Below are 121,896 nucleotides of genomic sequence, written 5' to 3' on the forward strand. Positions count from 1 at the left end.
AATTGGCTTTTTAAATGCATGGTGAGAAAACAGACGGCATCTGAAGCAAATGTGGAATGCTCAGAAGCCAGAACTGTAGCACCACCACCACCCCATCAATCATTTTGTACTTTCACGAGATCTGCCATTTTGTCTGGCCTGCCAACCACGATTTCAGAGTCATTTACATGCATGCTCCAACATGCTTCTGTGAATTAGCTACCAGGCTAGGTTCAAATGCTGATACTGATGCACAAAGCCCTAGGCAGGTTGGGAGAAGGACACCTAGAAGATTGGCTCATGACCTACCGTATTTTTTGCTCTATAAGACTCGCTTTTTCCCTCCTAAAAAGTAAGGAGAAATGTGTGTCTTATGGAGCGAATGCAGGCTGCCCAGAAGCCAGAGCATCAAGAGGGATTGCTGCTTTCACTGCGCAGCAATCCTTCTTGCTGTTCTGGCTTCTGAGATTCAGAATATTTTTTTTCTTGTTTTCCTCCTCCAAAAACTAGGTGCGTCTTGTGGTCTGGTGCATCTTATAGAGCGAAAAATGCGGTATATACCCAACCAATCACTGCATTCTGCAGGAAAGGGCATCCTGCAAACCTCATCCTATAAGGAGGTTCATCCCTGCATTGCAGAGGGTTGGTCTAGATGACCCTTGGGGTCCCTTCCAACTCTATGACTCTATGATAATATTGGAATCAGGCGCTACCCCTTTCCATTACATATCAGACAAGCACCTTCTCTGTTGTCCTCTCAGCACCTGCCAAAGACACCCCCTTTCAACAAGCCTTCTAAGTGGAGATCCCCTTGGTATCTGGATTAGATTAGAGCTGATCCTATACATGTGCTGTTAGCTTAAGTCATGTTATTGTACGTATGTAATTATTTCTATATAAGCAAATGTTGTAGCTATTTTCATAGAATCATAGAGTTGGAAGAGACCACAAGGGCCATCGAGTCCAACCCCCTGCCAAGCAGGAAACACCATCAGAGCACTCCTGACATATGGTTGTCAAGCCTCTGCTTAAAGATCTCCAAAGAAGGAGACTCCACCACACTCCTTGGCAGCAAATTCCACTGTCGAACAGCTCTTACTGTCAGGAAGTTCTTCCTAATGTTTAGGTGGAATCTTCTTTCTTGTAGTTTGGATCCATTGCTCCATGTCCGCTTCTCTGGAGCAGCAGAAAACAACCTTTCTCCCTCCTCTATGTGACATCCTTTTATATATTTGAACATGGCTATCATATCACCCCTTAACCTCCTCTTCTCCAGGCTAAACATGCCCAGCTCCCTTAGCCGTTCCTCATAAGGCATCGTTTCCAGGCCTTTGACCATTTTGGTTGCCCTCCTCTGGACACGTTCCAGTTTGTCAGTGTCCTTCTTGAACTGTGGTGCCCAGAACTGGACACAGTACTCCAGGTGAGGTCTGACCAGAGCAGAATACAGTGGCACTATTACTTCCCTTGATCTAGATGCTATACTCCTATTGATGCAGCCCAGAATTGCATTGGCTTTTTTAGCTGCCACGTCACACTGTTGGCTCATGTCTTGTTTGTGGTCAACCAAGACTCCTAGATCCTTTTCACATGTAGTGCTCTCAAGCCAGGTGTCACCCATCTTGTATTTGTGCCTCTCATTTTTTTTGCCCAAGTGCAATACTTTACATTTCTCCCTGTTAAAATTCATCTTGTTTGCTTTGGCCCAGTTCTCTGTTTTGATATATGCAGTTGTTCTACACATGTTTTTATTCTATTGTAAGTCACTTTAGGGTGCCTCATAGGAAGTGATTCATAACTGATTATAGTGATCATAGAATTGTGGAGTTGGAAGAGATCCTGAGCGTCACCCCCTGCTATGTGGTGTAGTGGTTAAGAGCAGTAGACTTGTAATCTGGTGAACCGGGTTCACGTCTCCGCTCCTCCACATGCAGCTGCTGGGTGACCTTGGACCAGTCACACTTCTCTGAAGTCTCTCAGCCTCACTCACCTCACAGAGTGTTTGTTGTGGAGGAGGAAGGGAAAGGAGAATGTTAGCCACTTTGAGACTCCTTCAGGTAGTGATAAAGTGGGATAGCAAATCCAAATTCTTATTCTTCTTCTATGCAAGAACCTCTAAAGTAGATCATCCCTGACAGATGGCCATCCAAACTCTACTTAAAAAACTCTACAACCTGCTGTGGGAGTCCATTGTTGAACAGCTCTTACTGCTATAAAGTTCTTCCTGATGTTTAGCTGGAATCTCCTTTCTTCTAACTTGAAGCCATTGGCCCTCCGGAGGAAGAGAAAGCAAGCTTGCTCCATCTCTCATGTGGCAGCCCTTTAGGTATTTGAAGGTGGCTATCATATCCCCTCTCAGTCTCCCCTTTTCCAGGCTAAACAGACCCTGCAATACAGGAATGATGGATATGACGACGTCTGGTGGCAATTTAGGAAAGAATAAGATGATGCCCCTTGGGCACACATCCCCCAAATGTTGATTTGCTTACTTATTCTTCTTTCTATTTCTACCTCAGCTTTCTTCAGAGGAGCTCAAGGTGGCCTACACATCTCTCCCCCTCTCTTCCCCATTTCAATTCCCACAACAACCTAAGGAAGCTTAGGCCAAGAGACAGCAGGTGGCCCAAGGTGCTTCATGGCGAAGGGGGGACTAGAACCCCCATCTCCCGGGCCTTAGCCTAACACTCTAACCACTACACCACACTGCTTGCAGCAGCTGGTCACGTCCCCAGGCTGCACCCTGTGCAAAAGGGGCCTACTGTCCACAAAGGTATTAAGTTCCTTCACAGAGTTCCTTCAAGCAAAGTGGAACCCTGATCTAGGACTCAAATGGAAGAGGCCTACATACACAGACCCTGTATACATGCAGGTCCCCTTTTGCACAAACACAGAATATACAGCTAGGGACATAGAATCAAAGAATTGTAGAGGTGGAAGGGACCCTAAGGATCATCTAGTCCAACCCCCTGCAATGCAGGAATATGCAGCTATCCCATACAGGGATCAAACCTGCAACCATGGCATTACTCTACGTGGGGCTGCCCTTGAGACTGACCCAGAAACTCCAGCAGGTGCAGAATGCAGCGGCAAGACTCCTTACAGGGTCCTCGCTGTGGGATCACATTCACCCAGTGCTATACCAGCTGCACTGGCTCCCGATGGAGTACAGGATCAGGTTTAAGGTGCTGGTTTCAACCTTTAAAACCCTATACGGCCTAGGACCCTCGTACCTACGGGACCACCTCTCCTGGTATGTCCCACGGAGGACCTTACAGTCTTCAAATAAAAACATCTTGAAGGTCCCAGGCCACAGAGAGGTTAGGCTGGCCTCAATCAGAGCCAGGGCTTTTTCGGCTGTGGCTCCAATCTAGTGGAACGCTCTGTCACAAAAGACTAGGGCCCTGTGGGACTTAACATCTTTCCGCAGGGCCTGCAAGACAGAGCTGTTCCACCAGACCTTTGGCCAAGGCACAGTCTGACCCCCTCCTTTGGCAATCCTCACAGAACTCTAGCCCAGTGGTTGCCACTAATTTGATTTGAACTGATTTTATAATGAACTGATTTTATAATGTTGTAGTATTTTACTGTTGTTAGCCGCTCTGAGCCCAGCTTCAGGCTGGGGAGGGCGGGATATAAATAAAACAATATTTATTATTATTATTATTATTATTATTATTATTATTATTATTATTACTATTATTATTATTATCAGCAGCATGCTCCAACCAACTCAGCTGTCCGGACACGGCCAACAGGCACACTGATATCAGAATGCATGTGAATGGGAATGATCCTGCTCTCCCTCAATGCTTCATTGAGTAACTTGGAGTCACGGTGTCCCATCCCAGTATTCATTGCTTATCTTTCGCTGAATCAAGTAATCAGGTTCTTTAATGGCCATTTTGCTGCTGTTCAAAAAGGCAGCCAGAGAGCTCCACCTAGTGCATGCATAGCCCCAATAGCTTCCCACAATAGCTTGCTTGATAGAATATAGAATCCACTCTCCATTAGATGATGCTAAAACAAGGTGGGGCTGGCCGCTTGCTCGCTTTTGCGATTGCAGTGCCTTTTACAGACCACGAGGCAGAGGCCAAAAAGGACATATCGTTAAGCCCTTGCAGCTGTGAAAAACTGGTCAAGCAGAAGAAAATACATTTATGAATATTTTTGCACAGGTGTTATCAGTATGCAGGTGGCACACAGCTCAGTCTGTCTCTTTCATCAGATGCAGGCGAGGCTGTGGACATCCTGATTCAGGGCCTGTAATGGACTGGATGAGGGGAAGCAACTGAGGCTCAACTGTTGTAAACAAAAATTAAGGGGTATCCAAGAGCCCATATAGAGTCCTTACATAGGTTCCCTACTGGTAGGAGAAGATAACAGAGGCCAACCAGAGAATACTGAGAAGCAAAGCAGCTAGTAAGCTTGATCTGTATTGATCTGTTGCAACAGGGTGCTCCCCTCACCCACAGGAGAGGAGGAGGAACCCAGAACAATGGTGCACAAGGCCTTATAAAGACTTTTGAAATTGCCACCCTGTAGATCAAGACCACCCCCAGAAACATCATACATACATCACAGAAGGGGTGTAACCTAAGACCACCCCTCAGATACATCACACCTACATCACAGAAAAGGCGGTCTAAACAGAAATTTGAATGTTGTTTTTCTCCTGTCGTTGTTTATCTCCAGTCTGGCAGGTATTGGGTTTCCTGGGGAACCTGGGTAGTCTTTTGTAATGATAAATACTTAGTTCCTTGGCCAGGTCACAGACTCACACCCTATTCATATCTTAAATGTGCCCTTAAGACAGGATTTGTGAGGAAAGAGACAATGGGGAGGTTTCCCACTTTGACCTTGCAGAGAAAACATTTGCTCAGTTTAGGAATCTAAATGGTTCCAGGTTGGTCTTCCTGTGCTGATCTATGTACATGCTTGGTTGGTACACTTATGAACATTACCATATATCTAAGACCATAAAATTCCTATCACAATATACAACCCAGACAAGACAGAAGCAAAAGTGGTAGCAGGTCACCTGCCTTGCATGCAGAAGTTCCCAGATTGAACCCATGTCCTGGTGAGCTCCTGCTTAGACTACTGCAATGTGTCATACATGGGGCTGCATTTAAAAGCAATACAAACACTACAGTTGGTTCAAAAAAGAGCCATAAGACCATCAAGTCCTACATGGAAGTGCTGACAACTGAAGCTGGAACTTTCTGCATCTAAAGCAGATGCTCAACCACTCAGCTATGGACTTCCCCCAAAGATTTGCAGGGCAAAGCTAATTTTTGAGACTGTGGGTTTCTGAGCCATGCAAGGTTGTGTAAGTCAAATCCACACCTTGAATTGGGCTGAGAAACAAAATGACAGGCAGTGTTGAGTATAATTGGTTTAATTGACACAGAAATGAAAGATGTGTGTATATTAATGAAGGTTCAAAATGGAAAATGGCTAAATGTAGGGTCGCCATATGTCCGGAATTTTCTGGACATAGTCGGTATTCAACCCCATTAAGCAGTGTCCAGTAGTATAGATTTTGCTGATGTTCATAAAAAATAGTTCAAAAGCTCTTTTTTGGTTTGTTGAGATTTTGCAAAAAAAAACCAAAGTTCAGTGACTTTTGTGTCTGAATTTTTACTTGCCAGATTTTCACATGAAATATGGCAACCCTAGCTAAATGTGTATTGCTAACATTGGGGGTTTTCCACAGTAATTATCTAGGTGGATTCTGAGCTCTTCCTGAGTTGATGATTAACTAATTGTTTTCTGCTAGCTAACATGTGAGCGTTATAACCTTAGATCAGGTGACAAAGGTATTGAGTTGCAAATCCGCCATCTTGAAAGAGTGGCAGCTGTTAGTCTTTCTCTGAGCTGCATAGCCTTAGGCAGGCTGGAATGGGGGAAAGAGACACAGTTTGGATTTTTTGGGAATTATTGTTTATTTCTAAGGAGCTGAGCCTGTGCTGAGCAGCACAGGACATTGCATGGATGTTTTGGGTGTATATTGGATATTTCAGTTCTGTTATGAAGAAAGTTCTGCAAGAATAAATGTGAGTAATATTTTTATGGGTCTGGACAAGGATTCCTTCCAAAAGGAGTCAGTTCTTATGCATCCAGTCACTTCAAACTATACAATATTAAAATCTGCAATAGTGCAGGCAGCCCAGCACCAGCCCAAGGCAGCCCACCATGCAAAACATTGCAGTATTCTGACCTAGAGGTTGCCAGATCACAGAGTACCAAAGCTAAACTTTCCCCATCCAGAACATCTTCAGAACTCATCTTCCAGAACAAAGGCAATCTACAACCATGACCATTTGATTGATTCTTTGAATGGCTGATTGATGGATTCAGAAGATTTATTATATCCTGCCTTTCAGCATCAAGTAATGATTCTGATTTACCTTGCAGGGATAGTGTAGGGATTAAAACCAGACAGTGCGTGTGAAAGGCTTTGAAAGTGCTAACCAAATGTTAAGTGTTAAGTATTATAATGAAATGCTTCTGAGGCAGCTAGAAGTGGGGAATCAAACCATCAAACCCAAGAGGAAAACAATAGATCTTCAATAATAATAATAAAAACAGCGATAAAAGCAGCAAGAATAAAAGCAGGAACATCACAGGCACGCACATTGATAAATACAATAATAAACAGAAGTAAATGCAGAAATAAACAGCAAGGCAGGGGAAATAATCTAAATTGAAGCTGGAAGAAATGTGCTCGTTTTTACGACACTTAGAAGAGAATGTATCAAGTGAAAGACAGTGGCGGGATGGGGAAATGGCTTTACAGTGGTACCTCGGGTTAAGAACTTAATTTGTTCTGGAGGTCTGTTCTTAACCTGAAACTGTTCTTAACCTGAGGTACCACTTTAGCTAATGGGGCCTCCCTCTGCCGCCGCGCGATTTCTGTTCTCGTCCTGAAGCAAAGTTTTTAACCCGAGGTACTATTTCTGGGTTAGCAGAGTCTGTAACCTGAAGCGTCTGTAACCCGTGGTACCACTGTATTAAAAAGGTAAAGGGACCCCTGACCATTAGGTTCAGTCGTGGCCGACTCTGGGGTTGTGGCGCTCATCTCGCTTTATTGGCCGAGGGAGCCGGCGTACAGCTTCTGGGTCATGTGGCCAGCATGACTAAGCCGCTTCTGGCGAACCAGAGCAATGCATGGAAACGACATTTACCTTCTGGCCTGAGTGGTACCTATTTATCTACTTGCACTTTGACGTGCTTTCAAACTGCTAGGTTGCCAGGAGAAGGGACCGAGCAACGGGAGCTCACCCCATCGTGGGAATTTAGAACCGCCAACCTTCTGATTGGCAGGACCAACCAAAAAGTTTGGAGTATCAGAGAAGATTGAAGGCATAATTAGACTGGCCAATGTGCTAAGTAGATTGCACTGAAAGCTGTGGATACAAAGAGCTCCTAGAATTGTAGAGCTGAGAGGGAACCTCCAAGGATCTTCTAGTCCGCCTTCTACTATGCAGGAATCACAGCTAAAGAATCCTTGACAGATGGCCACCCAACCTCTGCTTTAAAACCTCCAGTGAAAGAGAGTCCATAGCCTTCCAAGGTCTGGTTATCAAAGCTGGTGGGAAGGTAAGCTTGGTGCCCTCCAGATGCTATTAGACTACAACTCCCATCATTCCTGATCCCACCAGCCATTTTGTTAAAGCAGGGGTGGTGAGGGGCAGGGCCTGTGGGGAGAAGGTGGGGCTGGGGAGGGGGAGAGGGTGACCTGCAGGGACTCTCAAGGGCCACATAGAGAGGCCACATTTAGCCCCCAAGGTTGAGGCTTCTCACCGCTCCTTTCATAGACTAAATACTGATCTTACGACAGCACATTTGCTGTGGTGTCAGGGAGACTAGGCTTGCTCATTCCTCACCTCAGTTATAAGAAGGTGACGTTTTCAACCCACTGGCTGGCTTGTTGACATCAAGCATCACCCTGGACTCTCTTTGCAATGCCGAGCTGCTGGAACGTTGTGTTTCGACCATCCTTACCCTTGCCCGCCTTTCTGTTTAATGCAAGCCATACGAAGAGGTCCATTTTGAAAATCCTGCTATTTGATCTGGCTTTCCAGATGGAATTAGCGGAAGCTAAGGGTTTGGCACTAAGTTTCGTGACACTGAGCAGGCTCAATAGATGCATTTGCTCCTATGGGGGGGAGCAGGAGGGGTGAATCAATAACAAGTCCTGGCCAAAAGCACTTACTTCAACTCAGGAATTTTCAGTGCAAACCTCAGCAGACTCATTATCGCCATGATCAGATTCTAAAAGCCCAGATCTTGCTTCCCCACACACCCCACCCCTTTAATTGTTTCCTAGCCGTTAAAGGCTCGATGTCACCATCTGATCGCATCTTATCTGTGCACCTCAGTGAATGCGAACTTCTTCCTCCAGGAGAGAGGGATGTTAAACCCTTTCATGGGACAGCAAAGGACTGGCTTTGGTTATTTTTATAGTTAAGACTCCGTTTCGCCATGAAACATCTCAGCTGGTCACACTTTGTAGCATACTTCTCTGTGATTGAAATGCACAAAATGCACAAAAAACATCCTGGACATATATATAATATTAAAGAAGGAAATAAGAGAGCACAAAGTAAACCAGCCAGGATCAGCAGAAGCCATGCGGATATTTTATTTATTTATTTATTTATTTATTATAAAATTTTTATTAGTTTTTCAACATATAATATAAGACATTACAAACAACAATACACAGACATACAAACATATAAACATGTATAATTTCATAGATTTTTTTTCTTATACCCAATTTCAACAACTTCCCCATGCCTCCCTTTTCTGCATCCCTGTTTTAAACTTTTTCAGCAACCCCTGATCTAAATTACTTGTAATTCCCTTTCTTTAACCTTTTTTTTTTTCACTTATCCAATCATTTATCGCTGCAAATCTGCTATGCTTTACCCATGACATTTTAACACTCAGTGATTTTACAACAATTTTTAAGATAAAATTTAAATTTCTTCCAGTCTTCCTCCACCGCCTCTTTCCCTTGGTCACAGATTCTGCCCGTCATCTCCGCCAGTCCCATATAGTCAATCACCTTCGTCTGCCACTCTTCCAGCGTGGGTAGTTCTTGTGTCTTCCAATACTTTGCTAAAAGAACTCTTGCTGCTGTTGTAGCATACATAAAAAACGTCCTATCTTTCTTTAACACCAATTGGCCTACCATGCCCAGGAGAAAAGCCTCTGGTTTCTTATGAAAGGTACACTTAAGCACCTTCTTAATTTCATTATAGATCATTTCCCAGAAGGCCTTAATCCTTGGGCACGTCCACCAAAGGTGATAGAAAGTACCTTCAGATTCATTACACTTCCAACATTTATTATTGGGCAAATGATAGATTTTTGCAAGCTTGACTGGGGTCATGTACCACCTATAAATCATTTTCATAATATTCTCTCTTAGGGCATTACATGCCGTAAACTTCATTCCGGTGGTCCATAACTGTTCCCAGTCAGCAAACATAATGTCATGTCCGATATCCTGTGCCCATTTAATCATAGCTGATTTAACCGTTTCATCCTGTGTATTCCATTTCAACAGCAAGTTGTACATTCTTGACAGATTCCCAGCATTGGGTTCTAACAATTCTGTTTCTAACTTTGACTTTTCCACCTGGAAGCCAATTTTCCTGTCCTGTTTAAATACTTCATTTATCTGATAATAATGAAGCCAGTCCCTTACTTTAAACTTCAATTTCTCATAACTCTGTAATTTCACATTTCCACCTTCTTGTTCTATAATTTCCCAATATTTTGGCCATTTAGATTCCATATTAAGTTTTTTCACTTCCTTAGCCTCCATTGGTGACAACCACCTAGGGGTTTTATTTTCCAGCAGATCTTTATACCAAATCCAAACATTATATAGTGCTTTCCTAACAATATGGTTTTTAAAACCTTTGTGAATTTTTACCTTGTCATACCATATATATGGCCATGCGGATATTTTAAAGTCACCCAGGCATATTTTGGTTTGTGATAATGTCCTGGTGAGATCCTAAATTGCCAGTGGCACTATGGTCTAAACCACAGAGCCTAGGGCTTGCCGATCAGAAGGTCGGCGGTTCGAATCCCCATGACGGAGTGAGCTCCCATTATTCAGTCCCTGGTCCTGCCCACCTAGCAGTTCAAAAACACGTCAAAGTGCAAGTAGATAAATAGGTACCACTCCGGCGGGAAGGTAAACGGCGTTTCTGTGCCCTGCTCTGGCTCGCCAGAAGCAGCTTAGTCATGCTGGCCACATGACACAGAAGCTGTCTGTGAACAAACACCGGCTCCCTCAGCCAGTAAAGCGAGATAAGCACCACAACCCCAGGGTCATCCACGACTGGACTTAACGGTCAGGGGTACCTTTACCTTTTTATACTTCAGAACACTGAGGCCACATCTGAATCCTAAAATCATAGAGTTGGAAGGGAAACTGAGGATCATCTAGACCCAAACCCCTGCAATCCAGAAATTTCAGCTAAAGCACCCATGACAGATGGCCATCCAACCTCTTGCTTAGAAACCTTCAAGGGATGAGAATCCAACATCTTCTGACGGAGTCTGTTCCACCATCAAATAACCTTTACTGTCGAAAAATTCTTCCCAGTGTTTAGTCGGAATCTCCTTTCTGGTAACTTGAAACCATTGGTTCGAGTCCTACCCTCCAGGGCAGGAGAAAACAAGCTTTCTCCATCTTCCATGTGACAGCCCTAAATATATTTGTCACATGGGATATGGAGCAAGCTTGTTTTCTGAACCATACATTTACGGGACTATTATCCCCCTTTGACAGTCAAGGCATCCCCCAAAGAATCCTGGGACCACTAGTTTGTTAATGGTGCTGAGAGTTGTTAGGGTAAAAGCCTCAGTGCCTAGGGCTTGCCGATCGAAAGGTCGGCGGTTCGAATCCCCACGGCGGGGTGCGCTTCCGTTGCTCGGTCCCAGCGCCTGCCAACCTAGCAGTTCGAAAGCACCCCCAGGTGCAAGTAGATAAATAGGGACCGCTTACTGGCAGGAAGGTAAACGGCGTTTCCGTGTGCTGCGCTGGCTCGCCAGATGCAGCTTGTCACGCTGGCCACGTGACCCGGAAGTGTCTCCGGACAGCGCTGGCCCCCGGCCTCTTGAGTGAGATGGGCGCACAACCCCAGAGTCTGTCAAGACTGGCCCGTACGGGCAGGGGTACCTTTACCTTTACCTTTTACCACCTTCACAAAGCTAAAATTCCCAGCATTCCCTAGGAAGAATTATCTATTGTTAAACCACTCTGGACACTGTAGCTCTGTGAGGGACAGATCAACTGCAGGAGCCCTTAAGATATGGTTACCAGCTGTCCCCATTTCCCGGGTACAGTCCCTGGATTTACAATCTGTCCCTGGCCCAAATCCATCCCTGGAATGTCCCTAGATTTCATTTAATGTCCCCAGATTTATATTTTAAGTGTTGTAGATTTATTAGTAGGGAATGAATGTTGCGTGATTGGTTCAACGGCACAAGACACATCATATGGGGACTTCTGGCGAGGCAAAATGGTGGGCACCACCGCAGCGAGCAGCTCCTGAAGCCAGCCAGAGCCAACTGCACTACCAGGCTGACTCTGGGCTGCTGAGACTGCCACTGCTGCTGCCAAGGGGGAACCAGGGACGCCTGGCGCGCCAACTGGGGGAACTGCTGACCCAAATCAAGCCAGGAGTGAGAGCACCTGGCCACCCAGCCGACTGCCAAGCGGAGCTCCAGGGTCAGTAAAAACCCCGGAGCTGACACAGGGAGAAGGAGAAGGAAGAGAGAGAACGAGGAAGGAGAAAAAAGAGGGGAGCCCTGACCTTGCAGCGCTGCCGCCGCCACTGAAGAAGAGAGGCAGGAGAGCACCGGGAGGGCAAGGACACATGGCTGAGCCCAGGCTCGACCCAAGCCTACTCCACGGTGGATAGCGCTCCAAGAGATCAGGCCCAGAGGAAGGCTGCACAATAGAGACCACAGAAGAGATGATATTACTTCTTTTTTTAAAAAAAAAATTATTAAGTTTTCCTTTTGCCAATTCGTCACAACAATGTTTACATATTTTCGATTTTCGTACTTCCACCAGCTCCTCCGACAATCATCCATATACACTGTTTATACACATTTTCTATATTAAATATTGCCAATTAGTATTATCCTTTGCTTTCTGTTTCTTTTGACAATACATCTTTAACTATCACAAAGCCTCTTTAAATCCCACTAGCGTTATCTGTTCATCACATATGCTTTCCAGATAATCCGCAAACTTCCCCCAGTCCTCGATGAACTTGTGATCCCGTTGGTATCTGATTTTCCCGGTCATTTTATCCAGTTCTGCGTAATCCAAAAGTTTCATTCTCCATTCTTCAAGAGTCGGCAGTTCTTCTTGTTTCCATTTTTGGGCCATTAATATTCTCGCTGCTGTTACGGCGTATTGAAAAAGTTTATAGTCCCTTCTATTTATCTCTCTTCCTGTTATTCCTAACAAAAAGGCTTCTGGTTTCTTTATGAAAGTATATTTAAACATCTTCTTCAACTCATTATATATCATTTCCCAGAAACCCTTTACCTTCTTGCATTCCCACCACATATGGAAAAACGATCCTTCTTTTTCTTTACATTTCCAACACTTATTACATGTTTTATACATTTTTGCTAACTTAACCGGTGTGATGTACCATCTATATACCATTTTCATAATATTCATAAGAGAAGATATTACTTCTTAATTTTCTTTAAAAATGATCTTTTCAAAATAACTTTTTTCTCTCTTTTCAAAAAAAAAAAAGAAGTGTCCCCGGATTCTTTGAAAAAAAATCTGGTAACCTTACCTTAAGACTCAGTCCTGGGACTGCCAATCTATTGTCCTCTTATGCACACTGTTCAGTGATATCACCTCTAGCCAGGGAAGGAGGTGGGAAAAGACATGCACCTATCCATTAGCTGCTAAGGCAACAAGTCACCTGTACTTGGCCCTCTCTTTAGTCATGCAAAGGCCCATCCTCCCAGCCAAAGGGAATCTCCCGAGCTAAACAGAGTCGGCAGCTAAGCTACCGTATTTTTTGCTCCATAAGACACTTTTTTCTTCCTAAAAAGTAAGGGGGAATGTCTGTGCATCTTATGGAGCGAATGTGTGGTCCTCAGAGCTGAATTGCACAGGGGCAAAAAGCAGATCATGCTTTTTTGTTTTTGTTTTTTGAAACAAAGCCACTGATTGTTTGCCAATCGGGGAGAGAGATAAGGGATGCTAGAGATAAAGAAGGCTGCCTGGGACGGGGGTAGGTAAAGAGAGCAAACTTGCAAAGGGGGGAAACAAGAAGACTAAAGCAATAAGGAGAGAAATTAGAAGAAAAGGAGGAGCAAAAAACTGCTTCAGCTAATGAAAAGACAGTAAGGCAAACAAGAGGGAAGGGAGTGTTGAAAAGAAGCAGCTGATTGTTGGGATTGGGAGAAAGATAAAGGACATTAGCGGAGGCTGCCGGGAAGGGGGGAGGTAAAAGCCCATGGATCCTCAGGATTTTTATATTGGCTCACCCCAAATTCACCATCAGATCACATAGCATGTCCATGGCTACAGCCTGCACCAAAAAAATCACACATCCACTGTTTCCTGGGGCTGCAATGGTGCAAAAATGTGGTTACAAAGCACGGATCCACATGGATCCTCAGGATTTTTGCATTGGGTCACCCCAAATTCACCATCAGATCACATGTCTGTGGCCACAGCATGAACCACAAAAATCATACATCCACAGCTTTGTTCAGAATATTTTTTTCTTGTTTTCCTCCTCTAAAAACTAGGTACATCTTATGGTCAGGTGCGTCTTATGGTGCAAAAAATACGGTAGGTCTTTAAGCAGTTTCTCTACAAGCAGCATAATAGGGTTGTGGTGTGGCTGAATGATCCTTAAGAAATCACTCGAACCACCTTCCAGAGCAAGAAACCTCACTGGCTTTCAACAGAAGCTTGACCCAACCCCACCAAGAGAGAAGGGAACTTTTGACATTTCAATCCGGCAGAAGTTTAGAATATTTCCTCACTCGGTGCCAAAGAATAGGAGCAATTTTTTCCCAGGAGCCAAAGGAAATTACTGGAGGTTTCTAAGGAGAATGCCAAGCTTTGGTCTATTACTTAGATTATTACCTTGGGTGAGGCATTTTCTCAGCCAGCAATTTCAAAGGTTTCTGGGCCGCTCTGGAAGGAAGATAAGTCTTCATAAAGCTGATTGACACGCCAAGTCATGTGCCTGAAAGCAAAGTGGCAGAATGGATTTCATAACAGAGATCAGAACATTGTACCCTAAAATCAGTGCTGACCTCTTCGCACCGGCTTTCCCCTTTGCTATAATAAAAAAAGAAGCCTTTAAAAGCCAGCATTTCAGGAACTTTCAAGTCATAGGGAATAATAAGTATCAGCGAAGGCATCTTGTGTTGGTAAAGCGATGCCATGGGGAAAGCAACGTCCATGGGTCAAAAGGGCAATGACAGAGCAAACCAAAGTGAGCTAAGCTTGCATAAAAAGGTAAAGGGACCTCTGACCATTAGGACCAGTCGTGGCCGACTCTGGGGTTGCGGTGCTCATCTCGCTTTATTGGCCGAGGGAGCCGGCGTACAGCTTCTGGGTCATGTGGCCAGCATGACTAAGCCACTTCTGGTGCAGTGGCGTAGCGTGGGTTGTCAGCACCCGGGGCAAGGCAAGTAATTTGCGCCCCCTAACCCGTGGATTTGCGCCCCCTAACCCGTGGATTTGCCCTAACCCCCAGATGTTGCGCCCGGTGCGGCCGGCCCCCCCTGCACCCCCCACGCTACGCCACTGTTCTGGTGAACCAGAGCAGCACACGGAAACGCTGTTTACCTTCTCACTGGAGTGGTACCTATTTATCTACTTGCACTGGCGTGCTTTTGAACTGCTAGGTGGGTAGGAGCAGGGACCGAGCATCGGGAGCTCACCCCGTCACGGGGATTTGAACCACCGACCTTCTGATCGGCAAGTCCTAGGCTCTGTGATTTAACCCACAGCGCCACCCGCGTCCCTTTTAAGCTTGCATAGGTCACCCCTATTCCAAACTCCATTCAGGAGCAGGACTGCTTCCAGCTGAGTCAGGCCAAGCGGCACGGTGTAGTGGTTAGAGATCTGGACTTGGAACTGGGAGGCAAAGGTTGTGGTCCCCACTTGGTCATGAAGCTCACTGAGTGATATGGGGCCAACCACTGCCTCTCAGCCTAACCTACCTCAGAAGGTTGTTTTGAGGGGGGGGTGGAATAAACCAGAGAAGCATGTGCCTTTAGAACCGTGGAGAAAAGCTGGGGTGTAAGTGTACAAATATCCAATGTTCATTCAAAACTTGCAATTGAACGTCTCTTTAACTTTAAAATTTTGATCTATATCAGGGTAGACGGCATGGTGCCCTGCAGATGTTATGGGTCAGGGATGTTGGGAGTGTAAGAATGTGTATAGATGCCAGGGGAGGATATATTTATTCGATATTATCCTTCCTTCCTCACGTTTGTGAGTTCAGCAGAGGGCCATCCCTTTGCAGCTTAAAAGGGAATCTTAGGTAGGCTAGTTTTAGCCGTTTGGTTTAAGTAATCCAGAACGCTTTAAGGCAGACTGGATTCTCCTGGTATTTCCCCTTTAGAACAATAATCACACAAGCAATCTTGTAAATGGTAAAAATGACATTTACCCACTCAGTGTTTCTGGTTGAAAGATAACAGACACAGCAGCTTTGTTCAGGCAGGCTTAAAATGGTAATTCAGTTATACTAACACATGCTTTAGTCTAGCTCAAGATGGAGTCTGAGCAGTGTCTCAGATTTAGCATGTGTTCCACATTGCTGGAACAAGGTCAAAGACCAAAGAGGAAGCACCTAGCCAGGTGAGAAGAAGGTCCATATAGTTAAAGCCATGGTTTGCCCAGTAGTGATGTATGGAAGTGAGAGCTGGACCATCAAGAAGGCTGGTAGACAAAGAATTGATGCTTTTGAATTATGGTGCTGGAGGAGACTCTTGAGAGTCCCATGGACTGCAAGAAGATCAAACCTCTCCATTCTGAAGGAAATCAGCCCTGAGTGCTCACTGGAAGGACAGATCCTGAAGCTGAGGCTCCAATACTTTGGCCACCTCGTGAGAAGAGAAGATTCCCTGGAAAAGACCCTGATGCTGGGAAAGATGGAGGGCACAAGGAGAAGGGGACGACAGAGGACGAGATGGTTGGACAGTGTTCTCGAAGCTACCAGCATGAGTTTGACCAAACTGCGGGAGGAAGACAGGAGTGCCTGGCGTGCTCTGATCCATGGGGTCATGAAGAGTCAGACACAACTAAACAACTAAACAACAACTCCCCCCTGCCTGTCAGAGTTCTCTCTAGCAATCTTACAGGGAAATTCTGTGAGCTTCAGCTCCTATCATGTGCCTATCTAGCAAACATGCATTGTTGGTTTGACTGCATTGTAAATATACTGCAAGGAGTTATAGTTTAACAGCGCCTGGGCAACAGCAGGTTCCCCATTCCTGGACAAGCCAGGTCCTTGCTGTGATCCACCAGATCTCTCTTATTTTATACTCTTTCCCTTCTTACATTTTGCAAACCACCCAGAGTGCAAGGAGGTAGCATTTCATAAGGCTGACAATTTATAATCTCTGAAACAGCCAAACCTCCATATTTAATATTTTGTGGCAGCACTTTTATGTTTTTATGCCAGCCCTCCCATCATTCATAAACATGACTGTCATTATTCAGCTTGAACATTTGCATAAAAAAAACTACCTGCCTCAAGTGCTTACAGGTTAAAGTCTCAATGAATAAGGATAGTGAAATATGGGTGTTCAGGAATCCATTTGCATTATGCAAACTTAAACCAGATTTCTGTAAAACAATTTGGTAACAAAAGTTCCATGGGGGGGGGGATAACTCATGAAAATTTAATCTGTTTTTTTAAAAAACAACAGGATGGAGACCAACTTTTTAAATATAAGAAACAATAAATATGCATAGCGCATGAAATTTTGATGACACGCTAACTTAATAGTTTGAGAGGCAGACTAGATAAAGGTATAAATACATTTTAAAAGACAGAATAATTTGATTGCCACAAATATAGCTCACGTTCATAAATATGTTTTGAGTTTCTCTTGCTCGTCTCTAACAAAGCCGACTGCAGGAGGAAGACAGCGCTGAAAATAGCAAAAAAAAAAAAAAAATCCGCGCATTGAAGAGCAGCCGTGGTTGACTAAATGCCAATTAAAATTCAGCGGTGGAATAAAATCCCATGTAACAAAATATGTGGGATATTAGTCTGCCGACACACATATACAAATTGCCTTTCTGGGCCTGCCTAATTTGGGGGTGGGGAATCTGTGAGGATGGTGAACTGATGTTGTAGGACCCAAACTCCCATCAACTCTAACTATTGGTCATGCTGGTTAAGGCTGATGGAACTGGAGTCTAACATCATCTGAATGGCCAAAGGTTCCCCGCCCAAAAAAAAAAAATCCTAGAAACTATACAGTGGTACCTCGAGTTAAGTCCTTAATTCGTTCCGGAGGTCCGTACTTAACCTGAAACTGTTCTTAACCTGAAGCACCACTTTAGCTAATGGGGCCTCCTGCTTCTGCTGCCACGCCACCAGAGCATGATTTCTGTTCTCATTCTGAAGCAAAGTGCTTAACCCGAGGTAATATTTCTGGGTTAGCGGAGTCTGTAACCTGAAGTGTCTGTTACCTGAAGCATCTGTAACCCGAGGTACCACTGTAGTTCATTACGGATTCTGGGAACTAGAGCTCTGCGAGGGATGGAGTACAGTTCTCAAGTTTTGGGGGCTGGGTACTTGTTTATGCAGCCTTAGTCAAGCTCTCATATTTTCAACCGCTGTCGGACTTGAAATTCAAAAGTAATAGTCTTCCTCTAAGGTTTATCCCCGCATTTTGTACTGGGAGGTAGACTGCCTCTGAACATGCAGGTTTCATGGCCATATAATGTTCATTTAGCATCTTGTGAATCGCTCTAAGATACACAAATGGTATATAAATTTAATTAATAATATTAATAATAATGCAAGGAGTTGATCTTCTAGGAACTCCCTGTTAACATAAAGCAGGCGTTGGGTAGGAATGGAGGAGAAAATTAGTTTGGTTCAGATCTTAATGGGAACCTACCAAATCTGTACTTTCTGAAGCACTTTGCAAACCGAAGAATAGCTATCCTTTGAAATTGACACTTTTCTGAATTTTTTGATGCAGCTCTCCAGCAAAAGAGTGTGTCCATAAATGTGTATGTCAGGAAGAGTGGAAAGCATGCATAAAAATGAATATAACACGTAAAATACATTGCATTGGGGAAATTGCTTGCAAAACACATGCATATCACGCACAATTGCATACAAAGATATGTGTATTAGGAGAAATTTGTTCTAAAATGCGGGTGAATTTCCATGAAAATGCTTTTCTTAAAAAATAATGCGAACTGATGCAGAAATGTGGAGGCTTCAACTGGGAAAATGAGAAACAGAGAAACTGAAATCGATAGTTTTTTCCATCCATATGGTCACTCTTCCATCTTAGACGCTTGCTAGAATACTTTTTTATTATTATTACAAGTCCACTCAGACATATAATTTAATTTTGCACACATGCTTTATTTTTATTTTTTTCCTGATTTTATCAGGGTATTATCTATAATTATTTTAAATGATTTTCTGTTCACCACTTAGGAGATTTGTTTACTTTTGTTAAGCCATTTATACATATTTCAAAAGCGGGGTGGAAGCAGTTATGAGTTTAAAATTCAGTCCTTCCCAACTAGGCCTCATCTCCACAGCAACCAGTGTGTGAGAAAGAAGAATCTAGGAAGCCCTCTGAACATACAGCAAACCTTCCTGAGCATATGCACCTCAAAGTTTGACCTTTTCCTTTTACATTCAAAGCGCAAAGCCCAGCACACACACACCCGACAGCCATGGAGAATTGTCTAGCTATTGTGGTTGTTGCTGCATTTACTGTGTAATGCACAGGGTTTTTTATTATATTGGCATTCACGGGCTCTAAACTGCATTGTGATTTTTAATGAAGAATGGTATATTTAAATATATATTGTTGGCACTAATCTCTCTCTCAAGAGACAATGGAGTGCGCCTCCGGGGGGGTGAAGTCAAACCGTTGCATTAGCTGCACCAAAGTGACTTTCCTGGGGCGCAAGCCTGGGCAGTGTGTATGGAGGTCCTGGGCTGCCTGGACATCAATGTCAGGAGCTCATCCTACACTCGAGTAGGACCCTGGCAGAGACACATGCCCAACTGGCATGTTCTCTCCCTCCTAGTCAATCGTTCAGGAACTTCAAAAGCTTTCTTCTGCCCGAACATCACAGCAACTGATGCCAACCAACACCGGCACACTTAGGGATCTGCAGAGTTTGTGCATTTTGTGTGACAGACCACAGCAACTCAGCATTTTGGCTAATCTACTTTATTTACATATAAACACACACGGAGCACTGCAACATGGCTCCCTCTCTCTCTAGCATCAGACGGCAAAGAGAAAGAACAAAGGACAATAGTCCCACTTCACGGAACATAATAACACAAACATCCTGTCTCCATCACACTCTTAATAACAGACATGTATTCAGTACCCCCAAACCCTCCAATTGCCCCATTTTTAGGAGGACATCATCCAGGCTTCTGTTTTGAGGCTGGAGCAGAGAGGAGCCCTGCCCTCGCCTATGTGAGAATGTTTAGGGATGCGGGGAAGGATATATTGTCTAAGATATCCTATCCCAACTTTACAAGTTCAACAAAATCAGCAGAGTTAACATTCCTCTTTTTTAAACACACACAGCAGATAGCTTGCTCAGACTCGTTAGAGTCTCTGTAAATATTTCCTGGTATTTTCCCCGTTTAATCCCTCCTAAATTAAGATGCTACACAGTTTTCTGCAAAGTACAGTGGTACCTCGGGTTAAGTACTTAATTTGTTCCGGAGGTCCGTTCTTAACCTGAAACTGTTCTTAACCTGAAGCACCACTTTAGCTAATGGGGCCTCCTGCTGCTGCTGCGCCGCCAGAGCACGATTTCTGTTCTCATCCTGAAGCAAAGTTCTTAACCTGAAGCACTATTTCTGGGTTAGCGGAGTCTGTAACCTGAAGCGTTTGTAACCTGAAGCATATGTAACCCAAGGTACCACTGTATAAAACGTTTACTCACAAGTAATCATCTGTTCACACAAAGGTTCCCAGAAGGCAGACTTAAAAGGTTAGAACATAGTTTAAATGTGGTGGCTATCTCCTTATGGGAGAAAGACCCCCTATAATAATAATAATAATAATTATTATTATTATTATTATTATTATTATTATTATTATTATTTATACCCCACCCATTCTTCTCTTGGCCTGGAGCCAAGGGTGCATCTTAGTAGTGCTGTTGTTAAGATGGCATCAATAGAGACAAGGGAGACAAGATGGTCGCCAGCCTGTGGTTCTGGTTCTTTCTACTTCAGGAGAGGTCACACCCTTCTCAAGTTACACATAGGAAGTTTCGTCTCAGTCCTGGAAAGCAGGACGTTCCGGCTGGAGGACTGGGACAACCTTCATGTCTACTCCAGCAATGTTGTGTTTGACTGCACCTGATTCTTACATCCCACAGCCTAGCAGGGTGGAAAGGCTCCGATTCTGGAGCTTCCAAGCTACACACCTGCAAGGGTAACTTGCCTGAGAACCACCCACCCAAAGAGCTTCCGTCTTCCCAAGATGCAAGCACTCATACGTAAAAGGAAAACAAATTCTCACCCCACTCCCCTTGCCATTTTTGAGTGTCTCCCCTGCCTTCTGAGGTTTCGCCAGAGGCCACAATGAACGCAGCAGTTAAAGTATTTCTCCAGTTACTGAGGGGGAAAGCCTGCGGTATCTTCCACAGTCTCCTCTGAGCCATCCGTTCTAGTGCATTTTAATTTCAGTTTATCTGTTTGGTCGTTTAACGCAATGAACCAGGCATCGTAAACACACTTCCCACCAGGAAACCAAAAGCCGCCGATACACCTCCTCTGCTGAAAAGGTTTTAGTTCAAGTTCCTGAACAAATCAAATCAAACCAACACGGCAGGTTTTCACCTCCTTTCTCTAACATACAATAATCTTATTTGGAAAGCGGCTTAAGAGGGGGTAATGCGGGAAAGAGGTAATACTCCAACGTTGAATGCTGTGTGAGAGAGAAAATCAATTAAAGTGCATTTGAATTTCATTCCCCCCCCCCCGTGTTTGCAGAAAGTCGCCCTTTTACAATTAGCCTTGATTGCGATCTAATTGTGAATGCAAATCATTTTTTGCCTTTTTGTTTTGCATTTATTTGGAACCTGTTATACGTGGGAAATAATTAGCATAGGTAAAAAGCAGGCCTATATAATGGTGGGACTTGGGTAACACAGAGACACCTTTCGGAAATGAAATGAAAATTATTCCTTCACGTCTCCATCTGGAAACTGTGAGCCTAGATGCAAAGATGAAAATATTAGCTGGCAGGATGGGGGCATTTGTGCAATTTCAAATCCCAGCAGCTCTTATCTGCATATGCCTGATCCTTCCCCCCCTCCCCCATTCACTTCAAAGGAGGAATTAAATTGATTGGTCCAGAAATGAACGAGCTGCTGATGGCCTAGTCAGTTTCACTGCTCAGTTTCTAGTGACTGGGAAGCAATTCTCCATTCACTTCAATGGTGTAGTGGGGGTGGCACTCGATAGGAAATGCTTTGCTGGGGGATAACAAAATACGGGGAGTTGAGGAGGGTCAGTGGAGGAGGAGTAAGAAATTCCCCTATTTTCATCTGAGGAATGTTGGAGGGTATGCCAGCCTGTGGGGTTGCCTTGTCTGTCAACTGCCTCTTCCTTGGTCTTCCTTGCACAACTGAGCCCCATTATTATTATTATTATTATTATTATTATTATTAGGCAAGAGGAGGGGACAAATCTAGAATTAGTTGGCTCTGCCTGTCTGTCAAACCAAAATAAAACGTTCGAGAACGCCTGCGAACACCATCTTGGTAGTCAAGATAACCCCCAAACTAATTAGTTGTGAGAATGAGCTCAGTACAGTGGTACCTCAGGTTAAGTATTTAATTCGTTCTGGAGGTCTGTACTTAACATGAAACTGTTCTTAACCTGAAGCACCACTTTAGCTAATGGGACCTCCTGCTGCTGCCGCACCGCTGGAGCACAATTTCTGTTCTCATTCTGACGCAAAGTTCTTAACCCGAGGTACTATTTATGGGTTTGCAGAGTCTGTAACCTGAAGCGTATGTAACCCAAGGTACCACTGTATATGTTTACGTTCCCTTGATTTGATATATGCTAATGGGCTTGCTTTGATGCTGTGCTTCTCTGTGGATCTTGGGGTGCTGGGCTCTCAGCCTAGAGAGAGGAAAAGCTTTGGATGGCTGCCACCTATGGCCTCACTGACCAGGTGTGATAGGAGGTTCTGGGAAAACTGATAATGTGCAGCTTTGAGCATAAAGGCAGTATGCGGTGCTATTATTCTAGAAAAAGAGCTTTCGGAACTCACCATGAACTTCGTTCTCTTAGAATGGCCACGGTGCCCACCTGAGCGGCGCCGGAACTGAGTTCCGGTGAGTTCCGGCTGAATAAAAGCCTTGGCTGTATGAACATTTGCTTGGGCATGGACAAGTTATGGCAAGCTCTCACTGGTGTGGGTTGCATCCTGTGTCTGTAATGGCAGTGAGGCCCAGCAAACTGATTTATGGCAAGCTTACACCATCTGATAATAAATCACTAGAACAGATCACTCTGCCCTTTTTGACATCCTCCTTTGGTTTACGTGCACCAGACCATTCCCACAAGCTCACCTTTGGCCTGCGGTTCAGAACACTTGTCATTGGCTATGGCAGACCCTCCAAGTGTCCCTATTTTCCAGGAATGTCCCTGATTTAGAGAAGCCGTCCCAGTTTCTTATTTGATCCCAGAATGTCCCACTTTTCCTTTGTTGTTGTTTAGTCGTTTAGTCATTTCCAACTCTTCATGACCCCATGGACCAGAGCACGCCAGGCACTCCTGTCTTCCACTGCCTCCCGCAGTTTGGTCAAACTCATGCTGGTAGCTTCGAGAACACTGTCCAACCATCTCGTCCTCTGTCATCCCCTTCTCCTTGTGCCCTCCATCTTTCCCAACATCAGGGTCTTTTCCAGGGAGTCTTCTCTTCTCATGAGGTGGCCAAAGTATTGGAGCCTCAGCTTCAGGATCTGTCCTTCCAGTGAGCACTCAGGGCTGATTTCCTTCAGACTGGAGAGGTTTGATCTTCTTGCAGTCCATGTGACTCTCAAGAGTCTCCTCCAGCACCATAATTCAAAAGCATCAATTCTTTGGAGATCAGCCTTCTTTATGGTCCAGCTCTCACTTCCATGCATCACTACTTTTCCTTAGGATGTCCCTATTTACATTGGAGAAATATTGGCGGGTCTGCTATGGCTCCACCTAGTGTTCGTAGGCTCTCTTCCTTCCCCCCTATCAATGGGCATCAGCTGGGAGCAAGCTTGGTTTGGGGATTCAAGATAGGCCATACAGCACACACAACTCTGCTTTACAACACCTCAGTGCTCCCATGCCCGCGCACACACCAGCATCCATCAACGAAGGAAATAGCTCACTCAGCCTAATGATAGGGCCGGCCCTGATATCCTAGGCTTGAACCAGAGCTATCTAGTGCAATCCTCCGATTTACCAGCCACAGTACAGCTGCCGATGGCTGAAGCACAATCCAGGTAGTAGCTCCACCCGTGCCATCCTGACCTTGGCTGACCACCATGATAAAGACATCAGGAAGCACGATCAGCAGACAAAACGTCTGAGGAAACTGGGGCCCAGTGAGAAACAGAGGTGCCGTAATTCAAAAGCGTTGTTCTTGGCTGAAGCAGTTAAAGAAGAAAGATGAAAGGCAATTCCTGGAGGCTTCAACAGTTAGGCACCAGACTTATTACCGGATAAATGAGGTGGAAGGGGCATTGCCGGAAGCAAAACAACAGCGACTGCTGCCAAATTATAACATAGTAAATATGTTTGCAGTAGCAGAGTGGACCCTGCTGCTGACAGGTTCAAGAGGCCAGTCAACCCCTATTAATTTAGACCTTTGCAGGTTCATTCCCTGAGGTTAGTGTATATACAGACGCTATTAACTACGTAGGGCCAAAAATGGCTCATATATATATGTGGGTGTGTGGGTGGGTGTGAAAATTTGCAGGAAGCTATGCAACAGAGTTTTCCAGTAGTGATGTGTGGAAGTGAGAGCTGGACCATAAAGAAGGCTGATCGCCGAAGAATTGATGCTTTTGAATTATGGTGCTGGAGGAGACTCTTGAGAGTCCCATGGACTACAAGAAGATCAAACCTCTCCAGTCTGAAGGAAATCAGCCCTGAGTGCTCACTGGAAGGACAGATCCTGAAGCTGAGGCTCCAATACTTTGGCCACCTCATGAGAAGGTGGGAAAGACCCTGATGTTGGGAAAGATGGAGGGCACAAGAAGAAGGGGACGACAGAGGACGAGATGGTTGGACAGTGTTCTTGAAGCTACCAGCATGAGTTTGACCAAACTGCGGGAGGCAGTGGAAGACAGGAGTGCCTGGCATGCTCTGGTCCATGGGGTCACGAAGAGTCGGACACGACTAAACGACTAAACAACAACAACAATGCAACAGAGGCTGCAATTCTGCTTCAGGTTCTGGCTACTACGTTATGAGGACATTGACAAATGAGAGGAGGTTTCGTCAATGTGATGCCCTCCAGATCTTGCAGGACTTTAACACCCATCACCTGACATCTAGAGCAAGGATGGAATAAGGCATCATTTCTGCTCAAGCCAGCATTCATCGCATGCAGAACTGTTTCCATCCCACTGCAATTTGTCTTCCACCAAAAACTGTGTTGTTCATCTCACTGTCTGCTGTGTAGAAATTAATTACAGTGTGCATTGCAAGCAAACAAATGTGGCCCCCAGATGGTTGCTTAGAAGCGATTGTGGCCCTCAGACTGAAAAAGGTCCCCTATACTTGCTTTGAGGGCAGAATAAGGGAAAGGGGGCCAACATACATTGGCTTTCCCCGGGTTCAAACCAACCAAAGCCAACAGAACTCTTGTAGGTACACAGAAAAGACTGAAGGTAAGAAACAGACAAAGGGCATTGAAATCCCATTTCAATGAGATTCCTTGTCTTATCCTGCATCAGCACACGGCAGCGCTATCTGCTGTACCTTCTAAGGAATCCTAAATCTCTGATAGTGTGTGTTGGGGATGGGGAGGAAGGAGTAAACATCCAAGAGGGATATTGCATGGAAAAAACATTTCCCCCCCAACCAGATATTCAAAACTGAGGTATGATGAAGAGAAAAATCAGGGTGGGGTCCCCAAAGGGGGGGAGGAGGGGGGAGTTACATGCACATCAAAGCCTTCCAAGTTGTAACACATGTTCGCGCTTTGTGGCTGCGTTCACCGCAATGTTATCAGAGCCTCTTGATGTTCCCATCATCTTATACACCCTTCCCTACGTGAAGCATCTATCAGGGCTTCCTTGGTGGATAAGATCCTGGGGAACTGAATACATTTCCACACATAAATGTTTTATTTCATATATAATGCACCCAACCTCAAAGCGGGGAAAGTAAGTAGGGTGGGGGTGGGGGGGTTAGGTACAGAATCTTTCTAGCATTATCTTTGAAAAGAGGCTTAAGTCAGACTGCAGCCTGTTTGATCTCAGAGGACGAGTCTAGACACAGGGAACGTGTGGGGGGACGTGTGGCCCGCTTTATCACATGCAACCGCCATCTTTATCCAAAATAAATTTAAAAACTCACGATGGGATGGGCCAAAGCATCATCATCATCATCATCATCATCATTAATTACCCATCCTTCGTTGAGGGAAAGTTACAACAATTAAAACAGAATATTATAAAAAAATCTTAGAAAGAAGGTGGGTTCTGTATATCTAACCTTCCCCCACTTCCCCCTATTCCTTCTCCTTCCCTCATAAATCTCTCCTCCACCTCCAAAGCATCTTGGATCTTCGCTGTTTCACCTTTCTCCTGTTTCTACCTACCTGAGACATCTCCACATGCCAACCTTTTAACAGTCACCAGATGCTCTCTGCATCCACCAGAGACTTTCCCACCCAGCTTTATTCCCTCGCCCTGACATTAATTTCTTTAAATGTAAAGGGACCCCTGACCGTTAGGTCCAGTCGTGGCCGACTCTGGGGTTGCGGCGCTCATCTCGCTTCACTGGCCGAGGGAGCCGGCGTACAGCTTCCGGGTCATGTGGCCAGCATGACTAAGCCGCTTCTGGCGAACCAGAGCAGCGCACGGAAACGCCGTTCACCTTCCCGCTGGAGTGGTACCTATTTATCTACTTGCACTTTGACGTGCTGTCGAACTGCTAGGTGGCAAGAGCAGGGACCGAGCAACGAGAGCTCACCCCGTCGTGAGGATTCAAACCATCGACCTTCTGATCAACAAGCACTAGACTCTGTGGTTTAACCCACAGCGCCACCCGTGTCCCTTAATTTCTTTAGAGTGCTTATAAACCGCCCTTCCACCAAGCGAATCTCAGGACAAGGGGCAGCACAAATCTAGAAAGATTATTAGAAGGAGTCTTAGAATCATAGAGTAGGAAGGGACTACGAGAGTCATTGAGTCCAACCTCCCCACCCCCACCCCCCAAAAAAAACACATGGAGCTCAAACCCACAACCCTGAGATTAAGAGTCTCATGCTCTACAGACGGCCTACAGCAAACGCCGGCAAAAGCATAACACTAAAAGCTATTAGTACCTGGTTCACTGATTTAAGGGCTTATAAACCGCTTCCCGACAAATGTTCCCAAAGGGGTGTGTGGGAGAAATGTTGAAAGAACCACCGCTTTACAGTGGTACCTTGGTTCTCAAACTTAATCTGTTCCAGAAGTCCATTCCAAAACCAAAGCGTTCCAAAACCAAGGCACACTTTCCCATAGAAAGTAATGCAAAATGGATTAATCTGTTCCAGACTTTTAAAAACAACCCCTAAAACAGCAATTTAATATGAATTTTACTGTCTAATGAGACCATTGATCCATAAAATGAAAGCAAGAAACAATGTACTACAGTCACACAACTAATCAATCAGTAGCTGAATTGGGTTCCACACAGTCACAAAAACAAAACAAAAAGAGACACAAAAACACAAAATAAATTGCAAAAGCAGGCACCTCAGCGTAACACTCAAAACGGAAGTGTGGTGCTCAAAACAGAGCACATTCAGCTTCCGAAAAAAGTTTGCAAACCGGAACACTTATTTCTGGGTTTGCAGTGTTTGGGTTCCAAGTTGTTTGAGTACCAAGGCGTTTGAGAACCAAGGTACCACTGTAGTAAGAATTAAGCATATACATAGTGTTCAGGCACCACAACTGCAAAAATGGCTTCACTTCGCCTCTTCAATGGACTGCCCCTGATAACCATCTAAAAAAAAGCCCACCAGATAGTAAAATACATTAAGTTACAAGATTCTGTAATGATATACAATATAAAATGGCCAAGTCACTTGTGGCAGACTCCCTCAGCAAAGATGGAAGTCAGATAATATGACTGGGTTGAGGTGCTTTTAAAGCTTAGACTCACTTGAAGTATCACTTAAGAGGTCTGGTGTGAACTGTGCTTGTTTGCTAATGTTCAGCAACAATGTCTTTTTACCTGTGTGAAAGGAAAGCCTGCGACCACTTGATCCTCATCCAGAGGATCAAGGTAAGGATGAGGCACTTTTGGAACAAAACTAGATATTTTTTCCTTATACACTCAATGGTGTTTATAGCTTAATAGTTACTCTGATAACTCAAAATGCTGTGTTTAAGTCAAAAGCTCTTAACACAGATATTTAAGCACGATTCAGAACTCTCATTTGAAACCAGTATCTGAATGAACTAATTCCTCTTAGATGGCTATTGGTCTTACTAAACCAGTAAAAAAAGGTGACTAATTGTTATTATTATTACCATAATACAGTGGTACCTCAGGTTAAGTACTTAATTCGTTCCGGAGGTCCGTTCTTAACCTGAAACTGTTCTTAACCTGAAGCACCACTTTAGCTAATGGGGCCTCCTGCTGCCGCCACGCCACCGGAGCCCGATTTCTGTTCTTATCCTGAAGCAAAGTTCTTAACCTGAAGCACTATTTCTGGGTTAGTAGAGTGTGTAACCTGAAGCGTATGTAACCTGAAGCATATGTAACCCAAGGTACCACTGTAATAGCTACTATAACAGCTACCTGGGACAGCCCAGTCGGTAGAGCATGAGACTCTTAATCTCAGGGTCGTGAAATTGGACCGATACAATTGAAATATTTTTTTAAAAATTATACAAATCTAATTATTAGAACATGGACTGTGAACCTGTGGCCTCCAGATTTTGTTGGACTCTTTTTTTAAAAAAATAATTTTTTTATTAAATTTTTCCATAATATCTCCAATCATACAATTTTCCAAATCACATATTTTGACTTATTGAACCTCCCTCAACTCCTCTGACAATCATCCGTAGTTAAATTTCTATCTTCACATTCCTTAATTATAATATCGCCTTTAAATAAAAATTTTCTGTCCTCATTTACATTCTTGCAATATTCCTTATTTTTTTCACAAAGCTTCTTTAAAACACACTAGCGTTGTTTGTTCCTCACATATAGTCTTCAAATATTCTCTGAATTTTCCCCAGTCCTCTAGGAACTTATGGTCTCTTTGAAGTCTGATTTTTCCAGTTAATTTGTCCAGTTCTGCATAGTCTGTTAGTTTTGTTCTCCATTCTTCCAAAGTCGGTAGTTCTTCTTGTTTCCATTTTTGGGCCATCAATATTCTCGCTGCTGTTATTGCGTACTGATAGAGTTTGCAGTCCCTCTTATTTATTTCATTTTTAGTTATTCCCAGTAAGAAGGTTTCTGGTTTCTTTACAAAGCTATATTTCAGCATTTTCTTTAATTCATTATATATCATTTCCCAGAACCCCTTCACCTTCTTACACTCCCACCACATATGAATAAATGTACCCTCTTTCTCTTTACATTTCCAACATTTGTTACAGGTTTTGTTGGACTCTTAACAGCCATCAAGCTCGGAGACAGCTTGAACACAAGTGGAGGAAAGCTCCAGTCAAATGCAAACGAATACTGGTAAGGGCTCATCATCGAGCCTACCTAGTGGCAATGAAGATTGCATTTGCATTGTGCTATCCAGCAGAGTTTTTCTGGGTAGAGTGAGGCCTTTTACAGTCTGGCCCAAAGGAGGTGACAGAACCAAGTAATGGTGAAAGGATCCAAATACCTAAAGTACCATCTCTTCCCATATGACCTGAACCCTGTGATCATCATCAGAGGCCCTTCTTCATGTGCTCCCTCCATGAGAGGTCCGGAGGGTGAAAACACAAGAAAGGGCCTTTTCTGCAGTGGCTCCTCGCTTGTGGAATGCTCTCCCCAGAGAGGCTCGCCAGGTGCCTTTTTGTTCCATATCTTTCGACACAAACTTTCCTCTTCTCCCAATTGAATAATCTATGGCCTTTTAAACTGTGTGTGTGTGCTCGTTTGTTACTATGCTGTGTGTGTTTGTGTTTTTATATTGTAAACTTCGGTGTGATGCTTTGATGGAGGACGGTATAGAATTTTTATAAATAATAATAAATCAGTATCATCATCCCTGACCACTGACTACACTGGTGGGAGGTGGAATCCTGCATCATCTGGGCAGACACAAATTCCCTACTCTGGTGTCAAGGCTGATCTGCAGTCCCCATGGGGTCAGTAGTCCATATCTGATCCTCCAAGGCAGTAGGAATTGCACTGTGGCTCAAACGCTTCAGAACGGCGGCAGCAACAGACGCCAGATGTTCACCAGGACGCCATTTGCTCTGTCTTTTGACAGCAAGATGAATAAACACAGCTGCCTAATGTGTTCCTTGCACTTTCGCTGTGGTGCAGGAGTAAAGCTCCATCTGTCTCTCTTAGAGACCTCTGCTCTTTTGCTTCCATGCCAGAGGAAAACGTTAGATGCATCCCACAAGAGCAATCTGTGGAGGAGCGAGAAATTTAATATCCGCTCATTTGTTCATAGAGCTAATGGGTGCATGACAGTCCGTGGGGGAGGAATTCTTGTAAAGTTTGCACACAGTGGCCACTGGTGAGTTATAGACACACACACACACACACTGTCGCCTGCAGGACTTTGATTTCAGCATGCATGAGGAAGCACTAGAAGACGGTGCTTCTCAAAACAAGCTAAAACTGCAATCTCTGGGTGGATGTGGCGATGTGGTGGTGTTGCAGCATGCAAGCATTCCTCACAGTCACCACTTGTCCACATATGGCTATGGGACCAAGCCTTCCTCTGCCTTTATAGTGTAGAGCAGGGGTGTCCAACACGTAGATCACAATCTACTGGTAGATCCCTGGGAGGTTTTGGTAGATCGCTGTCGAACGCTGAGTCCCTTTCGTTACTGTTGGTAAAATTGAATCCAGCCCGCCCCCTCGCCCTGCCCTCCATTGTTGCATGATCTGCAGAGCGGAAGACAGAGCTTACCCAGTGTGGCTGTTTGTTTTCCCAGTGATTTGTTTGTGGGTGGCTGTTTCTCTTCTCACCCCCCCCCCAAAAATAACCCTTATAAACAGGGCTTTCCTTCTCCCTAAAAAAAGCTCATCAATTTTGCTCTGTACCCCCCCCCAAAAAAATGGGGCTTTTCTCTTCTAATTTTCTGAGATTGCTAATTTGGGGTTTACATCTGCTGTACACCATGATCATCACAATTATAACAAATAAAGGCTTGACATATCTCGCTTTGCATGTCATGAGTCCATCTCATATATTAGTTTCACCTTTTAAGTTGAATTACTGAAATAAAAAAAAGGAAAAAAAGAAAGGGACGCGGGTGGCGCTGTGGGTTAAAGCCTCAGCGCCTAGGACTTGCCGATCAAAAGGTTGGCGGTTCGAATCCCCGTGGCGGGGTGCGCTCCCGCTGCTCGGTCCCAGCGCCTGCCAACCTAGCAGTTTGAAAGCACCCCCGGGTGCAAGTAGATAAATAGGGACCGCTTACTAGCGGGAAGGTAAACGGCATTCCGTGTGCTGCGCTGGCTCGCCAGATGCAGCTTTGTCACACTGGCCACGTGACCCGGAAGTGTCTGCGGACAGCGCTGGCCCCCCGGCCTATAGAGTGAGATGGGCGCACAACCCTAGAGTCTGGCAAGACTGGCCCGTACGGGCAGGGGTACCTTTACCTTTACCTTACTGAAATAAATGAACTTTTCCATGATATTCTAATTTTCTGAGTTTCACATGTAGATTGCAGTCTCTTGGGAGTCGGCCACCAAATAATCTGGAGCACGTCTCCAAATCTGAGGTTCCTGTGCTTTCCCCAGGCATCTGGCTGGCCAACATGAGAGCAAGATGCTGGACTACTGTAGACAGACTTTTATTCTGATCTAGCAGGGCTCTTCCAATGTTTTATGTTCTTACAAAGGCATGGCATTAGTTGCATGAATCCAATTAACACGCATGGGCTTCCTTATGCAAATAGAGACACGGGGAAGCCTGAGCCCACCTAGGTCCATGGGGAGGGGACAGTAGCATTTTTCTTCTCCTTGCTGCAGCCCTGACAAAAAAAAAAACCCTCTCCCAAGCTGCAATGTGCCTGTCACCAATGGAGACTTTCCATGAATTGCAAACAGCAGCTTTGGAGAGGTTATTTTTACTGGGACCATGGCAGGAAGAGAAAGGGTTAAACTTCCTCTCCATGCCCTGTTTGGTTGCAAGGCTGCTCAGGCTTCTATTTACATAACAAAATGATGTCCACATTAATTGCACTCATGCAATCAACATCGCATCTGGGTTGGTCCCGAATATGTGAAGCAATGAAGAGGTGCATTCTTCCTTCTTCATAATCTCTGCATAAGTCATCACCCATCACAATGGAGAGATACTAGCTCCTTTGTTCAAAGATCTAGGTTCAAGTTATTCAGCGCACAAGTAACACAAAGTGAGCCTTTTATCCTCAGCCTGTCGTGCTGTTTCACCTTTGTTGTAGGAAAGACGTAGCAGGGCACCTGAAAATGTCCAAAGCAATGAGCGAGGATTTAGGAGATAGTTGTTGTTGTTTTTACACTGCCTCTCTTAGCTGGCAGATCAAAGCTTTCTGCCAATTGCTTGTCGCAACCTAAGAAGAGGCTTCTGTTGATTCACCAGCAGGACACCCTTCTACAAAGAAAAGGTCTGGCCAGGCTCTCATAACATCGAGCCTAGATCTCGATGGCAACATGTTGCGCACGGGGCCCCTTGAAGACCCCTTGGAAATGTCATGTGGATGGGAACCCACCTGGCTGATAACTTCTCGCGGAACATTAAAGATAGACAGCAGCATGAGTTTTGTTTCTGGACACAATTAAATGTGTTGGTGTTAACCTACCAAAGCCCCAAACAACAGCTGGTGAACCAGTGGAAATTCAGATGGCGCTGGACTACAACTCCCTATATCCCTTACCATCAGTCATGCTGGCCAGGGACTGATGTCCCACAACTTCAGGAGGGCCTCAACACCCTACCCTAGAGAGTTCAAGGATGGGAACCCTAAAGGACAGCTGTCTCGCATAAAAATCTACCTAACTTGTACTGCCTCCAAATGTTTAATGGTTGGTTATCAGAGGAAGACCTTTAATGCTGCTGCGAAATTCCCTTTCCAGACACTTGCCCTTTTTAACCCTGTGTGGCTGTTTGATGGTTTTCTGTTTTTTTGGATGATATTTGTGTTGTTGGTTTTTATCTTAGAAATGCATCTCGAGCACTATTTTGGGGAAATTGTGGCATATAAATCTGATGAATTTTATCCCAGAACAGATATCTGTTTTGGTTTTTCTTATAAATATTTTTTATTGATTTTCAACATGAAAAATACATATCACACCACATTACAACTTTAACAAATTTTCTCGTTTTTGGACTTCCTTCAGCCTCTCTGACAATCATCCGAATTAAACTTTTTGATTACACATTTCCTCAATTAGCTATTGCCTTCTGACAAACCCTTCCACACCTATTTTTCTTTTTTACAATATTTCTTAGGTTTTTACAGAGCTTCTTTAAATGCCACTAACGTTATTTCATTGTCACTTATGCATTCCCAATATTCCACTAACTTTCCCCAGTCCTCGATGAACTTTTGATCTCGTAGATATCTGATCTTCCCTGTTAGTTTATCAAGCTCTGCATAGTCCATCAGCTTCATTCTCCACTCCTCCAATGTTGGTACTTGTTCTTGTTTCCAGTTCTGGGCCAGTAATATTCTTGCCGCTGTTAATGCATATTGGAAAAGTTTACAAACCTTTCTGTTTATTTCATTTCCTATAATCCCTAAAAGAAAGGCCTCTGGTTTCTTAACAAATGTATATTTCAACATTTTTTTCAATTCATTATATATCAATTCCCAGAAGCTCTTCGCTTTCTTACATTCCCACCACATATGGTAAAAAGTACCATCCTTTTCTTTACATTTCCAACATTTCTTGCATGTTTTATACATTTTTGCAAGTTTTACCAGTGTAATATACCATCTGTAAATCATTTTCACAACATTTTCCTTTAACACAGTACATGCAGTAAATTTAATATTTTCGTTCCATAATTTAATCCAATCATTAAATTGAATATTATATCCAAAATCTCTGGCCCAATGTATCATAACAGATTTAACTTCTTCATCCTTTGTATGCCATTCCAGCAATATCTTATACATTTTAGATAAAATTTTATATTCATTATTTATTATTTTGAATCCTTCTCTGCAAATCCATATTCCTCCCAGAACAGATATCTGATTCCCTCTCTGTAAAGTGCAGCATGGAAACTAGCCTACTGGAGAATTCAGGAGCCCTTGTGCTGGACAGCTCCCAAAGGGTTCAACACTCTGATCCCAAGATTTCTCTGTCTTTCCATCTCCTGCCTAACAGCACCTGGTTGGACAACTCCATTGACCTGCCTCATTGTTCCACACCTGAGGAAGCCAACATGGTGTCGCGAATTCCTCGCAGTGCTTTAGCAGAATTGCTCAGAGTTCCAGGTTCTTCAGTGCGGTATATTTATAGTGAGCGATATACCGTATTTTTCGCTCTATAACATGCACCTGACCATAACACGCACATCGTTTTAAGAGGAGGAAAACAAGGGAAAAAACATTCTGAATGAAACAGTGGATGTATCATTTTTGTGCTTCATGCTGTGGCCACAGACATGTGATCTGATGGTGAATTTGGGGTGACCCAATGCAAAAATCCTGAGGATCCCTGTGGATCCATGCTTTGTAACCACGTTTTTGCACCATTGCAGCCCCAGGCAACAGTGGGTGCGTGATTTTTGGGAGGCAGGCTGTAGCCATGGACATGCTATGTGCTCTGATGGTGAATTTGGGGTGACCCAATGCAAAGATCCTGAGGATCCATGTGGATCCATGCTTTGTAACCACGTTTTTGCACCATTGCAGCCCCAGGCAACAGTGGGTGCGTGATTTTGGGGGGGCAGGCTGTAGCCATGGACATGCTATGTGCTCTGATGGTGAATTTGGGCTGACCCAATGCAAAGATCCTGAGGATCCATGTGGATCCATGCTTTGTAACCACATTTTAAGTGGGGAGGGAAGGAAAAACACAGAAGGGACAAGAAGCACGAGGGGGTGTGCAGAGAAGCAGCTGGCTAAGAATGCAGGAGAGGGGTATAACGGGAGGGAGGAAAGGAAGGCAAAAGTTTTCCCCCACCTACCCACCCAAGCCAGCCAGCTCTCTCGCTCTCGCTCTCTCTCTCGCTCTCTCGCTCTCTCTCCCTCCTGCATGTTTTCACGGAGAAGAATTAGAATGAAGGACGCTCTGCTTTCCCCTCTGCTTGCCTGGAGGGGAGGGGCTTTCCCTGCTCTTTGTTCCGTTTGAGCAAACACAGCAAGGAAACAGAGGAGGGTGGGCAGTAAGACCCTGAGGCAGAATGCAGGAAAGCAGCCGCTTCCTCTTTTCAGGTTTCCCTTCTCCAGACGCGCGATTTGATTTTTTCCTGATTTTTTTTTGCCTCCACTCGCGCCATTCGGCTCCAGGGACCACACATTCGCTCAATAACACGCACAGACATTTCCCCTTCCTTTTTAGGAGAAAAAATCTGCGTGTTATAGAGGGGGAAATACGGTATATACAAATATCTACAGGCTATAATACATGAGCAGTTCATACAGTCAGATAGAGTACCTGGCTGCACCTTAAGGCAAATAGGAAGACTCTTTCTCTCTGACCACACTCCTCTACACCACCACCTTACTGCTGGACAGGTTTCCTTTTTAAACCGATGACAGCCAATCAACTGACAGCACATTACTGCTGAGTCATTCTGACCCAGCACTTCCATAGAAAGTATTGCAGGCTGATTGCATCAGCCAGTTGCATCAGCTAGCAACCTCAAGCCTGCAGACTTACTATCTTACACAGCATTCTGTGAATCCTGACACGTGGTGCCCTCCAGATGTTGCTGTACTACAACTCCCATCACTATTCACCATTGGCTGGCTGTGGCTGATGGTAACGGGGAGTCCAACGACATCATAAACCACTTAGAAATCATTTTGGCAAGTAGGCAGTAATAATAATAATAATAATAATTGTCAGAGGCTCAGGAGCAGAAGCACGGGGGAGAGAGCAAATAGAGAGCGGAGGAGAGGAATCCAAGGGGAGCGTAGGGGAATATGACAGTGACCCGAGAGATTCCATGAGCTTCTCCAGCGAATCAGAAGATTCCCAGAAGGGGGCGCCGATGGTAAGGGCAAGGGGGGGTCCCAGGGGGGACGCACCAGAAGCAAGGGGCCAGCGGGGATTCCCAAGGGAGCAGCGGAAGATCGGGACAGGCTCCCCCACCAGAGCGCAGTGGGGGGGAAGAGTCACATGAGTCAGGACCAGCCTCTCCTCCAGCGGGGAGAGAAGATGAGTCAGGGCTGACCACGCCCCCATCGGAAAGTGGGGAAACGGAGGGGAGGTCAGGTCCAGCTAGCCTCCCCGAAGGAGGGAGCAGTGACACAAGTGTAACGGTCAGAAGGAAAGTGGGAGGCTGCGCGCGCGCGCCAAGTTCAAATGTGCAGGAGCGCGGGACAGCAGAAAACCTGGATTGGGAGCCAGGTCCTAAAGCCCGAAGGAGGGAGGGGGAAGAGTCAGGGGACTCAGCGTCAGAAGAGTCTAGGAAGGGTGAGACCCCGACTAGCAGGCGGACCCAGAGAAGGAAGGAACAGAGGAAGAGGTGGAGTAAGGCTAGAATCTTAAGCTGGTGTCAGGGGGGAGGAGATTCAGACGGAGCTTCGGCGGTCTAAGGTTACAGACGTAGCGTTGCACGCTGCGCGTGTGGAACTGAAACTGAACTTCAATAAAGACTTTTATACTAAAGAACGAAGCAGCGTTGGTCTTGTGTGAGCTGGGACCTCGGGCAGCGCTAATAATAATAATAATAATAATAATAATAATAATAATAATAAATGTTGAGCATACTACCTTATGGAAGTAGGCTGTAGCAACTGCCAGGAGCAATACCTGAACACCTTCCACGTGTGCTGTATCAGGAAGATTTGGGGCATCCCATGGCAGGACAGTGTCTCAAAGATGTGCTCTCCCAAGCCCACATTTCCAACAAATTCACACTCCTGCCTCAGAGACGTCTATGCTGGCTTAGTCATGTCCACAGAATCGAAGATGGAAGGATCCCCAAACACATGCTTTATGAGGAGCTTGCTTCAGGCACCAGGCTCATTGGCAGAATCTCTTACAGGCATCCACAGTGCCTGGAGACAGACAGTCAGGTCATGTAGCCACAACAGCGTCCAGAGAGAGGAAATAACAGCTGGGAGGAGCACAGAGAAGAGACACAGCGTGGTGCATCTGCTGCAGCAGCACAACCGGACACTTTCATTAGCCCCGGCTGCAACAAAACATGTCTCTCCTGTATTGGTCTCAACAGCCATAGCAGGCACTGTAACTCTTGAACAAAGGCACACTCCTCCATTGTCTCCCAAGGCAGAGGGTATGTGAGCAGGCAGGGATGAAGCCGCCGCTGCCTCCTTTTGCAAACTGTCTCTGAATAATGAAGAGCCTCCGTGCTGGATCAGGCCAGTGGCCCGTCGAGTCCAGCATCGTGTTCTCACAGTGGCCAGCCAGGTGTTCATGGGAAGCCCACAACTGTGCCTGCCCAACTGCACAATGGTGCTGGAGTGCTTGGGTAGGTCTTTGGGTGCAAATCAGTGGCTCTCTTTAGTGACCCTGCCTAAACTGAAATGTACACAGATGGTACACACAAAAACATCCTAAGCATTGCTACCCATTGATGTGGTATGCAAAGCAATCTGCATTTACAGTGGACGCTCGGGTTGCGAATGTGATCAGTGCAGGATGCACGTTCACAACCCGCAGCGTTCACAACCCGCAGCAGCGCGTCTGCGCACGCGCAGGTTGCAATTTGGCACTTCTGTGCATGCACAAAGCGCGATTTAGCACTTGTGCGCATGCGCGACCACTGAAACCCGGAAGTAACTCATTCCGGTACTTCCGTGTTTCAGTGCATCCATAACCCAAAAAAATACAACCTGAAGTGTCTGTAACCCAAGGTATGACTGTATGTGCACCAGCAATATAGTTTTGTATCGATAGAGACAGACAGACAGACAGACAGACAGACAGACACACACACACACACACACACACACACACACACACACTGGGAAAGAAACTGTCTGAACTTTTTTTGAGGGAGAGAGGAAGAAGCAGAGAGAGAGGAGGAGGGGGGGGGATGTAACCTTTGCATATCAACTGAGAATTTCACAAAGCACAAAACCTGATTATGACTAAAGCCTATGAATTATTCATCCGGCTTCAATTGAGAGAGATCAGATTTAATTACATTCCAAGGCGCAACTCCTATAGAATTAAAAAGCAGGGAAAACAAAAACACTCATAGGTCTAACACAGTGGTTTTTAAGCAAAGGCGTACAGGGAACTTTAAACATCCATACATATGCATCTCAGAAGAGAAAAGCCAGTGCTCATTCACAAGCTAAACTAAGGGATGTAATTAAAAACATGTAAATGCTTCGTCAGTACTGCCCTCTGCTTAGAGGATGCTTTGATGTGAAATCTGATGAAAAGGTTGTCTCTGGAGCACAGAGTGAACCCTAATAAAAAATACCTGTAGCAAAAGCTGGCCCCGGGGGGGGGGGACTTGATAAAATCTCATTTATTTTGCCTCCTACATTTCAGTGTTTTTAAATGCCTCAGAGTGCAGGTCCCTATGTATGACTACTCGAAAGCAAGGACTACTGAGTTCAGTAGGGCTTACTCCAAGGTAAGGGGGGCAAATTTCAACCTTAGGAAGGGTAAGACACCTCTTATTTTCCTACACTGCAATGTTTTGTTACAGGTTCCCCTTTGTACTTAGCTCAATACGGTTGTCACTGCATTGATGGAAATCAATGTTCTACCGTAGCCAGCCTCCCCTCCATGTTTTCATTCCATCTGTGACTGCAAAGGAAGTGGAGCATTTAAGGGACATGGTCTGTTTTGCAGCATGTAAGATTATAAAACTTGCACGTCAGTATGTTTGGGGATCTGGGGCTAACTTGGTTCTCCTTTAGGTGGATCACACTGGACTGGTGGTAAACTCCTTTGAAGGTATGATGGGTTGTATCAATCTGCCTGCAGTTGGGAATTTATTTCTTTTTGTAATCATTTTTAATAATTTTCCATTTTTCCAGTATTGTATCATAACAAATAATTCACTACTTCAAGAGTTTCCCCTCCCCCCTCAGACTTCCCTCAACCTCCTTCTCTGGTTTGTTTTAACATAGTATTATTTCCTGCATATTTTCATTCCATTTGTTTTTAACATTTGATCTTACGTTGTTGTTTAGTCGTTTAGTCATGTCTGACTCCTCATGACCCCATGGACCAGAGCACGCCAGGCACTCCTGTCTTCCACTGCCTCCCACAGTTTGGTCAAACTCATGTTAGTAGCTTTGAGAACACTGTCCAACCATCTCGTCCTCTGTCATCCCCTTCTCCTTGTGCCCTCCATCTTTCCCAACATCAGGGTCTTTTCCAGGGAGTCTTCTCTTCTCATGAGGTGGCCAAAGTATTGGAGCCTCAGCTTCAGGATCTGTACTTCCTGTGAGCACTCAGGGCTGATTTCCTTCAGACTGGAGAGGTTTGATCTTCTTGCAGTCCATGGGACTCTCAAGAGTCTCCTCCAGCACCAGAATTCAAAAGCATCAATTCTTCGGCGATCAGCCTTCTTTATGGTCCAGCTCTCACTTCCATACATCACTACTGGGAAAACCATAGCTTTAACTCTATGGACCTTTGTTGGCAAGGTGATGTCTCTACTTTTTAAGATGCTGTCTAGGTTTGTCATTGCTTTTCTCCCAAGAAGCAGGCATCTTTTAATTTCATGACTGCTGTCACCATCTGCAGTGATCATGGAGCCCAAGAAAGTAAAATCTCTCACTGCCTCCATTTCTTCCCCTTCTATTTGCCAGGAAGTGATGGGCCCAGTGGCCATGATCAGAAGGCCGGCGGTTTGAATCCCTGCGACGGGGTGAGCTCCCATTGCTCGGTCCCGACTCCTGCCAACCTAGCAGTTTAAAATCACATCAAGTGCAAGTAGATAAATTGGTACCATTCTGGCAGGAAGGTAAACGGTGTTTCCGTGCGCTGCTCTGGTCCGCCAGAAGGGGCTTAGTCATGCTGGCCACATGACCCAGAAGTTGTACGCTGGCTCCCTCGGCCAATAAAGCGAGATGAGCGCCGCAACCCCAGAGTCGGCCACGACTGGACCTAATGGTCAGGGGTCCCTTTACCTTTACTATGTACTGCTTTTCCTTAGGATGTCCCTATTTTCATCAAAGAAATGTTGGAGGGTATGGAGTTATCTGACTCCTGAGCCATCTGATGGCAGCTCTATATAAGGAAGTTTCTTAATGTTTAATTATATTTTTATATATGTTGGAAGCTGCCCAGAGTGGCTGGGGCAACCCAGTCAGGTGTGTAGGGTATAAATAGTACAATTATCATTATGGAAGGGGACATCCCTATTTTCCTTGGAGAAATGTTGGAGGGTATGCAGTAGATAACCCTGATGAATTTATATGCAGTGCAAGAGAAAGAGCTCGTGTAGACAGCATTACCCAGACCAGCTTAAATTGAAGGATTTCCTTGAATCTCTTTTCAAAACCAACGTGTTATAATTACCTAAACTGTGTGGACAGTATAAACATCGATCTGGAACTCGCTGAGCATTTTCCCCAAAGGAACAAGGAGAGGAGAAAGGTTGCCACACCATGGAACAACAGCAATCTCCCTAAATTAATTACTTGGATGGGGGGGGGGAGAGATTATGCCTACAGAAAATGACAGAGAGCTTAGTCACAAATCCCTATTTCTACTGCTTATACCTTCCTGCTTAAAATTCCCCAAAGATGTAATTTTGTTCCAATAATATATTTATTTTAAAGAATAATAAACAGTTTCCATTCAACCCGTATGTGATGAGTGCCTGTTTCCCTACATTTACTTCTTAAAATGTGTCAGGCTAATAATTGACATGGTTAGACGTAGACTTCTTTATTTTTTGAAAAAGGCACATTATTATGTCTTTTCTTCCTGTCCCCTGCCACCTTACTGGGCAACTCAAATGCATGCTTCTGTTAATAATAATAATTATATATTTATATATTATAAATATATTTATTTATATCCCGCCTTTTCCCCACGTGAGGACCCAAGGCAGCTTGCACAAATGAAAAGGGATTCCCAACCAAGCTCTGATATTCTTTCTTTACTCAAAGCGATCTTGGTTGCCTAAATCAGTACATAAGCAATACTGTCTTTAATAATAACAATGTCAACCGGCCCCTCCAAAATTATATGTACTTACAAGCCCACCCAATATGCTAGGAGTCTGCTTTCAATGTCAGCAGCTCGCACTGGTAAAAACCATGCTTTCTTCTTATTGCAAACGGAGTGGAGAAAATGAAATATATAGTGTTTTCTACAAATACCCTTTTTTGCATAGCACCCAGAGAGTAATTGAAACCATTCATGCACACACAGGACCATTGCTCATTAGACAGACTTAATTGAAAGTCTCTTTCCCATTCCAAAAATAATCAATAGGATAACCTCCATTATTGCTTTCCCTAAAAGTAGCTTCTCTTAAGGCTGGTCCGAACAGCTGAGCCAGAGGGGAGGAGAAAGATGTGTTCATTAGCGATAGCATGTTAACTAGCGCCCTCTGGTGGGTGGTCTTTGAATATTCTTTCCCTTCAAGTTTTCTTTCGAGATTTATAAGGATTACTCCCTAATTTATTTGCATTGCATTGATCTGTACAGCCCTAAAATGCATTCCTGAATGGCGTGTGCTGTTTGCTTCTTGGCTGGAGGAAAGGAGAGGTGACACCCACTCGTAATTCCCACTCCACTAAGCAAAGCCAAGATTATTGCCACCAGTAAATTTATTCACCAGTTGGACTGGCTGTAAATTAAGAAACAGCGGGAAAAGGCATCGCAATGCAAGGAGATATTCTAGCGGTGCCTATAGAGGGGGCGTGGCTTGGAGGGAGTCCTGAGGACCACCGGGGAACGCTGGCCCAACCCTGAAATGCTCATTCCATTGGAAATAAGCCCCACTGAAATCAACAGAGCTTGCTTCCTTTATACACACATATATAATTTTATTAAATTTTCTGTTTTACAATTTAAAGTACTCACTTTTACATCCTTAAGACTTCCCTTCTACTCTTTCCATGGTTCATTTTACATATCATAAATCCCTGCATATTTTACAGAAACTATTCCATTATTACATCCATCGTCACTTATTTACACAGTTGAATTTGTTTTAATGCTGCCAGGGTTTTCAGCTGTACACAGTTATTTCCCATAAACGTTTTCCAGTCTTCTCTAAACATTATGTTGTTCTCTTATTCTGTATGTTAAGTCTGCAAGCTGCGCATATTCTGTCGACTTAAGTTGTCACTCTTCTTCGGTTGGGACCTCGCTCGTTTTCCATTTGGGGGCTAACAAAACACAGGCCGCTGCAATGGCATACATAAATAACCTTTTCCAACACCTGGGAATTTCAGTCTGAAATTATCCCCAACAGAAAGGACTCTGGGTTTTTTGGGGGGAAAGTACTTTTAAACATTTTTTTCAATTCATTATGAATCGTTTCCCAATACTCTTTTACCCTTTTACAAGTCCACCACATATGAAAGAACGTTCCCTCAACAGAGTTTACCGTATTTTTCGCACTATAGGACGCAATTTTCCCCCTCCAAAAATGAAGGGGAAATGTGTGTGCGTCCTATGGTGCGAATGCAGGCTTTCGCTGAAGCCTGGAGAGCGAGAGGGGTCGGTGCGCACCGACCCCTCTCGCTCTCCAGGCTTCAGGAGAGCCCCACCACCAGCCCCACAAGCTCAGGGGACAGCGGGGAGGCGGAACGCCGCCATCCCGCTGTCCCCCGACTTGGTTAGAAGGCTGGCGGGGGGAGAAGCCTGGTCCTCCCTGTCGCCAGCCCCGCAAACTCGGGGGACAGCGGGAGAGGCGCGGCGCGCCCTTCCCGCTGTCCCCCGACTTGGCTAGAAGGCTGGCGGGGGGGAGAAGCCAGCTCCTCCCCGTCGCCAGCCCCGCAAACTCGGGGGACAGCGGGAGAGGCGCAGCGCGCCCTTCCCGCTGTCCCCCGACTTGGCTAGAAGGCTGGCGGGGGGGAGAAGCCTGCTCCTCCCCGTCTCCAGCCCCGCAAACTCGGGAGACAGCGGGAGAGGCGCAGCGCGCCCTTCCCGCTGTCCCCCGACTTGGCTAGAAGGCTGGCGGGGGGGAGAGAAGCCTGCTCCTCCCCGTCGCCAGCCCCGCAAACTCGGGGGACAGCGGGAGAGGCGCAGCGCGCCATCCCGCTGTCTCCCGACATGGTTTGGAGGCTGGCAGAGGGCTTCCTCCTCCCCCAGCCCCGCAAGCTCCCAGAGCGATGCCAAAGCTCGGGCTTCCCCCGCCCCAGCCCCGCGCCTGGCGGGGGGGGGGAAATAAATTTTTTCCCCTTTATTTTCCCCCCCAAATCTAGGTGCGTCCTATGGACCGGTGCGTCCTATAGTGCGAAAAATACGGTACTTCAGAGCAGGCATGCACAGACCCTCCAAGTGTCCCAGTTTTCCAGGGACCGTCCTGGATTTACAGAACCCATCCCAGTTTCTGATTTGATCCTGGAATGTCTCACTTTTCCTTAGGATGTCCCTATTTTCATTGGAGAAATGTTGAAGGGTACGGAGTTATCTGACCCCAGAGCCAAGGAGATAAGTAATTGCATAACCTTTAGAAGACATCTGAAGGCAGCCTTGTATAGGAAAGGTAAAAAGGGATGCAGGTGGTGCTGTGGTCTAAACCACTGAACCTCTTGGGCTTGCTGATCAGGTCAGCGGTTCGAATCTGCATGACGGGGTGAGCTCCCATTGCTTTATCCCAGCTCCTGTCAACCTAGCAGTTCGAAAGCACACCAGTGCAATTAGATAAATAGGTACCGCTGTGGGGGGAAGGTAAACTGCGTTTCCATACACTCTGGCACTCCTCACAGTGTCCCATTGCACCAGAAGCGGTTTAGTTATGCTGCCCCCAAGAGTATTGTTAGCCCAGAAGTGGAAGCAAGAAGAAATTCCGACGAAAGAAGAATGGCAGACGAAATTAATGGACTATGCAGAATTAGACAAAATGACAGGAAGGATTCGAAACCTGCGGGACCAGAGATTTACAGAAGATTGGAAGAAGTATATGAGCTATTTGAAGAACAATTGTAACCAACAAATTACACTAGTAGGACTACAAGAAGTTTTGTAAGGAGAAATATACGAAGTGTTACAAAGTAGAAAAAGATAGAGATATTGGTTATGAGTTTGAAATGTAACAGGGAAAGTAAGAAATGCAAAGTAAGAGATTAGATTGGAAAATTTTCAGACAGGACTGAAGGAAGTCAAAAAATTGAATAAGAGGTAAAAGTATGTTTAATTATTCTTGAAAATGGTATGTTAAAAAACTAATAAAAATTTATATTAAAAAAAAATGTTAACCTGAAAAAGCTGTCTGTGTACAAAAACGCCGGCTCCCTCGGCCTGAAAGCAGAGATGAGCCCGTAGCCAAATTTGACTGGACTTAACCAGTCCTTTACCTTTTCATATACAGAGGGGAGTTTTTTAATACATAATGTTTTATTATATTTTTATATATGTTGGAAGCAGCCCAAAGTGGATGGAGCAACCCAGTCAGGTGGTTCTTGTGACAATCAGATGGTGAGAGTAGATTGTGGAATTAAAACCTTTTTAAAATATATATATATAAAATAAATGTTAGTAGCAGTAAGCAAAGCATTTTTCTCACATGTTAAACGCATTGCACATTTGATTCTGCCTCCAAAGCAGCCACACACAGAGCCCAAAAAAACCGCGAGACAAACAATGAATGGCTCTTTGGAAAACGACAGCACCGTCTTGCGAGCAGTAATGGTTTTCAGGGCTAATTATCTCATTAATTTGCAGTCCTCTCCTCCCACAACAAGTTCTCGGGGATGTTACCGAGTGTCAGCTCATTCCAACCTCTCTTCTTTGTAGAAGGAAAAGACGCCAGCATGTATTCCTTCCACTTGAGCAAAAGTATTAATATGGGGACGCAGAGATGTGCAGAGGAGACCTTTATTGACTCAACATAAACAGCCTGTGAAGTTTATTCCCTGGCCAAATGTCGAACATCCCTCAGCTGCGGGAACACTGGTTTTAACTGTCCTGAACTCTGGTTTCTGAAGTGGATTTATCGCTGGTCAATAACCAGCTCCGTTTCCCCCATAAACTATAAAAACAAACATTTCCCTGTGCCAGTAAATGATTTCTCAACATGCAAAAGACTTGTGCTGTTAGGAAGAAGGCAAAGTTGCTCTCATGAGGTGCTTAAAAAGGCTCAGGGCCTCCTGGCTGAGGCTGCTGGGATTTGTAGCCCAGTTGCACCTGCAGTTGTCCATCCCTCCTGTATTTTAACCCCTTAGTCCGAGGACTGTTGCAATATATTTTGCAGCCTGTGGTGGAGCAGCAAGCACTCCTTCCCCCAAAATAATGATGCACAGGACCCCAAGCTGCTCATCCACCAACCCTGTGAATGCTGAGGAATGGTGGCTGAAGGTCACATGCACCCCAGTTAGGTCCTGGGTCAAGCGGGGATTCAAACTTGATTCTCTGTCGTCCTAATCTGACACTTTATTTAATCCACCCTTGCATTTAAGCACTAGCCTGGGAGAAACAGGCAACCAGTGATGCATGCAGGTGCAGGCTAGGCTGAGCGATATTAGCCCAAGGTCAAACACACTACAATGAGGTTCCTGATTTAGGGCAGATTTGAACCTGATTCTCTGTAGCCCAGGACGCGGGTGGCGCTGTGGGTTAAACCACAGAGCATGGACTTGCCGAGCAGAAGGTTGGCGGTTCGAATCCCCGCGATGGAGTGAGCTCCCATTGCTCGGTCCCTGCTCCTGCCAACCTAGCAGTTCGAAAGCGCACCAGCGCAAGTAGATAAATAGGTACCGCTCCGGCAGGAAGGAAAATGGTGTTTCCATGCGCTGCTCTGGTTTGCTAGAAGCAGTTTAGTCATGCTGGCCACATGACCTGGAAGCTGTACGCTGGCTCCCTCGGCCAATAAAGGAGATGAGCGCCGCAACCCCAGAGTCGGTCACGACTGGACCTAATGGTCAGGGGTCCCTTTACCTTTTACTCTGTAGCCCGGATCAGACTCTTCAATACACCCTTGAATTAAGCACTAGCCTGGCAAGCAATGTTGACTAGGAAAAGCATGTGAGTGAATGGTCTGGTAGAGGAGGAATAGGGTACTGCGTCCCTTTCTATGCCCAGCACCGAAACTAAATTGGCTGCTAGAGAACAACCAGGAGAAATCCATCCCTCCTCTCCCAAACTCCAGTGGGGAGTGGTTTTTTTGGTAGGCCAGTGACTTCTGGGGAGTTATTTACAAGGTTGCTCTAACCACTGCACTAGGCTGTTTTGGTGATGTCAAATGCAATCAGCACCATTCCTATAAAAAGCCAAAATACGCTACATTTTATTTCATCCCCCCCCCCTTTTGTAGGAGTGATAAATCAAGTCTATCCTAAAGGAGAAACTCAGAATTTCCGCAGCACCATAAATTAATACCGTCGCACCACAAGTACAGAAAAAGGGAAGAAATTATTCCCATCTAGGTTCCCATCTTCTCATCTTCTCAGTCTGAATGGCGTATGAAATATTGATGCTCACTCCTGTTAGCAGAAAACTGCTCTCATTGCAATTTTTTCTGTCTTTCCCCAGAGTGGAATTGCAGCGTAAGAGGAGCCATTCTGTAAATTCAGGGATTTGGGAGCCATTTGCCATGCAAATCTACCTTTCTGTGCTAAGGAACTGAAGACTGCAAGAAGAGGAGAATGGGAAGGTCAAGGGAAACGCTCTTGAGTCTCAAGTGGTAAAGGTACCCCTGACCATTAGGTCCAGTCGTGGCCGACTCTGGGGTTGAGGCGCTCATCTTGCTTTATTGGCCGAGGGAGCCGGTGTACAGCTTCTGGGTCATGTGGCCAGCATGACTAAGCCGCTTCTGGCGAACCAGAGCAGCCCACGGAAACGCCGTTTACCTTCCCGCCAAAGTGGTACCTATTTATCTACTTGCACTTTTATGTGCTTTTGAACTGCTAGGTTGGCAGGAGCAGGGACTGAGCAACGGGAGCTCACCCCGTTGCGGGGATTCGAACTGCCGACCTTCTGATCGGCAAGTCCTAGGCTCCGTGGTTTAACCCACAGCGCCACCCGCGTCCTGAGTCTCAAGTGAAGATGCCTCAAAATAAATGGTTGGAGCCAGAGGAAGTGGCTGGGGAGGGAAAGGGGTCGCAGAGATGCAGGCAGCCATTCACACCTCTTCCTTCCCATTTGCCTTCAGCTGCAGCAGCACTAGCGCTCTGCCAGCCTCCCTGGGAGGCACAAAGAAGGGCAGAGCCCCCCGCCCTCAAAATGTGGCCAGCAGGGCACTGGCTTCTTCCCAGACCACTGCTTGAGAGCAACAGAAGTGACCGGTGGCTGGGTCAAAGGGCATGCTCAGAGGATGTAGCCCTAAGGGTAGCTGCCTGTAAACGAGGCTCTCCAGTGAGGCTGGGTAGGAGACCATCACCACGTCGAAAGAGAAATTAATTCAAGTTCGTTCATCTCCCTACCTCCACAGACCCCCCCCCCCCACGAGGCCAATGTAATACCGGATGATTGATAGGTGGGTGGTCCTGCCCACTGGTCAAAGGTGGCCCTTGAGGCTAAAAGGCTACCCCCGTTATTTGAACATAACCAGCATTTCAGCCAGGCAACAAGAAGGTCTTGTGGGGTGTCTGGCCTAGAGAGAATACTGAAAGCCATCAGGGGTCTAGAGCAGGTATAGGCAAACTCGGCCTGCCAGATGTTTTGGGACTACAACTCCCATCATCCCTGACCACTTGTCCTGTTGGCTAGGGATGATGGGAGTTGTAGTCCCAAAACATCTGGAGGGCCGAGTTTGCCTATGCCTGGTCTAGAGGGACGCATATTGCCTCTGGGCCCGAGATTCTTCCCCTCTACTCTGGCCTACCTACCTGCTTGGTACAGGTCAGTATTACCTCCTTAAACCAGCAGTGGCTTTGCATTGTGCTAGTCGGGGTTTTGTCTGAGCCTTGATATCAGAGACAATTTATAACTGGAGACCCTGCATTGATAGCGGCTGTAGAATGAAGACTAAAGAAGCAATGCCTTTTATATCAGCTGCAGGAAAGCAACAATGGGATACCTTGCTTTATTGAGTGTGTTTTAATTATACGTAGGGGTTTTACAATTGGGTTGACATCTGTAAACTGTTTAGAAGCCACTTTGGCAATTGGTGGTATCTACATGTATTATAATCGTTAAAGCCAAGATTGTTTTGCGAGAACCATCTCTTTTGTTGAATCTGTGCTGCTTTTTTAGAATGGATTTTGCATAGATTGTTTTACTTGTTTTCACAACTGCGTGACTATATTGTTGTAAACGAAGAGCTTTTATGCTCGCAAGACTAAATGCTTTCCCCTCCGCATGACTACAGGTAGATACTCGCAAATTCCTTATAAAGCCTGCCTGTGTGCCTGCAAACAGGGAGTGCCAGATTCACTGGACCATATTCTTTTGGACTGCCCTTTGCACAGCAGACTCCGCAAACAGATGCTGAGCAAGACGCTAGGCCTGCAACCCACGGCTCCGAGAAAAAGCCAAATGAGGTTCCTCTTGGTGGACAGGGACAAGGACGTTACTACCTCCGTGACTTCCTTTTCAATCTCCATCTCACCCAAAAGGGTTCTTAATGAATCACCCCTCTAGGGCAGGCATAGGCAAACAGGGCCCTCTAGATGTTTTGAGACTACAATTCCCATCATCCCTGAGCACTGGTCCTGTTAGCTAGGGATGATGGGAGTTGTAGTCCCAAAACATCTGGAGGGCCGGTGTTTGCCTGCTCTAGGGAATAGACAGGTGTGAAGCAGAACAACCGAGTGCCTTGTGACCCTCAACGGCCTCACTCCTGTCCCTTTTAAATTTATTCCACGGATTTGAAATGTCTTTAATGCCAATAAAGGTATGTATTGTATTGTATTGTATTGTATTGTATTGTATTGTATTGTATTGTATTGTATTGTATTGTATTGTATTGTAACACAGCCTAAGACCTGGCAAAAAGCCAGGTAAGAAATCAACAATCAATGACAATCAAAATAAATCAACCAACTTTACAGGGAATGCGTCTTTATTTGGAATGATCCGTGGCAATATTTATGCCTTTGCAAGTGTTTTCATCCATTTGAATGTTGAACTCCTTTGAGAGAGAACGGCGCTTGGACGCTTATCTGAAAGCCTCTGAGCAAGAGTTTAAAGAGTCTCTGAAGAGAGGATATCCTAACACGGGCAGCAGTGGAGAGGTCTATCATTGCACTGAGCACCACAACACGGTTCTTATGACAGCCAGAAGCCTCAAGCACTATGAGGAGCCTGCTTCAGTTCTCGTGTTTTCTCGTCTCTCCGTGTTTCCTGAACTGGAAAGAGGTGGCGGGGCATTCTGTTGGTACACATCGCCCAGTCTAAGCTGAGATTCCGAAATGGCATAGCTTCTCAAAACGTCTTTGTAAAGTAAGGCGTCCTGCAGGCAAGCAGGTAATGGCAGCTGGCGGATAAACTGGTCTGACCGTAAGCGATCGCTCGTCAAAAGTGACCGGATCTCCAGACGGCAGAGATGAGACAAGGGAGGGATGTGCTCTGTCGCAGAAAAATAAAACAGAATTATATGGGGCACAACAACCGAGAGGACTTCAAGCTCCCTTCTGCAATTGTTCCATAAAACCATCATAGTTAACAACCACAGGTCAGGCTGCCCCTCCAGGACTTCGTTTTGGCTCCTTTTAAAGCCATCTAATCGAGCAGCCATCGCCACACCATGCAGCGGCGAATTCCATAAATGCACCACGCACTGTTTAGAGAAGCCTTTCTTCCTTCTGCCCTGAATCTACTTAGCAGTCAAGACATATCTAATCTGCATTAAGAGTTCCTGAGCCCACAGACTTGCTTTGCAAATTCAGTGTTGGTTTGTTTTGTTTATAAAATTTAAAATATAAGACTGAAACCAGCTCCCTTCTATTAAATAGCACCATCTGCCTTATTCTTAAAAAAAATAATAATACTGCAGATCTTTTAAACAGACAAGAGAGAAAAATAATGAAAATATTGAGGGCAGGGGAGGGCCCAGCGAGTAAGTGAACTGAAGGGAGACTGCGAAGAGATGGTAATTAAGCAAATATTCAGACTGAACCATCCTGATACGTTTGCTGGCCTTGTACACAGGAGAGAAAAAGAAAGACATTTCCTGATCAGAGTCTAGCCTAACCTTTCTATTATTAAAAAATGGTATTTCACTCTCCCGAGTCTCTAGTTAGCAACTGACGATTCCATACTGTATCTGCGCTTTTCTTTCTCCCTGGCAGGTGGTCCTGAGCTTCACCACTGCCAGAAGTAATTGGCTGACCTTTATCTCCAGAGCTGGATCAAGCAGAACGACAGGATCATTTATATATACCCACTGATTTGGGAAGGCTAATTGGAAGAGCCGCATTGTATGGACGCCTCTGCTCTGAAACCAGCTTGTACTGCATAGGAAGGAGTCTGTCCACCAGTCATCTAGCTCAAAATTATTTACTCCGGCTGGCAATGGCTCTCGGGGTTGCAGCCCTTCTTAGCCCTCAAACTTACAGCAACATCCTACACTGAGGGCAGGGAGAATTAACAAGCTGCTCTCCACGTGTTGCTGGACTATGATGATAATAATAATTTATTATTTATACCCCACCCATCTGGCTGGGTTTCCCCAGCCACTCTGGGCGGCTTCCAACAGAATATTAAAATACAATAACCTATTGAACAGTAAAAGCTTCCCTAAACAGGGCTGCCTTCAGATGTCTTCTAAAAGTCTGGTAGTTGTTCTCTTTGACATGTGGTGGGAGGGCATTCCACAGGGCGGGCGCCACTACCGAGAAGGCCCTCTGCCTGGTTCCCTGTAACTTGGCTTCCCGCAGTGAGGGAACTGCCAGAAGGCCCTCGGCGCTGGACCTCAGTGTCCGGGCAAAACGATGGGGGTGGAGACGCTCCTTCAGGTATACTGGACCGGACTACAACTCCCATCATCGTTCAGATCACATCTAGAGATCCACAGGTTCCCCATCCCTGAATTCTAACTCCCAGCTGGGAGCAACAAGGCTAAATGGTGCAGTGAAGCCTCTATCACACCCATAAACCTTGTGCCGACCAGAGTGCAGAATGGCAATAAAACTGCTGGTTTTCACCTCTCCAAGCCAGCCCTGCCAAGAAGCCTGGATCAGGGTTATGATAAGAGTTAGAAGAGCCATCTGGTCCAAGAAACTGGACCAGATTAGGATGCAACAGATTCTAGGCTAGTCTGGCTCCACCACCTCTCTCAGCCATTTGTGGAGCAGGGGGAGATAAACTACCATTGGTGGGATACAGCTTCCACTGTCACCGCTACCCCCTCACACTTTCAGTGGGTGCCCTCTGCTTTAGAGGCCCCTGCCATCAGAGTAAAGCCTCTGCCATAGCCTAACCTTCACCCAGCATGGCAGGTTTCGCAGTCTGCCTGGCAACGAAGCCTTCTACAGCTAAGCACAGATTTTTGTGAAACACAATTACTCTGGATCAAGATCCGTACCACTTCTTTTACAGGCTCCACATTATTTTGCCCAAGCGTTCGTAATGCATGTCAGCCCCAAAAGCAGTTTTGTCATCTATGCCATGAAATAAAACAGATTGCATAGAGTCACTTACTGAAGTGACTGCGAGTCACCCAGGCGGAGGTTTCTTTGTGGTCAGAAAGGATCTGCTCCACGTCCCAGGGAAGCCTCTTCCAGTTAGTGAACTCCAGAAGGAAGTTGAGAGTGTCACTGCTTACAGAGGAAACCCTACGTTCAAGCATAACTCGGTTATTAGGAGAGCTTTTGCATCAAATGCATCAAAGTCTCATCTCCAAAATCACATTGTACATCGTCCTGTCTGCTCAGTCCCTGAGCTTCCCCTGACCTGTGTTGATCAGGGAACATTCGGAGGGGGCGTTTACATTTTCACTTGACTGTGTGAACTCCCTCTGGGATGGGGGGACCCTGAGCCACCCTACTTGTGTTCCAGGTAAACACAGGAAAATTCACTGCAGACTTTTCCTCCTTTGCTGGAGGCAATATGCGTCTGAAGACCAGGTACCAGAAACCGCAACAGTACGGTTGCACTCAAGTCCTGCTTGGTTGACCAGTCTGAGAACAGAGAGCTGGACTGGTTGGGCCCATAGCCTCATCCAGTAAGACTCCTGATCAACCCAAGAAAGTCAGAGCTGGTGTCCATGGGGATGAATGTGCCCATGAAGCTTAGATCGGGGCTTCCTGATCATTGGCCATGCTGGCTGGGGATGATGGGAGCTTGAATCCAACAATATGTGGCTCCCAAACCCCTGCCCTAAAACACACCCAGGCCGAAACACACACAAGCAGTTTGAACCAGGGCTTGCTAAACTTGTCAAAGGTGCAACGTACATATGGATTCTCCTGCCCGGTAGAAATCATCCTTCAACTAGAACATCATTTCATTTAGCTGAACAGCTTTGAGCTGCACTTGGGGCCTGTAAACTTAGGCTCTCGACGGCTTGATGAATTCAGCAATACTTGCTTTGCTCGCCCACCCCTAGTATTAAATTACACCCGGCAAGCGGGCTGCCAGTTGGAAACCATAAGCTTGTCCAAGTGCCATAATTAAAGGATTTATATTTTGCTTCCCTTAAGGAAGCAGCCTTCAAGGTACAGGGGTCTTTCCTAGAGATCGAAGCAGTTAAAAGAACCTTTTTCATGCTGCCTGCATCCAGTGACCTTTAATGTTTTGCTTCGGAATACAGGGCTCTTTTTTTATTATTTTAACCCAGCTGCAAGTCTTGTGTGTTCAGCAACGAGATGATTCCTGCCCTTTTACAGCACAGAAAAGGCATTTTGTGCCCCTTTCTCATAGAAGCGGGTCTGCACGTGCCTTCCCTGCCCCCTTGCTGAAACCTTTAGAAACACAGCGTACGGGTTGTTTTTTCCTTTCACTTGACGGAGACAGACCTCCTGCCCTCGGTGATGAGTCAACACAGCTGGAATTCAACACAGAACACAAGTCTGTGAAAGATCCACACTATGTTCTCCCTGTAAGGAGGTTCTGCCGTCGCTTCTCTTCCAGTTTCACTGTCTGTCAACAATTATTCGCTTCTATTCCAAGCCTAGGGACGCGGGTGGCACTGTGGGTTAAACCACAGAGACTAGGACTTGCCAATCAGGAGGTCGGCAGTTCGAATCCCAGCGACGGGGTGAGCTCCTGTTGCTCGGTCCCTGCTCCTGGAAACCTAGCAGTTCGAAAGCACGTCAAAAAGTGCAAGTAGATAAATAGGTACTGCTCTGGCGGGAAGGTAAATGGCGTTTCCGTGCACTGTTCTAGTTCGCCAGAAGCAGCTTAGTCATGCTGGCCACATGACCTGGAAGCTGTACGCCGGCTCCCTCGGCCAATAAAGCGAGATGAGCGCTGCAACCCCAGAGTCGGCCACGACTGGACCTAATGGTCAGGGGTCCCTTTACCTTTACCTTTATTCCAAGCCTGCTTCTTTTTCAGACTTGGGGCTGGAGCAGACATAACGCTCTTGAAACCATGGTTAAGGGATTGGGCTGCAAGAGCATGCGCTTCCTTTGCCCCTAAAATCTCCCCCACAGAAATCCCCATTGTGAGTCCTAATCAAGGCTAAAACCTGAACTTAACCCTAGTTAAATGCTAACCAGGATGTCCACTAGAGGCAGTTTTTCCTCAGTCGTAACCATGGTTAATTGATCAGGAATGCCTTACTCATTCACTCCCCCTTTTTTTGCACGCAAACTCCTTGTCAATTTAACCACTGTGTAGTGTTACATATGCCCTGAGATTCATGCCAACAATGATAAGCTTGAAAAGAGGACCTGAAGCTGGTTCACAAACCATGGTTAGAATTGGCCTTGGTGCTGACATAACACCACACCATGGCTAAAAGGGAGAGGAAATTGTCATGGGAAAGGAGAGCATTTGGGAGAAAGAGGCTACAGTCAGAGGAGTCTGCTTCCAATTACTGTACCGTGCTTATTTAACTGAATCAGAGAATTGGCGTTACCTGCAACAGGAACCATATTCTAAAATAGCGCATAAAGGCAAAATTGCACATAGTCAAGACACATTGGCTACAACGGCAGGTGAAATTGTCAAAGTTTTTTCCAGCCACTTTTTAATTTTTTTGTCAAGCACATAAAGCTGAATGCACACAAGTTAAATGTGCGTACACTGCGGGTCTACTACATATGCAGATGACTGTCTCATCTAAGGCTTTATAGTACCTTTATGTTAAATAATAACACAACTCACAGGTGGGGGGGAAAGCCTTCATTGGCAAACTTTCATTTTTACATATCTGTTTCATTTGTAAAGGGAATCCTCGTAGGAGTTAATACTTTACTGTTCCTTCGGAGTTGCACTGTACTTTTGTACTTTTGCCCTTCCAGGCTGTGATGTTCTTTCTTTTTGTTACGATTGTACTTCTTCTTAACAAAATCAATTCTTAAAATTATTTTTAAAAGAAGAAGAAAGAAATGCTTGTGCCGACAGAAAAACCCAGAGCTATTAAGTGCAGCGCATCTGCAAAGTAAAAAACCACAAATAGACAAGGTGGGTGTGCATCTATATGCATGCATGTACACACAAGTGAATACATGCGTGTGTGTATGCTGCTCACACATGCACAGTGCATTTTATTTCCGATAATGCAGAGACCACTAAAAAACTTTGATTAAAAACAGAACAAGGTATAAAACAACACGGAGAAAATTCACAAATGTGAATCAGAATAAAAGGAAACGTTAACCCCTTCCCCCAAAGGCTTGCCTGAATAAATACATTTTTCACATGCATTGAAATCGTTCGGTGAAGGCGCATGTCATATATATATATTGTGTGTGTGTGTGTATCTGTATGTAATCTTGCTTACCATGATTCATTGAGGAGATGCACCGGATTGAACCCAGCCAACAGGAGGGACGGCAACCATTCTTTGTGCTTGTCTCCTGCAAGAATTGCATTCTTCGTAAATTCCGTCCGGTGCTCTCTGCGTGGAAGCTTACAGCCTCGCTTCAAGAAATGCTGAAATAAGGAGAACCTTCCATCATGCAGACAGAGGCCTAAATCTGCTTCAGAAAGCGTGATCCCATACTTCAGAAGAATGAGGATTAAGCCAGACCTGCAACCAATGTTCAAAAAACACACATTCGTTAATGCAGTTTTGTTTTTCAAAATGTCTGCACTTGAGCACCAAAAGGCCTACAGAGGAACAACTGCAAATCACACTGGGGTGTTGTTTGTGGGTGAGTGGTAGCTGTTTGGTTTTCGTATCTATATTTTAGGTGTTGTGATTCATATGGGAATTGTTCAGCTTGGTTGTGTATTTTTTGATGTTTTATCAATTGCATATGACTACTTTTATTATTTTTGAATTATGGTGCTGGAAGAGACTCTTGAGAGTCCCATGGACTGCAAGAAGATCAAACCTCTCCATTCTTAAGGAAATCAGCCCTGAGTGCTCACTGGAAGGACAGATCCTGAAGCTGAGGCTCCAATACTTTGGACACCTCATGAGAAGAGAAGACTCCCTGGAAAAGACCCTGATGCTGGGAAAGATGGAGGGCACAGGGAGAAGGGGATGACAGAGGACGAGATGGTTGGACGGTGTTCTTGAAGCTACCAGCAAGAGTTTGACCAAACTGCGGGAGGCAGTGGAAGACAGGAGTTCCTGGCGTGCTCTGGTCCATGGGGTCACGAAGAGTCGGACATGACTAAATGACTAAACCACCACCACAACAACTTTTATTATGTTGCAGTTAGGTATTGTTTCCCCCATGTTGTAAGCCGCCTTGAGCATGGTTTGAACTGTGGGAAAGCAGCATACAAATAAAATCATGCGTGCATATGCTCCCCCGCAACCACACATTTCAGGAGAAGATCCACAGTGGTGGACAAACTGTCTGAGAAAGCAGATCCTTAGTCAGAGGAAGCCCTGGGTCCCCCACAACACTTTGAAAACTGCTGACTTCCTTGATATATCACTGAAGTTCTAACAGTATTTATTGAATCTGCGACAAGCCATGTTACTCTTGCCAGACGTTAGCCATTTCCATTAGTATGGGGAACTGGTTAAACTGAAAGTACGTCCTTCTTTACAAACTGGGATGATGTCTTTCTCACTGGTTACCCTCCTGTTTCTTCTTCGGTGTCTACTTATATTACTGGAAGTTTAAATAGCTTTTGAAACTAAGCAGATAGGAAGAAAGTAAAAAAGCACTGAAAGCATCCAGGTTTTGAAAACACGAGTTGGTTCATGCATAGTGCAAAGCCAAACCCATGGGTTGCTGCTAATATGTGAGCATGCGAGTTCCTAGAGAGGAGACAGCAGCCATTTTGCTCTTCCTCCAGTAATGCTGCTGCTGCTGCGAGCTAAACAATGGTTTGGCTTATATACAATGGTTTGGCTTATAAACAATGGTTTGGCTTCTCTGAATCTGGGCTTCTGGTTTGTCTGCTCCAGACAAACCACAAGCTATAAGCCGAAGGAAAAAACCTTGGTTATAAGCCTCGGTTATTGTCTGGAGCAGAAGAAACCGCAAGCCTGCTCAGCCAAACCATGGCTTAGCTCACAGCAATGCAGCAGACACAGAGGAAGAACAAAGCGGCTGCAATCTTGTCTCCAGGAGTCCACATAATTTGGGCTTAGGGTTGTATGTTTGATCCATCTCTACGTAAAAAGAATTTGTTTTTGGAAAACCAAGTCTCTTGTAACTTATGTAGGACAGTTCCCTGAGGCTGCCTGGACAGTTTCCCGTTACTTCTACCAAGGTTGTTAATTATCATAATTTCATAAAAATAATATCTGCAGTGATGCCTCCCTGAATGCTCAAGGTGAGTTATGATAAAAGCAAAAATATCTCGAGAGAGACCACTAGAACAAAATTCAAAATAGGTAAAATATTAACATTAGCAAATGCTAATAGGAAAAAAACCCAACCTTTGCCACACCAAGCAGGGCTTATAACTAGGGTTTTAAAAGAAATCCAGTTTATATGATTATTTTTTTTAGGGTTCATTAGAAGTCACTGCAATAAGACTGACAAAGGCAAGAATGATATAAATACACAATAAAATATGACAAAGGACTTTGAGACCAGCAACAGATACACATATCACGTTTGAGAAACTCTGGACTGATAAATGCATTTCTGTTTTAATGCGTTTCAGAATTTCTCCTTTCCTGTAAGCTGGAAGAGGGGAAAAACCAAACTGCGTCAACAAGCATTCCTCCTGCACCCTCCATGCGTAATATAGAAAGGAAACCCCAGCAGAATCCATGCTAATAACATTATCTTCTTTTTTTAAAAGGAAAATGAGAGATTGATATTAGGAGAGAATCAAGCAGCCATTTCAAGCAGAAGGAGATGGGTGGGGAGGGGAGAGAGGGAGAGAGAGAGAGTTCTATGCTAATTAAGAATATACTTGACTCAATTACAAAATCATGTCAAGTTCCCTAGAGACAGAGATTGCTGATAAAGACCCTTTGAAAGCAAGGAAATTAGACTGAATGTGTGTTCGACAAGCCTCTGCTTCAAAGAGGAAAACTTCCCCAAGGAAATCCTTGCCAGGTTCTTTGGATACGACCCAGAACTAGTATACACCAGGCAGAAGTGCAATTCTGTGGCTGCCTGTTCATCAGGAAGCCTCATGGATTTAATTGGGCTTACTCCCAGGTTAGTGTTTACACAATTGCAGCCTGAGAGGGAACCCCTGTTTTTAAAAGAAAGCCCTAGAGCAGGAATAGCCAGTGTAGTTCTTTCCAGATGTTGCAGGACCACAGATCCTATCAACCTTGACTTTTCTCCCTGCTGGCTGGGGCTGATCAAAATTGAAGGTCAACAACATCTGGAAGGTACCACGTTGGTTAAACCTGCCGAGGGCGCATGTGGAATTCCAGCACCAAAGTTCAGAAAGTCCATACGTATGTTTAGCTCTACAGAGGGGGGAAGACAGCTTCATATATTACACAGCAATATGGAACACAGTATATTACACAGCAATATGGAACCTTCATATATTACACAGCAATATGGAACCTTGCCAACAAAGGTCCGTATAGTAAAAGCTATGGTTTTCCCAGTAGTTGATGTATGGAAGTGAGAGCTGGACCATAAAGAAGGCTGATCGCCAAAAAATTGATGTTTTTGAATTATGGTGCTGGAGGAGACTCTTGAGAGTCCCATGGACTGCAAGAAGATCAAACCTCTCTATTCTTAAGGAAATCAGCCCTGAGTGCTCACTGGAAGGACAGATCCTGAAGCTGAGGCTCCAATAATTTGGCCACCTCATGAGAAGAGAAGACTCCCTGGAAAAGACCCTGATGTTGGGAAAGATGGAGGGCACAAGGAGAAGGGGACGACAGAGGAAGAGATGGTTGGACAGTGTTCTCGAAGCTACCAGCATGAATTTGACCAAACTGTGGGAGGCAGTGGAAGACAGGAGTGCCTGGCATGCTCTGGTCCATGGGGTCACGAAGAGTCGGACACGACTAAACAACAACAAGTTATTTTATGTCAGGTTCTGAGTGATCACTGCCACCGAATTTGTCCACCCTCTCCTGCCAGTTCCTGCTGATACCTACCCCTTTTGGAAAGCCAAGGGCATGGGTGACCTGCAGCCAAAGACTGGACAAGCCTGGGCATCTGGGCTGTAACCTTCCTTAAGCAATAACTCCAAGCAATCTTCATGACCGCCTAGGACTGCAGAGTAGACAGGGCTCACTTTGCCTTCGGCGCTGCCACAGAGCCGGTCAGTAACGGGTACGAGCAAGCGTAGTATACTAAGGATATGAAAAGTGCTTGTTATTGCTACAGGTTTCAGTGCAAGAGCAAAATCTTTCCTGGCACTTTAAAAACTAGCAACCCAACATAACCATCTTTCAATGTTACATAAATATTAAAACAGTGATTCCAGGGTTTAAAACAGGTTGATCCTTAATGGATGGGGGGGTGAGGATCACACATTTGTAAATTACTTTAAAATATAGCGTTGAAATTAATATGCAGTTACCGTATTTTTCGCTCTATAGGATGCACCAGATGATAAGACGCACCCAGTTTGGGGGAGAGGAAAACAAGGAAAAAAATATTTTGAATCCCAGAAGCCATGACAGCAAGAGGGATCTGGCTTCTGGGATACCGTGTGGCTGTTCTGGCTTCTGGGATAACCGTGCCAAGCGTCTTCAGGGCAGCAGGATGAAAGCGCCCCCTGCCCGAAGAGGCTGCGCAGGGCTAAGGCAGAAGCAATGGCAGGCAAGTCGCTGAAGGGGTGCTGCACAGTTCTCCTTCTCTGCGCAGCACCTCTCCCGCGAAGGAGAGGCCCTGCGCAGAGAGGGAGAACTGCGCAGCGCTCTTCAAGCGAAGCTGGAGAAGGAACAGAAGGGTCTCCTTCTGTTCCTCCTCCGGCTTCACAGGACAGGCGCCTCGCTGCGAAGCGAGAGGAGGAATAGAAGGAGTCCCTTCTGTTCCTCCTCCGGCTTCCAGCCAGGCACGTGGCTGAAGGGGCGCTGCGCAGTTCTCCCTCTCTGCGCAGAGGCGCTGTGCAGATAGGGAGAGCTGCGCAGCGCCTCTTCAGCGAAGCGGGAGGAGGAACAGAAGGGGCTCCATTCCTCCTCCCGCTTCGCTGAAGGGGCGCTGCGCAGCTCTACCTCTCTGCGCAGCGCCATTCACTCCATAAGATGCACTCACATTTTCCTCTTACTTTATAGGAGGAAAAGGTGCATATGGAGCGAAAAATACGGTAAATCTTGGTTTACATAGATTTGAAGCGCAATCTACACCTAAGATCTACTTGGATGAGAGACTTTGCATTCAGCAGATTTGCTGGCTGAGTCAAGGCTCAGCCAGGGATGCGCCAACACATGTCCCTAATGCCAGTTCAGCCAGAGATACACTGATGTAAGCCCTGCAACCCAGCTCAAGTGGGGTTCTGGCCTCATAGCCAATGGAACTTCCTACCCCTGGACCTTCTGATCGGCAAACCAAAGAGGTTCAATGGTTTAGACCACAGCGCCACCCACGTCCCCACATTCGAATCCATGTGATGGTGGTGAGCTCCCATTGTTCTGTCCCAGCTCCTGCCAACCTAGCAGTTTGAAAGCACACCAGTGCAAGTAGATAAATAGGTACCACTGCGGCAGGGAGGTAAACGGCGTTTCCGTGCGCTCTGGTTTCCAGCAGTGTTCCGTTGCGCCAAAAGCAGTTTAGTCCTGCTGGCCACATGACCCGGAAAGCTGTCTGTGGACAAACGCCAGCTCCTTCGGCCTGAAAAGCGAGATGAGCGCTGCAGCCCCATAGTCGCCTTTGACTGGACTTAACTGTCCAAGGGTCCTTTACCTTCCTACCCCTGGAGTACAAGGTAAGTCTAGTGACAACTTTGTTTGCTTGGAAATTGTAGCAGCTTCTTCTAGAACCTACTTGCTGTGCCCCATTTCTGCTGCAGCGTGGATAGGTAACTGCCACTCATCTTCATTGCAGTACAGGTTTGGATCTGCTCCGCTGGATAACAACAGCTCCGTGCATTCGTCATTGCCCTCCTGCGCAGCGATAAATAACGGAGTGGCCCGATCCTTGGCTTTACAGTTGACGTTTGCTCCTGATAGACAAGAGAGAACCCAGTAATTAATGAATAAGAGAGGTGGTTAAAGCCCAGCACTCTGCATCTTGCAAACATTCCTGCCGTTCAATAGGACCGCTGTAAATTACCTTTACTGTGCATGCTTGCTATGCATGCTCAGGGAGTTATGAAGTACACTGAAGGGTCAAACTAACGGCCCATCTGGTCTTGCCAGACGCCTCTGAATGAGCAAAAGCATGTATGCGACAATGGCCGCGAGAGTTCTGGTAGCACAAGGATGGAAGACTGAAGGAACCCCAACTAAAGAATCATGGCAAGAAAAATTGACGGACTATGCAGGGCTGGCAAAACTGACATACAAGCTACGGGACAAGGATAACTGTGACTTTAAGGATGAATGGGGACCCTTTAAAAAGTATCTGAAGACGCACAAAGCGAACTGGAATCCTTGGCAGGTTTTGAATGAACATTCGCAAACTTTTTATTGATAACAATCAGCTAAATAGTTTGAGGATCTATACAACTTTGTAACATGCAGAAAACAGCATTTTTAGAGAAATCAGAGACTGGAACTGAGGGAAGTTGGGGTGGGGGCGGGGGGGGAGGAAAAATGGGGGGGGACAAGGATGATATGTTTTTGGATAATATGTCTTGTTTTAATTTTGAATTAAAAAAACTAAAAAAAAAATGAATGCTCAAAAGCAGACTATGACATTAACAAATATCCCCTCTATATCTGATCATCAGAGATACACTGCCTACAAATGTGGAGGTTTCATTACAACTTCCCCGGCCTTTCAGTCATCACCAGGAGCCCTTCTCTGTGTACCTCCTTTGAGAGAGGTGCAGAAGGTGGCAATGCAATAACGAGGGTTTTTTCCCCCAGTAGTGGTTCTCCATTTGTGGAATGTTCTCCCAAGGGTAAAACGCCTGGCATCAACATGGTCAGTTTTCACACACCAGCTTTAAGACTACCCTTCTTGCCCAAACGTTGGTTTGCACCTTGATATGACTCTGGCCTTTACTATGGTACTCATTTTCTCGTGGGGAGGGGTTGGATCTGTTCTTTCTAGAGTATTATTGATTATATTTTTTTTTTAGGAATTTGGACTTATACAGTGGTACCTCGGGTTACATATGCTTCAGGTTACATACACTTCAGGTTACAGATTCCACTAACCCAGAAATGGTCTTCAGGTTAAGAACTTTGCTTCAGGATGAGAACAGAAATCGTGCTCCAGCGGCGCGGCAGCAGCAGGAGGCCCCATTAGCTAAAGTGGTGCTTCAGGTTAAGAACAGTTTCAGGTTAAGAACAGACCTCCGGAACGAATTAAGTACTTAACCCAAGGTACCACTGTATTTCTTGTTCTTTAAGATTGTAGTCAATATCGTGTTACGCATGTCAGTCCATCAGTGCCCAGATTTCTCCCTCTGCAATAGAACACTCTTCTATTCTCAACTCTTCTCTTCTCCTCTCATCACTTGCCCCCCAAAACCTTTTTTTGGGGGTCCCCAAATCCTCCAGAGCAGATTTGGGGATGATGCAGACATGAACAGGTGAGGAGAGAAGGGATACCTGGTTGCGCTCTAGCTAATCCTTGCATTAGTGCAACGGCAATCATTATTTTTTAAACTGTTTTGCATTTTATGGAGATGTAAATCTATTACTTTTCTTTTCATAAAGCAACAAAATAACAACAATAAATCCCTCCATAAATTTATTTTAAATCTTTTAAAAGCTATCTAAGCTACAGGTCTCTGCTATGACCTGCAGCAGGTGCTCTAACCCTGAGCTACAGCTCTTCTCCTTGAAACATTCACTTTGTTAATAAGCCACTTCTATTAAACAATGGCAATACTGTTATTCCCCCCCTCCAGCTTACACCAAGGAAATCTGCTGAAAGACAGCAGCTTCACAGAAACAGAAAAGGGTTACCGTATGATATAAGTATCCTTAAACTTTCCAGCTTCCCATACTGCGCAGCAACAAATAAAGGGGTGATCCCAAAATCATCCACACATTCTTTTTCGGCTCCTTTGTCGAGGAGTAATTTCAATATCTCCGGGTAGTTCTGAAAGTGTGTAAAAAAGGAGTTCATTGTTGTTAAAAACAGAGCGAGATCTCGACATGTATTTGCATTGAGTATCGTGCCGTTGTTCGTGGTTCCCAGCGCTTAGTAGTGTCTTCCTCCCTCAACCACTCTGAAAATAGGGACGGAGGAGAAATTTATATTTAAAGCCTAATCTATCAAAGTCACGGGATTCTGCAAGGCCCAGCCCAGAACGCCCGCTGCTCTAGCAGTTCAGAGAGCATTCTGTGCCAAAGAACTTTGGAGGTTGGCTTGGGCAGGGAATTGCAGGCAATGAAACTCTCCAGCTTGTATTTTACCTTTTAAATACTGAAACTCCTCTGCCTGTTGTTTGAGGAGCCCCAGTGCATCGGGACAAAAGAATTATTTCAAGCAAATTAATGTTCAACAACAGATTTATCACCCATGTTATGCCTGATCATTTCTTAAAACATGTGTAATACTTTAAATATTTTAACATGCTCATTGTGTTTAACGCTCGGCACAATTCCTGCCTTATTCAGAACGATCATTTGCATTTAAACTGACTTTTCTGCACCCGGCTGTCATAAATCACCAAAAGGAACAGCATGCATAGACTACACAAAGCTGCCATTTTAAGAGAGAGAAGGAGAAAGAGTAAAACTTTATTTATATGGAAATGAAATTATGGATTTATAGATTACCTGAAAAGCAGCTTGGTGCAGAGAATTCCATTCAGACCAACAGTGGGGACCATTAATATTTGCTCCTTGTTGAAGGAGGAGCTTTATCACGTCAACGTGTCCATTTTGAACAGCTATAAACAGAGGGTTAAAAACCATTATTCTTATCAGCTGCACCACATACGTTCATCATAATCAACACCATCATCAGAATGCTGTTTTCCATCCGCTACTGAAGTCAGAATTAATTCTCTTACGTAGTCGTGCAGCACTGAACAACCCTCGACTTTCCTGCATAAAAAGGAAATGTAAAAAAAAAAAAGCATTTCCAATAGATGTCTGCTTTGGAGTAAAAGATTTGCAACTTCCTAGGCAGCCAGTGAACTGTACATTATCAGCTTTCATCGTATGCTGAAGACACACCTCTTTACCCTGGCCTTTTGACATTTGAAATCTGTACCGTATTTTTCTGTGTATAACACGCCCCCATGTATAAGATGCCCCCTATTTTGGGGGACTCAGAATTAAGAAAATGGGGGGAGGTTGCCCCCATGTATAAGACTACATTATTTTTTTAGTAAAAAAACATTTTATACATGGAAAAATACGGTATATTTAAGACCCACTCTGGCTGCGCATGTTATCTGTTTTTAATGTTGTGTTTTACACTGTGGCAATCCACCATGGGACCTTGTGGTGAAGGGTAGGTAATAAATACAAAAACAACAAGAATAACAATGACATAACAACAACAGCAACAGCAACAACATGGAAGGGTTGCACTCAACGTATTTCCTTCACCATCCTCCTCTTGTGCACAAGGATGAGATCAGAACCTTTTGTCACGGCTAAAAATTGGCTGCTGTTTCTTTAATGCTAAAAGAACTTAGTCAGCATGAGTCAGCGGCCTACAATGACTCATGCAAACTTTCACTAAATTGTACCTGTATATATAGAGTGGTCAATGTTAGTGTTGTGGAGTGTGGGTTGGTTGGTTGGATGGATGGTAGAAAGCTGGTTGCGTTTGGTGTGTGTAAAAGCTGTCGGTTGTGGTTGGAGAAGACTTTTTAAGAATAAAAACAGCAATACTCTGCAAGAATACTCTTTCTCAAAGACTCCTTTGTGCCAACTAAGGTCTGAGGACTAGGCAAAGGAATAAAAAGGAGGTCAGAACCTTTTCTTTTTCAAACACTGACACCTTTTGCTACCACTTTTAAAACAATCTGTACCACTTTACCTCCGAACTCGGGAAACTGTGGTTTGTTTGAGCAGGCCAGGGTCTGAAACCACAGCTTGATCCGGGTTTTCTTCCAGAAAACCACAGTTCCTCACGTTAAGATGTAATGGGAAATGGTGCTTAATTTTAAAGTGGAAGCAAAACCTTTTGGTTCCTTCCTTGCGGCTATGCAGTGCCGGATATACATATAAGCTAAACAAGCTATAGCTTAGGGCCCCACTCTCTTGGGGGCCCCCAAAAAAAATTAAAGGGAAAAAAACTGGAAGTACATTTCCAAAATATAAGATTAAAAAAAACACCCTACATACAGCAACAGTGTTTTGTGTTGTGTAGGCTCCTATGATGTAAGTAATGGGCCCTGCCTGCTAGCCAGCTCCCTAAAATATCACTGGTTTGCTCATTTCTATCTATAGAGTGCCTACATTCTGCATGGACTGGTTGCCGGGCAACATGTGCAAACGGCTTTAGTTACCTATTTGGTCCATAAATTAGCATATAGCATATATTGGCACTGTGGGTAAAACCTCAGTGCCTAGGACTTGCCGATCGTATGGTCAGCGGTTCAAATCCCTGCAGCGGGGTGAGCTCCAGCTCCTGCCCACCTAGCAGTTCGAAAGCACCCCTAAGTGCAAGTAGATAAATAGGTACCGCTTTATAGCGGGAAGGTAACAGCGTTTCCGTGCGCTGCGCTGGTGCTGGCTCGCCAGAGCAGCTTCGTCACGCTGGCCACGTGACCCGGAAGTGTCTCCGGACAGCGCTGGCTCCCGGCCTCTTAAGCGAGATGAGCACGCAACCCCAGAGTCGGACACGACTGGCCCGTACGGGCAGGGGTACCTTTACCTTTATATATTCAACAGAAATAAACAACGACAATTTGTTGTTGACAATGGACAGCTGGACATATAAAGGACCCCATTACCTTCAGTAGCTTAGGGCCTCATCAAACCTAAATCCGGCCCTGTGGCTATGTAAGGAAGAGGGAAGGTCAATGGACAAGCCAGAGGCTCGGGCAGTAAGAAGAAACCATGGTTTCCTGTTACAGCCCAACTGGTCCATCATCCTCTGCTTCTGTGGCCCATGGGGGAGATGAAGGCGGGGGAACCTGAGCGCTGACTAGAAACCCAAACAGGTGTTGTGGGGACCTCCGGTCCTTGGTCAGGGGTGCACAGATCTGATGGTTCCTCAGGCTCATGGACAGCCCTGGCTGCAGGGTCCCGTTCCAGGTCTTTAAGCAGAGGCTTGACAACCATATGTCAGGAGTGCTCTGATGGTGTTTCCTGCTTGGCAGGGGGTTGGACTCGATGGCCCTTGTGGTCTATTCCAACTCTATGATTCTATGATTCCCCTTGCTGCTCATCTGAGGAGACCTCGGGTTCAATGTCTGGGCAGGGCTACCCCCTGGTGCATAATTGTCGTTTCCTAATTTTGACAAAATTAAAAGACGCCAGCTTCTTGGGAGAAAAGCAATGACAAATCTAGACAGCATCCTCAAAAGCAGAGACATCACCTTGTCAACAAAGGTCCGTATAGTTAAAGCTCTGGTTTTCCCAGTAGTGATGTATGGAAGTGAGAGCTGGACCATAAAGAAGGCTGATCGCTGAAGAATTGATGCTTTTGAATTATGGTGCTGGAGGAGACTCTTGAGAGTCCCATGGACTGCAAGAAGATCAAACCGATCCATTCTGAAGGAAATCAGCCCTGAGTGCTCACTGGAAGGACAGATCCTGAAGCTGAGGTTCCAATACTTTGGCCACCTCATGAGAAGAGAAGACTCCCTGGAAAAGACCCTGATGTTGGGAAACATGGAGGGCACAAGAAGAAGGGGACGACAGAGGACGAGATGGTTGGACAGTGTTCTTGAAGCTACCAGCATGAGTTTGACTAAACTGCGGGAGGCAGCGGAAGACAGGAGTGCCTGGCGTGCTCTGGTCCAGGGGGTCACGAAGAGTCGGACACGACTAAATGACTTAACAACAACAATTTTGACCACTGCTGGATTTTTAACAACCACAAAGCTGAAGAAGGGGCACATCATCAGCTTATCTCTCTCAGCAGATTCCCCATCTCCATGAGAAGAAATGTGATCGCTTTTCCTTCGCTCCCAGGCGACTTTGTTTTTTTAAAAAAAAATATATTTATTAAGATTTTCGAATTTAATACAATACCAAAAAAAAACATAGTCAAAAAGAAAAAAAGAACAAAAAGCAGAAAAAATTAAAAACACATAAGGTTCACAAAATCTATTTTTCAATAACATATTTCCCAGACCTCCTCATACCCCCTTTCTTGTATTCCAATTCAAATTGTTAATTCAGCAAATCCTTATCCATAATTTTTAACCTATTTCTATGCTTAATTTAACATATTATTATTTCACTTCTTCTCTTTCATTCATTTCCTCAATTTATTTTTGCTAACCTTATTTTCCTTTAATTTAGTCCGTTTTAAAACAAACCAATTTTACCTTACCAAACTTCAACATCAACACTTGTACTTCAATACACATTCTTAAAACATTCTTTCTAAAGTCGACCCAGATTCCCTTCCACGAATTTCCCAAATTTCATACACATTACCAAAACAAAATAAAAGTAAAAACACATTATAATTATGTACCCTTTGGATTCCCAAGCCCCACACCCCCCTTTCCCGGTTTCAGTCCCCCACCAATATCCACCAGTCTTAATCTAGTATTAGCCTGGAGACCTCACATCCGAGGCTCTTAATTCTCTCTCAATTCCTCTCTGCTGGTTTTTCTGATAATCCTTAAAATTAAACACCAAATCTCGGAAAAGCTCTGGCCCTTCAGGATCCATATTTCTTCCAACCAGTCCTCCATACTTAAAGGTGGGGCCCAAATCTTGTTTCTTACTCCTTTCAAAACCAAATGTCCCCAAGGCTCCAACCTCCACCTTAAGCAAATTTGTAATCCTTGGGTCTTTAGATCTCCACATAAGGAAATCTCTCCTTTTTTCCATTTCCAATTCAGGCCAGATTTTCCACATCAAGTTCTTATTTTCCTTCATTGCCATCATGTCAAACCTCAAGTCCTCTTTCAACATCTGCAGAATTACAGTTCCTCCTTCCTTTTCTTCAGGGACAACATATGTCTCCTTCTCCAAGTTCTCAATGTTGTCAAGTTTCTCTTTCTGTTCAGTTGGATAAACTTCCTGATTCAAATCCTTATCAGGTTCCATGATATTGTTTACAGTTGAGTCCAGAGTTGTAACATTTATAGCCAAAACATCAATTTGGCCTTGTAACTTTCCCAAGAGAACAAAAACTCTGTCCAATTCAGCCTGAACTCTCCCTCCTCCAGCCATTCTTGTAATGTCCCAAAACCCCCTCTAGAGGGATTTTGGTTTCTTAATGTTCATTCCAGTTCAAATCCAAAAATCCAGTTAGTTTGTATCGGTTCTTCCTTGTTTTCAACAAATTGTAACAAAAATTGTAACAGATATAACCAGCAGAAGCAGCAGAAACAAAGTTCTCTTTTTCTGTCTTGACAGCTAATTTGACAGCTGTCAAGCTCTTTAGTACCTCATCAACAGGCTCTCTCGCAGAACACTCCCGGGTCCGGGAGGGTGACACTTCAGCTCCCAAAATTAGCTCCTTTATCCTCCAGCAAGATTTCTTATACTGCCAAACCGTGAAATTAAAGTCTTTTACCAAAGAAGGAAAAAAGAGGTTCTCTCGACCTTAGTTAGTAGGTCTTTGCTTTAACTTGTTTACAGGACGGGGAGGCAGACTTCCTTTTTACACCTTCCCCGATCGTGCCTAATTCTTGAAAAAAAATTTCCTTTATGATACCAATTTCCGTAGTACTCACGGGTTGTTACTCTTAGAGTCCAATTGTTCCAAAGAAGAAGTCAGCGCTCTCCGACCATGGCAATGCTGCTTCACTCTGCAGGAGAAGCAGTCGACTCTCAGCACCGCGCCGCTCACCCCGTCCCCCGTTCCAAAGCCTTTAAAAAGGCTCCTTCGCGGGTCGGGGGGGCGCAAATGGTGCCCGCCGAGTCACCAGGTTCACAGGCTTCAGTGCCTGTGATTTCTGAGGGCCCCCGCGTCGCCGCAGCGGCAAGACCCGATCCTGCAGAGCCGATTCCCTCCGGAGCTCAGAGGGAATCCGCCATTAGTCGATGGCGCTAACCCGGAAGCATCCGCTCCCAGGCGACTTTGGAAACATCAGAGTTGTGCCCAATCATTTTCCGCGGCTTCATTGGCAGCTTAAGCCCACCTTTTACAGATGGCAGACATGATGACAGTCTCCCCTGTAACTTTTTTTTATTTTATGGAATATGTAAAGCTGGCTCGGAGAGCGAGGATTTCTTTAACATTTTACTTCAGTAGTCCTTCGTTCCCGAGAGAAATCAAAAAGTCGGTCTGAAAAGGCCACAGGTAAGTAATAAAAATAAAAATCAATGTGTGTCTGGCAGCACTGTAAACTAAAACTTCGGGGGGGGGGATAGGAAAGCTGTGATAAATAACATGAAAGAAATTGTGGGTTATGCCCTCCCAACTGCAGCATTAACTGTGCTATTAGGTTTTGTGAAATACTGTGTTAAATCGGAGCTCTAGGAATAGGACAAAAACTTATTGATAGCAGCAAGGATGACGGGGGGGGGGGCAGGGGAAGAGATGTAATTCTAAGACTGGTCAAACAATAAATAACATTAACAGAGCAGAGCATTAGAAGTACAGCATAAATTGTATAATATAATTAACAAGTCATCAGCCAAACAATTATAATCTATAAAACACTATTAAGAAACCAGCAACTTAAAAAACAAGCTAAACATCACAATTACAGTGTTAAGTCATACTATAGGGTTAACAAGTCAAAAAAGCATCAGTAAAACATAAGAGCGACTAAAAAGTAAGTTTAACACTGCTCAGTTTATGCACGTACATTTCTCTCCCCCCGCATGACTCATAATTTTTCATTCTGTTCCGTTCATTAAAATATACATGCCCATCCATTGTACAGGATGACCCTGATCTAATAGAAATATCTACAACAGAGCCATAATTTAAAATCATTAGTTATTAATTTAACTCTGCCCTTCCAACAAGTGTTTAATGCAGTCAACAACAGCAAAAAAAAAAAAATAGCAAAATTCCGTGTTATTCGTGAATAAAGCAATTTCCTTTAATTGGGTGTGGAAATATAGAAGACGACAGAAAGATGGAGCATTAATCTACATAGCTCAGTATTTTCTATTGCGACTGGAAGTGGCTCTTTCTCAGTCATACCTGAAGACACCTGGGACTGAACCTTCTGAATAATAATAATAATAATAATAATAATAACAGAATGCAAAGCATGTGCTCCGTCACTGAGTTACAGCCCTCCAGTCGCAAAGCTAGTTTGCTATTGGAAATAACAGCAATCTTTCGTTTCTTTTTTTAAAAGAACAGATGTCCTTAAGACCAAAAAGTACTGGGAGAAGACAGAAGAGAAGAGTGGAACAAAATGTCTATTCTGGTTTTTCTTCCATGAAAATTAACTGAACAGGGTCGCCAACCCAGCACCCGTGGGTGCCATGTTGCCCATGAAAACTTCCAGGAGCCTTTAAAAGTTTAAAAGGCACAAGGAGATAAGAGAATAATATATTAAGGATGGAATAACAAATAAAGTGAATAACGCAACAATATCAAAAATAATAGGAGGTAAAGAAGATCGCACACGGGTGGAGGGAAGTACTGGGCTGTGGGGAGGGAGGTGAAGCGATTAATTGAAACTGTTAAAGATTGGTATAGGATTTAAGAGATTTAAATTTTCATAAAGATTCTATAAGGAAAGCAGAAAGCAGCAAGAAATATCAAGTAAAGGTATCGGAGAGGAAATCAGTGTAAATGAAAACATGAGACTTATGGTTTTGTTACATATGATTTTATTTTGGAGTTGTCTGTTTATTCTGGAGTTGTTTGTTGTAAAGAATGTATAACATGTGAATAAGATAATAAAGGATGATTTTTTTAAAAAAAGGAAGGGGGGGGGAAACTTCCAGAAGTGTCCCTTGGCAGGAACGGCAAACTCTGAGCTTTTGTTTTAAAATAAGTCAGTCTCTAGTAAGCATAACCTTGCCATGGGTGGTTGTCTCTCTAAGTTTGTGTTCTGCCAAATCTTCCCCATGCCTCCATTTTGTGTTTTGGCCTGTCTCTTCCACGGCAGCCATTTTGTGACCGGTGACCCAGCACTCCCTCAAAATTCAGCCACAGACTCACACAACTACCCCTCTGGAAATAAAACATGATACGGCACGCAGATTGAAGGCACTGCATATTTTTTTGTAACCCTGAATGAATTTTATAATCACTAATGCACAGACTTGTTAAAGACAGGTACTTCAACGGAACAGTCTCTGTGGAGGTATTTATTTGAAACAAAGGAAGGAAGGAAACTCAGAACACACCACCTTTCTAAGCTTTTGCTTCTCTGATTCTTGAAATCTCACAGAACTGCCAAGCAGATTTCTTCTCCCTATTAAGCCAAGAATTTGCCTTGACTGTTCTCAACTTCCTCAGTGGACTTGACTCTTTTCATTGATCTATTAACTCTGCCAGCTTACAACCCAAAATCCCCACACATCAGGAGGTTAGAGAGTCAGAAACTCTTTGAAAACAGAATAGCAGCTGAGACATGAAAACAAAACAAAATCAAACAACAAAGCCAGGAATAGCAAAGAGACGTGAGACAGGATTTGCAGTGGCGCTCAAAAAGGAGTTTCTCCTAGGTCAACCGAAAGCCTGTGGCTTTTTACTTGGTTTTTCACCAGAGCAGCAAATTTGAAAAAGAGGTTTCTCTTTCCAACAGACATCTGTTGAGCCTTTTGAGAATATGCATACAAACCATTTTTCCGAAATGGTCTTTTCTTTTTCTTGGCCATACTTTATAGCCAAATAACACCATCATATTTTTTTAAAAAAACCAAGCATTAGTAAAGATTGATCTGGGGAGCGAGGTGTTTCTTTGTTTTCTGTAATCTTAAGACAGAAAATGAAAAAGTGCATTTTGGTTTCTTTCGGTCTTTGATTCGGTTAACTGTATTTCGACACCAGTTAGCAATTGAAAATAAAAAGTTCTTATGAGAGTTCATCAACGCTTTAGTGCAATTTTCACCTAATATACACATTTTTCTATGCGATTTTCCCTCACATGCACATTTTTTGCAAATCAACAGATGAAATTTTTGTATGTTATTTTCACTAATGTGTGCGTTTTCATGCACACTGTACCACAGTATATTCATTTCCATACACCTTACTCAGCCAGAAACCTGAATTGCAAAATTCGGAGTTGTACAAATGTATTAACTTCACCACTGCCACCAAGTGAATCTCTTTCTTCTATTGCCACCTCCACTAAACAGCCCTTTAATCTTTTGGACTTCAACTGACCCAACTACTGAGCTATGACCCCTCTCCAGAATAATAACATAGGTGGCACTTTCTTGGTGAGCACTCTACAAAGGGACTTCCTGATTCAGGAACTGGGGACATTATACTTTGAAGCTGAGATACAACAAGCTGTTGTGAAGATAGGAAAAACTCTCACTACCTACACTTCTTCCAGTGATCCAGAAGACTATGCGGAAGGTCTAAGGCAGTGATGGCCAAACTTGGCCCTCCAACTGTTTTGGGACTACAACTCCCATCATCCCTAGCTAACAGGACCAGTGGTCAGGGATGACAGGAACTGTAGTCCCAAAACAGCTGAAGGGCCAAGTTTGGCCATCACTGGTCTAAGGCTGCTAGCCATAATGACTATGTCCCAACTCTGTTGTCAACTTTCTGGGAATCACAAGTGGATAGAGAGCTGTTGTGGCCAGGTACTGCTCACAGGCTTCTTGTTGTTATCTGGTTTTCCACTGTTAGAACAGCAAGTTGGAGTACACAGACCACTGGCCTGATCCAACAGCCTCTTCTGTTTGTACCAGAGCCAGATGCAAAATGGTGGCTCAGGAATTTGTTGCCTACCACAACCCCTGTCTTATGCACTGGGAAGTTGTTGTTGTTGTTGTTGTTTAGTCGTTTAGTCGTGTCCGACTCTTTGTGACCCCATGGACCAGAGCACGCCAGGCACTCCTGTCTTCCACTGCCTCCCACAGTTTGGTCAAACTCATGCTGGTAGCTTCGAGAGCACTATCCAACCATCTCATCCTCTGTCATCCCCTTCTCCTTTTGCCCTCCATCTTTCCCAACTTCAGGGTCTTTTCCAGGAAGTCTTCTCTTCTCATGAGGTGGCCAAAGTATTGGAGTCTCAGCTTCAGAATCTGTCCTTCCAGTGAGCACTCAGGGCTGATTTCCTTCAGAATGGATCGGTTTGATCTTCTTGCAGTCCATGGGACTCTCAAGAGTCTCCTCCAGCACCATAATTCAAAAGCATCAATTCTTCAGCGATCAGCCTTCTTTATGGTCCAGCTCTCACTTCCATACATCACTACTGGGAAAGGAACATCACTACTGGAGGAGGAACCAGCAAGCTACTCCAGTATCCCTGCCAAGAAAACTCCATGGACAAAGACAACAGGCACTGGGAAGACCTGCTTATAAAACACTATCTGAATTAGGACAGTTGCGATTCCAATAGCCAAACTCAGGCGGGAGAGAAAGCCTTTAAGTTGCTACTACAACCGGGAGCCAGTTACACTTATTGATCTACTACAAGTTACCCAGAAATCCATCAGCAGATTCAAATCTATCATCAGTCTAGCCCTATCAGGTTGTAGAGGTTTTGGCTAGCTTGGGTAGCAGGCCCAAAATTTGTGGTAGCCGCTGATCCTGACTCTCCCTCAACTTGGAAGACGAGTGAGTCTCATGCCCAAAGGGCTGTGCGTGGCCAGAAACCTTCTTGCTTCAGTAATAATAATAAAATTTTATTTATATCCCACCCTCCCCAGCCAAAGCCGGGCTCAGAGCACAGTACAGTAGCACCTCAGCTTACGTTACCCTCGGGTAACGTAAACTTTGGGTTGCAAAAGTGGCAACTCCGGAGGTGTTTCGCCACGTGCGCATGCGCAAAAGCGGTCCCTCCCGTTGCAGAAACCTCGAGATCCTACCAGAGCTCCGGAACGGATCCCATCCATAACCAGAGGTACCACTCTCTGAAGCCTGGCATGAGGTCAGAAATGAGACCCCACGTATTTTTCTCCCTTTGCATTTCCCACAAATGTATGCGCTGAGCTAAGAAAGTGCAACTGCATTTGTGGACCTTTGCCACTCCTAGCACTAATGCTTAAAACATTTTCTTCCTATTTAGAATCATTTCTTCAGCAACATGTAAAGAAGAAAATATTACTGAAGAAACAGACATGTGAAGATACTCCAGTTTACACAGCAGACCCAACGGAGAGCATTGTCAACAAACCACATAAAAAGGGGAATATTTTAGAATAAAAAAATATTCCTGGGAATACTCCAAAGAGCAGAAAATGTTAAACAGATGCGTTCCAGCCGCAAAGAAAAAAGGCTGTAGATGCCAGAACACCTTGTCTCAGCATGCTATGTTTTCATAAATATGGTTCAGGAAAATGTTACAGTCTGCAAACACAGCTGAACAAAACACTAAAAGGTAAAGGACCCCCGGATGGTTAAGTCTGGTGAACGGTTGTGGCACTCATCTCACTTTCAGGCCGAGGAAGCCGGCGTTTGTCCGCAGACAGCTTTCCGGGTCATGTGGCCAGCATGACTAAACCACTTCTGGCACAACGGGAACCTGAGCACATGGAAACGCCATTTACCTTCCCGCCGCAGTCGTACCTATTTATCTACTTGCACTGGTGTGCTTTCGAACTGCTAAGCTGGCACAGAGCACAGACTCCAGGAGCAGGGAACCTTGAGGCCCTCCCAATGTTGAACTCCAGCCCATCAGCCTCAGGCAGACTGACTATGGTCAAGGGTGCACCTGCTTCTGTGAAACATTCTTAGCCACTGAACTCTCAGTCTTCCCAGTGGATTACTCCCCAGTTCTAGCCAACCACTCCTACCAGTCATTTGTATACCAAAATTGTTGCAGTCCATCCCCACCAGTGGTCATATCCCCCAGTTGCAGGATCCATGAATACAGATTGGGGAAAAGGTCAGAGTTTATAGTCCCTCTCCCTACTTCCAGCCCAAGACCCAAACAACAACTCACCCCCTAGGAGAATATACCTCCATACAAGCTGTTTCAAAACACTGCAGCATTTTGCCATTCCTTGAGTAACACTGACACCTGCCGGTTCTCCACAAATACTGTCTAATTTTAGGTTAAGTAAATTATTTCAATTATTTTGGGGCCAGGGTGTTTTCAGAATGGGGTGTGCTCACCTAAGAATAATGGTGTGCTTGCATCATTAGTAAGCTCATTGGGATCAGCTCCAGATTCCAGAAGAATAGCAACGCACTCCAAACTTCCTCGACTTGCAGAAAGATGCAGTGGGCAAGTGCCCTCAAATGTCTTCGATCTTATGTAGCTATCAGAAGGTGCTGGAGACGATATAATAAAGTAAAAACAGCATTGCAAAATAGCATTAGAAAACAGGAAATCCTTCATTTTGGAGTGGAAGCAGTAGGAGAAGATAAGCTTACACTGACCCTGATGGGCTGGATGTAAAGAAGTGAGGAGCTAGGACAACTGATGACCTTCTCAGCTTCACAAGGCAGGTGATCTACCCCTGAGCCACAGCCTTTTCCCAAAGATCTCCTCTGATTGGTTCTGTCAGGGTTTTCTATATGCGGAGCTCTTTTTGTTTTGTTTATTAACAGTTGCTTTTCATTACGATTATGATGTTGGGATTGCAATTAATCATAATCATAATCATAATAATTTATTATTTATAACCCCAGCCACTCTGGGCGGCTTCCAACAAAACACTAAAATACAATAACCTATTAAACATTAAAAGCTTCCCTAAACAGGGCTGCCTTTAGATGTCTTCTAAATGTTTGGTAGTTATTTTTCTCTTTGACATCTGGTGGGAGGGCGTTCCACAGGGAGGGTGCCACTACCGAGAAGGCCCTCTGCCTGGTTCCCTGTAACTTGGCTTCTCGCAGCAATGGAACCTCCAGAAGGCCCTCGGCGCTGAACCTCAGTGTCCGGGCAGAACGATGGAGGTGGAGACGCTCCTTCAGGTATACTGGACCAAGGCCGTTTAGGGCTTTAAAGGTCAGCACCAACACTTTGAATTGTGCTCAGAAACGTACTGGGAGCCAGTGTAGGTCTTTCAAGACCGGTGTTATATGGTCTCGGCGGCCACTCCCAGTCACCAGTCTAGCTGCCACATTCTGGATTAATTGTAGTTTCCGGGTCACCTTCATAGGTAGCCCCACATAGAGCGCATTGCAGTAGTCCAAGCGAGAGATAGCCAGAGCATGCAGCACTCTGGTGAGACAGCCTGTGGGCAGGTAGGGTCTCAGCCTGCGTACCAGATGGAGCTGGTAGACAGCTCCCCTGTACACAGAATTGACCTGTACCATGGACAGCTGTGAGTCCAGAATGACTCCCAGGCTGTGCACCTGGTCCTTCAGGGGCACAGTTACCCCATTCAGGACCAGTGAGTCTTCCACACCTGCCCGCCTCCTGTCCCCCAAAAACAGTACTTCTGTCTTGTCAGGATTCAACCCCAATCTGTTAGCCGCCACATTGCAAGCTCCTAACTAGCTCTAACTTTTAATAGGGTTTTAACAAATTATTACTTTCCTTGGTTCTATTGTGCAAGTTTAATATGACTGCTAGTTGCGGTTTGTACTTTATGCCGCCTTTTGGGTGAATTTACACAGAAAAGCAGCTCACGCATCACACAAACAACTAAACCCAATGCAATGCTGGGCATTCCACAAGGCCTCCCTATGCTGAACCCGCCACAAAGCTATTACGGCAAGAGTTGTTTCATGAAGAAAAGCAGACTGATCACGTGACTGATCATAGGAGTTTGACTTGGAAAACCACAGCAGAGGTGAGATTTTAAACCAGGGACTTCATGATTTACAGCAGTTTCCTATACAGCAATTCTCACCAAGTAAATCCTACTAAAAGGGACGCGGGTGGCGCTGTGGGTTAAACCACAGAACCTAGGACTTGCCGATCAGAAGGTTTGCGGTTTGAATCCCCGCGACAGGGTGAGCTCCCATTGCTCGGTCCCTGCTCCTGCCAACCTAGCAGTTTGAAAGCACATCAGAGTGCAAGTAGATAAATACTTCCGGCGGGAAGGTAAATGGTGTTTCTGTGCGCTGCTCTGGTTCGCCAGAAGCAGCTTAGTCATGCTGGCCACATGACCCAGAAGCTGTACGCCGGCTCCCTCGGCCAATAAAGCGAGATGAGCGCCGCAACCCCAGAGTCGGTCACGACTGGACCTAATGGTCAGGGGTCCCTTTACCTTTAACTAAATCCTACTGAATCCAACAGGGTTTACTCCCAGGTTAAGTGAGATTAGGATTGAAGCATTAGCTATCATGCTACACCAGCTATCGATTGCTACTCGACATGAATACTGCAAGGCAAAAGGTCCACTGCCAATTTGCCTTTGTTTATTGCTAGTTGGGGAAGGACTGTAGATCCGGGGTAGAGCTTGTAGGCAGAAGTTCCTGTGTTCCTAAAGCTGGGCAGGGCTGATAAAAAGCTCCTGTCTGATACCAAGGAAAGCTGCTGTCAGAGGCTCAGGAGCAGAAGAGCAGGGGAGAGAGCAAATAGAGAGCGGAGGAGAGGAATCAGAGGGGAGCGTAGGGGAATATGACAGTGGCCCGAGAGATTCCATGAGCTTCTCCAGCGAATCAGAAGATTCCCAGAAGGGGGCGCCTTTGGTAAGGGCAAGGGGGGTCCCAGGGAGGACGCTCCAGAAACAAGGGACCAGCGGGGACTCCCAAGGGAGCAGCGGAGGATCAGGACCAGTTCCCCCACCAGAGCGCAGTGGGGGGGAAGAGTCACATGAGTCAGGACCAGCCTCTCCTCCAGCGGGGAGAGAAGATGAGTCAGGGGTAACCACGCCCCCATCGGGAAGTGGGGGAACGGAGGGAAGGCCAGGTCCAGCTAGCCTCCCCGAAGGAGGGAGCAGTGACACAAGTGTAACGGTCAGAAGGAAAGTAGGAGGCTGCGCGCGCGCGCCAAGTTCAAATGTGGAGGAGCGCGGGACAGCAGAAAACCTGGATTGGGAGCCAGGTCTAAAGGCCCGAAGGAGGGAGGGAGAAGAGTCAGGGGACTCAGCGTCAGAGGAGTCTAGGAGGGCTGAGACTCCGACTAGCAGGCGGACCCAGAGAAGGAAGGAACAGAGGAAGAGGTGGAGTAAGGCTAGAATCTTAAACTGGTGTCAAGGGGGAGGAGATTCAGATGGAGCTTCGACGGTCTAAGGTATAGACGTAGCGTTGCGCGCTGCGCGTCTGGAAGTGAAACTGAACTTCAATAAAGACTTTTATACTAGAGAAAGAAGCAGCGTTGGTCTTGTGTGAGCTGGGACCTTGGGCAGCGCTGACAGCTGCTGCCAATAACTCCAGACAATGCTCCACTAGATGCACCAACAATTCAGCTCTGTATAAGGCAGCTTCCTATGTTCCCTAATTAAGAATGCATAGCCCATAATTTGTGTAGCATTTACCAGTAGGAGATGCCAGATACATTGTAGATTCTGAATTTCTGGACTCCAGTACAGTGGACCCTCCGGATACGAACTTACCATATTTTCTGCTCTAAAAGACTCACTTTTTCCCTCCTAAAAAGTAAGGGGAAATGTGTGTGCGTCTTATGGAGCGAATGCAGGCTGCGCAGCTATCACAGAAGCCAGAACAGCAAGAGGGATTGCTGCTTTCACTGCGCAGCGATCCCTCTTGCTGTTCTGGCTTCTGAGATTCAGAATATTTTTTTCTTGTTTTCCTCCTCCAAAAACTAGTCTTGTGGTCTGGTGCATCTTATAGAGTGAAAAATACAGCAATTTGTCCCAGGGGTCCGTACTTACCCCGTAAAGTCTGTATCCAGAGGCGCAGCTTCTGCCCACATGTGCAGCACGATAGAGCATGCGCGCACAGCGAAACCCGGAAGTATACACTTCTGGGTTTGCCGTGTTCACAACCCAAAATTACGTTACCCGAAGGTAACATAACCCGAGGTACCACTGTACTGGAGAACAGTGGATCCTAAGGCACTGTTTTTGTATGAGATCCTGTTTTCTTTACCTGCGCGTATTAAGAGCTTCAGACATTCACTTGCGTTGTGAAATGCTGCTTCATGGATTGCCATCCAGCCCCTGTTATCGGGGACATCAACACTATACCCCTGCTTGATAAGCTTCTTCAGTTGCTTGGCATTGCCTTCTCTCGCTGCAAGCCCAACCGCAGAGCACCTGTCCGAGTAGGCTTCCGTGAAATCCATTTGAACAGAATCCTAGCAACAAAAAAAAGACAGGGAGAAAATGAAAACACACGTTGACAAAGTTAGCACAGATCAGGGTGTCGACAATACGTTTTCTCAGCAAAAAAATACACTTTTTGAAGTAGAAATCTCAAACTTATCTCGTTCATAAACTAATCTGAGGAAAGTGTTTTGAAGCCTGTGTGATAAAGATATCGCTTTGGATCTCATTGACATTTGAAGTCTTGCTTCAAAATGCATTGATGTCTGAGAACTGGCACGGACAAACCAGGCCCCAGATGAAAAAGGCGAGTGAAATTCTACAATTATGCTTGACTGACACAAGTTTCAAATGTCTCACAAATTAACATTTTTGTAGGCTTAACAGAAGCTGGAATAGCGTGTAGGACAACGGTGGCCCTGTATCTACACAGGGATAGGCTAAAATCTGCCATCTATGCTCTGGTGACCTCCAGGATAGATTACCACAATGCATTATAAATGGGACTGCTTTTTGGACAGTTCAGAAAGTGCAGCTGCTGCAGAATTCAGCAGCTAGGCTGCTCACCAGGGCAAGATAATCGGAGCACCTGAGACAATCTGACTACCTTTTAGTTTCAGGGCTCAATTAAAAGTGCTGGTTTGACCTATAAAACTTTACATGGCTCAGGGAACCTTACATACCTCAAGGAACACCTTTCCCCTGATGAACCACCCAGACCCTGAAATTGTCATTTGAAACCCTCCCAGAGGGTGGGCCTTTTCACGAGAAATGGCCTTTTCAGTGGTGGAATCCCCACTTCTGGACTGCTCACCCCAAGGAGGTTATCTGACATCATCTTTGTCTAGTTTTAGGTGCCAGGCAAAACCTTCCATTTTTATCCAAGTTTTTAGCCCTTATTTTGAAGGGTTTTAAAGTATTTGTGTTGTTCAACTCAGTGGACCTACTCACAGGTAAAACTAGGAGTCTTGTGGACCTCAAAGACTAATAAATCTATTATGGCATGAACTTTTGAAGTTTGCAAAATAGTATAGTCTCTTATGGGTGCCATAAGTCTCATTTTATTGGTTTTGTTGTAAGAAACTAACAGGGCTACTCCAGTTACAGATAGGTAGCCGTGTTGGTCTGCCATAGTCAAAACAAAAAAAAATTTTCCTTCCAGTAGCACCTTAAAGACCAACTAACTTAGTTGGTCTTTAAGGTGCTATTGGAAGGGCTACTCCAGAAATTCTTACTTGTAGGTAGGCATGCACAATAATTGCACTGTCACCTCTACTGAGGGTCAAACATTACGTTAAGCATGCATAAAGTGTCACTTTTATCTTGCAATTAAAGCAGCCAATCCACAACTGTTGTCAGTGACTATTAACAATAAAATTGTAAATAGCAACCTCTCTTCCCCTTCTGAACATATTAACAACTTGTGTAATGTGTGTGTGTGTGTGTGTGTGTGTGTATACAGTGGTACCTCGGGTTACATACGCTTCAGGTTACAGACACTTCAGGTTACAGACTCCGCTAACCCAGAAATATTACCTTACTTTGCTTCACGGTAAGAACAGAAATCGTGCTCCAGCGGCGCGGCATCAGCAGGAGGCCCCATTAGCTAAAGTGGTGCTTCAGGTTAAGAACAGTTTCAGGTTAAGAACGGACCTCCAGAACGAATTAAGTACTTAACCCAAGGTACCACTGTGTGTGTGTGTGTGTGTGTGTGTGTGTGTGTGTGTTGCCCTGACATGCATCACTTTACACTTGTTTACACTGAATTTTACATTTCCCTGTTGGTGGAGGGACAGAACCACTGCAATATGGTCCTGACTGTGAACCTCCCATAGGCATCTCATTGGCCACCGGTGAGAACATAGATGCTGGACTAGATGGGCCTGTTAGCTTGATACAGCAGGGCTCCTCTTATAGGCAAAAAGAGGCACTGGCCGCTTCATCTCTGCTTGCTCACTCGCCCTCATACTGCGGGCAGCGCGATGGGGTGAGTGGGATCTGGGAATGCACTTGGTAGTCATAATTTGTTTAGGTACCCTACTGGAAACACATTTCAGTACTCTCCCCCCATTTAGTTTGATTCTATCCCAATATCCAGGCTTGTATCATCACTGTGAGCAGAAACTCAATGAAGTATGCTGTGCATATACAGGTAAAGGTAAAGGGACCCCTGATCATTAGGTCCAGTCACGGACGACTCTGGGGTTGCAGCGCTCATCTCGCTTTATTGGCCAAGGGAGCCGGCGTACAGCTTCCGGGTCATGTGGCCAGCATGACTAAGCTTCTTCTGGCGAACCAGAGCAGCGCATGGAAACGCCTTTTACCTTACCACTGGAGTGGTACCTATTTATCTACTTGCACTTTTGACGTGCTTCCAAACTGCTAGGTTGGCAGGACCAGGGCGAGCAACGGGAGCTCACCCTGTCGCGGGGATTCGAACCGCCGACCTTCTGATTGGCAAGTCCTAGGCTCTGTGGTTTAACCCACAGCGCCACCTGCGTCCGTGCTGTGCATATATATATATATATATATATATGAATGAAATTAATAGATGCACCTTTGTATGTACTATGAATTGACATGATGAAGTTATGTTAGAATGCTGCAATTTAAATATTCTGTTTCTGGGTTTGGTTGGCCCCCTAGAGCCCATGGGTTCTCCTGCACAGCAGGCAAGGTATAGCCGCGGCTGGGAACATTGGCAGCTGTCTTATACCGAGATTAGCGGCCCATATAACTCAGCATGGCTCGCACTGACAGGCAGCAGCTCTTTCCCAGCCCTCTTCGGACATGCATCCACCTGCACGGGACCTTGTGCGTGCAAAGCCTTTCCACCGCGCTTACAAGAGGAGGACAAGGGGAAAGGGAGGAGAGCTTTGCAATTTACCGTATGGGTCACCTCTCCTTAAAAGCATCCGCTGCTGACCAGCTGCGTTTCTCTTCAAAGGAAGGAAAGGGAGGGGGGAAAGCAACGGCCTTATGAAGCCCAGCCCTCCCGCATCGCCTCCCCGCCCGCACAGAAAAGGATGCTGGGAGCTGTAGTTCAGGCTGGCCACCCCAGCGTTGCCTTTGACCCGCAGGCTCAGCCGCCTCTAGCGGCGACAGCCCGAAGGAGAGGCACGTGGCTCGATCGGGGAGCCGGCGCTGGAGCCGCGGAGGCTCTCTTTGGGCTCGGTCGCTCGGCCGAGCAAGCCGCACTACAAGCCCCAGGGTGCCTTGCTGATCGATCGCTGGCCGGGGAGAGCATGCAGAGCTCCGGCAGCCCCCAGCAGGGCCGCCCCCTGCCTCCCGATCGCCGGGAGAGCGAAGGAGAGGAGAGCGGCGGCGCGAGAAGCATGTGGGTGTTTGGCTACGGCTCCCTCATCTGGAAGGTGGATTTCCCTTACGAGGACAAGATGGTCGGGTACATCACGGGCTACAGCAGGAGGTTCTGGCAAGGCAGCACGGATCACCGCGGAGTGCCGGGCAAGGTGAGCGGCAAGAGGTTGGGAGAGGATGGGGAAGAGGCAGGCAGGCAGGACTCGGGGGTACCTCGCGGTTCCCCTTCCGTGGGAAGGGCGCACCGGGGGTGCTGGAGTTTGGCGGAGTTGGAGAGGACTGAATTGCGCCGCCGACAACCCATCACAGAGGTGCTGGGCAGCTAGCCCCGCTGCCATCTGCCCGATCACCGCAGGTACACAAGCGCCAAGACGGCTGTCTCACAATAAGAGTGTTTCTCGGTCTTCCCCGCACACAGAGAAGTCCCCAGAAACCAGACGCGCTTTCACACTTACAGCCCAGCGCTCATTACCGCTCGGGTTTTCTCTTGTCAACGCACAACCGTGTGGGTTTTGTAACCGTTCACTTTCCTGCAAACATTTTCCACGCAAATACACACGCAGGCTTTTCTCTCTCCATGCCACGCAAAAGCCGGTTAGCAAATCAGTGCAACCACCGATGCAAGATGCTCGCATTTTCCTGATTATGCTGAAAGGGGTGGCACGGTTCATTTGCGAAGGCAGTACGAGAGGACAGTAGATGAACATTAGAGAGAACATTTGAGGATGTTGGCACAGTTCCCAAGACGGTTCTTCCTTGTGTACCTTTGCTTAATTGCTGTACATTGGGTCACCTCTTACATAAGCTATACACCCTCAGCCGGTTATGCTAGGCACCAAACAGGGCCGGTTACTATTAAACTTTCTTAAAAGACCAGGGTGGGTGTTGAGATAGACACCCATAGACACACACATTATAGTTAAGCAACTTTTGCAAACCTTTTAATGGCACTGTTCAAGCCTGAGGTTCATCCCCTATTTTGGGGAGCACAAAGGATGGGGGGCTTCCCATCTTCAGTCATATGTCATTGCATTATGTCAGCATCTACTGCACCTACTTTTTCTTGAATATTTGTCAGGAAAAAGTGGAGTTTAATCTTGGTATATCTGTTAGGGTAAACAAACAGAAGTCCTAGTTTGTTTGTTTTTCAAAGAACTCTATAGATTCATAGCCCAATCCTGTGCATGTTTTCTCAGAAGTAAGTCATGCTGAATCCAATGGGGTATTTCCTGAGATATTTCAGATAGAAGGGAGAGAGGTTATGTTGGGAAATATTTAGGTCAACTTCCTTTTCTTAGGCATAAATAGGTAAGGTTGATGTATGTGTTTGGAAGAATCGCAGAGAGCACTGTAGTTAGGGGGGAAATGCTCTCCCTCATCAAAAACTCCCCACAACTGGAAACCTAGCACATTAGGGAAGGTTCTAGCCTAGTCTCATCCCTAAAATACTCATTCTTTCTGTGCAGATGTTTTGATGTGGAAAAGCAAGCTGCCATGGATGCTCCACCACTGGCTTCCCAAAGTGGCATGCTAACAGAAAAATACGATGCAATTCTTCTGAACGTGTAACTCAGTACTTACACCAAGAATCTTGGAAATACAGTGGTGCCTCGCAAGACGAAATTAATCCGTTCCGCGAGTCTCTTCATCTTGCGGTTTTTTCGTCTTGCGAAGCATGGCTATTATCGGCTTAGCGGCTATTAACGGCTTAGCGGCTTTAAGAAAAAGGAAACGAACTCGCAAGACATTTCGTCTTGCGAAGCAAGCCCATAGGGAAATTCGTCTTGCGGAACGACTCAAAAAACGGAAAACCCTTTCGTCTAGCGAGTTTTTCGTTTTGCGAGGCATTCGTCTTGCGGGGCACCACTGTAGCTATGTTGAATCCCATGTGGAATTGCAAGCTACTCCCTGGCTAAACTCCCCCCCCCCATATTTTATTACAAGTGACATAAGCAGGTATATGGGTTTCCCTTCTTACGATGCTGGAGTTTGTTGAGGCCCAACACAACGATTCTGTAGTTCTTACCCCTAAAACTCCCCTTAAAGCACACCCTGTGCTCTCATTTTCCCATTCTTCTGTCAAGGCTAATGTTGCTGTTGTCAAAAAATCAGATGGAGGTGGGTGGTTCTCAAACTATTTTATTTCTTTACATGGGGAGCTTGCTGTGATGAAGACACAGATCTTCCGTCCTCTTTTATTTTGTATTACCTGTCCAAATAGGTAAACTTAGTTACTAACATACCAGGTAATGTCGCTAATGCAGTTATCAGTACAGCTTCTCCTACAGTATTATATTCCTTATTTTCCATTCAGTATGAATATAATCCTGCCTATAATGTTGAACCCACTGCAAATCAATTTCATGAATAACTTCAAGTATTGAGTGTTGAGAGGAAAATAATTTCTGTATACTCTATCCACACCATTCCCTGCCTTTATAAGCTACTATCATGTCTCTCTCGCCACCCATACATTTTTTTTCTTAATCCCCTCACTCTTTTTTAGAGATCCTTTTCAGAGTTTGCTTGGGATTTCACCATCCAGGAAAAATTGGTAGTGTACACAAACTTGTCTACTTTACTCTAGATCACTGTTCAGAGATCTCCTTCTCTCTAGCGAACATTGGCCCAATAACAGTGTCTTCTTCTTCTTTTTTAATACTAAAGTGCATTTAGAATCATAACCATAATTATATTTGTAGCATTATCTTCAGCTTCAGGTCACAATTGATAAAATTAAGGCTGTTAGCTACTAGAAAAATATCTAAGCAACTCACATCCATTCTAGCTAGTGTTTGTATGAGTTTCAGTATGCTATTAGCAGTATAAAGAACATAAATATTTCATCCACCTATCCGAAGTTTGTGCATCCCAAATTTCTGAGGAACTCTCGGAAACTGTTCCATTTCATGAAAAGTGCATTTTTAAAGCTACCTCAATGGAAATAATAGATTTTAAAGTACTTTGAAGTACTTTGAAACCCGATGTGCTTCTCACTATACAAGGGCTATAGAGCTTATATAATTCTAAATAGCATTTGTTGAGCTAAGGAAACAATGGGATCCAGAAACGTCCAGAAATCTAAGAGAATGGCATTGACAGGGCTGGGCTATGTTATTTACAGCTGCATATGCGGCAGATTATTCAGTCATCAGAAGTACTTAGCTGACTGTCAACATACATGAAGCAACACTTAGAAATAATCGGCATTATTTTGTGAATGAGAATATGCCATATTGTTGTTTATTACAGCTTGTGCCTTTCAGAACCCCTTACTTTACATTTACCAAATTCACATCTCTAACCTGTAGTCCTTAAGATAGACTTCTGGGAATCATTTTAAGGTGCATCATAATATTTTGTGAAAACACAGCCATAAATACAGAAAAATGCTAAATTGATATAATGTATGTTGCATTTTTTCTTTTGTTCTGCATGAACAAGAAGTTTGCAACAAAGATTAAGATTAACAATCTGACTCAAACTGCAAGACAGACAACAGCTTGTTTTTTAAAAAGAAAAAAAACAGGTACAACATGCAATTCAGTTATTGTACAAAACATTATTAATGACTACTCTGGGTAAAATTGTCTCTTTAAACAGCCAATTGGATTAAACTGAGCCAAGTGTTGATTAGTATTTGATGTTCAGAAAATATATATAAATGACTGTTCTTTAGAAGAGCAGGGAGACAGTAACTACATACAAATTCTAGTGTACCTCATTCTTATTTCCATTTTGTTGACAACAGCCTTAGGTCAAATAGTGAGTTCATAACTGAGGTTAGACATCAGCTCAATATAACTATTTAAGGCCGATTCTGAGGACTGGTTCAGATATAAGATCTGGTGCTAAATTCCTTTGCTAAATACCTGGGAAGGGTACCCAGTTCTCAGGAACATACTGAATATGCAAATACCACCAGTGATTACTTTAATGAACCTGTTCTCAAACAACATGTCTGCACAAAGCTTTAATATTACCTAGGAATCAGGGTGTCCCCAACTAAGAGGAACAATGTTTCTGGTGATAAAGACAAAATTTAAAAGTACGTGGTTTACTCTTTTATAGACCATGCTCAGAACTGTGTGTAACCTATGCTAAAAAATTAAAATTCTGCACCCAAGCACTTTTAGTTTTGCTCCCAGAAAAAAAAATCAGTGTTATTTGTGTACAGTTCTGCAATGTCTGCCATTTTAGATCAATCATTATGGTTCTTGATTGTCACAGACAAGGCATTGACACACACATGCACACACATTCTGTCTCGCTTGTAGGATTTCAGCAGGTATTGCTCAATCACTTCCAATCATATTTCCATCATAAAGGCTAGAATTTTACTTTTAAAAAAATACAGGAAGCTGGGTTCTGAACCTTTTACATTCTGGAATTTTTCTAGATTTAGTAATATCCAACAGCAAGTAATTGACTGCTCAAAAATGCATTGTGCCTAGTAGTTTTTAAAGGTTAAAACAAAAATCTGTTGCACTCCAACACTGCTTTAAACAAGCATGATACAACCTAAAAATGGGAGAATAAAAAATGATCTATGGCAATGCCAAAACTTTCAGGAGAGAATATGTTAGCACAAGCCTTATTTTATTTTTGGACTTGGGTCGCTGTCCTATTTTGTTTCCAAAAAAAAAAAAAACACCTTCTGAAATGGGTAATAAAAAAACAATACTTTTTCATATCAAAAAGAAAAAAACAGCTTCTTGCTTCCCCTTCCCAATATAAACACAGAAAAATAATCAGTTACACTAAACCAATTTCTCTACCACATACGAATTCCACAAAATCTGTATTTAAGAGTGCAATGCACTTGCCTCCTAAAAGGTAATGCACTGAGTAAAGCAGTAAAAATAATAATTCCACCGGGGGGGCACAGGATGCAATATATCTATCACATCAAAGATCAAAGGTCCATCTAGTTCCGTATTCATAGAATCATAGAGTTGGACTAGACCACAAGGGCCATCGAGTCCAACCCCCTGCCAAGCAGGAAACACCATCAGAGCACTCCTGACATATGGTTGTCAAGCCTCTGCTTAAAGACCTCCAAAGAAGGAGACTCCACCACACTCCTTGGCAGCAAATTCCACTGTCGAACAGCTCTTACTGTCAGGAAGTTCTTCCTAATGTTTAGGCGGAATCTTCTTTCTTGTAGTATTCTGTTTTCTCCAGTGACCAATTCTATCTTGGCTTATTTTTTTCCTAATGGCAACAGAACTCCAGCAGCTGCACAATAATCAGAAGTCAGAAACTGTTGTGCTGAATATCTCACATATAGTGCAAAAGATTCCTTAAGAACATGTGAAACATAGGTGAGCATTGCAGTTAAAAAAATTGTAACTCCAATTTGTCAACCTGCTGGTTGGGTTTAACACTGCTTAGTCCCGCTGAAGCCAGCAAAATTAAAAAGAAATAAATCCAAATAATTAACTTCTAAGCAGTTTGTAGATTTGGCTCTAGGCACATTGGTATTTCTTCCACTCATGCCCGTTTTTTTCTTTCTGATAGGCACTTTCAGTTGCTGTGAAGAGGACTGAAAGAGTATTAAATGATAGGAGGTCTAGAGTAAGGCTGCTGCCCCGCTTTCCATCATTGCTCACTTACAGAGAAGGGATGGGTGAACAGGCAGAAGTACAGCAGGTCCAGGGGACTCCCCAGGTTAGCAGCAGACCCTAGTTATGTGCCCAGCCGTGTTATCCCATGATGCTGCCCTTTCAAAGACCATAGGGCACAATTCCTTCAGATGCATCCACGTCCTCCTGCTCACTACCATTATGTTCCAGCCAAGCTGCAATATGGGCTCTGCAGCAAACAGATGGTCATAGTTCAGCTAGCTGGCTGCTACCCACCTCAAATGTTCCCTGTTTGCAACAAGGGTCAGGGCATGTATGCCAACATTTTAAGCTGTGGCAGCTAGCCTGCCGCTCTCCAGACAACTGTTGGGCTACAACTCCCATCATCCCTGACAATGGGCCATGGCGGCTGGAGCTGATGGGAACTGGAATGCAGCAACATCTGGAGGACTTTTAGTCACTTTCGGTTTAAGTAATACACAGTTTGGCTCTAGTCTAGGGTTATCTTCTCCTTTTCCTTTCTCTCCTCTTGTATTCAAATGCACCACAGGGAGAAAGTAGGCTTGCTCATTCTAATCCAGAATAAGGACCCGGCCCAGTTTGGATATAGTTACCCATATTGTATGTGTCACATTTTAGCTGTCCCTTCTTCTAATGTTCTCAATGTGGTTTACATATTTCCCACCCCCTTATATCCTCATAACAAGTATGTGTGATAGGTTAAACCAGTAAGTGAACTAGTCCAAGACCACTTCTGACTCAGGATTGAACCCAGTTCTCCCCAGCCCTAATCAGACACTATAACAACCAAACCATACTAGCTCTGTTATCCCTGGTTAGAACGGTAAAAAGTAAGTCCAATCCGTAGTTGGGAAGACAAGGGAGCGTGCAATCCTGTAGTCCATTCCAAGTTTTTACTCCCCAATTAACTTTTGAGTTGCACCGCATCTGCACTAGCTTCAAGACACAACTTTTTGGTCAGTGTTATGGAAATCATTAGAGAAAGCGCTAGTAAGTGTTCAGCCTTTAACTGGGCCATGCAGTTGTCAGGCTCGTAGTGTGTCTGCCCTAAGCACAGATTTGATACAGTACCACGCAACATCAGAAATAAAGGTCACACTCTTCCAAATGGATTGTATTGGTTTGATAGTCTTGTGGTCCTCTTTTTTAATATATATATATATATATATTTCCATTTTTGCTACTGATTTAATAATAAAAACTTTTTACTGTGATATTTCTTTTAATTTTAGCCTGGAAGAGTTGTGACACTTATTGAAGATCCTGAGGTATAGTAGATTCTGTTTTTATATACCATTTAGTATATACATTCTTCCGAAAAAACTCAGAAGCATATTTTGATAATACTGTACAGCTGTATTTCTTTAATTTTGAAATACAGAAAAAGTAACATGGGCTGCAATCCTATGCACTTACCTGGGAGCAAGCCCTACAGGACACAGTGGGACTTAGTTCTGAGTAAACATGCATATAATTTTATAGTTAATAAAGCTTACAATTTTTATCCAGAGAAACTCAAGAACTATTTATTTAAGCCCAACCTGTTTCTTCAGATATATGTTCCTTCCCAACAGTACGCAAGACTGTTTAACCAGGGGTAGTCAACCTTTTGGAGCCCATGGGCATATTTGCAAAAATTATAATGGGCAGCATACCCAGGCACACAACATTACTTGCTTGCCCCTGCCTTCTCCACCATCAGTTAGGCCCGAAATAAAGTGTAATTTGCTTGGGAAATGCAGCTGGAGAGGGTTAACCCCTCCCCAGCTACAATCTCCATAAAGATCATCCTGTCTTGAGTTGTAATTATGCTTCAAGTAAGTTTTCCATTGGCTACAGAAGACTTCTTTGAAGCTTAATTGCAATGCAGAGCAGGATGATGAGGGAGCCTGGGAAGACTTGGCGAGCTGTGTGGCAACCACACAGTTTAACTCATTTCCCGGAGGAAGCTAGTTCATATGTCCTTGAAGAGGAGTCTCTTGATTCACACAGGCTGGCCTCTAATAAATCAATTCCTGTGCACTTTTGAAGACTCCTGTTTTCTGTACTTGAGCTTCCATGTAGGCCACACAGGAGGGGACTTCCTCTCCTCTGAAGGCAGCATGGCAACATAGGCTACTAGCCTCTTAGGAGGCTAGCAAAAAAAAAAAAAAATGCAGGCTACTGACTTTTGTGGCTGCAGTAAACCTAACAGTTTGACACTGCACCAAAAGAAATTATGACCTTCTCTCAGTGATTTATGTAGCCACAAGACATTATATTGCAGCCAATGAGCCTCTTTCATCATGGTTGGGACATTATCTCAGCAAGCTGCTGTTAAGTCTGTGATTGCCCTCGGAGGGAGGGAGGGGTGTTTAAACATCTTCCATGCTCACTGATGAACTTCAAAAAATGCTTCCTTGACCCAAACCTGGCCACGGCTATACAGAAAGGGAAAGAAGGCTTTGGCCTCATCCATCAGCCAAATGAACAAAAGCCACAAACAGCTGTTTAACACCAGCAAGGGAAAGACAGCCCGGCCCACACTAGACACCATTGCCCATATATAGCGTAACTGTCCTGGCTTGGAAGAAGTGATCTCCTCTTCTACAAATAATAAAAATACGGAAAACGAACAAGAATAAAAATGGCCAGTTCACCCTTTATTTTTCTTGTAATGTGTAGCTCTACCTGTAGATTTCAAAGGGGACTGGGGAGGAGATATGGCAAGATACACTCGCAATATTCAGAGACCACTTTTTTCTCTTGCCTAACCTGCTGGTTATCCAAGGCAGATTCAACACCCCCTCTAAAATGAAAGATACACTTTTGATCTATAATTCCAACACACACTTTAGTAGTTAGGTATACTCTTCATTTTAAACTCTTTCCCCATTGCTAGCATAGCTATCAACTTTTATGCAAGAACTTTGATATCCATACCTCCTGTGAATTTGCATGGTGCTTTAAAGGTATTTTTTGATCATTGCCAATGGCAGAATGCTTTTATTTTTATTACATCTGTTAAAATCTGCTTGGAATACAATGTGAAGAGATGAACAGAAAGGTTCCTTCCCTGTGACTTGCTGAATTAGGTGCAGTGTAGTAGCTATGACTGTAATTAAGATAGGACAAAAAACAAGGGCCATGAAGTTTCTATTTCAAATTAGTGGTGAGCTTAAACCCCTCTTTCAGTCTATTTTCTGCCCATCTTTCCTCTTGCAATATGAAGGTGAAGGGTGAGCCATTTTACCAGACTATTGCAATGGTTACTGAGATAATGGCTGCATTCACATGTCATACTAAGCCATGGTTACAGTGGCGTAGCGTGGGTTGTCAGCACCCGGGGCAAGGCAAGTAATTTGCGCCCCCTAACCCGTGGATTTTAGTAGGGGCAGAGAGCTGCGAGTGCGAGCGCCCCCCCCAGATGTTGCGCCCGGTGCGGCCGGCCCCCCTGCACCCCCCACGCTACACCACTGCCTGGTTAGGACACTGTATGAACCACACAAGCTGTGGGTTTGCATGCTTCCATCCTGTGCAGCTAACAGCAAGAATTGGGAAGTTCTTGCTTCCAATTAACTACAACTCCCTGTGTGATTTAAACCAAGAAATGTGGCTGTTGCTAGTCATGGTTAATTTAGACAAACTAGCTTCAGAAACCAGATTCAGAAGTTTGTTTGTTTGTTTGTTTGAAATTAATCATAGCTTAGCTTTATAAAATAACATGCCTTTATTATCTTAATCAAGTAGGTCTCACCACAACACTCACAGTTTGTATCAACCAGTTTGCCATACAACCATGGTTAATAATAATAATTTATTATCTATACCCCAGCCACTCTTAAGATTAAGGCAAAGTAAAAGCTTTACTCATCCTCCTGGCCACCAGGTAGGAACACACAAGCCTGGTGTTTGCTGCCACTTGTGCATGCCATGTTAAATCATGGTTTAGTATGTCAAAGGTGTAAAATTCAAAATAGCAGTATTGTTGTTCTTAATATTTTAGCATATTCATCAATCATAATCATCCTTTTGTAATGTGGATGGTGTTGCATAACCAGCCATTGTTGCTCTCCCCTGGACTTTACCCACTTTCACTGTAGGCAGTGACACCACTCATTTCTAAATGTTAAGAGCAGATTTGAGTGCAACACAGCTTAGAAACTGAAACATGGAACTTTCCATTTGATCGGAAAAAAACTGCTTGAATCTCAGAAAGTTTCCCTGTAATGCTAACACTGAATTGAGATCAATGTAATAGCTGCTATAGACTTAAACCATTTTTTGTAGTTGACAAGGCCAGCAAAATAGAGCATAGTGTCAGCCATTGTGAATTTTCTGTACCTTTCTGGTATGTTTTTTCACACTGCTGTGCAGTTGGGACCCCATTATGCTAACAGACAGATTCCTCTATAAGCAAAGAATAGTTCAGCTTGTGTGTGTTTTCTCCCTCTACTGTATTTGTCCTGGTAAAACAAACTAATTCAGATCAATGCAAATAACAACTTTTATATCTATAGTCTGTAAACAATCTTCAATTATTAGTGTACCACTAAAAGTGCAGTAAAAATAAGAATAAAACTTCTAACTAGCAATTTTCTTATTTCATTTTAAATATCACTACACTAGCACAATCAGACCTGTTTCAACAGTACAGTACTTACAGGGTTACATGTTAGCTTAAGCAGGGTGAAAAAGCAAGACAAGTCTGGAAAAAAACAAGAAAAGGGGGTTTCCTAATATTTAACAGAGTTACTAACCACACACCAGATAAACATAACATTAACTAAGTCACTTTTAAACACAGGTCTCTTTTAGGCCAGGACTAGATAGTACAGTGGTGCCTCGCAAGACGAAAATAATCCGTTCCACGAGTCTCTTCGTCTAGCGGCTTTTTCGTCTTGCGAAGCAACCCTATTAGCGGATTAGCGCTATTAGCGGCTTAGCGGCTATTAAAGGCTTAGCGGCTAAAAGGCTATTAGCGGCTTAGAAAAAGGGGGGGAGCGAAAAAAAATCGCAAGACTCGCAAGATGTTTTCGTCTTGCGAAGCAAGCCCATAGGGAAAATCGTCGTGCGAAGCAACTCAAAAACGGAAAACCCTTTCGTCTAGCGGGTTTTTCGTCTTGCGAGGCATTCGTCTTGCGGGACACCACTGTACATGGCAATAGCTCAGTGTGGTGTAGTGCTGGATTATGGCTGCAGAGACCAGGTGCAAGTTCCCTCCCAGCCATGAAACTCACTGGGGGGCCTTGAGCCAGTTGCTGCCTCTCAGCCTAATCTACCGCACAGGGTTGTTGTTAGAATGCAGAGGGAGAGAGCTATGCACACCACCTTGAACTCCTTGGAGGAAAGGTATAATATAAACATAATAATAAATAAATCTTTGCCAGGTAATACCTTCCTTCTGGTAGCTTTCCCCCCTGATAGAAGCCTGTGTGGGAGGAAAAACAGGATAAAGGGAGGGGTGTAGGCTCTCCATTTTCCCCTACAAATACCCAACATGTCATCACCAGGATTACCCAGGAAATACGGATTTTGGAACATGTAGTTTTAACTTTTACACATATTTCCTGGACATTTCATGAAGGAGACATTGCATGTATGCACTATGGATATAAACTCATCTGAAAACCTTTCAAGCAGGGATGTGACCCTCCAGATATTGTTGTTGCACTCTAACTCCCATCAGCCCCAAGAAGGATGCCAGGGGACAATGGGAGTTGTAGTCACACAACATGCAGAGGGCCAGATTCCCCATCCCTGATTTAAATTGCTTCCTTTTGCATCATTAAAGTGAAGTATGTTTTATTAAAGTGAAGTATGCGGGGACGCGGGTGGTGCTGTGGGTAAAACCTCAGCGCCTAGGACTTGCCGATCGCATGGTCGGCGGTTCGAATCCCCGCGGCGGGGTGCGCTCCCGTCGTTCGGTCCCAGCTCCTGCCCACCTAGCAGTTCGAAAGCACTCTTAAGTGCAAGTAGATAAATAGGGACCGCTTTATAGCGGGAAGGTAAACGGCGTTTCCGTGTGCTGCGCTGGCTTGCCAGATACAGCTTTGTCACGCTGGCCACGTGACCCGGAAGTGTCTCCAGACAGCGCTGGCTCCCGGCCTATAGAGTGAGATGAGTGCACAACCCTAGAGTCTGGCAAGACTGGCCCGTACGGGCAGGGGTACCTTTACCTTTACCTTTATGTTTTACCTTCCTGGTTGTGTTCTTCAACAGGGCTGTGTATGGGGTGTTGCATACAAACTGCCACCAGGACAAGAAGGTGAAGTAAAAGCATATCTTGATTTCCGAGAGAAAGGTGGCTACAGGACTACAACTGTCATTTTCTATCCGAAAGATCCCTCAGTGGAGCCCTTTGATGTGCTGTTATATATCGGAACCTGCGAAAACCCTAACTACCTTGGACCAGCACCTCTAGAAGAAATTGCCAAACAGATTTTTAATGCAGTTGGTCCCAGTGGAAGAAACACAGAATACCTGTTTGAACTCTGCAACTCCCTCAGGGATCTCGTGCCAGAAGATGTAGATGAACATCTTTTTACTTTAGAGAAACTAGTAAAGAAACTCTTAGAACAGGAAGAAAGCAAAAATGTCAATTCCATATAATAATCACCTTGTGGTTTCAAACAGTCTCTTCATCATCAGGAGAACGGTTTCACTGATGACAGTAGTATGATTTCAAGATGCTCCATGTGGACTTTGAATATATTAATTTTCATGTTTCATTCAGGGCGCTACTGTCATTGATCAGTAGAAAATTATGTTTAAAGCTATGTCTTCAGGAGTTTAAGGGAGGAGGAGCTTTGAATTTTGGTAAAATTTTAAAGAATGCATTTCTCTCAGTTTCTCAGATATGAAGAAATAATTTATGCCCAATTTAAGTTTGAGGGAAATTTTTATTGATTTCAAGTTATTTAGATTTTTCTTCCTTTTAAAAAAATATAGTTTGGGACTAGATCCTGCACTCAGACAGACTATGGATGCAATCCTATACATATGTGCTCAGGAGCAAGTCTCCTTAAACCAGGCATGGCCAAACTTGGCCCCCCAGATGTCTTGGGACTACAACTCCCATCATCCCTAGCTAACAGGACCAGTGGTCAGGGATGATGGGAATTGTAGTCCGAAAACATCTGGAGGGCCAGGTTTGGCCATGTCGGCCTTAACCTAAGTTAGACCTGCTTTTGGGAGTAAACTTACATAGGATTGAGCTGTATGTGTTACATTAGACCTCAACTACACTTATTTAAGAGCAATCCCAGTGGGACCAGTCTATAATGGTTTGTGGAGTATAGCACTGACATGGAAATCCTATGTACACTTACTTGGGAGTAAGTCCCATGGAAGTTCAACTGATTTCAAAGTAAACTTCATAGGATTGCACTGTAAGCAGCAGTTATTCCTATGCAAAGACTAGGATATTTTAAAAACAATTTACTACGGGATATTTTTCATTTCGTTCATGAGTCAGCAGTTAGTTTATATATAAACTACCTGCCTTTTGATAAAATGAGCAAATATTTGCATGTGAAGGAAACTGCACTTTCCTTTTAGGATGTAGGAAGCCCTATAGAAGCAATGTGTAACTCAAAACATATTGGTGCCTTATATTTTCATCACAATACCTTTTTAAAAACAAGTTAGGGATATGACTTGAATTTACAATAGCAAGAATGTTCAGAAACTCCCATACTTAATCACTAGGCATAGTATTTTCACAACTATCCTATGGCTAAGTGCACACACAATAGTGTGCAAGAATCCCCCCCCCCCCGGTCTATCTTGGGTCCGGTCACTTGTCAGCTTAATCACAGATTTGTATTACATATTTATCAACACTAAATGATCATTAACACTAACTATACCTTCTCCAAACCAGGATTTGCAATCCCCGATTAATATGGGAACCTTAGGCAACTATTGGTGCAGATTTAATGCTGAACTATGGTAAAAAGCAAACAGGTGGAAGAAGTGCAGAAGCTCACAGCTCACTCCCAATCCATTATCCATAGGTAAGAGATCAGCAGTGTTATGTCTGCACTAGACCAAAGACTTCAAAGGGAACACTGCAGAAAAAACTCTTTGAAGATTGCAGGTTACTAGTAAACCGATTTTCAGCAGCACTTACTCTCAAGTCAGTGGCAAGGATTTAAAGATCTGTTCTTTGCAGCCTGTGGTGCTTTGTACTTACATTTCTTAACGAGCACCCCACCCACCCACTTCTGAAACTGGGTGAAGTTTCAAAAGTATTTTTAACATGTCATGGGGGATTGGTTTCAGAGCCAAAGTCAAAATTCCCACTGGGTAAGCACAGGTAGACTGTTGGGGTAGCCTAAAGTACCTCTTTGCATACAGACTATTACGTTTGGGATTGAGATCCAACTTGCATAGCAGGTTAATCTCAGCCATCATTTAGGCACTTCTGAAACTTCTACTCCATTTGCCATCCTTTGTCTGCACAACTTCCACCCAAATGGATGGGCGCTGTGTTAACTTTTCTAAGGGATAAATGATGGCCTCATTATTGCAATAGATTCGCAAAGGAGTTTCCGTCCCAACTGTGAATTTCCTTGCTTCTCATAGTTTAAGTTATTTTCTTTAAGCCTTCAACAGAAGCATATTTTTGTATTTTAATATATATATAGATATAAAGGTTCTCTTCCAAGTGTCAAGTGCTATTCCATTTTCTCATAACAAAATGTGATTCTGTATTTCTTTCCATTGTTCATACTGAAGCCTGTATGACTTTGCATCAGTAACAGAACAATTATTTATGTTTTGTGTCCATAAACCATCTCTCTTCCTTTTTATTAGTTGCTTGTAAAATGTTCCATTGCATTCCTTTGTGTGTGTGAGAGAGAAAGAATGTAACACATGTTCAATAGACTGAGAAAAATATTTTTGTTGGGGAGTTGTTCTTAATGAGAACTATCTTACTACAGACCATAAATGGCTTCTTCAAACTACATGAAAAAAATTGCTTACAGATTATGTAAGGATGATGGCAGATAACCACTCCAGTCATTATAAAAGCATTTACACAAGAAGGTATTATAGGTTAGTCTTTACCCACTAAGGCTACAATCTCTTCCACTTAAATCAATGGGATTTTACCACTGATTTCTGTGAGATGAGGACTTTATCCTAATACAGTATCTTTGACCATGGTCCAGCAAACAAATAACCAGCAGTATATATCCTAAGAAGCTTCTAAAGTAGCAAACACCATGCTACTATTATTTTTTTCCCTAGCTGAAGGAGTTTTAAAAGCAGTTTGTGGCATGGTGCGGGGGTCTCCTGTTCAAAAGGGGTGGGATAAAAAATTTCATTAGGTGCACTGATTATAGGTGTTTGGATCAGCTCCAAAGAGTGTTTTCATGAATCAGATACAGAAGAAATGACTCAATCAGCTTCCATGCTTGTGTGAATGAGCCATCACAGACCTTGGCATCAGAGACAGAACTTTCATATTCTCTGATGCCATTTCAATTTGCAATACTTTTGAGCTGATTTCTCACATTCTACAGCAGTCAAGAATTAAATAGTCAAGTTTAATCTTCAGTGAGGCTCCCATAAAAAGTGATTATCTAAATGCACCATTAGCAATTGGGCGCAAGCACAGAATGTCACATGAAAAACGTCCTAAGTGGTCAGTCCTAAAACACTCTTCCAAGTCAGTCATTCCCCCTGAAATCAAGGGGGGTCTGCATCTCAATAAACATGATTTGAATCAGGTGCATTGTATTTTCATGTATCCAGAATCGCAATGCATGGTATATTATTTTTATCACACACAGTATAGTTCAGAAGCAACTGAATTCCTATCCACAATCTTAGATCACTATAAAACTTACAAGACACACTATGGGAGCAGCAATTTTTATTATATGTCTCAGAAGAACAGCAGACCTAACATATCAAGCACAGTGTATTTCTTTCTCTTCTGTTGAAGAATCGAGTTGTAAGAAAAGAGTCCCTACCTGCTTTGACACACACAAATGTTAAGTTAACATATGTCACCTTCAACAGTCACAGGCAACCTCCAGGGAATCTGAAATAAAGCACAGAAAAGATTGCATGAGCGGAGATATTAAACGTTTGCTTGAATTACTGTGCACAGATGGTCAGAAGGGAAATCCAGCCGATATAATATGTCCCTAATTATAGCTGAGCCAATTCACAGGGTACGATTGCATACATTTGCATCTCCCTTGGCTTCTTTTGGACTTTTGTGGCCGCATGTCTTCCATCCAGGATTCTGCTTAAGGGGGAAAATGTCTGCAGGAACGGGCTAACTTGCTGCTTGCCATACTTCACCCTGACAGGAAAGAGGAAAAAGCAGACATTTCTGCTCCTCTGCAAGCTATGCACCATCATGCTGACCTGCCGCAAGACCCCCAAATCTGCCTTTCTAGGGAAGCAGCCAAGTTCCACTTATATGGGAACGCTATTCCCTTCCACAAAACGCTGTGAAACAACCAGAAGGGAAGGAATTCAAGACATACATGATCCCTTGTAATCTTTTCTTTTCACGGCAAGGCGATTTGTATGTTCTTCCAAGCGGAAATACGACTCGTGTGACATCAACACCATGCAAAATAAGATCCACAACATGAAATGCTTGAATTGGCTTAAACCTCATTGTGCAAGAAGATTGTGTACGTACTTTAATAAGTTAAGCGCAACTTACATCAACCCAACCACCTTGCAAGAGGGCTGGAAACGTTTATTTTAAAAAAATAAAAATCCTCAAGCAGGAAACGGGTGTTTACTCATCACTTCTCAAAGGCACAAAAGACTGGCCTTGAGCTGAAAAATTTTGTGGAGAAGGAGCTGTGAAATCTCTGCATTCAGGGCCTGGCCTGGCTGGGTGAAGGCCCATAAAATGTGTTTTTGAATCCTGACAAAACAGAGAGGCTCTTTGGGAGCCTCGTTTCCTATGCTTGGGGTTTTCCTACCCCCTTCATAAAATGCCACCAGCCCAGTTTTGGGGGAATACTTTGCCAAGGCGAATTCTGAAAATCCTGAGGAAAACTTAGTTCTGTCCCGCCAAGGCCTGTGCAGACAACTAAGAATATACATCCTCCCCACAACGGTCAACTGACGTCTTGTTTTAATTTCCGGCTTTTGTTGTATTTGTCTTTTTTACGTGTGCTTGTAAGTCGGCTTGGTATTTTTATGTGACAAACAGAACCACGTAAAAATATACGGCTGCTTCGCTCCACCGCCTCACAAACTGAGCATTTCCCTCAAGGGCTGGGAACGCACTGCGCATGCTCCGGCGGGAATGTGGCCGCTCCACACAAAACAGCGCCGAACGACCGAACGCCGTCCGTCGCCGAAGGAAAAAAAAGGCGGGAAAACTAACCTTCGCGAAATTTTCCGGAATGAGCCGAAGACGGGGGAGGCGAAGGAAGGGTCGAATGCTTTGCTCGCCTCCCTTCCACTCCCCCGCCCTCTCCTCGGTCTTTTACCTCGCGCCGTCTCCCCAGGCAACGCGCTTGCCGAGCCTGCCCCGGATGTTGATCCACCTATTTTTTTTCCTCCCCGTCTCTTTTCCTTTAAGAACGGGAGGGCGCGGCCAACTGCCAACCGTAGTGACAATGCGGGCCTCCAATTGGAACGTTCGGATGAAGCGCATAGAGAAACTAAATGTAAAGAGTGGCACAAACACATGGCAATGTGAGGTTCCGTGTTGTTGTTCTTTAAAAATTCTTTACAGCGCATGCGGGTAACCTGCGGCTGAACTACAAATCCCAGCAGTCCCAGCAAACATGACGGGCGACAAACGGATACGAGGTGCCAGTGGTTTTCCTCACATCTGCGCTTAACAGTCTTGACTGGGAACCAGCTGCTGCGACTGGTGGGCGCCTCTACATTTTTTACAATTGGATTAAAACCGACGCGGCGGGCACCTGCGGGCCTCTGCGCGCCATAGAGAGGCGCGGACAGAGCGGCCCGCGAGACGGCCGTTGGTCCGTGCGTTGGGTTTGAAAGGGCCAGGAAGTGACGCAGACTTTCACCCAGCCAACCACCCTTCCTTCCGGAAGTAGACGTGGCCGGCTTCCCTGGGCGTCCGATGTTTGGTGCCTGTGGGGGCGCCTGTCGCCCGCGCCGGGCTCCGCCACACGATGGAGCGGCGAGGGCAGCGGCGGTGTCGGGGGCCGGCGGCGGCGCTGCTGCTGCTGCTGGGGGCGGTAACCATGCTGGGGGCGAAGGCGGCGGCCGGGGCCGGAGGAAGGTCGCTCCCTCAGTTCAGCGACGACGTCCCTTTCCGAGTGAACTGGCCGGGCATTGAATTCACCCTGGTAGGTGGCCAGCCTGAGGGGAGGGAGGGACGGCCAGGCGGCGATGAGGAGGGGGGAGCGGGGAAGAGGCCGGATCCAGGGGTCCAGGCCGGAGGGAGCTGCCTCCCAGCACCGTGGAGCGGGAAGGGTTCCCTTGGGGTCATCTAGTCCAACCCCCTGCAATGCAGGAATATCAGCTAAGCATGATCTCTGCTTTAAAACCTCCAAGAAAGGAGAGTCCACCACCGCCCGAGGCTGGCCGTTCCGCTGCCGAAGAGCTTCTACCCGGCCGGGGTAATGCAATTTCCACGGCACTTTGCTTGTATTTAGCCGAGAAACAACTGCTATATTAATAATAATAATAATTTTTATATAAAAATAGGCCAAAGAAAACTTCAGAGAACTTTATAAGTGTTTGCACTCTAATGTAAAAAATGGTGCCATAACGTAAAATGACTCTTTAGGAATAGGTGATCTCTTGATTTCAACAGCTCGTCTCCAAGAGTATCCAGAACCCCTACTGTGAGGCAGAGGAATGAAAAGAGCTTCCTCATTTAAAGTCTCCTTTCTTGGAGGCAGGGAAAGAAAAAACAAAAAACGAGTTTGCTGCCTCTTCTACGTGAAGGCCCTTAAGGTATTTGAAGACGGCAATGCAGGGTTTTGTCTTTTCTTTTTCTCATGACCCTGAGATCCAGCAATGGTGGAGCAAAAGACACATCCTCAGAATGAAATAACCTTGAGCTTACAGCCCTTCCACACACACAAAAAAAATCAATTTTTGGTCACCCTCAAGGTTGTCTTTCTTTCTTCCTTGGCAGTAGTATAACTTATGGAAAGAGAGTACTTTCCGTAACTATCATTGCGAGTAGTGATTGCTGCAGGTTACCCAGAGATCAATCATTAGGCTGTATTCTATCTTCTGCACACCCGTCTTTAAAGAAAGCAATTGTGGTGGGGTTGATTTTGAGGGGACATCACAAATTAATGAGCAGGCTTTAGTGTTCTCCAGGCACAGAAGGAATCCAGGAGAACTCAAAAACTTGCTCCCTAATTAGTGATGTTTCAGTTGACCCTTATAAATAACTTTGCTGTGGCTTTTTGAATCCGTTGTTTCCCTTGATGGACCCATATGGACACCAATGATTTTAATGGCAGATGGTAAGTCTGTCAACAGCTGTTACATGTGATAACCAAGATGGAGCCTTCCAGAAGATGGTGAGGGACAGGCAGGATTGAGGGTGCTGTCATCTTCCTGTCCTGTTTGTGAGCTCCCTAGATACAAGTGATTGGCCACTGTTTGGAACATGGTGCTGATTCTCATGAACCTTTGATGTGATCCTGCAGGATGCTCTTATGGAGAGACTGCTGACATTGAGAGCAGACCGAGAATGCTTGTCCTTCAGCATCTGCTATACCGGACTATTTTAGCCCTGAATTGGATTGCTCCATGTGGTTATTTGGGTTGGGAGGAGATAGACTGCGGTCTACTGGTGGAGCCACTGGCCAATCTCTAGTGAACACGCAGCTGTGTTTCTTCCAAGGATTGCTCAACTACATGTACCTCTCAGGGCATTTCTTTTGCTATTAAGCAAGAATGCATGCCTAAGACTGCTTAATGCAGATCAGATATGCTGTTATTGTCATGACAGGTTGAGTATATATTTACTCTTAGTTTTGATCACTTAAAATATATGAGTAGACCACAGGGGTTCCTATTAAGAAGTAAAAGTTGACTGCCCAATATTTTGTTCTTGTAAATCATTTTGAGTTCACCTTTCTGGAGAAAAGTGACTAATAATGTCTTTTCATCCCTTACCAATAAGTACTGGTGACTACATGCTCAGACAGTTTAAATTTTGGCCATTTTTGAGTTACAGGTAGCCCTTTCTGCAAAGGAATATTGGAGGAATTTTGAGGGGTGAATTTTTAAAAAGGCCTTGACTGTGGCAAGAATGGGCATCGCTTAAGTGTAGGGCAGAGGGAGAAGATAACACCATCAGTATTGTATTGATTGTGTAGAAGCTATGAACAGCTAAAAGAGGGGAAAGAATTTAATGTATTGGAAAATTAGCAGTGTTGTTGATGTGCTAAAGGGGGAATTTACAAGATGGTGTACAGCAATTAAATCATTAATGTTTGTAAGGAGGGAAATGATTAAAACTGCATGGAGCTTAACAGCATTCTACATAACCACTACATGAAAAATCATAATGGCAGGCCGTACTGGACCAACGGCCTGATTTGTTATAAAGCAGCTTCCATGTCCCTTCCATGTTCTTACGCTGACAGCCTACAAGATATGAAGACTGCTGAATTGAGTGAAGCAGGTTAAGTTATTATTCAAGCAAGTTTACTACACAAACAACTCTGCTCTTGTGAACATTGCGGGTGGAGCTTCTAGGAGGACAGCTCTCTTCTCTGATATGAAAACGCTGTGCCTTGTGTCTTCTAGTAATGAAGAGGGACAACTTTCTAGAAGTCCCTCAACATTTCATTGCTCAAAAGACTGCTTGGTAAGCTGGTGGCAGTGACATTACACAAGTTCAAAGACTCTTGAACCATAGCTCAGTGCTTTGTAAAGGTGACTTGAGCAAGTTAATTCTACGAGTAACCCAGAAAGTGCTACGGTTGAATTTTAAATGATGTGTATATTTATTTATCTATGTTTGATGTCTGTGCTAATAGGCATTTTAATATGTTTGCTGTGGCCACAAACAATAAACACAGATTGTATTGAAATACTATTTTAGTAACTAGTTAGCAGACCCATTTAAGACTACATTTTAATATTTGCTTACATTTGAGGCATTTCCACCTTTTTCTTTCTTTTTAAGCCCACTGCTGGGGTTTTGTATAAAGAAGATCATTACATCATTATGACAACTTCAGAAAAAGAAAAATATAAGTGTATTCTTCCGATGTTAGCCAGTGGAAATGAGGTAAGTTCTGTGTCTTCTCTCTCTCTTTTAAAGCAGGCGTTTCCACAGCAACTAACAGAATATTCCTATGCATATCTACTCAGAAGAAAGCCTCATACGCCCAGATAAAAATGTGTGGGATTACAGCCCAAATTTATGTATAAAACATACCATCACCTTTCTATAAAATATTTAGAATGTGAGAATGTGTTAAATACGTTAAAAACACAACATGTTAACCAAAAAACCTTCAGTGTGCTTGTTTGTCGAGAGAGAGAGAGAGAGAGAGAGAGAGAGAGAGATCGCAATTAGCTGTGACATAACAGGCAAATAATTTTGGCCTGACTTTGAATTGAAGCTTCATTTTTAATGCCCCTTGGACAAGAGCATCTCTAACATATCCTATTGGAGTCATAGTCAGAGCAAGGAGACATTGGGCAATTCAGTTGGTGTTGATGCATAGATACATTGAATTTGAGTATAAGCTTGAGCCCAGACCAATACCTTTGGAACAGTCAGTCCAGACAGAACTGCTTTTCTTTTTAAGGAGGCTCCCAGTGGGTTAGTCTGAATTATTTTTCATTGATTTCCTTATTGCTCTTGTGCCTTGCCTTCCTCCTCCTTGAAGCTCAGGATAACTAAAAGCTAACCTTAAAATCATACAAATGCAAAGACTCAATACAATTAAAATTGCAGCCAATTAATAGCCACTTTATAGCAGTAGCAGCAAACAGACTCTCGGCAGCAGTGCAGCAATTAACCATTAAATGCCTGGCAAAATAAAACTGTTTTAAGGTGGTGTCTAAGTGCCACAACTGTAATCTTAGTCAGCAGGGAGTTCCCTAAAGGGAAGCCCTGCCTCACCTCACCACCCCACAGGTCTCTCTCAGCAGCAGCACAAGCAGGTAATCCCCCGGAAGAACTTATCACATAGCTTGGGGGCTCCTTCAAGTGCTTGGGTTCCTAGGTCATTTAGGACATTATACACCAGTGCAAATACCTTGAATTGGTCTAGTGGCTTAGAAATACCATGATTGGAGCAATATGTTCCATCCTCATTGCTCCAGGTGGCAGCCTGGCAGCAGCATTCTGCAATACCAGCAACCTCTGGACTATCTTTGAGGGCAATTCCATGCAGAGCATGTTGTAATAGTCCAAACAAGAGGTTATTCAAGAGGATCACGCCAGGCTGGCCCAGCCAATGAGTGGCCAGAGGTGGGCATAAGCAGTCCTACGCCACAGATCACCTGGGTATGCAACAATAGCTTTAGGTTGAGGACTACTTTTAATTACAGTGATACCTCGGGTTACAAACTTAATTCATTCCAGAGGTCCGTTCTTAACCTGAAACTGTTCTTAACCGGAGGCGCGCTTTCACTAATGGGGCCTCCCACTGCCGCCAGTGCGCGATTTCTGTTCTCATCCTGGGGCAAAGTTCTCAGCCCGAGGTGCAACTTCTGGGTTAGCGGAGTTTGTAACCAGAAGCGTTTGTAACCCGAGGTACCACTGTACTTGTATATTTTAAATAGATTGTATATATGTATGTAGTTTTATTCCTATCAATGTTAATGGGTTTTTATTCGTTTTTTAAAAAGTTTTTAGCAATTCTTGTTTTTATCTGTAAGACACCCTGAGTCTAATTAAGAGGGAAAGGCGGAGTATATATGCATAGAATATTAATATTATTATTATTATTATTATTATTATTTATTATTTATTAATCCCAAACTGCTATTACTCATAATTTGATAACCTGAATTATTGGGAGTATTAAATTGATGTTTATATGTTAGTTGCTGTCTTGTATTTGCCTAGCTGTGGGTGTGGGGGGGAGTGAGTTGTGGTTTTGTAAATTGCTTGGAGCAGATGTTCACTTAGGCAGGATACAGATTTAATTATGCATACACGTGCATTGGAATTCATATAAAGATACATGTTTATCTAGAATATAATTAATGGTATTATTTTATCTTATGGCCTTAACCACAAAAAGATAGTCTTAGATGTGTTACTACTCTGCAAGCCACTATAAAACAGTGTCGTTCCAGAAATTCTGGCACATAAACAATAAGTTAATGAATTTGAACATCTTTTTCTGTGTACACACACACACACACACACACACACACACACACAAATATATATGTGTGAGAGAGCAGAGAGGACACATTCACATCAACAATAAATCAGAGCAGAATCGTAAGAGCTACTGTATTTTTCCGTGTATAACATACCCCATGTATAATATGCCCCCTATTTGGGGGTACTCCAAATTAAGAAAATGAGGGGAGATTCCCCAGAGTTGCTAAGCTTTTGGGGGGGTTGACGAAGATCGCTTACCCGTCTGACCTTCGCTACCACTCGCACTCATTGCAAAAGCCACCTGTCCCCTGTCCAGTCACCAGCAGAAGCCGCCAAACATCTGCCCAATTGCCGTAGTGACAGCCATTCAACACCAGCCATTGTGGCAGCCAGACAACCCCCAATTTTTAACATACTTTTTTAATTAAAAAAAAACCTCGTCTTATACACGGAAAAGTACAGTACTTAGATTTATGCAAGTGGCTTGTGGTAGCTTAGTAGAATATGTTGCAGCAGAAATTCCCCTTGATTCCAAAAGCAGTTTTATGTAGTGATGAGAAGCATAAATTCCTCTTGGGTCCATAGAACTACTTCTATATTTCTGTGGATCTTGGCCTGTGCGGTTTCTTTTCCAGACCTTAAAGAAAACCAAATGGGACATTTACAACAAGTAATTACTGCCTAGAAACCATAAATATAAAAACTATTTGGGGATTATAGCCTTTGTGTTCTGGGTCGTATATGTCAGCTTTTTAAGGAACTTGCGAAAATAAATGAATGTACCTAGCTCTGTGCCCCTCCATGTAATAGTGACATCCAGCTGTTCTCTTTTTAGGAGGAAGAAAAAGACTACAAAGGGCCCAGCCCTGCAGAATTGTTGGAGCCTCTGTTTAAACAAAGCAGCTGCTCTTACAGGGTATGTCCACTTTGAATTTGAGGCAAAGGGCTCCAGATCCTGACATCACTCTATACGCTATAGCGTGGATAAGCTCAGTAGAAGCTCATGTTTTATTTCCAGTAAACCCACCAGCACCACACAGACACATTGCTGTTTCTTTCTGGCGCCAAATTTTCCTGTAAGTCAGTGGGCGTTATGGATACCCAACCATGTACACAATTGTGACTTTAAAATGGAAATTATTGTTTTTGAATAATTCCAACTGATGCCTGTTAACCGAATGAATACAGGGTGGAAAATGTGGTGTGCAGCGTGTCTGCCTGTGCCCTTTGGAACTGAAAGAGCACAGTTCCATTAGGCCACCTCATTTAATTCAGGGCACTGATAGATTATGGCGATGTTAAGCAGCCATGGGGCGCTGTATCCCACCAACCCGAGCTCAAGAACCAAGGGCTAACCTGGAGTGAATTCCATAAATGCCTGAGAAGTTTGCCTCTCAAATAGTCTCCAATTACATCTTGCAGCTACTTTTTCCTTTCTCTTTTCATTTGCTTGCTATGGAAACTCAACACATTTCAACATGTCCTGAGTCCTTGAAGGGAGGGCAGGCTGCAAATCTAAATATTCTTACCCATCCATTTTGTTGACGTGTTCCCTTATCGCAAGAACAGCCTTGAGTACCGTTAGTAACCAAGGATTCTCTAAAGGACTTCCTGCATGGTCTGAAGTAGCAAGGCCACTGCTCATAATGCAACTTAATGGAGCCCAAAGTTTATATAGGAAGGGCTGGAGTTGGTTTCAGCTCTCTGCTTGATCCACAGGTTGCAGTGGGAACATTAAAGACATTGCACTTAAGCGCGTTCCGTGGTTGTTGACTTTGACAAAACCACTTGGTTGACATTTCCCTTACATAAAGACTTCCTTCATTACATTAAAACAATGGTGACATCACCTTTTATATATATTAAGACCCCAAAAATGTGGGAAAAACCTAAATGCTTTTGCTGTGAAGCTATAATAAATAATCACCTTTCATGATTGTCATTTCACTTGGGCTGCTGCTTTGTTTTTTAAAAAATAGATTTGCCTGTGCTGTGTGTGCCAGTTAATGCCAAATATATATCTCTTTAGATTGAATCCTATTGGACTTATGAAGTTTGTCATGGCAAACATATTCGTCAGTATCATGAAGAGAAGGAAACTGGGCAGGTATGTCTCATTAAAACTTTGGTCCTCAAGGGTAAAATAAAGCTTAAAACTGACGTTTTTATTGTTTTGTTATCATGACGATTGAAGCATTGGAGGAGAAACTGTTGTTGTAAAACAAAAAAGTGAAGATGTATGTCTTTTCTCTTTTTTGTGTAGAAAATAAATATTCAAGAATACTTTCTTGGGAACATGCTACACAAGAGCCCGATACTTGATCCAGGTTTGTTATTTTGCTTTTAAATGTCAGTGGTCAGGAAGAAGATACCATCCATTCACTCAACTCACTAGGGAAAGCACTGTGTAATTTATGCCACTGCTCACCAACAATCAGCACCATCCAAACATTCAGTGTGAAGTTTGAGAAGAGCCTAAGCACACATAACACATACAATGCTCAGCTCTCACTTTTTGGGATTTTAGACTACACAGATTTGACCTATGTGTGCTTTCTATCCCCCTCCCCCCATTATAGAGCATAGTCAAACATTTTGTCCAAGCCATTCACGTGAGTCAAGTTCAAAGGCAGCTTAGGTGCAATTGGGTGCAGTTCTGCTTGCCACTGGGTTTATAGGGATTGAGCAAGAAATTATTCTGTTATATCTGCACAGGTCATGGCACTTCAAACACTGGGCTATTTTCCTACCACCTGAGACTGAAAATAACCCCAACATGGAGAAACCAGGCCCTCCTTTAAATCTTGCCTGAAAATGTCCCCCTTCTTCATTCATGCTTTTCAGTATTCACAGGCTGGCATGTAGCTCATATTTGAATGGCAGTGTCGGATCACTCAATCAATACTGGATTCTTAAGTCAGATTTATATCCAGAGAGTGAAAGGTCTGTTGAGAGACAGAATCTTTGTTTCAGCAGATTTGCTTCCTGGCTCTGTATTGGTTTCTATATAGCAAACTGTGACTAAAATGTGATTCTTGTCCTGCTTGAAATGTATTCCAGAGCAAGAAGAGAAGGAAAATGAGAAAGACAGCGCAAAAGAGGCAAGTAGGAAAAGGTTGCCTTTGCTCTCCTGCTCCATGATCAGTTTAATTCATATCTGTATCTAGATCAGCCTTCAGCAAGCTAATGCCTTTCAGATGTTTGGGTCTGAAGCTCCTCATAAGCCCCAGAGAAGGCTGATCTAGATTGTTGAAGCTCCCTCTCTCTTTTTGAAGTTGATGTGTTCTTCCTTTTCTTGCAGATAATATTGTTTGATTCAAGTCTGTTTCTGTTAAGGGAAAGCGACTGTTTTTGTTAGCCCTGATGCTATACACTGCATTGCCAGATTAGGTTGTCTTTTGTTTTTTTTCCCCTACAAGATAGTTTCTACCACGGCTGCAGAGCAGAAAATCCACCGAATGCAAAGTAGACATGCTAAAGAAGAATTCGCATTTAAGCAAACTTAGTAGCCGCCCAAAGTAATACATTCATTTTCCTTATTTTATTTTGCTAATATAGATTCCTATGAAAAATATAGAAGGGCAGATGACCCCATATTATCCCATTGGGATGGGAAATGGCACACCTTGTACCCTGAGGCAAAACCTGCCCAGATCAAGTTCAGTCATGTATGTCTGCCATCCGGAGGCCAAGCATGAAATCCTTTCAGTGGCTGAAGTTACTACATGCGAATACGAAGTGGTCATTTTGACCCCTCTCTTATGCAGTCATCCTAAATACAGGTAAGGAATTCAGGCCAGTGCTGCATCCAGGTCAGGCCTTCTAGTAGCCACCTGGAACAATATTTTCTGAAGAGTTCCCTCTCATTCCCTCTCCTCGCAGAACTTTCATCTGTTAACCTAAGGGAGGTTCCAGGCTGAACGTCACACAAATTTGTACATCTTGCTAAATCATGCAGAGGCTGGAACAAACCTTGGACTCATGCACTCCCTTCTCCTCCTCCTGTGCAGCCGGGGCGAGTCCTTCAGCTGCAATTTTATTCATTTACACTGAATCTCTGCTTGCGTTTTGTGTACAAGACAGGGATTTTGATTTATAGCCAACTCCGATTAATGCAATCAGCCAGCTTCAGAAGCCTCTGTTGGAAGTTGGCTTGTTCTTAAAATGACCACTGTCTGTTATAAGGCACAATTCCTGATTTACACAAAATAAGAGAAATCAGAAGTAAATACGGCTAAGGCAGAGGTTAGCATATGGGTCCAAGACTCCCTTCGCTCATCCAGTCTTGTAATGTTGAACTAAACCATGTTCTAGTGTGACATTAAGTGAGTTATTATACCTGAGACAGGCTGGCTACCAGAAGAGGCATTTCTGTATCAGATTATCTCTTCCCCTGTAAAAATGTTGGATAACCTATCAGCATTGCAGTATATTCACCTTCTGTGCTTCTTTGCCTCAGTTCCACATCCTTGGTTCAAGTACAGAAAAATACACAGGGTGTTGACATTATGACCCAAAAGTTCCTACCTATAATGAGGAGGGGGGGACTTGATATGGGGTTCTGTTTACAGAGGCAACCCTATGTTAGGTGTAACATGTAATTCTGTCCCCAGAAACTTGCTGTAGATATGAGCTTTCTAATATTAGTGTGAACCAGGAAGTAAAAATGATCTTTTAGATTTACTTATTTATTTATTGAAAAACTTGTGGTGGGACCTTTGCAGGCACAGAGCCTTTTAGCATAATGGCACCACAATGGTGGTTCAGTTAAATTTCTTTTTTAAAACAGTTTTGTTGTTGTTTTTTAGTATATGCTCTATTGGGGCCACAAAACCTTTCGTGCAGGGGCTGTGCGTGAACCACCCCATGATAAAAGTTTGCTGTTGTTTGCACAGGTTCAGAGCGTCCCCCGTGAATGACATATTTTGTCAGTCACTGCCAGGAGCCCCACTTAAGCCCCATAACTTGCAAAAACTGGAGCAGCTGGAGCAGGAGCACCAACAGCAGCAAGAAATGATGAAGCCGCCTTATAGAAGAGGCAAGGAGGTAGGAGCCCAGAGACATATTGCTGATGACACAAGTGTGGAAAATCCCGCTATTAATCTACCCTTTCTGGATGTCAAAGCTTGACTTTTGCTGGGGAATTCTGCTACACAAAATTCATGCTGGGATTTCAATGGCCCCAAAGCGGTGGCCTGCTTTATCTCTCTCCCCCTGCCCCCATGCCAAACAGGTTGCCCAGTTCTGCTCTGACTATCTTAACCTCATTCAGAAACCAGTAGTTTCTTTCAAGCTGCAGATATTAAATCAGTCTATTAAAGCTAGAAGAATTGTGTGATCACCAGCTACTGCAACAGTTTAAGGCTGCTGTGCTCTCCTCACATACATTTGAGATTGGTTTAGAAGTCTCACAAGCAGCATATCTCGTATGGTTGTGGCTTTTGGCCACACTGTGTTACCTCCCCCCCCCCTTAAAGGTAAAGGGACCCCTGACCATTAGGTCCAGTCGTGGCCGACTCTGGGGTGCGGCACTCATCTCGCTTTATTGGCCAAGGGAGCCAGTGTACAGCTTCCAGGTCATGTGGTCAGCATGACTAAGCCACTTCTGGCGAAACAGAGCAGCGCATGGAAACGCTGTTTACCTTCCCGCCGGAGCGGTTCCTATTTATCTACTTGCACTTTGACATGCTTTCGAACTGCTAGGTGGGCAGGAGCAGGGACCGAACAATGGGAGCTCACCCCATCGCGGGGATTCGAACCGCCAACCTTCTGATCGGCAGGCCCTAGACTCTGTGGTTTAACCCACAACGCCACCCGTGTCCCTGCCTCCCCCCCTTACCTGTGTGATATGTGTGAAACGTGTGAATCTGCCAACTGAGGGTCAGTGAGCCTGCAGTATTCAGCCTGCCTTTGACAATGTGCACATTAGTGCACATCACAATACATCTGTTAATCCTTGACATAGTATGTGTCTCTTTGTGTTCTGTAGCAGACTAAGAGGGCTATCCTCTCTAAAAATCAAATGCCCAGTACCATCTAAATCTGCACATATTTTAATTTCAGGAAGAAGTGAATTCAGCAAAGGAAGAGAAGTTTTCCTCCTTCCACAAGCCAGTTGCCGTCGGAACGCCACATCTGTTAACGGTTGGAACGACACACATTTCCAAACTGACTGACGATCAGCTCATAAAAGAGTTCCTTAGCGGGTCTTACTGCTTTCATGGGGTGAGGAATCAATTCTATGCACTGGGCTCGACTTCACACGTGTATTTTCCCTTCTCCCTCCCATTATTTCTCTTGATTCCACCCAGAACCCCAGTCATGTTAACTTTTGTATTTTGTCTTCCTGCAAATGTTAAGCAAAGCAGTAAAGAGTGGGTCTCAGCTTGGACCTTGGAAATGTACCTGCTCCACCACCGCCCCAGTCTCAAAACTCCTAGCAGTGCTCTCATGTTATATCTAGCCTTTCTACAGAGATCTGAGGCTTAGAAACATACATTGACTTGTGTTTGCTTTTTTAAAAAAACTGATGGGTGTCGTGCTTTCTGGAAGCAGCTTGGATTGCTTGAGTTTTATTGCCTTCTCTTCTTCCTAGGGTGTTGGCTGGTGGAGGTATGAATTCTGCTATGGCAAGTATGTGCATCAGTATCACAAGGTACGTAGAAACAGCCATTGGAAGGTTCTGCCGCTAGGTGGCCACATACAGCTTTTTAAAATAAAAGTTGCTGCTGCACAGGAAAGATCTTGAAAGCAGGGCTGCAGAGTTAGTAAAATTCATTGGTGCCTTTGCTACTGCTGCTGTGTTTTATTAGGGCGCTGTGCAAGGGGTTTGGGGAACTTGCAGCCCACCAGGACATTTTGGGCAGACCCATGCCCACCTGTCTTGCACCTGAGGGCAAGGAAAAGCAGGGTTGCTTGCCAAGCCTCACCGTACAGTCTTTTCCCAAGTTCACAACCACCAGCTGGATGTGTTTGGCATTTGGGAAGCACTGAGCACATGCATTGTACGTAGGACTGGGCAATATCTGGTTTTCAACATCACGATATATCACCAACTAAACATTGCAATACAGTCGTACCTCCGCTTATGTAAACTTCGGGATACGTAAGCGGCAAACCCGAAAGTATATTTCCGGGTTTTTGCTGCACGCGCATGCGCAGAAGTGCTCTACCATGTGCAGAAGCGGTCCCTCCGGTTGCGGAAACCTCAGGATCTGACTGGAGCTCCGAAACGGATCCTGTCCGCAACCAGGGGTACCACTGTATACTGATATTTGCAATGTCTGAAATACGTATGGAGCTATGTAGAGACACTGGCTGGATTCATGGTTTTTCCCACATTGTGATTTGTGCCTGCGCACACACACACACACACACATCATGATTCACAATATATTGCCAGGTCAAAGTTATGAAACCGATATGGACTTCGAACCAGTTTTGGACGATATATCGCCCAGCCCTAATTGCAAGGTACTTTGCATAGTGCTTCCAACCAGCTGGTGGTCAGTGCCTAGAAAGCATTGTGCAAGGGACTTTGAAAGGTCTCTGTCACATGACAGTGTTGTGATTTCCCCCCATGTTTGAAGTGGGGGAAACATAAAGATATGGCCCACTGGGCTGGAAAGTTTCCCCATTCCTTTTTAAAATCAAATTTTCTTAATAGTTTTCAACATAAAATAAAAATCACACTAATCTAGAAAAGAAAAAAAAGAAGAATAAAGAAAGGAAGGAAATGAAGAGAAGGACAGAAGGAAATTGCAGAGCCCACTCTGAAAATTTAATCTCAACCTTTATTCCACATGCAGAAGCGTGAACCCTCCTAGCTCTCACCTGGGAGCTTCCCCCTCTTCCCCCATTCTCCCTCCCTGGGAGATCCCATCTATCCTGCCTCTCACCCTCTTCCCCTTCAATCCATCACTTTCCTGCATGTTTCTTCCTTAGTTCAAGAAATACAGTGGATGCTCGGGTTGTGAACGTGATCCGTGTGGGAGGCACATTTACAACCTGCAGCTCCACGTATACACACATGCGGGTCACGATTCGGCGCCTCTGCACATGTGAAAAGCGCAATTTAGTGCTTCTGCGCATATGCGAGCGCCGAAACCCGGAAGTAACCTGTTCCGGTACTTCCGGCTTCAGCGCAGTGCGCAACCCGAAAACACACACTCTGAAGCGTCTGTAACCCGAGGTATGAGTGTAATGGAAGTTTCCCCATTCCTGTGCTAAACAAACACAGGAGCAAGGGAAGCTGCCCTGTGCCACTGAACCTCTGGCTCTTCTAGCTCAGTGTTGTGCACTGACTGGGAGTGGTTCTCAAAGGCTGAAGACAAGAGCCTTTCCCTCCCCTATTGTGAGATGATGGAGACCGAATCTGGGGCCTCCTGCATGTAAAGCATGTGCTTTACCACTAAGATGCAGCTCCAGATCACCCCCCTTGCTTCACAGTGCCATCCCCACGTTCAGTGATTTAGGGGCAGAAAACGTTTCACGATATGCTTGCGATCGTCAGCCATTTCCCGACAGCCCTAAAACCCCATATGGTCAGAACTGAAGCTAGTCTGCTTTTTGCATGTGATGCACACATAGGAAGTCTGCCTATAATGGCACTCGGGTTGCAAAACATCCTGTTCTAGCTCTGACCCTGTAATGGTCTCATGCTATGCAGAAGGAAGTTATGTTCAGGGAAATTTTTAATGTGTGACATTTTAATGTATTTTTAATCTTTGCTGGAAGCCACCCAGAGTGGCTGGGGAAACCCAACCAGATGGTTGGGGCACAAATAATAAATTGTTGTTATTATTATTATTGTTATTATTATTATTATTTGCAAGCAGCTCTGGAGAAGGGCTGTAGCTCAGTAGTAGATCACATGCTGTGCAAGCAGAAGTTCCCCAACGTCTCCAACTCTAGCGTGAAAAGACTTCCATCTGGAGCCTTGGAAAGCTGCTGCCATGAAGTGTGTAGGGCAGTTTTCTGTGGATGAGAAGTGCAGAAGTGCCCTCACACAACTCCCATTCATTTTAATGGGACTTGGCAGGAGAAGATTCTGCTGGACGTTCTCTTATTTATTTGTGGCTATCTGACTGTGAAAGGGACGCGGGTGGCGCTGTGGGTTAAACCGCAGAGCCTAGGGCTTGCCGATCAGAAGGTCGGCAGTTCGAATCCCAGCGACGGGGTGAGCTCCTGTTGCTCGGTCCCTGCTCCTGCCAACCTAGCAGTTTGGAAGCACGTCAAAGTGCAAGTAGATAAGTACCGTATTTTTCGCACCATAGGATGCACTTTTTCCCTCCTAAAAAGCAAGGGGAAATGTGTGTGCGTCCTATGGAGCGAATGCAGGGGGGAGGCAGGCGGGAAAAGCTTCATGCGCTTTTGCGGGCTTTTCCCCAGGAGGGAGAAGGGACTGACTGGCCGCATCAGTCCCTTCTCCCTCCTCGGGGAAAAGCCCCCAAGAGCGGCGCCCTCTTTAAAGGCTGCACAGCTCCTGCGGGCTTTTCTACGAGGTGGGGGAATCCCCTCACCTCCCAGAAAAGCCAGGAGAAGCCGCGCAGCCCCGTAAAAGAGCGTGCGGCTTCTGCGGGAGGTGGGGGAAGCTGCAGAAGATTCCCTCCTCCCGGGCTCCCTTTGAAGTGGCAGTGTGGGAGGGGAGCAGCTTACACTCGTGTAAGCAGCTCCTCTCCCACTTTCCTGCTTCAAAGTGGAGGGAATCCACTGCAGTTGCGAGCAGAGGATCCATGGCTCCGCTTCCTTCCCTCGAAGCAGGGTGCGGGGGTGCAGGGGGGAAAGACAGCAGGAAATAGATGCTGGGCAGGAAGACACAACCACACTTTGACCACTGAAAGTCCACCCCAGATTTCCACTGAGACGGCCAGGCTAATCTCAATGGCCATAAGTCAGACTCAGCATTATTAACTGGACTTAGATAAGCCATGGTTCCCCTTCCTACCCTCCTCTGAGGCTCGATTGAAAGCAGCAAAGCGGACAGGAGCCGCCCGCTTTGCTGCTTTAAATAGTTTAGTGCAACATTTGATTCAGAATATTTTTTTCCGTATTTTCCTCCTCTAAAAACTAGGTGCGCCCTATGGTCAGGTGCGCCCTATGGAGCGAAAAATACGGTAGGTACCGCTCCAGTGGGAAGGTAAACGGCGTTTCCGTGCGCTGCTCTGGTTTGCCAGAAGCGGCTTGGTCATGCTGGCCACATGACCCGGAAGCTGTACGCCGGCTCCCTCGGCCAGTAAAGCTAGATGAGCACCGCAACCCCAGAGTCGGCCACGACTGGACCTAATGGTCAGGGGTCCCTTTACCTTTTATCTGACTGTGAATTTAAGTTCCCTTCTATACAGAAAACCATCAGCAATTGTGCCTATGGACAAGCCTCCGTTAGGTGAATTTCATCTCTAAGAGTTATGTTTTTATTCACTGTCTTCTCAAAAATTGCAAAATCACATCTTTTTTAAAAAAAAGTTTTTTTGCAGTATTTTTCAGGCTATTTCAGTGTTTCTTTCCTGATAGCATGAATATTGCTTCTTGAAGGATTTATGAGTTTGAGTGAACCGAGTTCACTTCTTATAATACAGCCACTTGCCATTATACAGATTCAGCACATATCAAACAAATCTTACCCATTTGAGTCTCGGAAATCATGACAAAGAATAAATCATTTTAAAAAGTCGATCGTGCAAGAAGAAAAGGGGTCTGTGTAGCATTTTCATCTCAGTAACAAGGAGAATTGCTGTCCTCTTTCAGGATAAAGATAATGCCAAGACGACCATAGTTGTGGGCACGTGGAACAAGGAGGAACACCTTCAGTGGGCGCAAAAAAACGTGGCCAGAGCATATCACCTCAAAGACGACGGTCTGCAAACAGTGAAGTATGCCTGAGTTGGTTTTTGGATTAAAACCTCAGAGATGGGGCTTGCAGCTTGTCCTTAAAATCAGTTATATAGCAGAATTGTTTTCCAAGTCACCAATGCTCACTGTGTCCAGCCTTAGTCTTGAAATTAAAATCTCTGCATCTTGAATCCATCCCATGCTTTTTAAAAGTCCAGACTTCCCCTCACTGGGCCAACCGGCCTAAAAAGGTGTGAGGAGAGATCCTATCTACTTCATAAGAAGCCCTGCCACAATGCCATTTTTTTCCAGAGCACTCCACCCGTTCCCAAAGCTGGCAGAGGGCCTTCTTGGTAGTGGTGCCCGCCCTGTGGAACACCCTCCCATCAGATGTCAAGGAAATAAACAACTGTCTGACTTTTAGAAGACATCTGAAGGCAGCCCTGTTTAGGGAAGCTTTTAATGTTTGATATTTTACCACTTTTTAAATTATTATTAATATTCTTTTGGGAGCCGCCCAGAGTGGCTGGGGAAACCCAGCCAGATGGGCGGGGTATAAATAATAAATTATATTATTATTTTATTATGCTTGGGAGGATGTGATTTAATCCTGCATTGGCTGTTCACCCTGTTCCCAGTAGGGAACAAGACTGTACAGCCAAGGCAGAATTTATTCTCTGCTCATCCTCTGAGTGAGGATTAAAGCCCTGTGCAAAAGCTCTTTTTGAAGCAGCTGGTGCTTCTCCTTTAAGCCAGCAAGCCAGTGGCAGCAGCAGGGTATAGGGGCGAGTCTTCTCCATCCCCCTGCTACCACTGCCTACACACTTAAAGGAGAAGTACAAGATGTTTCAAACAGGATCTGCCCCCCCCACACACACACACACACAAAAGATGCCGCAGCAACAGGAAGGTGATTCTGCTTGGTCTGGATGCCATCACAAGCTCTCTGTGGGGGAGTTCTTGCACACATCCAAACCCAGTGCTAGAGATTGCCCACCATGGCAATCCTGTTTGGTCCAGGTGTGTGAGAGGGCTCTCTGTAGGAATTTAGCAGACAGCAAAGCTAACAGGAAGGCTCCCCGCCCCCCTTTGAAAGCAAGGCGGGGGGAACTGCCCTTTAGCAATGTCTTGCTGTCTGCTATTTGGTTTGAAGTCCCAGCTCTGGAACTTCAAAGCACCCAGCCCCCTGCCATTTGTGACATCAGTTGGTTGATTGGTGCGTGGCCCCCCACACCTGTCAAATTTGGCCTGCAAAGCAAATCCGGAAAAGAACCTGGCCCATGGAACCAGAAATGTTCCACACTCCTGCGCTTGGGAGACAGAGATTCCGATCCCTTTGTGATCATTTGGCTGGTCATTATTTCCTATCCAGAGCCACCTTAACAGTTTGTTGTAAGGGTAAAACGGGGGGCGGGGTACTGATTTTGAGTTCCTTTGGTAGTTCCAAGCTCAGAAGAAAAATGCCTTCAAGTGTTGGACATTGTGCAAGCGTCAAATTCCAGAAGGCAGCACACAAAATTCAGCCCTTTTTGTTATTTTTGCTTGGGCGCGTTGTAATACTTGCATAGGTACCAAGTAGTGAGTTGACTTGAGCTCTTAACATTTTAACTGACCAAGCTCTAATTTTGGGACTTTCCGGCAGAATGGTGTCTCACTACTACGGAAACGGAGATCTTTGTGACTTGACTGACAAACCTCGACAGGTGACAGTGAAATTGAAGTGAGTTGGCCCTCTTAAAAATTATCCTGTTCCAGGCTGACTTGATTTATATGCTTTGCCCTAATGGAAGGCTTTAAAAATGTATCCGGCTGTGCTTTTAAGGAACTGCATGACTGTATCTTTACTAACTGGGCACAATCCTGAGATCTTCTTTAAGCATGCCCAAAGGTTTGCCTGTGCTCTGCAAGGGATTTTAATTATTTCCCTGCTTCAGATAACTCTCCATGCTCAGAAGCGCTTTTGCTAGAAAATGCCATGTCTGCTGCTCAGAGTGATAAAAATCTCAGCCATCTTCACTAGATAGTGAACCCTTTGAATGAGTTTTCTGTTTGTGGCTTCTGTAGTAGATCTTGTACATAACTCTCTCAATTTTTGGATTATTAATATACGATTTAGAACGTAGAATGGTTTTTTAGTGTTTTGTGTGCCACTTATGTGCTGCTTACTTTAGATAGTGAACCTTCACTAGATAGCAGTCTAGTGTCTGCTGATGCAAGTGCCCATCCCTGCCTTGTGTTTTCCTGGAGAAACAAACTTCTGTGTGTTTCTCTACGCCTGCTCTGCTGGCTTCACGGCATCCCCAACCCATCAACTTTAACATATCTGCCTATCCCTGCTTAAACCAGGGGTCGGCAAACTAAGGTCCACGGGCTGGATTAGGCCCAATTGCCTTCAGGATCCGGCCCGCGGACTGACTGTCCGTGGATCGGCATGGGGATTCTGTTCATTCGAGCTGTGCCATTTTTTCCCCTGCGCCATTCCATTTCACACACACACACACGCTGCAGTAGCAGCTCCTCCCTCCCTCCTCCTGGCTTCTTCCCACCCTGCCTAGAGGAGGAAGGGGGCTGGCTGAGTGCCATTTTAAGCAGCCCCTCTCCGGAGCCAGCCCTTTCGCGCTGCTCATCTTCCCGCCGCCGCCCTGGTGTTCCTGTGGGTCAGAGAGCAGAGTGGACGAGATCTCTCAGCCTACCAATGAGAAGCTCTGAAGAAATGAACCTATGCTGCCAGTAGACCAGTATAAAGCAAGCTGCACACCCTGTGTAGCTCTTGTACGCAACATCACCGACACTCGTTTGATCCGACTTACCTTTGTTGATATCTACAAAAGCCTGGCTAAAGGAACCTTTAAAGACTGAATCTTCCTTTTGGACACAATTTGAGTGAGTTTTCTGTTTGTGGCTTCTGTAGTAGATCTTGTACATAGCTCTCTCAATTTTTGGATTATTAATACAAGATTTAGAACGTAGAATGGTTTTTTAGTGTTTTGTGTGCCGCTTATGTGCTGCTTACTTTATACTGGTCTACCCACGAGAAGCAGCAGTGGTGGTGGCAGCGGCAGCCCCTGGGAGGTAAGCGCTGGGGGTGGGGAGGAGGACTACTAGCCCCCCTTGCCTCTTCTCCCCCCCCCCCATGCTGCCTCTCCAGCCCACCACAAGGTCTGAGGGACAGTGGACCGGCCCATGGCTAAAAAAAAAATGCCGACCCCTGGCTTAAACCGATACGTTCGTATACCAACACCAGGAAATGTCACACAGGAGTGTGACATTGTGGCGGTATTTCACCCAAGCCTTTAGGGTTTCTTCACAGACCTGACACATCCTTGGCAATGGACGTTAGTCTGTTAAGCAACTATTGTTCTCTAGGTGCCGGTCACCCACTAACATCTGTTTCTATCTTTAAGGTGCAAAGAATCAGATTCTCCTCACGCAGTCACTGTCTACATGCTGGAGCCTCACTCCTGTCAGTACGTCCTCGGGGTGTGTATTTCTGACCTTGCTGCTAGCCCCGCTGACCTGTAGGAAGACACTTTTTCCTCTGCAGAAAAGTGCATGTCACTTACAGAAAACATGGAAGCTTTGAAACAGAGATTTCAGTTTCCCATCCGTCTGTGAGACGAGCATTTTGTTTTCTACAAAAGCTTCCTTCAGGACCCAGTGGCCAGCCTTTCTAAAGTGCATATTGGGGCAGTGTACTGATCCTACCTATGAGACAGACCCTCAGTTCTGGACTCGCTGTTTTCCAAGAGCTTTTATTTATAGGCCTAATTGGAAGATAATGGCTCCAGATTGATCTAAGAGAGCTCATTAAAACCATTTTCTGTGCCCTTCTTCAAGGACGCCTGCGAATGCCGGAGTGGTCTTTAAAGGCACTTTACATTTCAAAATCAGCAGAGAGGCTGGCTAAGATGCTGCTGTTTTCGATTCAGATTCTCTTCACCTCATGCGATACTAAGCACAGTAGCCTTCGTGCTTGAGAAAGGGTTCAAGAGTCGAGGTTATTCTGATGATAGAAATAATGAGAAATCTGTTGGCAGGAGTAATGTTTTTGTCAGGGACGTTCTGATTAGACCACACGCTGGGAGAGTTGAAAGGCAGGCTTAGGTTTTGAGATGCAAATGTCCTCTCTGTCTTTTCGGTTGGGCAAAAGTTACTTTCGGAGACAATATGTTTTGTTGTTTTTTTTAAATGCTAAGAACATTGGGCACAACCCAACCAAGAGTTAAAGACTTGCAGGCCTTACTGATTTAAATGGGAGAGAGATTTGTGCAGATCCAGTGGGGTGTTTCAGATGAAATAAGGTTCTTCATTATATTTATTTATACCCTGCCTTTCCCCCTGACGAGACTCAAGTGATTTTTGTTCCGCTCTCCCCACCCCCTGACACTGAGAAAAGAAAAATCTTCTCCAAAACGTTAGTGGACTCTTTGAAACAGTGGCAATGGGGAGACGCAAGCAGCTCCTGAGAGAAGAGGGAATGAACCAAAATTGCCTCTCCCCTCCACTTTCTCTTCATGGAAGCCTCCTCTGGATCTGCCAGTGGAGAGATACACACAACAAAATGCAACTTTTGTTTGGGCCATACCTATTAATGTTTTGTTTTCTTACAAAAGGATTGGAAGTCTGGATTCCTTTGGACATCTAAAAATCCGAACCCCTCCCAACTCTGGTATAGGAAAGGGAAACAATTTTGTGCCGGATTGGCATTGTGAGATAAATGCTCAGTAATAATGACGAGCATGCAAAGGGCTTTGGATAAGTCTGCTTGCCTCATTGCTGCCCAAAGGCCTGCCACAGCAGAGAGTGTATACAGAGCACGTTACAAAGCTAATTCCAACCATTGCAAGGACCCTGGGCGGAGCTCATGGGGAATGTCTTGCCTTTTGAGGTCCTGCTAAATTAGTGTGAAACCCACATCCTGTCAGAGCTGTGGACAGACTTCATTTCATTTTCTGGTGCTGGGCTTGCCTTTTCCCTACAGGACAAGTTGGCAGCTGTTTGTTCCTATACGGGGGAAAGTTTAGGGTTGCCCTGTCCCCAGGTGACAACAGTCTTTCATCTTTATGGCTGGTATCTGCATAGCCTCATTCTGGCTTCTACAGATGTTTCTATGGAATATAATGTTACGGTCTGCCATAAAATTGAAATAAAATACATGTCTCTGCTCCAAGGAACTTAAAAGTTCTCAGAACCATAAGCTGCGAGAAAATGTAGAACTTCCTCTTTCTTTTTTAGGCACTTGTTCATTCCAGATTTTAAAAGCCAAGACACATCTTACATTAAAATAGTGCCCATAAATAGTCTGCTTGCAATCATTATTCCCTGCACTTGAAGGGTACTGGCTGTTAATAAAGCAAATGGCTCACCATTATCCTGCACATCATCATTCCAAAATGTAACCCTCCTCATTTTTTGATAAACTGAGTACCTGCCATTATTTCTTCTTCGCCTTCTGTCAATATTGGGTCAGTTTTCCAGCATATGCCACGAGTCAAGCGCTTTGTAATCCGTTCTGTCATAGAAGGTAGGTCTGATGTTGTTTTCTTCCTCCTGTTTGATGCTTATCATCATTGTTTTTTGTGTATATTTCTCCCTTCAGGTGGAATCGCCAGTTATCTGTAAAATTTTGGATACAGCAGATGAAAACGGAATGCTTTCAGTGCCTAGCTAATAATAGCACGTGGGATTCATTAAAAGTTCGGGGCCTTGAAAGCCAACGAAGGAGCACACCACTGGGGTTCTCCACTCTGAACCAACGGCAAGGAGAAGGACCGGCAAGACCTCACCAGCAAAGAGCTACTATCATGAACCACTTTGTGAATATTATATGTATATAAGAGGCTATTGATAAACTTTTAAAAATTAAAAAAAGAATACCTTATCTTGAACTTTTTCAGTTGCCCTGTAATGTGGAGCAGAGTCTGGTTTTTCCCCTCCTAAGGTATTGCAGTGCCTGTTCAAGTGGAGAAATTGTCACTCTCAAGGAAAGAGTGGTTCCCCAATTCCCTGGAAGGGGGATGAGAATGAAGCTGGGAACATCTTCTACCCTTAATCTTCCAGGAAACGCAAGTAAACTGCTGTTTCTAACATGAGTAAGCCACGGTTTCTGCTCAAACGACTACCAAATGCAACTCCTGGCTGCTGCAG

The 121,896-nt window shown here is 44.6% G+C and overlaps 3 protein-coding genes across 9 annotated transcripts; 2 read left to right on the forward strand and 1 right to left on the reverse strand.

The window, feature by feature from the left end:
* Positions 1 to 48,879: 48,879 nt before the first annotated feature.
* Positions 48,880 to 99,290, reverse strand: ASB3 (ankyrin repeat and SOCS box containing 3). Of its 6 annotated transcripts, none has more exons than XM_053383628.1 (11): positions 99,001 to 99,290; positions 97,653 to 97,683; positions 78,548 to 78,755; positions 74,714 to 74,872; positions 63,187 to 63,299; positions 62,368 to 62,503; positions 60,272 to 60,449; positions 58,438 to 58,635; positions 54,727 to 54,975; positions 51,477 to 51,610; positions 48,880 to 49,403 (listed from the first exon to the last, which is right to left on the reverse strand). In XM_053383628.1, exons 3-11 carry the CDS (start codon positions 78,741 to 78,743, stop codon positions 49,129 to 49,131), a joined length of 1,638 nt encoding a protein of 545 aa, XP_053239603.1. In that variant the 5' UTR covers positions 78,744 to 78,755; positions 97,653 to 97,683; positions 99,001 to 99,290; the 3' UTR covers positions 48,880 to 49,128. The 6 variants fall into 6 exon arrangements, with proteins under 6 accessions (XP_053239603.1, XP_053239602.1, XP_053239604.1 ...); XM_053383627.1 differs by having other exon boundaries at positions 97,613 to 97,683; XM_053383629.1 differs by lacking the exon at positions 99,001 to 99,290 and adding an exon at positions 98,138 to 98,204 and having other exon boundaries at positions 97,613 to 97,683.
* CHAC2 (ChaC glutathione specific gamma-glutamylcyclotransferase 2) lies at positions 81,811 to 95,846 on the forward strand. Of its 2 annotated transcripts, XM_053383637.1 has the most exons (3): positions 81,811 to 82,193; positions 88,880 to 88,915; positions 93,849 to 95,846. In XM_053383637.1, the coding sequence occupies exons 1-3, from the start codon at positions 81,969 to 81,971 to the stop codon at positions 94,236 to 94,238; spliced, it is 651 nt and encodes a 216-aa protein (XP_053239612.1). In that variant the 5' UTR covers positions 81,811 to 81,968; the 3' UTR covers positions 94,239 to 95,846. The 2 variants fall into 2 exon arrangements, with proteins under 2 accessions (XP_053239612.1, XP_053239613.1); XM_053383638.1 differs by lacking the exon at positions 88,880 to 88,915.
* A 355-nt stretch (positions 99,291 to 99,645) lies between the features above and the next one.
* ERLEC1 (endoplasmic reticulum lectin 1) lies at positions 99,646 to 121,637 on the forward strand. Its single transcript, XM_053383635.1, has 14 exons — positions 99,646 to 99,940; positions 102,754 to 102,858; positions 105,755 to 105,835; positions 106,949 to 107,026; positions 107,183 to 107,246; positions 107,980 to 108,020; positions 108,478 to 108,701; positions 109,815 to 109,965; positions 110,983 to 111,144; positions 111,515 to 111,574; positions 115,666 to 115,790; positions 117,392 to 117,469; positions 119,154 to 119,229; positions 121,349 to 121,637. The coding sequence occupies exons 1-14, from the start codon at positions 99,764 to 99,766 to the stop codon at positions 121,418 to 121,420; spliced, it is 1,494 nt and encodes a 497-aa protein (XP_053239610.1). The 5' UTR covers positions 99,646 to 99,763; the 3' UTR covers positions 121,421 to 121,637.
* Positions 121,638 to 121,896: the final 259 nt, after the last annotated feature.

Source organism: Podarcis raffonei, chromosome 3, assembly GCF_027172205.1.
Source record: "Podarcis raffonei isolate rPodRaf1 chromosome 3, rPodRaf1.pri, whole genome shotgun sequence".
NCBI lineage: Eukaryota > Metazoa > Chordata > Lepidosauria > Squamata > Lacertidae > Podarcis > Podarcis raffonei.

What these genes read in the sequence shown, in the direction of transcription:
- CHAC2 (XM_053383637.1), top strand. Translation starts at nt 81,969, where the DNA reads ATGCAGAGCTCCGGCAGCCCCCAGCAGGGCCGCCCCCTGCCTCCCGAT. An exon ending in ACCGCGGAGTGCCGGGCAAG is followed by an intron (nt 82,194 to 88,879) that starts GTGAGCGGCAAG and finishes TTTTAATTTTAG; the next exon opens with CCTGGAAGAGTTGTGACACT. An exon ending in CACTTATTGAAGATCCTGAG is followed by an intron (nt 88,916 to 93,848) that starts GTATAGTAGATT and finishes GTTCTTCAACAG; the next exon opens with GGCTGTGTATGGGGTGTTGC.
- ASB3 (XM_053383626.1), bottom strand. Translation starts at nt 92,015, where the DNA reads ATGGGGTCCCAACTGCACAGCAGTGTGAAAAAACATACCAGAAAG. An exon ending in TGCACCAAGCTGCTTTTCAG is followed by an intron (nt 62,504 to 63,186) that starts GTAATCTATAAA and finishes ACACACTTTCAG; the next exon opens with AACTACCCGGAGATATTGAA. An exon ending in CATCTCCTCAATGAATCATG is followed by an intron (nt 51,611 to 54,726) that starts GTAAGCAAGATT and finishes GCTTGAACGTAG; the next exon opens with GGTTTCCTCTGTAAGCAGTG.
- ERLEC1 (XM_053383635.1), top strand. Translation starts at nt 99,764, where the DNA reads ATGGAGCGGCGAGGGCAGCGGCGGTGTCGGGGGCCGGCGGCGGCGCTG. An exon ending in AAGAGAAGGAAACTGGGCAG is followed by an intron (nt 107,027 to 107,182) that starts GTATGTCTCATT and finishes TTTTTTGTGTAG; the next exon opens with AAAATAAATATTCAAGAATA. An exon ending in CTTATAGAAGAGGCAAGGAG is followed by an intron (nt 109,966 to 110,982) that starts GTAGGAGCCCAG and finishes TTTTAATTTCAG; the next exon opens with GAAGAAGTGAATTCAGCAAA.